This window comes from Phoenix dactylifera, chromosome 13 (genome assembly GCF_051530095.1).
Source record: "Phoenix dactylifera cultivar Ajwa chromosome 13, Ajwa_hap1_PhDact_Kaust_v1.1, whole genome shotgun sequence".
Classification (NCBI taxonomy): Eukaryota; Viridiplantae; Streptophyta; class Magnoliopsida; order Arecales; family Arecaceae; genus Phoenix; species Phoenix dactylifera.
In genome coordinates this window covers 27,751,406-27,883,122 of record NC_143202.1, presented here as the reverse complement: position 1 = coordinate 27,883,122, position 131,717 = coordinate 27,751,406, and the positions used below count along the sequence as shown (strand labels likewise).

Genomic DNA, 131,717 nt, shown 5'->3' with positions numbered 1-131,717 from the left:
GCCTTCATTTCAGAAGAAGGAACGGAGCAGCTTGACTGCGACATGGAACAAGGAGATACGGTTTTGCAGTTTTCAAGTGATTATTTTCCTTATGGCACTAATAGCAATGTTCAAAATGAACATGAGGCACATTATATGAAATCTGGGTTTGAAATGGACCTTGAGTTTAAGAATCAGAAAAACCGCTCAGGAGATAGTATTCCTTGCAATGGATTTATGATGTCTAGCAACTTCAGGAGTTCAAATATTCATAATTTCATATCTGGTGATGAGGTATTGGCTGAAAACAGTATCATGAAACATTCAGATAATGGGTCTCTTTCAGAGTTCGGGCAAACTAATTCGAATCATCTACTGACCATGGGTACAAGTTTTTCTGGTACTTCCACATATGAGTGTCAGTTTGAGCATATGTCTTTGGATGATAGGGTCTTGATGGAGCTGCACAGTATAGGCCTATATCCTGAGTCAGTGGTATGCATTCTTTTCTACAATCGTATCTTTCATTTGATTTATTTCCTCTTTGTTGGGCAAGCACTGAATTACTTGTATTTTGCTACATCTGTCTTGTTATTGACTGTTGAAGGTTCATTTTATAAAAATATATAAAAACAGCAAGTACATTTACAGATAACAGGAAATGAAGGAAAATCTCTAATAGAAAGCATCAAAGCGAATAAATCATTTTTGTGGTTGGATTTCTAGACCTCCCATCTTCCTGTGGCTGTTTCTCGCCATGTATTCATGCTTCATTTTCACTTGTTTCTGCCTGTTTTTATATATGTATGTGTGTTCTCCTTGTCTCTTTTCAAGAAGGAATGGAGTGTGTGTACCAGGCCTAAGTTAATTGATCGTGATAGTTTCCCATAAATAGTAGCTTTCTCGTAAGGAATGTCATATCTGGAGGCCGATCTATGATGTTTTTCACCTTTTGTATATGCTTCAGCTTAGCTTACCACTTCCATAATCTCCAATTGCTCAAGTACATCTAAACCTTGTAATGATGGCAATATTGGTCCTTTTAATCATTGTGTTTAATATAGTTAAATGTTTACCCTCTGACACCTTTGGCATCTAGGCTTTCCACTGAGCCACCAGTAAAGTTAAGCTTAACAACCTTTTAGTGGGGCCTCTGGTTTATAATTAATTTTCTCTCAACTATTCCCCCACAGGCACACCCAAGAGAGGGAAAAACTATTTGGTTATATGGCATCCATTTAGCTTATTACCTGAACATTCTAGATTACACAGTCACCCTTGTCTGTGCAATCCTCATTGCTCAATTCCCTTTCTTATTGATATCATTGAATTGCATTGCCTACCTATTTTGACACAATGTCTGGTTCACAGTTTTTTTCTTTGATATATAGAGGACCAGATTAGCTGATTCTTCTTATGGAGAAGGGCTTCATGTTTTTCTTGCATAATCCAATACCTTGCCCTTCTGTTTAATGACAACATTGTAATTTATATGAAATGGGAAAGGGAAAAAAGAATAGTCAAGCTCTATCTCACACAATCTCTCCTTCCGCCTCTTTATCTTTGTGCTTTAGCACTTAGTCTGACAACTTGATTACCCCTTTTTAATCAAATACTGGAGCTTAGTTGAAAATAGTTGCCGGTGTGTTATCTTGTAAGCTAGAGATCAAACAGAGGTCAATGCCAATGATTTTTTTTCTCCTCATGCCTCACTAAAATTATGCTTATGTAACATTAGCTGACAGTATTATCCATGTTTCACTTGCTTCAAGTAGCATAAGTGTTGCAAATTACAATTGTCTCAACCTAAATTTTTTAAACAATCTAAAGATATGCCTCAATTTGCCTTCCAAGGGGGAAGGTGAAGACTTCTAGGCCCGTCATTTCTTTGAGCCTTTTATCTATGATCTTATTTCGTATGCTTTATGCTTTATATTTTTAACAGCTCGTCACCAGCTGCAAAAATTTGAACATGTTAATATTTTCTCTTTATGCTTGATGATGAAATCTCTCACACGAAATTCCCGCTTTTTTTGTTGAATTTCTTTATTACAGCCTGATCTAGCTGAGGGTGACGACTGTGAGATCGGCAGTGCTATTTCAGAGCTTAAGATGGAGATGTACCGGCAGGTTGTATTTTTACAATATATCCTTTTCTTATATGTCAATCTTTTCTGTTTGCCTATAAGTTAATCTGCCTCATTCAATCTTTTTATCTTATAAGTTAATCTGCCTTATTCAATCTTTTCTGTTTACTTATCAGTTAATCTGCCTTATTCAATTTTTTCTGTTTTCCTATAAGTTAATCTGCCTTTTAAAATAATTAAATCATTCTAAAACAACTCACTTTATTATTTAAGGTTGTGCAATTCCATCCTGTTATGTATTCTTTTAGCCCTCATGGAGTGAGCAGTATTTTCTATTTCCCCAAGCACTGGCTGTTACCTTTTGATTTTTTTGGATGATATGCAAGGAAATAAAAGAACAAACATTCCGCTTTTGCATGTACTTTTTGTCTTGAAGTGTGATACACAACCTGCAGTTTGTAACTAGTTTAGGAAAAAGTTCATGCTATATGGTCAGAGGTTGCAAATAAAGCTCGGTACAGTTTTGCAACATCTCTCCGACCATAACCTGTTCCGTTATTGCAATTATTTTATTCTAAAAGAAACATGAAAGCAACTTATTCATTGGGGTCTTCTTCGGTTGCTAATATAATGCATTGACATTTTACTGATTTAATAGGTGATGAAAAAGAAAAATCAGTTGCATTCATTGGAAAAAGCTATTCAAAATGTGAAGGAAATTGAGGAGAGGTATGTATTTACATATTCTGGACTGCCTTGCAAGTTACAGCGTGTAGCTCATCCTGTGTGACCAAACATCTTCAATTACTAATTTGCAGGAACCTTGAGCAGCTTGCAATGAACAAACTTGTTGAGATGGCATACAAAAAGCTAATGGTAATTGTTCTTAATTTCCCCTTCTAGAAGGTGATGACATAATGTTTAAGTTCAATGTAAGAGGAAACATACAACGTAATTCTTCATCTATTAAATTTTCATGTGTGAAGTTGTAAAAAACTTTCCATGAATGGACTAAGAGATGCATTATCCAATAAACTCATGCATCAAGCTACCAGTTGGAACTGGTCGCGTTTAACTAATCAAATTTGTCCTGTATATTGCTAACCATACTTGTTATGTACCTTCTATGGAAGCTGAATGATTGGCATATGTTCATTTTTTATGTCAAATTACTCTCTTAATTTTTGTCCTTTACTCATCTCCATCTTTCTCTGTGGAGCTGTTTTTCTTCCTCAAAGTGGAGATCGTTCCTGTTGCAATTATTGTACAGGGTATATCATTACTTCTTTCAGGGCTAGAATTTCTGCCTCATCTCTTGATGCCTCTGTTTTGAGTCTGGCAATAGAAGTAATATTTGTTTTGGACAATAGGCATCAGAGAAGCCTACCTGGTCTTAAAAGCAGCCCAAGCTTATGCTTTTGCCTGCTATTACTATTAACTATCCTTAGTCGTTCTGGACTTTGACCTATTAACCTTTTTCTTCCTAGTATGGAACCTATCTTGGCTTTTTCCCGACCAGTTGATCAAGCAACCACATAAATGTTTTGCGGCAAAGATATATCAGCAGCTTTTGGATTTCTATATTTTATAACCAGAAAAAAAGAGAAGAAATTCCTAAAACCATCTCATCTCTATTCAGATAGACTTTTTAGGTTGTAAGATTTGTTTACTCCTATCAATTTTGTCAATCTTGTATTGGCGTTTTTCTGTTTTTTTTTTTTGGGTTTGGTTTTTTTTTTTTGGGTTTGTTTTTTTGTTTTTTTTTTTTTTTGGGTGGGGGGGGGGCGCAGGGGGTCAACTAATTACAATTGCCATATTTAGTCTTGTTCTTGGATAGTTATATCTTGTACCTGCAATTGTGATTAGTGTTCAATATGCTTTTTTATTTTTGTTGCCATTATGTATGTGTGTATGTTTGTTGGTTACTATTTAAATATGTTTGTGTATGTACCTGTCTAACAGAAACTAGCAAAAATGTATGATAAGGAAAATTGATTTGTTAGATGGTGATGTGTAAAAGAAGAGTCCATTTTGGATATGCTGAAAGCTTTAGGTACTTTTTGCTTTACAGTCATTTTGCGGTAATAAGGGTTCGGAGTTCATATCATATCTTGTCTTCTTCTTTATTTTTTTATTTTCTAATTTTGGATTCTTTCATTTTTTACTTTCACCTCGTTAATCCACAACCTGTTTGAGTGTTGGCATGCTTTGGAGTCATCAAAACTCTAGATGATTTTCCTTTGGTAATCCAATACAAAGGTAAACTTCTTTTGTTTGCTTGCTTCTGTCTGCATTATTTCATTCGCATGTGGACCACAGTCTTTATTAACATGGTTGATGTGGTATCTGCTATTTTCAGTAAACTAGGAGGCAAATTATTATTAGCTTTTATTTAAATCAGTCTTTGTCCTAATATTTCCATTTTTGTGATGGCATGTCCTGGTAAATCTTTCCACAGTGTACAGCACCAGATTTCTTTTTTTTCAGTCTTATGCTAATTATCTATTGTAAAACCTTTGAATTTTTACATGCTCTTTCAATGCCAGAATTAGCTCATCATTCTCATGTTTATAAATCAACACTGGAGAGCCCCTCAAGTAAACTATTATATCATATCATTTGCATGTTCATTTTCTTTGTTAAGATTCATGAATTAAGTGTCTCCATCCTCAAGGGATACATGTCAGACAGAGACTAGCCACTAATCTGGGTACTCTACGTACCCTGACTGCAAGGTCAAACCAATTTGCAGAATATCCACTTGTATTAGATAAAAATCTTTGATTTCGTGACAAACGTGAAATATTGCATGCAATTAATTGGGAAATGCCTTTAAGACCTGCTATTTTGATAGGGTGGTCGTGGAAGTCATGGTTCAAGTCATAAGAGTGGTGTCAGCAAGGTTTCAAAACAACTTGCCTTGGCCTTTGCCAAGCGAACTCTTGCCAGATGTCAGAAATTTGAGGAAACAGGTCGAAGCTGCTTTAGTGAACCTGCTTTTCGGTGTATAATCCTCTCTGCACCTCTTCACAGCAGTGATGGAAAATATGCTGATGGTATTGCATCTGGAACTGCTACAAATATATATGGGGAATCACGTAGTTGTCAGCTTGGATCTCGAGTTTCAGGTATGATATTTAGATGATCTAAATAATAAACATTTGCACATAAAATGTACGTATCTATGTATATTGCATGTTCGTGCATACCAATGCTTTTAGAACTACTTCATTAATTTGCTAAATGCTTTTTTATGATAATTTTCATGCTACAGCTATATATTATGGGTTATGTCCTCTTTGCAACCAGTCTAACTATAATAAGGTATTTCTGGTGTGAATTTGCAGCTTCTGGTACTTTGGCTTCAGGTGTAACATCAAGTATGCCTGAAAGACATGGGATTAGTTATAAGATTGATAGAGGTCCATTGGATTCATATCAAGGCCTTTCTCATATGTCCGACCAAGCTTTTGTTAAAAATGACCCAGCTTCGAACAGAGGGAAGAAGCGGGAGGTGCTACTTGATGATGTTGTTACAAGCGCTGCCTCAAGAGCCCCCCCAACTCTCACCAACACTCTTCCAGGCGGTCCAAAATGGAAAAGGACTGATAGGGAGAGGGATCCAAATAAAGATGAATTGCCAAGGAACTCTACTGCTAAAGCTGGCCGTCCATCATTAAGCAGCGGCAGGGGTGAGCGTAAAACAAAAACAAAGCCAAAACAAAAGATAGCACAGTTATCTACTTCAGGAAATGGTCTTGGCAGAGTTATGGAGACAGCCAGCTTTATGTTGCCTTCAGGTGAAACCATGAACATTGCTGGTACTGAAGTTGACCAAGAAATTGAATTGCAGAGTTCAGGTAATGCGGCTCAGAATTTGTCCAGGGAGGTGGATGATAATATATTCCCGAAGTTGCCGCTCCATGGAATAGACTCTATCGATGAATTAGATGTAGCTGAAGGGCTGGGTGGACAAGGCCAGGATATTGGTTCTTGGTTGAATGTCGATGAAGATACATTACAAGATGATTTGGTGGGCCTAGAAATTCCAATGGATGACTTATCAGAGTTGAAATTAAACTTTTAAAGAGTGCCAATTATTCCTCCTGTGCATATTCAAGAGTCTAGATCAGAATGCTAGTGCTTCTATTTTGATACAACTAACTAATCAAATGTCAACCCCAAGCAGGTTAGAGTTTGTAACTAGGCCAGTCCATTCTTTTGTATACCTTTTTAAACTTCTTGGCAGATCGCAATTGTCCTGTCATCTGAGGTCTCTCCTTGTAACAAATTTCAATCTGAATCAAGCATTGATCCAATTTGTATTACTTCAGGTTAGCATTCTTGACTTTTATAACCTTTCTGGTGGTCGCATTCTCATCCATCTTCCTGGACCCACCGAACATCACAACTGTACATTCACCCATTTCCTGGATTCTTCTTCTCATATGGTTAAGCAAATAGTTGTTTCAAGCACGCTCTCTTAAGCGCTTCTTTCTGATGCATTTGATCATCAATTTATTTATATTGTGATCAGGTGAGGCCCCTGATGTTCTGTCACTTCTGTTGTTTGGCAAACCATCGGATCTCAAGGTGACCTGGTGTTTGACTACATGAATTTTGAAATTGCTTTCCTTCTGACGGTTTGACTTCCATACATGTCAAAGCACAGGATTTTATTTATCTGATTGTTGAAACTTGCGATGCAAGTTTTAATGTGGGAGATATATATGTTTTTCTTTTGGAACGTGGTTGTTTTACTGCACCCTAATGATGCTTGCGAACTGGGTTATTGTCATTTTTGCCGTTGACAACTTAATCTTGTTATGAAGGTCTTCATACTTGGAAGTTGTATAGGAGAGAGATCCGGTTGGTACATGACAGTGTTTGGTCCGGTGGAGGATAGGCAAAGAGTCATTCTTCTAAAATGTTCATCCTATTAATTTTGTTGATCCATGAGTTTCGGCTCGATTATTCTCATAGCAGCCTGAATCAGGTTAGACAAATGTGGGCGCTGGAGTGAGGAAAGAAAGAGATTTGATAAGTCTCAACAAGTGGAAGTTAAATCGAGCTAACTTATTTATATCTTAATAATTTCAAGGCTGAGATAAGACTTGAAAGGTTTCATACCATTCGAAGGCTAACTCTGACGGTACTTCTAATTGAGATGTCTCTTGTTCCCATTGCCAGAGATGATCCTCAATAGCAGTCATTAAAAATATTATATTAGAAATAAGATTTTATACATGACCCTTAATGATGTGGTATGCTTGATTTTTTTTTTTTTTTTGAATTTTAGAGCGGTTGGAGCCTTTTCTCTCCAATCTACTAATGGATATAGAAATGCTGTTCTTAATTTGTTACTGTATTTTAAGAAGCAGGTAGTAAGTGTAATTTCAACTAATGGTAAACTTAAATTGCGTGAAGCTGATGTAGAACTGGGAAAATGATATAGGATCCCGATGTCTCTGTTCATTTCTTATTGCACCAGTCATTTTTCCCAGATGATCAAACTAAGAGGGACATATGAGAGGCCGGAGGAGCAGACCACCCACTTCTAAAGGACATTAGAAGGCTACTAAGGGAGTGTGGTGCATTCCAAACTGTGCATGTCTACAGAGAGGTGAACAGAGTTGTATATTAGGTCGCTTTTTTTGCCGCCCACCATTCTGAAGATTTTTTTGGGATCCATCTTGTATCTATTTCCCCATCTTTGGGTTGCATCCTTTCTCTTGACTCCAATAATAATGCTCATGTGAGATTAGTGCGAGTAACTAATGTAAATGTAAAAAATAAAATAAAATAAAAAATAAAAAAAAAGAAAAGAAAAGAGAGAGAGAGGGGAAAAAAAGAAGAAGTAAAAGAAGAAGAAAGAAAAAAAAAAAGAGGTCGATGCCTTTGTAATCAAGTCCCAGGGTAGTATGCCATGTTGGTGCTAGATAATGACAACGTAGCAGGATCCCTTGCTTATTAAAAGGCAGCCAACAAAATTTTACTCTTTTTTTTTTGGTAAAAAAATAGAAGGGGGGGAGAGAAAACCTCATTCACGTAGCAGTTCCCACTAGACCTCCCTTCCACCAGGAAATATTCGATATAAGCCGCAAGTTTTCGCATACCCTCTCCGTCCCTCGGTCTCTCTTACTGGTTCATCATCCATGTGTGAGTACGTTATTCCAACGCCACCTCAATTCAGATGGGGACTTCATCGGACAAATCAGATGGGGGCATCCAGTCCCCATATTTAATCGACGCACGCATGTTTTAAATTTGGATCACTCCGATAAAATTTAAGCTCCATACCAACCGTGCCAATACCTTGGTGGCAACAAAATTTTACTATTTGAAGTTGCCGATTCACAGTCAAATTCTGCATAGAATTGATCGACATCATATAAATTTCTTCCTGCTAGGTGTACGGCATGATAAGAAGTCGTGGTTGCCCAACAGCTTATCAGCCAAGTTTTTGTCAGAATATACATCTCTTATGTAGAACCCGGGGCTGTGCTTTTTTGGCCAATATCGAGATTCGAGAGTAGTAACTAGCCTAGCACGAAGTGGGAGTGGATCCTTCTTGTGCTTCTTCTCAAATGGCGATCGTCTTGAAACTCGGAGTGCGGACTGGGGCTTCTCTTCTTCCTCCTCTTTAGAAGGTAAAATCTTTGCCTCTCTTCTCTCCGATTGTCTCTTCCATCACCTCCTTGGGAGAAGGTTCGGGCGGATCGGTCTATCTGGGAGCGATTCGGCTCCGGATTCCCTTTTGGTTCCTCTCCGTTTTGATCCGAAAGATTTGCGTTTCCGTTAGGTTTTTCTTGGAATTTTGAGTGAGAGAGAGCTATATTCGTTTTGCATTCTTTTAAGTTTTCTTGATATTGTTGGTTGATTTGGTGCATTGTAGATGGTTTGACCCGAAAGCTAGGTTTTTTTTTTTTCTTTTTTTTGCCCCGGTAATCTGCTTCCTTTTAGATTATGAAATGAAAAGATTTTTTTTTTTTTAGTGATTTGGATGATCTTTATTTTCCACCGATTTACAATGCAGAGGCCAATTCGGGGTTGTGACGGTTTGATTTTGTCTTTTACGTGTAACTGCTGTTTCTATCTATGATATTTAAATAACTAGAGAGTATTCATATGGATTGAAACATTTTCAGGTACCAGGCATTCGAGGAACATTTTCTTCGGATGTCCTATTCTAGTCTTCAGTCTGTATATAACTGTTATAAAACCAAATCCTGGACAAGAAAACATGGACCGAAGAACGTCAAATTTTCCTGTAAATTAGTAAATTCAAGGATTTTCATTGTTGGAAGTTGAAATCCTAACTGAATCTGTAACTAAATAGTCACTGTCTTATTCTGATTTATTTAGAACTCCCTGGAAGACAACATGGAAACTGAAAACAATAAGTCCTGTCAATCATCGTCTGTCCTCTTTTTTTTTTTTTTTTTTGATTTTCTGAAGCAAAACCTTCGATTCTTGATATGGACCCCCGGCGACCATTCTTCCTTTTCTTTTTTCTTTTTTCTTGGGGGATTGTATAACCGTTTTTACCTTCCAATCTCTTGTATTCAGGTAAAAGGTAGAGATAATTGTCATGGGAATATCTGAAGTGATTGGATGAACTGCAACAATGTTGTTTATGGCCTCTTTTTACATCACGAAATCTGGCATGACATTGATTATGATGCCCTTTCTAGTTATCTCTTTTGCTTGCATATTTGGTCGCTATTGCTTCTCATCCAGCTGTAAATTTCCCCTTGATCTTGGGAAGGGGCTGATAGGAGCTTTCTACTTTAGTCGAAACTTTTGTTTGGCCCATTTCTAATGTCCGTATAGGCATATGTTCTCTTTAGAAAGTTGAAGAGCATCGGACCAGTGTTCAATTAGATTTCTGATGGTTTATATGTTGGCGGGTGGCCATCTTCCTCAAATCATTTGCCTCCTGGTGAACCTGCAGTAATTTGTTGCACAGGTGGACTACCTAGGAGCTCTTTTGTTTCAAAGGATGCAAAAATGCATATTTTAACATTGCCACTTGGAACACAAGGTTCCCTCTGCCTTTGCGAATTGAATCTGTGGTTAGTTGGGCATGCAAAAAGAGGGCACGGAAGAAGCCTATATACATCCACTGTGCATTTGGTGGGCACCCTGTCCCTTCTTGTGTGGATTTCTTTAGCTAAACTTGGTTTGTTGTTAATATTTAACCATGTCCTGGGTCATATCTTTTTCATGAGTTGTTTTTGTGTTGATGAGGTAGTAGCATGCAGCTGCATGTTCAGATTTTGCATGCCAAACCCTCCTGATTTATGACTCTTATTCTTTGACTTGACACTTTCATCAAGGATAAAATAGAGCATTTAACTGCTCAATAACAAGGGATGCCTGAGATGATGATGTATTAAGGGGGGTGTGTTTGCAATTATTGACAATGGGTGTCAAGACGGTTGTTCCAAAACTTCTCTCCTTATTAATCACATGCATAGGTTGTACCTCTAGACATGTTTTTTGTTTGCTTGTTTAGAAATAAAAATGCATGTATTCACTAGTCTTATGCTGTTCCAGTAGCACATGAGCTTGACAACCAACTGTACAATTTCGTGTTCTATAGGCTAAATTCAGTTAAACTATTCATAAGAGACACCATAGGCTCCTTGCTTGAGTTGAAACAAAAGAATGGAACTTTTGAATGGATAGTGAGGAAGAGTACAGTATTTGGTAGTAGAATGTAAATCATCACGTCTCTTTATATCTTGTGCATGTCCAAGTGCATGTTTGTTTATATATTGTTTATGCTTAATACATGTTAAGCAATATATACAAACTTCAAAACTAGCTAGACATGTACCATTACTTAGGCTTTTAGGACAACTTCAATTCAAAAATTTAAGTAAATTGTTAAGTTATTTGCTTTGGACATTGTGAGATGAGTTGACGATAAAACAAAAAATGGAAAAGCTAAAGTTTTGCTTCAATTCTGAGAAAAGAGTCAAGTAAATAATTCATGTAACAATTTTTTTCCTATTATTGCAAAGCAGCTTAAAAGATTGTACCTAGATCTTGGCTTTCAATTCTAAGAAAAGAGAAAGTACATTACTTGTCTAGCAGGCTTCTCCTATAACTGCAAAGAATCTAATAAGATTGTACACAGATCTCAGCATCTTGTAAATGATCAAATGAATGTTTTTCCTTTTTGCTGAAAAATGCGAACCTTTTATTAAGATATTCTAGTGAAAAAGAACTTTTCATTAAAGCTTGGAATCAGTCATCTGCAATATCAGAGTTTACCTGGTTCGATGGTATATATTTGTGTACTTATTTCTGTCACCTGGATAAGAATGACATATTCATGATGCTACTAGTTATGTCCTTATTTCTGAGTTTGTCTTCTAAGGGAAACCTGTAGTAAGCATCTAGTCTGAGCATCAGATTATACATTAACACACACACACACACACACACATATTTGACTTCTAAGCACTAAGATCTATTGTATAGACTATCACTACTTTCACACGGGATAGTTCTAAATTATTTAATTGGCTGTATTAAGTCCTTTCAATCATGTATTATATTGGTATTAATATTAATAGATGGGCATTGCAAGTTGTAGTTGGTTGAAGTTCCTAGCCGAATTTATAGATAATCTTCTTTGTGGAGTAATAATTATTTCTTTACCAGCATTATTGTTAGAGCCTACCATATTGTAAGGTTTAGCCTCCCACATATATTTACATTTGATTACTAAGAAATACTCTTTTTTTGCATTAATAATATCATTAGAATACATTTAGCTAATATGACAAATTAACCACCGAAGAATTTAAATGATAGTAGTCATAACCTAGCTACCTTTTGTCTTCTCTTAACATGGTACTGGTTTTAACATTCGATCAACTATGGAGAGCTTTGCATCTCAAGAAACTGTACTGACCCTATTGATCTTTGTCTGAGAGGATTTGACACAAAGTGCGGATCATTAACCACAATGATTTTAAAAACAAATTAAATGATTGATTCAGTAAACTGTTATGTTACTATAACATTTTCATGGGTTGTAATATGGCAGAAGCTTAATTTAGCAAATGCCTTGTCCTCTCACATTGTATTTTATACTGTTTTATATTGGTGCACTGTGAAAGCTTAAGTCCATACAGGTGATTGGCGTTTTTCAAAATGAAGTCAAGAAAGGCAGGCATAGCTAGTAGTAAGCACTAGAAAGAAGGGCTTGCAAATGCTCTAGGTGACAAAAGTTCAAGGACATGTTCCACTCGTTTGGCTTGATTGTGCGATTTGCATAAAATAACAAGAAGATGATACAACCGTTAAGCAGAAGCATGATTTAATGTAATGAAGTCACAAAATGTTGGTTTGTGCTACCATGAAAACAGAAAATTAATTTCCTTATAGGACAAGAAGAAAAGCCGACTAGATTTTGCAGTTCTGAAAAGGTGAAGATATGGGGTAAGAAATAGTAATAAGAAAACCTTAAAGTATAGCTTTCTGATGTCCGAAGAGCACCATATCCAGGAGCACAGTGAAGTATCAAAAGGGATGTAAAAGACCTGGCATAAATAATACCACCAACAGATGTTGCGAAAGCTATAAAGAAATTGTTGCATATGGAGTTGTAATGCAATTCATGAGGACATTTGGCTGGCATTTTATTGGTGAATGGGTTAAAGTTTCATAAAAGACATTCTGTCCTTGAAGCTTATGAGAGTGTACCATTCATTCTGTACCAACCAAACCAAATTATCCTTCACTGCATTTATTATGATGAACCAACATTAAAGTCCAGAATTTCTAGCCAAAAAAGGAAAGAAAAAGTCCAGATTTCCTTCTCAAATAATGACCATATTACTCTCTGCTTTCTGTAAAGACCGAAACAACAAATTTTAGCTGTTTTTTTGAGAAAAATGGACAAAGCCTTTCATTCGAAAAAAAATTACAAGGATCAAACCCAAAGTCTCAAAAGAGGGAAACTACCCAACACAGACTCGGCAAAAGGGTGAGCAACTAGTGCGGGTGGTCTAGAGGACAGTAACAAAAGACAGCGACAAAGAGGCAACAATGAGTTAATAAAAAGAGGCAACAAAAAGGCAAAAGTTGGTGCAGGTGTCTGCACCTAACTTAATAAAACGAAAAAAAAAATCCCTTCACTGCCATAGACAAAGTAAATTTATTTTGAACTAGGTTTGACAAGGGTGAATGGATTAGAGATATATGTCGTGCTGATATTTCATTGACTGTTTGATATACTTGTTTTAGTATAAGTATTAAACCAAAGCTGCAGTTTGGTGATTATGTTCTTCACCATATTGAATTGTTCAAAATGCCTTAAATCTTTGTATTTGTGAAGCATGCTATGACATGCTCAGTTGCATGAGATCATTAGTGTTAATCCAACCATATCATTTAATCATTTTGTGCATCATTCTTTATGGAAAACCTTTGCCAACATACTCAATGTTTTGGCCTATTGATTTTCTTGTAAGTTTGTTATCTATGTTTGGAATTTGTACTTCAGTAATGCCAGAGGAATAGTTACTCTCTCCTTTTCTTTCGCCTGATGAACTCATTCTTATGTAATCTCTCATAATCAAGTTTTGTTGTTCCATTATCATCACATTTATTTGTTGAGAGAACCATTGAAAATATTTTTCCCACTTATAGTCACGTTTGATGGATGGTCAATCATGCAACAGGTCATGGCAGAAGTGTTCGTGTAACGTGTGCACTTCTAGTTGCTCTAGGTGTGGCTGACGACTGGAAAGATGCTGAGAGGTGGTCAAAGAAGAGGCCTCAAATTAGAATGAATGCTTATCATGGAAAAAACTAGGAGGAATGGACCAAATACTGCTGCTTGTCAAAAGGAGGATAAGTAGCCACAGTTTAATTGATTCCCTGATACCTATCAGAGGACTGGTACAAGTCCAATGGCATTATTTTCTTAGCATTATAGATTTATGTTTAAATCCACAAACAGCGTGGAATCAGGAATGTAATTCTTCATTCCCTTTTCTGTGTTGATATTGGATAGTCTTGTCCGCCTGGCGTCGTGTGCATTACTCTGTCTTCTTCTAGTCTATTTTGAACCTTCAGCTGTGATATTAATCAAAAATAACAGTTGACAATCAGGTGCTGTTGCTATTATTATCTTCCATATTTAAATCTTGAAGGAGCTTCAGAAATGCAGTTATCTGTAGAATGCAGGCGCGCACACGATATTCCAGTAGAAACTTTTGTTGACCAGCTTGATGCAGAATTTTTCTTTTTGGTGGATTTTCGTGTGTTGCACACCTGATTCTGTCAACAAGTGTTGCAGAAACACCTATCCTTCCAAGGAGTGTAAGAATACAATTTGGAAACGTCCCAACAAACTTTGAGCTTTCTTATCAAAAGAACTTTTTTCTTCAGGCGCGCTGTTCCATCTCGACCTATTTCTGACAGGCACCTGGTAATTGACAGGGTGTTTATCTTTTGTCAACAATTAGCGAAGCTTTAGAATTCATATTTTTCACTTTTGACAATTGCAAAGATATTAACAGTTTTTTCTTTCTTTAATTATGATTAGGTAAACTTGAGCTTTCAGATGCCAGTCAAACCTTCTAAAAAGCATGTATCATATTTAATCATCCACACCTGGACAATTTCTCCATGGTTTTCCACTGTCTGATAATGTCTATTCTAGTTCCTTGTTCTATTAACCAACATATAAACTGACATCACTGATATTTTCTTTAATGGCGATGGGATTGGACTAAATATAAGAAATGAATAGAAAAGAACATCCATATAGCCGACCCCAAACTTTGATAGGGTTATATATTTTGTGTTCCTGAACTTCTATCATTTGTGTCGATCAGTTGTCTGAGCAATTGTTTATTATATTCCATAAGTGACAGGCTGACAGCTTGATGAAAGTGCCTATTTCGCTCATCTAAAGAACTACATGGAGTACTCCTGCGTTTCCATCCTTCGAAGTTGAGTTCTTTGGCGGTGGAAACTGACTACTTTTCAGATCAAAACTTTGACTTATATGTTAGATAACAAAATTGATCAGAGTCTTGTGTTAGACCTTATATAAGGAATTTGTTCCCATGGGTTTGCTAACGAGGATATCTGCAGATGAGGCAATTTAGGACCAGACTTAACTTACCTATGGAAAGGAGAAACCGCTGTGGGTTGATATATGGCACTTGATGGCTTCTCTTGGTTGTGGGATTGAGATGCCTGTTTTAAAGGCAGCTTTGCAAGATCATTATGGAATTTTAATGCAGCTTTTCTGGGTTGTGGTAGATGATATTTTTTTCATGGCTGCTGCTCTTATTCATTGTTGCTAGAACTGGTTGGTGCTCCTCCACTTCTGATTCAAGCACTGTTGTCCGCAACTATGCTGAAATGGTACCATGTTATTATCACACATGCAAAGCTCTAAAATCAGCCTATCTTATTTTTCAACTTCATCATTCAGCTCTTGGTTTCTGATAATTGTCCAACTGTGTAGCATAAAAGATATGTCAAGACATACCTGCTGACCCATTTGCAGCCAACTAGCTTTTGGGTCAAGTGTGTCGTTAGTATGGTGTTAGAGCCGGAGGTCATTGGTTTAAGTTCCTTCATGTCAATTTTTTCTTTGATTCATCTGTTAGTTATCCGACTCATTTCTTGTTTCAACTTTGGTTGTGATGTTGATTCTTGAATTCACCTTTCGAAAAGAACACGATCTCAGTTACTACTTCTAAATCACTTCCCATGATGAAAGACTTACCTTTGTTCTCAACTAATCTTCAGAATCTCACTTCGTTGTCTTGTTTAATTTCTGCAGCAAAATGCTTATGTCACATACTTACATGTCTGCTTTTTTTTTTACATCAACCAGACAGATTCTTAATTTTGTCAAATTTAACTTCCCAATATGCATATTGATCAAAACTTGTAACAATAACCAATTTGTTTTTTCTGTGCAGTTATTGATTAACTTACTGTAGTGTTCCCCATGACCTGTTCTTATAAAGGGCTTCATCCTTGTACAGATTAGACAATTCTGCATCCTACTATGTTTGTTGCTCCTCCTTCGCACTTAGTTATCCTCATAACACAGACTTGTTCTTAAATCCCTGTTCTGTAGGAAGGCTAACACATCTCCAATTCACCAAAATAAAAGGCCAATACATCTCCAATTCACTCAATGAAAAAGTAAAAAAAAATGACAGCAAATCTATGAGCATCATACTTGGTACATTTCAGAAACCTGGCACTCATTTGATTGGTGGAAAAGAATATTGATTCTCAAGTGGTTTGGCCAACTTAGCCTGGCGTTCTAGTAGTCCAGAGGGAGTGGATTAGTGTGGATCTGCATGGTTCGACATGATTCACAGAATTCAACAGTTCTTATGCAGTTGGAATGCAGTTTAGCCTGACTTAAGCCACAGGACAGAGAGTAGCTTTAAAAGGTTCTTGTTGCAGGTTCACTGCAAATGGTTCTGGTAAAAAGTTCACTGCGCCTGTAGCCTGAGAGGCGAGAGATGACAAAAGAGCATCCATCACAAAGTCTCACAAGATCGCCTCTACCATGACCTATTCCCCCACCATACTTGTTCAACCAGCAGAGGGAACAGAGAATCCAAACCAAAAGAAATGTATGGAGGAAACCATCAAAAACATCTGCTGAACTTTAGCTTTTTAAATGGATCGCCCGTCCATTTGCCCCTGGTCCAGATGTTGGGTCCCATGGCTCTATGTGGCACCAGCACCCACAATTTATATATCCATACCTTGGCTGGAAGACAGCCATGGCAGAGCCCCCACGTATCCAATAAAAAATATTTTCAAAGGAGGAAAGTTGGTTGTGGCAATATCTTACAAATAAAAACATCCACTAAAGATTAACCTCCTACTTTGTCTCGTTCCCAACAAGCAGTGACTGACATATCCAGCATTACTATATCCTATAAGGATAGTAGGTACACAGAGATATAAATATATGAATATAGGACTATCATGGTAAAAAAGTGCTCATTCTTATCTACATTGTGATAGAATACTTAGCCTTTCAAAATACTCATCATTGAAGAACGAAACCCACATTCCTGTCCTTGCCTAGCTCATCTTCTTTTGTTCTCAGCCTCTCCATCTTATTCAAGAGCTCCTCTTTTGCTAAAATTTGGCTAAGTAAAAAACTCCTGTAACATGAGATTAATCACATAACATACCACCTCTCTCTATCCCTCCTCTTCCCTCCTGCTGCTGCCGACATTGCTACAAGCGCAGAAACCAGGTGTGGATGGTGTCGGTTATCTTCTAAATTGGCTTAGTTAGAAGGCAGAAAAATGACTGTGAACTGGCTGGTGAATTATTTGTAGGTCGGCAGTCGTAGGGCAGGCGCTTCCGTCGGTGATCAAATTCCTGATACAAACACTACATCATGTCATCATTATTTATATCTTCCTGCGTGACCAGGAGTTGAACAAAGTAGATGTGGCTTGCGAGAAATATAACATCGAGACCTTACAGTCTAAAAATATATGATGTCAACAAGGATGCTTAAAACCGTAAGACAAAAGCACTTCAGCTGAATCAGATATGGTTGGAGACCACAGCAAGGTTAATCTTGATCAAGTAATGAATTCTGAGCTTCCAATTAAGATTACAACACAGTAAACAGAAATCATTTCATGTTTTTTAATGGAAAAAGAGATAAAAGTTCAGTTCATTAATTTATTTTTGACTAGCAAATCACAAGAGAGTGGATTGACACATCATGGGAAAAGGCCAAGCCCAACACATCTAGGTGGGGGTGGTCAAGTCTTGGATCCTGTGGGCCCAAGGACGAGTAGTTCTTTGATGCTAAGATAGCTTTCATCCTTGTTTATAGGTGGGAGGATCAGGTTCTCCATTCTTGGCCTTCAAGTGGGTGAATTATATCATAAATCATTAAAGGAAGCTAGGTGATGGAGTTCAAATTGCACCAATCGTTTGCTTGTGTTTTATAAAGTATGGTTATAACTGACCACCAGAAAAAAATGTAAGTGTTCAAGTGAAATCTTATATTGCAGGAAGAAACTATGATCCAATTTCTGTAAGAGGTGCATGGAAGCTTACTCTCGAGGGCGACGAGAAGCCCACAGGGAACTAAGAGCACGCAGGCGGCTATGATATTCTCCAATCGCAAAGAAACATCTTGCTGCTTGCCGGACCGTCAGAATCCTATGCAGCTGGTGAAGAGTCTGTTGTCTCAAATTATCAGCCTACACAAATCATAAGCTTGTTAATTGAGTTAATGAAAAAAGAACGACATGATACTGAAAAAATCATGAGAAGTTTGTTTTTTTTTTCTCAAGATGTCCCCTTCTTCAGATCAATTAATTCTTTTCATATGCTCTACAAGAAAAAATGAAGGCTGATCTTCTAAAAGTTGAAAGTATTCAAAGAGAAACTATATTTTTATTACTAATCTCTATCATATGTAATACAGTGTGTCATGAATGAACTATAGGCAGAGTGAAGAAGAAGAAAAAAAATGATGGGATGAGTTGAACTGAAGAGGTCCCGCTCATGAGTTTTGGACTCTTCCAATCATACATTTGAAAAAGAATCGCCATGATTAATTGTCTTGATATTTTCTGAAGTTTTATAATTGGTATTTCTTTATGTTCAATGATTGATATCTCGTACTCTTTTCATCGTCAAAAAGCCTTGCCAATCTTTAATTCTACACTCAGAACCGTCCATCATAACAAGTTTAGACTAATAGCAGGTAGTGAACAGCAAGCAGCTATATGTCCCTCCTGGCCCTCCGGAGAGATGAATGAGACCTCGTAGGCCTACGTGTATTCAAATATTGTGGTGTATAAGCGAGACACAAAGGAACATATGGCCGTATCCAATGACACAGAAGGTTACGGCGTTTGGTCCTCTCTTATTTATGTACATGGATAGCAACTTGTAAACTTTCTTCAAGGCGCATAGGATTTAAAAAGAAATCATGTAGCTTTTGATTTTGATGGGTCTCTTGGAAGCACCAAAGAAAAAAAAAAAAGAAAGCAAGCTAGAGAGAGAAGAGGGGAGTTAGATACAAACAGAAGAAAGGACAAAGGAATAATGCATACGAGGACCTACTGAAGGTAAATATTCAATTTTTGATAGTCCTTGAACTTTATTAAAACGGGACAGGTGTACCTAAATATGTACTCAAATCACCTTGTAAGGATATAATTTTGCCCTCAGTTTCTAGAGTGCCACGCAGTAATATATAGGTCTCAGCCTGTAGTTGGTGGAATGGAAGGTTGCCAGCCTAGCCCCTGCTATTCCTGTTATTTGGATTTGGAAGAAGAATTCTGGTTTCCCAAAGAAAAATATGAGAGCCAAAGGCTGTGAAATTTTTCATCCTCAAAGACTTGTCCAAGATGTATAGTCACGAAGTCAAGGGCAAGAAGGTGGTATTTTGACAAAAATTTCAAAAAGACTTAGTCGAACAGACGCATAAACTTAAGAAAATTCAACATCAGAATTAAAAAAAAATAAATTAAAAGGCATAAAAAGTCAGTTGTCCTGTATAATATTCATGTGAGTTCTTAGGGAAGTTGTCCAAATTCTCTGAAGATGTTTCTTTTTATTATCAAAATTAGCGATAAGATTTGCTAAACTATTTGAGGATAACTTGTTTCAGAGAATAGCTCTTCATCACTTGAAATCGAAATTTGTAATATATGTTGATCTGTAGTTCTTTATTGTATATTAGCAGTAACCCTTTTTGTTTTTGTTTTTTTTTCGAAAAAAAAAAACAAGAGGATCTTTGATGGAAAAACAATTATGCTGTCGTAGAAGTTGCTTAGTATCCAAGTTGATGGGAATGCAAGCAAAGCAGCGACCAGGGACACATCAGGACCCGTTCACTCTTTTCCATGATTTATGTGAAAGATTAGAACTTAGTGCTCTCAATAATTTCCCAGTAACAAGGACTGCCTACGGAGCTCAAGAAAGCAAGTGGGGAATAAGAGGAGGACCTGTCGGACGAATCCCTCGAGGTTGGCAAGCTTCCCGAGTGCAACGCCCATCGAATCCATGTAGATGCCGACGTTGGTGCCTTCACAGAGAGACCCGCTAGCCACCGTATCTGCAAGGGACTGATGGAGCTGCTCGAGGCCCTGCGAGAGGGCCTCTTCAGCCTGCTGTGATGACTGCTGAAGGTTACAGATCCCCACGAGCTGCTGCTCCGTTAACGGATCCAGCTGAGGTATTATAATCTGCTAACAAAAGGAACGAAGAACTCAACAAGAACCTCATCAAGACAAAATTCCAGCGAACAGTGGGTGCAATTTAGTTGCAAATATTTCAACTGTTTGGTGGAAAAAAAGAGCGAAGAGATGATGGAGGAAACTTATGGTAAGGTGCTTTCAGACCTTGAGCAGCTCAGAAGGTCTGAATCCACCCATCCAAAGGAAGCACCGCTCGGCCGGAGTAGTCCACATCCCAGTTATGAGGTGGAAGACGTCTGATTTGGCAGCGACTCCTTTCAGCCGGAAGATCTCATCATAGTGAGTGAGGCATTCATCCACCATGACTCTGAGGTCGCCCTCGGGGAGGTGCGCTTGCAACCCCCGACGTAGGTCTGTCATGTGCTTGTAGTTCTCATCCAACCATCGAGCGTATTCCATGTCAAAGATTGCTGCAGCTGTAAATAATATAATTTCGTATAAAGAGTCTAAATACATTGAGAGAGAGAGAGAGGGGGGGGGGGGGGGGGGGAGAGATCATGGTGTTACAGATATGAGCAAACATCACTATGATGATAATATCTAAATCTTAACATCTATCCAAGTTAGAGATTTTATGGAATAAAAAACTTTTTAATTATGAAGAGGAAATGGGGTTGTTACCAGAACTGATATTTCCATCTGCACTAGCTCCTCCAAAGAACAGACCCTAAACACCATCCATATTTAATGAAATAAACATGTCGAACTACATCTGATATATAGAGAAAAAGAACAAAAGAAGAGTATATTTGTATCTTCTCAGTGTTACCTGCGATCGTGCTCTCTGGAGATCTTGTTCTATCTGAGTAAGTTTGATTCTGCTGGATTCCAACTGTTGTACATAAGCCTGTCAAAATGGAAGAGATGAGATAACCATATTGTAAGGATCTTATCCTCAAAATATTCTAAGGATCCAGCAGCTCTAATTGAACAATTTCTGCATGAGAACTGCTGATTAGAAATTAAACCACCTTCTTTCTCAGTCGGCTTTTGCGCGCTGCCTCTCGATTCTGAGCTAAGCGTCTCAAGGTCTGTCATTAACAAAAAAAAAAGCACTTAAGCTTAATAATCTTTTACTCTCATGATTAGGTTCTGCCATCCTATGGCATATATTTTTTGTTTATTTTGTGATGTAAGTCTTTTTGAGAGGTACTTTGGTGCTATAAATCAACAAAATGTTTTATAGAGTTGGATGTTTTTCAAATGTTCCACCAAACCGCGGAGGGTTACAGGCCAAACGCTGCCTTCTATCGAACGTCAATCGATATATTAGGACACAGATGTCAGATGTCCTATGTGATAATAAAAGTGCTTTGTCTTGTTGCAAGAGGACTTAATCAGCCTTGCATACATGCATGAATGCATGCATGTACATGAATGTTAAAAGCACATGCATGTCTGCAGGCACGAATTGAATGTGCATGCCTGGGTATATGTATGTATGCATGATAGAATTCCATGCATGTGAACGTTCCCAGGTACCTACCCGGACTCGGAGAGAGAGAGAGAGAGAGAGAGAGAGAGAGAGAGAGAGAGAGAGAGGTTTCACGACCTTCGTATCTAATATTTTTCCATCTTCCTCTGCGGTTGACCCAGCCATCCTCCTCTGCCACATGAAATGTATGATAATGGTTTCAAATATCATGTGACCGGATCAAAGAAGAGTAAAAAAAAATAATATATATATATATTTTTAAAAACGAAGGCCAGTGACCAACGATGCAAGTGATTGGAATGTTCCAAGTTTTCAATAGTAACTGAAGCTTTGGTTAGGTGACAGCAAAAGGAATAATCATCTATTCTTAGTAAATATATATACTAGATTTCCAATCCAACTCAGTCCAGTTCAATAATTATTGCCATCCAAAAACTCACTGGAGACCAAAATTCCCTTGAGGTAATTTGTAAATTTATAACTAGTTAATACAACAAATTTATGGTGAACAAAATTGGTTGTTATGGTGAAAGGCAAATGTACCGACCAGCAACGGTAGCAACTCATCTTGAAAGAAGACACGGACTTATGTACCAAACAAAAAAGAACAGCACTCATAAATAGTTGTCTGAAGAAAGCTATCAACAGTTAAAACGCTGGGAATCGTGGAGATTGGACATCCCAACCCAACAAGCAGTAATGTCTCTCCTTGGGATCTATGTTGACAACTACTGTTCCTGGAATTATTACCTCTGGTCAAACATCCATATATATATATATTTTAGCAGGTGCTGAAATCTTGAGATCTGGGATAAGTGATGAGATTTAAATGCTGGCCTGGTTTCTTTATGATTTTTTGGGTATTTGGGCCTGTAATAATGGAGGGTAGGCAAACATTGAAGCAGTACCTTTTCTTGGGTCCTGGGTTGATGATTTGGTGGTGCAGCTGCCGTTCTGGGGGCATCGCCGGCTATCATCCCTTGCTGCTGCTGCTGCTGCTGCTTTGAAGGCTGCTCTAAGGAAGCCTTTATGCTCACAGCTGGGGACTCTGAGTCCGGCTGGGAGATCGTGTTTTGGGCTGATCCTGAATCAGTGCTCTCAGCTGGCTGTGAGTTTTCCTGTTGGCATTAAAGAAAGGGGGGCACCATGAGACCTAAATGGGGCAACAGCCCATTCCTTGCTCTCTTTACTTCTATTCTCCTTTTCTGCATCAAAAAGCCCAAGTCAAAAGGCAAGACCATACCTTGGGAGTTTGTTGGAATCTCATTGGCCATGAGGGGAAGATTTCAAGAGTAGGAGGTCTGGTTGTGAAAAAGGCTGCAAGAGAGAGAAAGAGAGGATATGCAGGAGATGAAATCAAGTAAAGCTGTCTAAGAATCAGAAAGAAATAGACTAAAGTACAGTCAGTGTTCCAAAAGGGAACTCATTCCTTTCCCTCTGCCACAAGGGTGGCGAGAGCTAGTAATGGAACACTGGAATCAACTGAGGGAGAGAGAGTATGTTTCTGTGAGTACTGGGGATCACACAATCCAAACTCTCCTGCCTCATGTGATCACTATGGTAGGAAAAGGCAAAGCAGCCTTTGTGAAGACCATTTCAACCCTTTTCATATCTGTGCTGAAGGATGAGAGGAGTGCAATTTTAGAGGTGGTTATGCTGAGAGAGGAAGAGAAACGGGAGTGAGGGGCCTACGTTTCCTGTCTTCATCACTTCTAGTGCCAGCAACTCCATGCATGAGAGCCGCTTCCAACTCCCAAAAATAAGCAGCTCCTTCCTGATCACTAAAATTAGAAAAAGTTTATGAAATTAGTGGAGAGGAGCGATATTTTTTTTCTTGAAAAAAACCGAAAGAAAAGAAAATCTGAGAATAGATCAGGCTGAAAGTTTATGAAATCGGTGGCACAAGGTGCAATCCCAAAGAAAGGTAACACATAGGAGTGGAGAAAAGGAGAAGGAGAAGATAAAGTAGATCATGAAATGGAGAAGAACCGATGAAGGATTTGAAAAGAGACACATAAGTGGAGGGAGGAGAGAACCATCGAAGAGCCAGACATGCAAGCTTATGGTTTTTATAAAGGAATAGTTAACTTCAGAAAAGGACCTTGTTGGTGCTTTTAAATAATATAACGGTGGAGAAGGAGGAGGAAGGGGAGGAGAAGAACAAAAAGAAGACGTGATCATGAAGAAATTTGAACAGTACAAGAAATTGGTGGCAGCAGGTGTGATGCCATGAAATCCATAAGCCAGAGGCTGACTTGAAGATCCAGATTCTGAAAGACCAGTTTCACCAGCACTATGATTTGCCATCCGAGAAGATTTCTCCTCCTTCTACTATTCCTATCTCTCGTCAATGATGCTCTACATGTGTCTCCTTCAACTTCTGCTTCAATTCCAAGCCTTAATCAAACCTCGTCCTTCTGCGGTGTACGAAGCAAAAGATATAAAGATGAACCCTTAGGAGAAAGACAGCTTTAAGAACTTTTAAAATATCATCTATAGAAGTGAAGGAAAACGTATGTAATACCCTGAGATACTCAGCTGCAGCTTTTCTGAGATCGAGAGAGATATCCTCTTAAACCAGAGAGAGAGAGAGAGAGAGAGAGAGAGAAAGAATCACAGGTTGCTTTGCTTCAAGTATGGCCAAGGGCTGAAAGTACCTTTTATTATAAAACTGAATCATATGAAGTTGGACCTCGACCTCATGGGTTTCCTTCTCATATTGCTGTTCAGGAAAATGTGTTCTTGTCACCCTAACAAGTAATAATTTACCTTTGGAATTAATCTATTTTATAGAGAAGATCTTTTCCTTGTGGCCTTGTTTCAAAAGTGTGTGAATAGAGAGAAAGAGAGAGAGAGAGAGAGAGACGGAAAATAAAAGGAACCCGCTAGAATCACTGACTCCTACTCCACTCCCTGTAACCGACTTTACCCCCTCATTGGCTCTCTTTTGGGCTCTTCAGACATTGTTTACAAAGTACTAAACGAAACCAGCATCCAATAAAAGACAAGCACCCTCAACTCCCCCTATATGATATAAAAAATGTCGAGGTCGGTCTTGTCATCTTCCTTTTCATCCCTGTGGGCTCGAGTTTTACTTCGACTGCCCAGGGCCTCTCACGAGCACACCTTTCCTTATGTTTTGCCCCAGCCCACGAGCTAACCCACTTTTGTATTAAATTCCCCCCCTTCAAATGGATTTGTTTGGTGTTATCACCTCTGTTGCTGGGTCAGCATCCATGCCTCGTCAAACACACCTAAAAGCCATGCCACACCATTAGTCCTTTCCGCAAACAGAAGCTTTAAACAAGGGGTCCAAGGGCCATGGAACAGTAATGTACTCTCCCATGGATCTTTTTCTTTAGAGTGGCACCCTGTGTCCATACCTTTCACTTCTTCACCATGTCCACCAAATTATAATACTGTCAGCCTCCCTGCAGCTGGTTTTATATGCAGCTGGTCTTTTGGTGGACCAACTATCTAATTTTTTTCATCCCCTCTTGATTTTATATATGGTGAGAGTGGTCCCTTTCAGTGCAGAGATGGAAGCCAAATACTTTATGTTGCACCTATCTGCTAGCTTTATAGGTGATAGGCCACCTCCAATTATTCTTTTTGATGGCAATGATTGGCCTGACAAAGTGAGAGGATAGATACAGAATTGCCATGGATTAGGTGATCTATGAGTTTAGTTGGTTAATTGTTTACGCTTTCTGATGCAAAGAGTATCATACTTCTGGCATGGAAGACTGATGAGGATGTAAGGCTTCCAAAATACTCTGTAGTGCTTAAGTAGATGACTGTTCCTGTCTTCTGAAATAGCAAGCAGGGGTTCTTCTGGACATTATGAAAGACAATATAAATTAATCAGCACCGCAGTTTTCTAGAGTTGCATCCACGAATGTTGATGTAAAGTCAACCTGTGAGGCATCGACCCTTGCATTCAATCTTTGTTTGGTCAATAGATATTCCACCTGTGTTGAGTGCTTTCCTTTGGTTCAGCCTTATTGATAAGAATTCCCAACATTATAAAGCACTAGCTGGTACTTCTCTTTAACAAAATTCTCTCTTGATAAGACTGAAAATTAGGTGCATATCAGATTTTGATGCCATTTTTTTTAAAATTTAAGAATTAGTATAGGAGAAATCCCAGCAAAGCCCCGTCCCTTCACTAAAACAAGGAGAGAGCATTTCACTCCTGATATGGCAATGGAACATGTTCCTGAAAATTTGACCTCCCATATGTATGAGGGACAATGCATGTATCAAGTCTTTTCATGTCTCCCCCAAGAACATGTTGGAGATAAAATAATAAGGAAATCTACAGTAGCATGCAAGCATGTTACGCAAAGAATCTTGTAGGTGTTCTTATTTTGCCAAACCTCCTTACATAAATACCAAAGCCAATCACTTGCAAGGAACACTGGGGCCATTATAAAACGTGCCTACTGACAATAATGTCATTCCATCTTGCAGGATAAATGAATTAAAAATCATATCAAAGAAATTTTGTTGGAACAACCAAGGAGGCATAAATATGTAGGAGGCATATCCAAGGATGGTATGATGATGGTAGACAAATTAAAAAAGGAATGATAGATGCTATACAAGAGTTCTGGTTATCCTCTGCTGGAAATCGCTGCAGCATGACCCATAACCATGAATCTTAGTCCGGCATTTCTGTGCAAAAATTAAGAATGTCATACTCAACTCTAAATGGTATTTTAACCACTAATCTGAACTCAGCAATTTTAACAGACGGCTGTTTTCATGATCAGTTCTCTTTTTTTTTTCCCCTTCTCGAGCAGATAAGAGAAGGAATTGGGTTCATCTCCAGATTTTGCTGTTTGGTTATTTGCAAAAACTTGCAACAAATACCAGCTCCACTGAAAACATAGGGCACCAACTAAACATTCCAATTGTGAAGTGGACCGCTTCAAATCACAATATAGATTGGCAGTGCAAATGGGTTTGTATCAAATCATGCTGCTTCTCATACAATAGGTCCAAATTTATTGCACTTAGGACAGGCAGGCAATCCATGCTGATTAGGCTTCAGATAATGCACATTTGGTTGCCCAACTACAAATCCTCTTTCAAGCTGCCACCAGTTGGCTCACCATTCCTGCCCAGATTTATCCACTTTAAAGCTTGCAGCAGTCTATACTTTGCGTACTGAGTTCTCCAGATATTGCTCATCAATCCAGGTTCTGGGTCTTGGTGGGCAAAGGATTAGAAAAACCTTATATGATCACTACTAATGTGTAATAAATGAAAGGCATGATGGCAATGAGATGTTGAACAAAATTGCCGGAAACTGATCAATAAACCAGCTAGAACAAGATAAATGGCATCATCCAGGTAACCTGATACAGAACAGGTACATCAGTATTTTGATGTCTGGGTTCATGATCTCAATGATTTTTGATTGGGTCACCATACCTCATCTCATTAAAAACAAGGTGCACCACATATATCCGAGGAAAGTTGTAAAATGGATTACATCTATCGAAGTCATAGTCCCTATCGACGACTGATGAAGGATTTCTTCAACAATACCATGTATTCCAAGTCACTAATGGAGCACAGCTATATAAGCAAATTTACATGGCATATATCTTGCAGATATGAAAGGACAGTCAAAATCCAACCTTCGCAGGAATACTGCTGTACTTCTGGCTTTGTAAAGTTGAAAAATGTTCACTGAGGCTCTAACTATTGAAGCTTGGATGTTGAATAACTCGTTAAAGCATCAAGGTCTTGCTGAACTTGAAGATTTGTAACAGGAAGTTGTCTCTGTCTGCACAAGCAGAGCAGCCACATGTGAGTTATTTTCCACAAACCCATAAAAGGTTTATGCATTATGCTAACAGAAGACATATTTCAAAGATCATATAACCTCAGAATACAAAGAAAATGTGGTAGTCTACAAAAACGTATTAGTAATGCTGCAACATTTAGAAGTGACGTCCATAAATGTCATGAACATAGATAGCTTTGGAAGGTAAATAAGACAATTACAACTATAGAAGCAAGAAAATTCCACATTCATCTATCAATAAGAGGGATTCAAATAGAATGTACCCTTCACTCGCACGTCTGCATATGATATTAACCTTTTAACACTATGTATTCTGATAATTCTTCTTTGAGACCGAAATATGACCCTTCTCCAACCATAAATTAAGAAATATATGGTATTTTTGGACCCATCTTGATATACCATATTCGATCCTAGCATTCAGACAATGAGGAAGCAACGATATGCATCGACACAATGAACATTCTTTCTGGAAAACTATTGGTCGATTAGTTTTCCAGTTCTTCAAAGTCCAAAGCCCAAATAGGTAGGAGGTCATAAATACAACACTTGATTACAATACATGAGAGCCCAAACAAGTTACATGAACTCCACTTCTCATGGTTCAACAATGTAACTTGAGGTATTTTAAGAACAGGTTGCCACTTTCCGGCTATTTAATTCGCAGTTTATACATGTTTTCTACCTCTTGATCATGCATGAATCTCCAAGTGTGAGTTTCTAATTTCTGATACATTCCGTTCTCAGTATGGACTGCTTGCTTAGTTCGTATTTCAGCTGCCCATATGCATATCTGGAATCTATGTGTGGTAGCAGTTACCAAATTGCATATGCCTTCAACCATACTCTTCCATCTGTTACCATGTAATCCTGCAAGAGAAGCGTGTATTTCTACATATATTCCTCGTCAGTCTATGTTTTTTCTTTCCAGATATGCATCGACACAATGAATATTCTTTCTGGAAAAATATTGGTGGATTAATTTTCAGGTTCTCCAAAGTCCAAAGCCCAAATAAGTAGGTCATAAATACAACACTTGATTACAATACATGAGAGCCCAAACAAGTTACATGAACTCCACTTCTCATGGTTCAACAATGTAACTTGAGGTATTTTAAGAATAGGTGGCCACTTGCTGGCTATTTAATTCGCAGCTTATACATGTTTTCTACCTCTTGATCATGCATGAATCTCCAAGTGCGAGTCTCTGATTTCTGATACATTCTGTTCTCAATATGGACTGCTTACTGAGTTCGTATTTCAGCTGCCTAGATGCATTTATGGAATCTGTGTAGTAGCAGTTGCCAAATTACATATGCCTTCAACCATACTCTTCCATCTGTTACCACGTAATCCTGCAAGAGAAGTGTGTATTTCTTCATATATTCCTTGTCAGTCTATATACTTGCTTTCCAGATATGCATCGACACAATGAGTATTCTTTCTGGACAAATATTGGTGGATTAATTTTTCCGTTCTTCAAAGTCCAAAGCCCAAATATGGAGGTCATAAATACAACACTTGATTACAATACATGAGAGCCCAAACAAGTTACATGAACTCCACTTCTCATGGTTCAACAATGTAACTTGAGGTATTTTAAGAACAGGTTGCCACTTGCCGGCTATTTAATTCGCAGCTTATACATGTTTTCTACCTCTTGATCATGCATGAATCTCCAAGTGTGAGTTTCTGATTACTGATACATTCTGTTCCCAGTATTGACTGCTTACTGAGTTCGTATTTCAGCTGCCTCGATGCATTTCTGGAATGTATGTGTAGTAGCAGTTGCCAAATTACGTATGCCTTCAACCATACTCTTCCATCTGTTACCACGTAATCCTGCAAGAGAAATGTGTATTTCTACATATATTCCTTGTCAGTCTATATTCTTGCTTTCCAAATGTGCACTTTTGATCTCATTGCGTGTATATATATATATTCAGCTTGCTTTAAATGTACTTTTGAATTAGTCTACTCAATCTGAGCATATATTTTTGTTTTCTTAGTATGTAATCTACTTTCTAAACTTGCATTTGGATGTACAAAGGATAATGATAAACACTGCATGGGTTTTAAAAATGGAATTTCTGATTCTATGTTGATGGCTTTAATATCTTCAGAAAAAACCCCAAAGACATGAACACGAAAATTTGACTCAGAGTGAGATTTTCTAATATCCTAATTTCCTTTCTTTCCTGGAGCACCTTAGTGCAATTAAGAATGCTATAATGGGGCTGCCGGTTAAGCCCAGGACTTGGGTTGGAAATTATGGGCACAAATTCTAGGTTGCCGGCCAGATACCAAGCTGAAGTTGTTGAAGCCCAACATACTTTCAGACATGCTTGAGCCTAGGCCAAGGGGAAAAAGAAAGAAATTGTAGTCTGGCCAAAAAGACATTGTCTGGCCAAAGTCTGAACCTGACCTAGCCCACCAAAAACCATTCAATTATGTGAACTAACATCCCTTATGCAACACCATGCTCTGGGAAGGCACTGGCTGTTCAGGCTTCATGTGTATGTTTGTAATAGGCCTGCCTGGCTACTCTGGCCGAATAGGTTCAGCCTTGTTCTTCGTCGGGTTCAAGATCAAGCATACCTCAACCTGCAAGCTGGCCCATTTGCTGATACCCCTGTTTGTAGCCTAACGGTACATTGCGAACATTCTCATCTCTGAAATTTTTATAAATTTTTAAACTTTATCTAGCATCATTTTTATACAAATGTTCAAAGCATAGTCCAACTGTATTTTCTTCTTGCTAAGAATGCAGTGTTGTTGAAGGCACACCAGGCGCTCGCCTGGGCACCTAGGCAATGCGAGGAAACCCCTGAGCACCTCAACAATCCCCAGGTGAGGCAGGTTTACTAATGCGATGCCTAGGCGAGCGCCTGAGACAAAACGAGAGGCATTCAGGCAAGCCTCTCTCTAATGTCCAGCGCTATTCTACCTATGCTATTTCACCCGTTATTTCATTGCTCCGTTAGCTTTATTTTGATGCTGATTTTGGTTTGTTGGAGACCTCATAAACAAAAGGCTACTCTAGGATGTTCAATGGTTTACTCTCTTATATTATGTGCTGCTCAGAAACATGAAACAAGTTTTGGAAGTGGTATTGAAGCTGTTTTATGATGTCCAAAATGTTTATTTTGCTGACTTTGTTTAAAAACATGTTATAGAAAGTGGTAATTTAATGAGACAAAAGATGTGAAACATGATATCTAATATTCAGTATGATCATGATTTAGCGTGTTGAAACTTGAATAATTAACCTTAAGATATTTAACTTGTTTTCAGATGCAAATAGTATTTATTTCCATTGTAATTATTAAATTTTTCATAGGTTGGCACATTGCTTTCTTTAGGCAAGCAACTTTATGGTGCCTAGCACCTCAGGCAATATGGGATCTTGGTGCCTTTTGCTTTTGAGAACCTTGTAAGAATGTGCACCTGATTTCTATAATATAATCTACTTCTAAATTTTCCTTGTTTTCATGCGTACGTTTGTTCTTATTTCTTGTCTTCTGGTAATAAAGTGCATTTTTTCTGGTCGGTGAGAAATTCAGCTTTCCATGCATGTATCTCTGCATCCTAGATGTGCATTTCTGATATCCAAGCATGTAATTTCTATGCCATATTTATCTATAGGTTAGCACTCGAAAACACAATGATTTTCCTAAACCAATCTATAACTAAAATAAAATTCTCCAGCACACTTCCTGGTCAATCCTTTAAGCATTATTAAAAGTTCAAAACTATTTTCAGACGCTTCCTCTTGCATTTGGTCACTATGTGCTCTTGTTAGATATTCTAGCAGAAAAGAACTAGGACTCTAATCACGGAACAAGGCCTACCATTTTTTATAGACAACTGCTTGCGCTTCATTTCAACTTAATAATTATAAAATTGCCACTTATGGCTAGCCCACAAAAAAAAAATAAAGGGGAAAGAGGCTAATTGAAAGAGTACATTTAAGATCTCATAAAGAATTGTAAAAACAAGGACTTGTTATCATAAATTTGCTTGACCAAGGAATAATTTAGATTCTATGAAAGGACCCAAGTCATAATGCACAATCTCCGTATTATGCTTAGGGCTGAATTAGTAGGTTAGCTAACCAGTGTTTTAAACTGCGTGGCAAAAGGCCATCGACTTTACCGCACCGCATATGCGGTCCCTTGACCACACCGCCTATATCGATTTTTATATACTATCATACTGCATATGGGCCGAGAAGGCAATCGACTTAGCATGATGTGGCTATATGAGTGGCTCAATTAGCATTATGGAGCCAAATGTGTGTCCCACTCTTATGTGGGCCTATCTGGATGAAGCAAGCCCAAACCGATGACAAAGTCAAATGTGGGTTTCAATTATGTTATAATAGTTACTATTAATATTAAGTACTAAATAATAAGCACTAATATATCAATTATCCAGAAATGTGTTATTATCATAATTATTGTTTTTATTGTACTTACTATATTTTATTTACTTTTTTATAGTTAAAACTACTGACCGTATATGCGTCTGTATAGCACATATGGGTTATGCTGCCTGAATACCGCAGCCGCCTTTTAAAACACCGTAGCTACTTGAACCACAAACCTAAATCCTCTCTCGTCAATGCATTCAGATTTTTTCTCACTTTCCATTGAATTAATTTCTTGAAACATTTATATGACTAAATATTCATGCAATTGCTGCATCACAATTTCGGCTCCCATAAAATCTGACAGCTTAGCCGTATATATAGATTCTGAGAGCTTCCTTGGAGAACTAGAAAGAACTCATAACAAAGGAAAGGAACAACATCTGAGGTTATATTGCTAAGATCAACCTTACAACATCAAGCTGTTTAAATTACAAATGAACTCCATCTATTTCTCTGCTCCGGCATGCCTCCTTTATCAATCATCAGACACTTACATTTCTTACACTCTTGACCACATTATGCCAAACTGGAAAGATCCATATATATATATATATATATATATATATATATATATATATATATATATATATATATATATATATATATAAGCCAATTGTTGTCCGCAAATATATGATGTTTTCAATTACGAATACTCAGAAATTTATTCAGATTCCATATACTAAGATAATGATTAAACGCATCATACAAAAAAAAAAGTAAATAAATACATCAGCAATAGGCAGCACTAGCACTATGCACATGTGAAGCATACGTATAGTGCTTTGAATTGTAAGTGGGCAAGGGCTTCTGCTCTCTGCCTAATGACATGCAAAGATGTGCTGTTTCCTACACTAGAGGAAGGGAATGTCATAAAAGATGACTTAGAAGAGTCTAGCAAGCAAGAGACCTACCTCTTCTGCACCTTGTGCAACTTTGAAGTCCCTGCAGGGGACCGAGGCTAAAATTGAACATAAAAGGGGCAAGACTACCTGAAGGGGTATTGGAGGCTTGGGGAGTCATGCAAGAGTTCCCTCTATATGGTAGTTAAATACATACTTATTTTATCTTGCATCAATTTTGCATATCTCATTAGTTTCATATAATTACGAGTAACTTAAACAACTATTCACAACTGCAATTCCACAAATTTTTGCTGTTCACTAAATTGATCGATATATGTTCTTCTAAATATATGTTTAGGAACTAACTTAACCTATAATAGATAGATTCTGTTATCTGAAATACAAGCAAAAGGTATGTCTGAACAACCACAAACTAAAAAAAGAAAAAAAGGAAAAGAAAAAAGTTAGGGATTTAAGTGGGTGAATATATAAACATAATGCAATCGACCATGTCATGATGCTACAACCTCATCATTAAAAAAAAATGCAACAAATTATTTAACAACGTCACAAGCCATTAGAATGTCTCCATATACTTTGTTGAAAGAAATTAATTTTAAATAGAAAAAAACGATTGGGACCAAATTTTTTTCTATAAGAAAGAAAAGGAGCTGATTTGTACTCCTTACCTCCATATTTAACGTATCCAAGGGTTTTGGATAAGCATCTTTTATCTATCTCCATTGGAAACAAAACAACTCACAATCTGCAAGGAGAGAGAAAATGAGGCACAGTAAACCAGTAACCAATATAAAGTCAATAAATAACAAAAGCACAATAAAGCAGTCTATCTTACATCAAATCATCTAATGTCATGCTCCATCAATGGTTTTTTCGATGCCAGATTCTTTACATTCTTACTGGATGCATCTTTTCTAGGTGTGACTTTTCCAAGCTTTTTGGTTTGCTTCTTTTGTGATGTTATAAAACTCTGCAAAGTTTGCTGTCCCATCTTTTGCTTTGCAGAGACAACTTCATTTACAGCCTTCTGAAGTGCATCTTTTGCAACCTTATAGAACTCTGCGGTTGTTGCCCCCTCCCTTGCACATTTAATTGCATCGCGACAGAGATCATTGTACCTTGAGGTTGAAGGATCTTCACAATTACCTCTGAGCTCAACACCATAATCATCCAAAACAGCACCACTTTTAGCATGTTTTGTCCATCGTTTCAAGATGTAATCTTTTGGAAGCATGCGGACACCATTGATGATGAAGACTCTCAAAGCATGTCTACACAAGACACCAGACGACTCAAACATGCAGCAGCTACAATGTGCTTTGTTTTCAGAGGCATTAAAGGTGACTCTGCATGTCTCTTCAGCATCTTCATTTCTCAACACTTGATACTTGCTAATTGCTCCATCTTCAATTTTATCTACATGGTAGCCCAAGGATTCAACAAATTCCTCCTGAAACCTGTTGAATATTGTCCTTGTGTAGATTCCAGCTGCTTGTTTTTCCATTGGTGAGGCAGTCCTCAGAAATGGCTTTTCAAACAATGTAATGAAATCTGCTTGGGCTTCTTTTTCATACCAACTTGCTGTGGCCTGTCCAAGTTGCCTAACAGCCACCCGCAAAGGGGTCTTTACCGTGCAATACTTTTCAATAACCTTGTCAAGGTTTTCACATCTTTGAGATACAGATTCTGCTGCAAGGAATGTTTCCTTCAAGTACACTGGAACCCACTGCTGGCGAATATTGTATAAGGACTGCAGGTATGCATTTTCCTTCAGGCCATACTTATCAATTATTGCATCCCAACATGACTCGAATGATTCCCTTGTTTCTGACTCATCCACACATTTCTTCAGTTCTCCTTCAAACGGGGTATGTACAGAATACAAATCAGGCAGTTCTTCCTGGATGGTATTTAAGACATGCTTCTTGCAAAAACAATGATGGGTGTTTGGTAGTACTTTTGCAACTGCTGCTGCCATAGCCCTATTTAGTTCAGTAATTAACGACACTGGATGGAATGCAGGCATTGCTGCAAGCCAATTTTCAAAGAGCCAAACCAATGATGCCTCTGACTCATCGACAAGCAGTGCACATCCAAAAACAACAGGTTGGAGGTGATGGTTTACACCTGTAAATATAACAATAGGCATCAATTCCTTGTCATTTTTGTATGTCATGTCCAGTCTAATAGCATCACCAAAGTAGTAGTAGGCCATTCGGGATTTAGCATCAGCCCAAAAGATATTGGTCATGCAAGTATTATTTTCAACCTGTACTGCATAGTAAAATGCAGGATTCTCTGCCTGTGTTTTCTTGAAATATTCAAGAAGATTTTGAGCATCTTCTGGACCCAAGTCATTGTATCGAATCTCTCTAGGATACCGTGAATCCTGACCATTTAGCAGTAGATTGCGAGTATCATCAAAGTTCTTCGAAATAACAAGTATCTCTCCTTGTGAGCGAATGCATCGCACCTTGCTAGGCGGTGAAGGTGTCAATTCATGAGTATGCTCCAGCACAAGTTTAGAAACCACCCACACATCACCATCTTTCCGAATTATCTCAAATAATGCCTCACAACCTTCCTTGTTGGGATCTTGAATTTGCAACCTCTTGCTATCATCACTGTTGTTGTCCCTTCCCGAATGGTACCGATGCTTTGAACACACAAGTTTCAACATTTTGAGGGATTCATCATGCAGCGAACGACGAGACTGACGAACACGAGCTTCAAAACCCACGCGGCTAGCATATGCATAGTAGTACGTCTTCGCAATCTCGAGAGATTCAAACTCCATACCGAGATATGGATCTATCACAGCATCTCCTTCTTCTGTAGCAATATAGTGCACCCTGCTTGGCATCCCAACTTCATGATTATGCTCCTTCACAAGCTTTGTCACAACCCATTTCTCATCACCTCTTCGAATCACCTCAAGCATTGCTTTGCACCCTTCCCTTATGGATGCTGCCCTTTTTCTTGTCTTCTTGCCAGCAATGATGCGCTTCTCCCTACTGAACCCTTCTCTCGAACACACAAACCTCAACATGATAACAGACTCATTGCACTTCGATCGCCTGGACCGTGCGATGCGGACAGAGAACCCAATACGGCCAGCATATGCAATATAGAAGGTCTTTGCAGCCTCCCCTGATTCAAACTCCATACCCACAAAAGGATCCAACCTTGGATCCCCTTCCATGGCAAACAGCTCCCTTCGGACGGACTGCTCAACCATCTCAAGAGGCGGTTGTCGCTCCATGTGGTGGTGGGGGGGCATTGGGTTCTGCTCTGGCTCGATGACATGGGGGCTGACACCCAGCGTTGCCCAAAAATTGATGCTATCATCTTCAAGGTCCACATGGTGCTCCATCAGTCCACTGTCACCATGGGGGTTGCCATCCATCGTTCTGAAAATATTCAAAAATCATGAGATCTCAGAAGCAATCGCAAAATCATTTCTTCAATGTTTTTATATTAAGACGACTGGATGGGACCAGATTGATGGAAAAATTGCAACTACAAATAAAGAAAAACAAAATTTGCAATAAACAAAGTAGAGCTCTATCAGCCCATTGCCACTGTAGGGGTTGTCATCTATCATTCTAAAGAAGAATCAAAACCCCGCGACAGCTTAAAGGTAATTAAAGAACCACTCTTTTCATGTCTCCACAGTCAGACAAGTCGAATGATATCGGACTGATGGAGAAAATGACTATAAAAGAGATCAGCAAATAATAGATGGCAGTTCTGAAAAAGAATCAAAAGCCTAAAGAGCTCAGAAGTAATCAGAGAAACGCTTCTTCTTTTTCATAACTGGACAACCATAGGAGCCGAGTGTCATAAGGTTAATGGCAAATTTGCAAAAGAAAAACTGTGAGACAATGAATGGCAGTTCTGAGGAGGACGCAAAATCCTAGAGAGCTCGGAGTCAAACAAAACAACAATTTTTCCATTTATCAACAATCAGCGAAGCCAAGGGCATCATATTGATGGAATACTTGTCATAAAAAAGACGACAGCGTAACAAATTGCAGCTGTGAATAACAGTAAAAGCTCAAGAGAGCCTAGAAGTAATCAAGAAAGCAATTTTCTATGTCTCAACAATCAGCGGAACCTAATGGCATCTGGTTGATTACAAAATTGCAAGGGCAAAAACAAATATTAAACTGCCCTTCTGAAGCAGGATCAAAATCCTAGAGAGCTCGCAAGTTACAAAAAACAAAAAAAACTTTCCGAATGGCATCAGAATGATGGAAAATTTTCGACAAAAAGATCGCGAAGATAAGAAAATAGCAGCTATGGAGAAGAATCGAAACGCCAGACAGCTCAGAAGTAATTATAAAAAACATTTTATCATGCCCCTGCGATCAGAGAACCTGAAAGGCATCAATTTGACGAGGGGAAAAAAATGCAACAAAAAGAATAGCAAGCCACAGAATGGCAAGAACTATCGACAAATCCAAACAGAATAACTCCGGAAATCTAGGGCATGCCCAAAAGTCGATCGAGAGCAATTATTTATCCATAAAAAGAGTAAAACCAAGATCAAAACCCCAAAAGCAGGAAATTACAAAGAAAAGATGAGAAGAGAACAGAAGTGATGGACAGAAATCAAGAAACCCTAGATGGAAAGAAATCAACGGAGATCAAAGGGAGTAACCAAAAAAGAACACTTAAAAAAAAAAAAAAGATGGACAGAATTAATAGGAAGAGATTGGGGGAAGCTTTCTCTTCTCTTCTTACTTGCTTCGCTCGCTGCTGGGGTTGTCTCTTAGGCTTCTCCGCTTGGCGGCTGGGGCCTCTCCCCCTCCCACCCGATGATGTGAGGATAACCCTAAACTCACCGCATCGCAGCGCAAACCGTGATGCAATTAAATTCAGGGCTGGAAATTAATGGGCCGCCATTGTCCTGTGAGAGCCCGGAACATGTTGGGCTGGCTGCCTGAAATCTTTGTGCCAAGTGCCTGAGCGACCAAGTAACCTATTTATAAAACCTAAACCATGTAATTGGTGACCGGATCCCACTTTCCACCGTTCTTTTAAACTTTTAAGTACCACTTCCTCACATTCTTGCTGATATCATCATGATGAAGAAGGTAGTGCCACGTAAGCTTATGTTGCAGGTCAGGCTAGCAGCCGTTTCTAGCCATGCACTTGCGGGATTTTTAAAGCACCTTTTTATTTAGATGGGAGATATCATGTGGAATAGCAAATTGATTGTCCAAAATTAATTGTGTCACTGCAATAACTGTTGATAGGGAAATTTCAGTCCTGAATTAAGTTGTCAAATTATTGCCACATATTATTATAGGTCAATAGCAGGGATCAAAGCTGCCCAAATGATTGTCTGCCCTACAATATGTATAGAAAGTGCACACTTGTTTGCTAATAACATCAAAGGAGGGCAATGCTTTATCCTCTCTCTATATATATTATAAGTCATCATAGATAGTTGATTCCACATAATAAGGGATGATTAGTAGCATCCTACATTGAAGGAACATTTTAAATTATAATAAATTATTATAATTTTTTGCTCGTTTATAACAAAAGTGCACTTGCAATAAATATAAAACTTTTTATAACTCTTTCGAATGTAGATAAGCAACTTTCTTGCTAAACCTAGTAGTTGTTGATATGCCTCAAAGTCGACCACAGCCCGTGCAAAAGGCCGCTAACCAACAATTGCCACGAAATATCTTAACCGACAGCCAAGGCTGACCATGTGGTAAGTCTAGGAGCACACAGGTGGCTTTTTTAATTTCAAAACCTCCACAGCTAGCAACACCTTGATTACGATTTTGGACAGTTTCCAAAATGACACTAGTGGAATGTGCAGAAGTCTGCTAGTCACAACCGACCCATGTGTCGTGCTAACCTTCGCCTCTTCAATCCACTTTCTATGGGACTTTCCATGCAAGTGCTCGGTGACCTTACAGATCATTATACTGTCACCTATCGAGAACCTCCTATGTTTTTTGAGTATCACTTTAACTTAGACATCGGAGAGTCCTCCATCGGACACACTCTAATAAGAGGATTTTTTTTGTATTTGTTGCTTTAGATCGGAGCTTGGTCATGGATAAAAATCTCGGATGCAATCATCTATTTCGAAGCTGCCTCAAATGGACCGTGGCTTCGCACAATCCAAGCAACTCACCGCCGAGGCTTCCAACATCTTCCCTTACATATGGTTCAAGCTGATCCTCAGCGGCAACGGCTGTATATATGAAGACTATATACGTGCTATTTTTCATAGAATCTTGGCTATCCTTATTTGTAGGAGGCTTGGCATCGGGCCGTGCATTCGATATCTATGGGAGGGGATACAGATCGAACGGCTGCTGTAACTCAATCAGGCCGCCCCACACTTCCCTCTCCGATCTGCTACAGCTTCTATCCATTGTCCAACCGAAGCGCTCGCAGGCAGGTAAGCTGCGACCGCAACCGAAGTGGGAGGGGTTTATGGGGCCAAACAACCAATCGGTTAAAATCCTCGCCGATCACCACCTCTCCTTTCCTTCTCCCATTTCCTTCCTCTCCCCTTTCGATCCCACGCCGAAAGAAGTCTCGTCCTCAGTCCTCTCTCTGTCTCTCTGCAATCCAGCTGAGGTCTCCTGCTTTCCCCTTTAACTGTGTCGCATTTTTTACTGTTCTTTCTGGAATTGTTTCTTTATTTCGCGTTGTTTTCCATGGATTCTCTCTCATTTCGTTGTTTCCCTCCTCAAAATATATTTGTGATGGGTTTTTGGCATATTTTCTGAACCTTTTTTTCCCTAAAAATTCCCTGGTTCTGTTGATAAGTCTGGAGGTAAAGCTCGTGTTTTTGGCATCGGATGCGAGGACTTTCCGCTACCAAATTGGAGGTGAAGTTTCCAAGGTTTTTTTTCTCTTAATTTTTATTTTTCTAGCGATCTGGTTATACGATTTCTATGCTCTCATCTGTTAAGATAGTTTCTTTTTTTTTTGACTTAATTTTTAGTTAATTTCATGTCTGGTTTCCAAAACTAAATCTGTGGTTACTGTTTTTTGATTATTTTGCTCCAAAACACTAGGTCTTAGAGGGGCAATCTCAGATGGAATTGCAAGCATCTGGAAATTTAGGTTTTTGAAGCTCCCGACGGAAAATTCATTCGTATCAATCTCTGGGAATTCAATTTGTTGGGAAAATGGCAACACAAATGCCATGCTTTACGCCATTTAGCCGACAATGTTCGGTTGGAGCTCTTCAGATTCCTGGAGGAAGAGTTTTAGCTGAGAACTGGACTAGTAGAAATAGCTCACTCGAAATGCTCGGCAAAGGACATGGTCTTCTGGGCATGGTACAGAGTGTTGCTTCTTGCTCTTCTCGTGTTCAGTGTTCTGCTAACTCTCACAGCATCAGCTCATATCACAATAAAGATCGTTTCTTGAATCTCCACCCGGAGGTTTCCTTGCTACGAGGGGAGAAGAATGACACGGTTATTGATTCAAGGAGAGATTATGTGGGTGATGATATTGCTGAGACCTTAGGAGGCTCGTCGGTTCAGGATGATTATAATGAGGCCAAGATCAAGGTCATTGGTGTTGGCGGTGGGGGTTCCAATGCTGTCAATAGGATGATCGAAAGTGACATGAAGGGTGTGGAGTTTTGGGTTGTTAATACAGATGTTCAAGCAATGAGGATGTCGCCTGTTTTTCCTGAGCATTGCTTGCAAATTGGTCAGGAGCTGACCAGAGGGCTTGGTGCTGGCGGGAACCCAGATATTGGTATGAATGCTGCGGAGGAAAGCAAAGAGTCAATACAGGAGGCGGTTTATGGTGCTGATATGATCTTTGTGACGGTAATCAGATATGTTGTTTGAGATATTGTTTTTATTTACAAGCCACAGTATGTTTTTCTTTGACTATAGTTATGTTAACTTTCTGACTGTCAGTATGATTGATTTTGTAGTATATCATGCATTATACCCTTGGCAAATTTTGTTGAGGTCAAGATGAATGTTGATGATGATTCTTCGAATGAAGCATCCTGTGCATAGCTTCTTTAAAGAACTGTTTTTCATGTTGAAAACAATTTTCACTGCTTGTAATTTTCTCAACATAATGCAGAACCATTGTTGCTTGTGCTTCAAAAAAAGGAAAAAAATAGGCATAAACATTGTAGATTACTAATTACTAATAGTACATTACTAAATAACCAATAATCTGACATGCATAAAATAACTTATATGCATGTTCACTAGCACATCTGCTATGTCCAACTTTTAACTGAAAGTTCTGCAGGTTAAGTATAAGATGGAACTGCAGAAGGCAGAAGTGTCCAAGAATTGCAGATTACAGCTTGCACCACCCCAAAGTAAATGTTTATAAGAAATTTGAAGTTTTATTGGGAAACATATATACATATGACATAACTTCTGCAGGCTGCTTTGAGAGATTTCCCTTAAGAGTGTTATAGCCTGATTGATCTATGGTGACATTCATCACTAAAACATTCCTTCCAGAGATGGAACCGAGGAAGTATTATTTGGTGGTGACAATTTTTGTGCACATTCAGTCTTGAATTTATCTTAGTAGTCACTGAGTTAAGCAGTATCTGCTTTCATACGTATTAATCTTTCTATTACCAGTTTTGTTTTGAAGCATATTATTTGGTGTTTCTGTTCTTCTTTCTTGTTTTCTGTTCTCCTTCTCTAATTCCAACTTATCACATCATTTTCCTCCCTTTGTTCAGTTTGATTTTCTTGTATTATGGGGTTACATGACTAGTAGAGTGAACAAAAAACAGGGAGCTTATCTTCATTCTATTAGTTAGCAAAGCCATCTCTATAGATGTATCAGTTCTTACCATTTTTCTTGAGATTTTAAGATGAAACCCTGTTTGCAGGCTGGAATGGGTGGGGGAACTGGGACTGGGGGTGCCCCTGTAATTTCTGGGATTGCCAAGTCAATGGGCATCTTGACTGTGGGCATTGTCACAACCCCATTTGCTTTTGAAGGACGAAGACGGGTAGTTCAGGCACAGGAAGGAATTGCAGCTTTAAGAGAAAATGTTGATACGCTTATTGTCATCCCAAATGACAAGCTGTTGACAGCTGTTTCTCCAAATACTCCCGTGACAGAAGCATTTAACTTGGCCGATGATATCCTTCGACAAGGTGTTCGTGGCATCTCTGATATAATCACGGTATGGATGTGTATCAATCCTTTTATACAATTAATTGGCTTATCTATTTCTTTTTTGTGTGTGAGTGTGCATGTATAAGCAACACTGGATCTATCAGCAGTTTTAGGTATTGGAAAGTTAGGATTTATTGGTTTCTCTCAAAAATCTGCAACTGGAAATATCCAAGAGAAAGGGTCATGATGAAGGTATAGTATCTAACAAGCTTTTGGGTTGCTAGGGTGATGAATAAGATAAGTTATAGTTCTATGTTGAAAGAGACTTAGTTCAAGGATGTTTTACAAATTTAGCTCGAACAAGTCCCATACGAGGCACAATAATGGCCTTCTATTAAGCTGTATACTCCAATTTTTTGGCTGCATCAGTTTTGCCAGTGAAAGCAAAAGAATAATGCCCAACACAACCTTAGCAAGGATAAATGCAAAAGTATCAATAGATCATTTCATGTGCCAGCCTTCAAGAAGGAAGCTATGCCAATCTATCCATTGATGTAACTCATCAATTTTCATTGGTCATTATTGACCAGTTCTAGCCAAAATGTAATTCTACCATCTACCTTGATCCAAACTGTAAGTTTTATTAGCAATGTAGTTTCTTCAGTATGGGCACTACTTTCAGTCTCACCTGAATTGGCTATACTAAACCTTAATAATGATGGAATTAGATTGCATATGGCCTTCACTTCCAACATCTTTGAACTGCTTTTCTAGACATCTATTTCTTACAAGAAGAAATCTAATGTGCTGATAGAAACTCCATGTGTTTATTGGAAAGACCTTTGAGCTAACATACTCTAGCATCTGATCAATGCATTATGTTGATTGCAGGTTCCAGGTTTGGTTAATGTTGACTTTGCTGATGTGCGAGCCATTATGGTAAATGCAGGTTCATCTTTAATGGGTATAGGAACTGCAACAGGTATTTCAGAGAAACAAAATTTTGTCTAAAACACTGATTTTTGGTGATTGTAATTGAAGCTTGGATCATGTTCTGTTGTAATGCTTTGATTGAAGCCTTGAGGGATTAAAACATCCTCTCAGATTCTGCTATGCGGATTCAATTCATATTTCACATTTGCATTTTTCGAAGTTAGTGCTCCTTTATTTTTCTTAGTTAGTACTTAAATGGTATATAGGAACCTGCTGATATAATTGTGGTAGCTATAGTTCATTTGAATAGTTAGATGGGTTGAATGACACCTTGAAGTGTATTGCAATTATAATGACTTGCTTTGTGGAAATGGAACATGAAAGGCTTATCATACAGCTTTGTTTTGGTTATCATGATGATAGTGGGTAGTGGGAGATGGGGTTTCATCCATGACTTTACCTCTTGCCTTGGGAATACCCTGCCACTCAGACTCTTTAAGAATTTATGTTGGTGAAATGCTGGCAATTTGGTAGGTTGTGAAGTTGAGTTTACTGTTAATGCTTGGTTTTATTCTAGACTCATTATTGAGAGGAGGAGACTGCTAGGAGCATGGGTACAACTGGTTTTGCTTAGAAGGAACTAGATGTGCTTTACATTCAGAATGTCTTTTCAACGGGAAACAGAGCCATATTCAGCTCCCAGTTAGATCTCTTGGTAGCTGGTTTTAGGATCAGGGATAAAAGGCTCAATTTTGGTAAATTACAGCTATACACTCTTAACAATTTACATGTAATGCTGTGTGCATGACTCTTATATGATCTTCTCATCTATTATTTTGCTTCTTCGAAAGAGTAGATCTATATGGATGAGTATTTTGATCTTAGCTGAGCAAACCATATTGTAAAATGTTTACATTCTATTAAAATATATTATGCATAATTTACATTACTTTGCAGGCAAGTCAAGGGCACGAGATGCTGCATTAAATGCCATTCAGTCCCCTTTACTAGATATTGGTATCGAAAGGGCTACTGGAATTGTTTGGAATATTACTGGGGGAAATGATCTAACATTATACGAGGTAGGCTACATCTGCTGCTTCTTTCCCCGTTAACTTCATAGCCTATTTACTTGTAGATATACGGTATAGCACAGATGCAATGGTGAATTTTGCATGTTTGGTAAGGAACTCTTTTTACCACTCTATAATGTATAAAATAGGACATTTAGTCCTAACACTGCGGATGGATGTACTGGTCTCAATTGATACCAAGCATTCACCTTGGAAGTCTGAAAAACCATCTAAAGATGGTGTACTGGAAAAACCCTGCCTGGTTTGTGATTTTGCAGTGGTATCTTTAAGAGAGATCGTAACTGTAGTTATATAATGTGCTCTGGTTCCATCTCCATCCCCAATATGTGTCTCCATCCTTCTCGTGAAGTGTATCTCCTTATTGCCTCCCCATTATTACCTAAAGAAAGGCATTTCTGAGGTTTGTCGAAAGATATATGTTCTTTCATTTCTGGTATATTTCACGAATGATCAATTGATCATCATATTGTTTACAGGTTTAAATATTTATAGCTAAGTTTATTGCTCCTCATGACTTGGGACGTTTTGATTTGTTCAGCCCTCAGCTGTTCCTTTCCTTGGATCCTCACCTGGTTAATTATCTGCAGGTAAATGCTGCAGCAGAAGTAATTTATGACCTTGTTGATCCAAGTGCAAATCTAATATTTGGAGCAGTGATAGATCAGTCACTCAGTGGTCAAGTAGGTTGGAATTTTCTAAGTTTATGTTGCATAATTTTGTACTGCAATTTTTTGTTTTAATGACAATCACAAAACTGGGCTATGTTTTTTTAATTCATCTATTATCAGATTAACTGAAAGATTTCAAGGTGTTAAATTAGTGCCACTCTTAAATTCCTACCGGGCTTTTGCAAATGCATTTTTTTTCGGTTACGTGCTAAAAAATAATTTTGGATAAAATATTGAGTAAATTATGATCTCTCTTTAAATGTCTCTACTTGAAATTAGTTGAAAAATGATGTACTAGACGCGTGTCATATCTATAGTTATGCATACATCACTACCAAGTGATTAAACTTCGTGGAGAAAACAAATGTGATGAACCATTATGGGTTACCTTTATGTTTTCATTAACAGACTCGTCAAGGACATAATAGACCACCCCAAAGACTAGCAAGTAAATATAGTCAATCTTTCAATAGTGTTATGATGATAATTTGTTGGTTGATTTTGGTTCAGGTGAGCATAACTCTAATTGCCACTGGATTCAAACGCCAGGATGAGCCAGCAAGGCGAACTTTGCAAGTATATCACACTAACCCTTGTCGTCATACATTTTGATTACGCTGATCCTGTTATCTTTCTGATACATCTTCCTCATATATGTACCAAAGGGTTCCCAATTCGGTCGGCCGACCTCATCTCTCACTGAAGGCAATATGGTGGAGATCCCCGAGTTTCTAAGGAAGAAAGGACGCTCTCGTTATCCAAGAGCTTGACAGGTCCCATTTTGTGATATACTATTTCACTGTATGTTTCTCTTGGTTCCCTGAAATCACCTCTTAGCAGTATAGCAAGGCAAGTCATGTAAAACAGAGCATTTTTTCTTTCAATTTAACAAAACTTTCTTTCTCCTATCTGATCTAAATAAAAAGCACAGCCGATTGGGGTTATTAAAGATTATTTGCTGTCTGTATTCCGGCGTTTCTTTTTCTTTTGAAGAACATATTATAGCTTCTCTTATCAGCAGTAATTGTCTGCTCTACATTCTTATAGCGATCTCTTTTTTAGCTGTCATCTCCCCAGTGCAGTACCTAGTTATACTTTTCGAGCAATCATCTGGGTGTTATATTTCGAGCATGCGGAGTACAAAGATAAAGTTGAACATGGAAGAGAGAAGCCAAAGCTTATTACTTGATACAAATGGAACCAATCAGTCTTTGTAATTGCTGTACCCTTTCTCAATAATGTTTTCATCTGTAAGAAGAAAAGAATCGTTAGAACTGCCGCTATGCATTCAGGGCATATGAGAACCATGAAATCACCAATAGTCTCCACAGGAACACAGTCCATCTGCAAAATGGTGGAATCTAGCATGATCCCTAACAATGATCTCCCTCTCTTCTACTTTAGAAATGAGCTTGATTGCAGAATGGCAGTCAACGCACACTCGTAAATTCTTCTTCACAATTATAGGCTTTGTTGCAGGCATGCTAATGAGAGCAAACGCAACTGCGATCCTTTCACTATGATGATGCAGGAGCCTCTCCTTCAAAGTCTCTTCCAGGTTCCATGGCATAGAGCCTGTGAAGGGAACATACCCTGCTTCCCTTATCTTAGCCATAAGCTCCTCGAGCTTCTCATAAATCTCTTTCTTCTGTGGGTGCGACCAGTCCTCAGCTCCAAACATATGGGTCTTATTGCTGACATCTACCCAGCTGAATCCTGGCAGTTTCTTCACCCTGCTATCCCTCATCAGCTTCCTCACAGCCTTCACATCCTCCCACCGACCCATCGAGGCGTATATACTCGAGAGCAGGATGTGGATCCCACTGTTCTCCGGCTCGAGTTTCATCAGTTTCTCCGCAGCTCGCTCGCCCAGCTCCTTGTCTCCATGAGTCCTGCAAGCTCCGAGCAAAGAACACCACCCATAGGCATTCGGCTCGAACGGCATTCTGGCAATGAATTCTCGTGCTTCTTCGAGTCTTCCTGCTCTCCCAAGCATGTCTATGACGCAGGCGTAGTGCTCCTCTCTGGGCTCCAGACCATGGCCCTTGTTCATGGAATGGAAGTACTCCAGCCCCTCGTCCACCAGTCCCGCATGGCTGCACGCCATCAAGAGGCTAACAAATGTTACATGATTTGGTTTGTTCCCTCTCGAAATCATTCTGTTGAAAGCTCCGATTGCTTCCTTGCCACGGCCATGTTGAGCGAACACACCCACTATCGAATTCCAGGCGACATCGCTGGGGTGTTGGATTTCATCAAACACCTGGACTGAAGAATTAAGAAGCCCGCACTTGCCGTACATGTCGACGAGGGTGGAAGAAACAAAAGGGTCCCCGACGAAATTGGATTTCGTCACCTGGGCATGCAGTTGTATCCCTTGCTCCAGTGCTGCTTGGCTGGCGCAAGCCTTGATCATGCTCGAGAAAGTGAATTCGTTGGGCTCGAGTCCTTGCCTTCGAGACTCGACATACGCTTTCGAAGCTTCCTCGATCCGGTCCATCTCGACGTACCCATCGATCAAAGAACTGCAAGAGACCACGTTCCAGCCGCTGGAGTTCGCTCCGACTGCATTCGAAGCGCTCTCCATGTCTCCGGCCTTTGCATACATATTGACGAGTGCATTGCCGACGAAAGTGTCCGATTCAGAGCCCAGTTTCGCCGCGCATGAATGAAGACACTGGCCTAATTTGCCCGCCTTCAGGCCTCCGCATGCGCTCAGAACGCTGCAAAGGACATGCGGATCGATGACTGCCGTCCCCTCGCGGAACATGTCGCGGAGAGCCACAATGGCCTCCTCGAAGCTCCCATTCTTCGCGTGCCCATCGATCATGGCAGTCCAAGCCACCTCATCCTTGTCGGGCATCTCATCAAAAACCCGGCAGGCGTCAACCAGAGACCCACATTTCGAGTACATGCCGGCGAGATTGCTTCCGACGAACAGTTCCACATCAAAGCCCAACTTCACGCTCAAAGAGTGCATCTGTCTTCCAAACTCCAACGAGCCAAAAGAGGCCGATGCTTGGATAGCGCTGGAGAGTGCAAACTGAGTTGGTTTAATGCCGGCGGCGCACATCGAGGAAAAGGTCCGGAGGGCGTCGGCGAACTTGTTGTTCTGGGAGAAGCCGGATATCATGGCCGTCCACGTGACGAGGTTTCGTTGAGGCATTCTGTCGAACAGTGCGATGGCGTGATCCAGATCGCCGCATTTGGCGTACATGCTGATGAGGTGGTTGGCGACGAAGGTGGAGGGGGTGGCGCCGGAGGCGACCAAATGGGCGTGGAGCTGTTTGCCCCGGCCCGGGTTTCGGTTTCGGGCGCTAGATTGGATGAGTTGGGCCAGGACCGTGTCAGGGGGGCGCCATGGTTGGGACTTGACAAGTTTCATGTCCGGTTCTACGGGGGCTTTAGTAGGTATGGGTCATAGTGAACATGTGAGGGTTATATGTGCCATGATTTGTGTATCACTCATCACTGTCCATCAACATTCATCAGTAGTTAAGATTTGGTGGTCTCTTTTGTACCAGATTATATACTTGGATGGTGATTAGACTGCTTGGACATGTTGCCGTAGAACATATTTAGGGGTCCAATAGGGTTGGATATGGCTTATTCCTAAAATTAAGGCCCATAAGTTCAACATGGCTTCTAAATTAAGACCTAATCTCTGATCAAACCGGACACAACTAATAAAAATTGTACATGTCTGGATGAAACTTGAAGCAACTTTATTCCACAAGACACCAATTAATTGATGATCTTGGTTCGAGTCCGTTAAACCTAATGCACCTACTTTGAATTTGACTTGAAAAAGGACCTGATTTATTTTAAATAAATGATGAGTCAAATTTGGTCTAAATCTGTATTAGAGCTAGTCCAAGTTGGATCCAACCTAATCGAACCCATTTAAACCACACTAGTCATGTGTTGCAATCCTTGGCCTTTTGCTTTCATATTCTTTGTGCAAGTTCTAGGGCATTGCAAGTGCGAGGAGGGATTTACTAGAGAGTGGAGAATGAGCAAGGAGAGAGTAGATGATCCATCTAAATCATAGCAAAGGAAATAAATTGATTAATTTGGAATGATGTGAGATTTTGAGAAGGATTCCTCATTGTCTGTCTCTTGAGATATCTAAAATCTAGTTTGTTTTAGAGTTATCTTTTTCTCTATCTTTCACAATGACTCATGGAGAAATGGATGGAAAAGAAGATTTGCAAATCTAGTTAGGCACAACTAGGAAGAAAATGTTACAATCACTAAAATGCTTTTAAATTATTTTTAGATAGTTTGATCAGACTAGAGCCTTTTCTCTTAAAAGGTTAAAATCACTTTTATATTCCCTGATAACTAATTTTATAACTTGCTAATTCCATCAGCATCTGAACTTCATTAGATAATGTGCAAGATGGGCTGTTGGTTACTCATTTTTTACAAACCATGCCAAATTATGTGGCATGGTTTTGGTGCAGCCACAACCAAACAAACGCCCCAATGCTAGGTAGAATGAGTATGGTTTGTGATAGAATAGATGCTCATCATTAAAATATATTATTGTTCTACAGCCATTGTAACAGCAGTGATAGAATCTATGGTAACCTCTAGTAACCATACTAACAAAATAGGAAAAAAAAGTGGAAATTCAAAGCAGATTTTTTATCTAGGTTTATTGTAAAGGTACAAAACCGATTCCTAATAGTTAGAGAATTAAAAAAAGCAAGATGGCTATTGTTATGGATAGGAGCAAATAGAAGATAAGAATGGAAAAATTGGCCCATATATTAGCCATTAGGAGCTGATCAGAAAGGGAGAGAAAATACAATTAAATCCGTTGCCACACATTTCTTGTAATAACAATTATATGGCCAATGCCCTGCCAAGCCATCAGAATTCATTAGTCAGCATCTCACCTAAAAAAGAGAGCCCTTGGAACCTTCTTCTTCTTTTTTTTTTTTGTGTGTGTGTGTGGGGGGTCAAAACAACATTTCATTTCCAATAAATCAAGTTTGAGTACATCCTGCCAAATCAAAAGAAAGTAAACAGTGCAACAGGTGGGGAACACTGCTAAACTCGTCCAAATGACGTCTCCAGAGTGGCGTGCTACATATGAGGCGACCCAGTTCGCAGCTCTGTTCATCTCATGATAGACATGACTAATCTGGATGGCGAACAGCTCTTGAACCAGTCTGCGGATATCCCGTATCAAAGGGTGATGCAAGGCAGCCACCCAAAATATCCAATCAAATTCTTCCATTCCCTTGGCAACTTGGCCCAAAGGAGCACCAACCGCACATCCTCACAACCTCCCGACATGGACACGTGTCCCCTCCGCCCACCATATGAACGGTCGTTCCAACGCGTCCCCCCCCCCCCCCCCCCCCCGCCCCCATGCACTCTCCCTTCATCACTCTTCTGCTTCAAACCAAGCCATAAGAGCAAGGAGTTGAGAAGGAGAACGAAGAGAAAGAGGAGGAGAAGCCCTTCTCATTTGCCGAAGGAGATAACATGCTTTGCCACAGTTGCACCCAACCTTCCGAGGAGAGAACTCGAGTATTGGATTCTCATGGAGACCAGATTTCATCCTTCGAGAATCTTCAAACAGAGAACTCGAAGGAATTCATTGGCCCCGACATGCCCTCGAATAATGGTGGCGGACGAAGGATAGTGCGCGCGAATCCTGAGAGCTCCCGGTGGGAGATCTCAAAGGAGGTCGGCTCTAAGGGACTGTCGGCCGAGGACTGTGGGAGAGAGAGACTGAAGAGGCACAGGATGGAGATGGAAGGCCGGGTTTGGATACCAGAGATCTGGGGGCAGGAGAGCCTGCTGAAGGATTGGATAGATTGTGCAGCCTTTGATAGATTTCTCGTCTCCAAGGGATTGATGCTGGCTCGAGAGGCTTTGGTGGAGGAATGCCGACGAGCGAACTCCAGCCCGCTGGGGATAGAGAACCGATGCTGGGGTAATTGATGGGCGGTCCGGTGTTGGACCGGAACCTAAGGAAAAGTCCCCTTTTTTTTTAGTCCCCAAGGTCATCTTGTGGGCTGGCTCTAATTTCGTTTCCTTTTTCTGTTATGAGACTATGTCTTTGTTATATTAAAATAAATAAAAACAAGATCTATAAGGATAGATTACTTGCATGCATGTCCCCCTCTTGTCTGATAAAGTAGCATGTAGTTCTTCTGCCCGTCAGGGTTCATTCATGGACGAACTGTAAATTCTCTACATTGATCTATTTATAACCATGCCTGCATCTTGATCCGAATTTAATTTATTCTTTCAGTAACAATAGCTCTCTCTTTTTTCATGAGTAAAAATTGGCAACAACAAATTTAAACTATCCTTTTGTTTATCATCGCAAGATATATATTGTTTTATTCATACTTACGCCTTGCTTGGACTTAGAGAAATGGAGTGGAGAAAAAAAAAGGTTGTGATGCATAACGAACCTAGCTCTAATATCATTTATCACATATTCACAATCCAAAACTTTAAGTTATTGGAAGGAGGATCGGTCCAGGCTAATAAAACTATGCAATACTTATTTTATTAATTAATATGGAACTATAACTCTAAACAATTCTTGCAAATTTTCATATTATTTTCTCCAAATGCTAATTCTTAATTAATAAAATAAAATAAGTATTAATTAATAAACAATAACTTAAAGAAATCATAGCCAACCTAAACAATGGTAATTGGTAAGGATTGAAGGAAATTGTCCGGGATGCGAGCTTGTCTGCATTAGCGGTGCAATCGAGCCGAGCTGAGTTGAGTAGCTAGAGGCTCAAGCTCGACTCAACTCGAAATATTTAGACTTAAAGTTCGACTCAAGAACGATTGAACCTTAATATCCAAATTTTAACTTGAATCGAGAAAAAAAAAATAATATTCGAGATTGACTCAAATATCAACCTAGACAAACTCAAGCTCAAATTTAAATTTTGATCATAATATAAAAATATAATTAAAACAAAATATAATATAATATAATATAATATTTTTAAATATTAAATTAATAATATATATAAAATTATATATATATATATATATATATATATATAATTCGATTAGGGCCGTCGATAGGAGTGTTTTGCTGCTCGAAAATTGTTCGAGCTACGGCTAGTGGAGTCGAGCTTTGATCCAAGCCGAGCTTGGGCAGCTCCATCGTCTCATTTGCATCCCTAGTCTGCAATAAAGGCAGTCTCTCTCCCATCGTCTTCTTCTTCACGAGTTGAAGCCATGGCTCTCATCAGACGCCCTTTCCTCCCCTCTTACCGTCCTCTCTCCACCATCACCTCTTTCCCATCTCCACTCCTCCATCGACCCTACGACGAATCCTTAGAAGAAGAAGAAGAAAAGGAGTTGGAAGCAGAAAGTATAACCAATCGCTCCTACTGGACGAAGCGCATCCACTTCCTCTGCTCCACGGCCGGCGACCCCGACGCAGCCCTCCGCCTTCTCCATCGCCTCCGCCTCCGAGGCTTCGTCCCTGACTCCCTCAACCTTTCCAGTGTAATCCACTCCCTCTGCGACGTCGGCCGCTCCGACGAGGCCCACCGTCGCCTCCTCCTCTCCACCGCCGCCGGCTGGCTCCCCGATGACCGCACCGCCAACGTCCTCCTTGCCCGCCTTCTCGACGCCGCCACCCCTTCCCTCACCCTCGCCGTCCTCCGCCGCCTCGCCGACGCCAAACCCGCCTTCGCCCCTTCCCTCACCAACTACAACCGCCTCGCCGACCACCTCTGCTCCCAAGGTCAACCCTTCGAGGCCCTCGGTCTCTTATCCGACATGAAGACCCGTGGCCGCCTCCCGGACGCCATCACCTACACAACCCTCATCAATGGCTTCTGCCGGGCCGGGGAACTGCACGAGGCCCGCCGCCTGTTCGACAAAATGCTTAAAGGTGGCATCTTGCCCAATTCTCTCACCTACAGCGTCCTAATTAAAGGAGTCTTAAGGAAGCGGAGGCTCGACGAGGCGAGGGAATTGATGATGGAGCTTTGGCCGAAGATGGAAGAGGAGAAGGACCCATCGGTTAACAGTGCGGCATTTGCCAATTTGATTGACTCCCTGTGCCGAGAAGGATTCATTCATGAGGTCTTTAGAATTGCAGAAGAGATGCCGCAGGGGAAGAGCCTCCCAGAGGAGTTCGCCTATGGGCAGATGATGGATTCGCTCTGCAGGGCTGGAAGGCATCATGGGGCTTCCAGAATTGTGTATATAATGAGGAAAAGAGGCTTCTTTCCAAGCTTGGTTTCCTACAATTGTATTGTCCATGGTTTAAGCAAGAATCGAGGTTGTATGAGGGCTTATCAATTATTTAAGGAAGGGATCGAGTTTGGATACTCACCGTCGGAACCTACTTACAAGGTGCTTGTCGAGGCTCTTTGCAAAGAAATGGATCTCCACAAGGCCAAGGATGTGGCCGAATTCATGTTACAAAAAGATAGTGTTGATAAGACGAGAATCTACAATATATTTCTGAGTGCTCTGCATCTTGTGGACAATCCAAGTGAGCAGCTTAATGTCCTCATCTCAATGCTTCAGAAGCAATGCCAGCCTGATGCTATTACTCTTAATACTGTTATCCATGGCTTCTGCAAGATTGGAAAAGTCGCTGAAGCTAAAAAGATCATGAGTGACATGTTGAATGGGAACTTCTTTGGTCCAGATGTGGTGACCTTTACTACCATTATTCGTGGGTTGCTGGATGTTGGCAATTCAGAAGAAGCCCTTGATATGTTGCAAAGGACAATGCCCAAATGCCATTGTTTTCCAAATGTCGTGACTTACAATGTGGTTCTATGTGGCTTAGTTAAGCTTCAGAAGGTTGACAAAGCAATGGAAATTTTCAATGATATGGTCAGCAAGGGCATCGCTGCTGATAGCACAACTTACACAGCAATAATTGAAGGCTTGTGTAACATCGATCGGCTCGAAGAGGCAAAGAGATTTTGGGATGAGATAGTTTGGCCTTCAAAGATCCATGACAATTATGTTTATGCTGCGATCCTTAGAGGTCTTTGTCACATGGGGAAACTGGATCAGGCCTGTGATTTTTTGTATGAACTGGTGGATTGTGGGGCTGCTCCAGGGATTGTGAACTACAACATCCTCGTCGACAGTGCTTGCAAACAGGGTGTAAAGAAAGAGGCTTATCAGATCATGGGTGAGATGAGAAAGAATGGGTTGAAGCCTGATGCTGTAACTTGGAGGATTTTAGAGAAGTTGCATGAGAAACAAAGCAAGGAACCAACCTTTGATAGCCAAAGTTTAGAATGTAGAGGTCTCAAAGAGGAGACAGTGATGACAGGAGAATTTGAGGATGAAACTATTTTAAAAATCATAGATGAAGAGAAGGAATGCATCAATAAGGTCGAGAATCATGGAGACCCATTGGAGGGCCTTGTAGATCCAAGCCTTTCTGCTAAACTAGTTGAAGAGGATAAGACCAGTGAGGCCGATAGAGTTGTCAATAAAATTGATTTAATTGGAGGTACAGGTAGAGAAAAACCTGTACAACCAGATCAGCGAGAACCACTGTCGAAGATTGCTAAGAGGGTGTTTGGGATACTCTAAGAAAGCTAGAGATTATGCTAAAATGTGATAAAAGTGAAGTTTGGAGCAAAATGGTTTGCAGATAGAAGATAAGGAAGTCAACAGATCAAAGAGAAGTGCGGATGCTAACAGCTCTATCTGTCACACTTCCGTCTTGCAGCTTTGATTGGTTTCATTTTTCCTCCCTCAAATGATGAACAGTTCGATACTGAAAATCTTAAAAGAACAGTTGTTCTAAATGTTATGTGGCAGTACAATGCGGTCTTATGCTGTTGTATAAAAATTCACAAGGTTGATAGAGCAATTAAAATTCCACTGAGGACAAAGTCGTCTGCTCTGAAAACACAACCTAGACATTGACCATTTATGGTTTCTGCAGAACGGTTAGTTTCAATGAAGCGGAGAGATTTTCAGATGACATGGTTTTGGTCTTCAAAGATCCATGAGGACAAGTTCGTGTGGCCTTTTGCTCCATGGATTGAGTTACAGCATATGCATGTCACTATTTAGTGCTTTCCAGGTGGCAGCTGTGTCGAGAACAGCTTGGTGGAGACAGATGTAGTAACTGAGAGGTTCAGGTTGGATCACTGAGCTTGAACAGCTTTAGTGCTGTTGATCAACATTCAGGAGTTGATGGCACCACAAATGTTGGAGCACTAATGCAGAATCTACTGAGCTTGAATTTGAAAAATACACCTATCATGCTTGAAGTGCATCCGTTCAACAGTTAGACCAAAAAGCATGGAAAGCAGGAAGAAGTTGTTCCAGATGCATTCCTTATGGAAAAAAAATGCTATAGGACATCCATGGAGATCACACCATCAGTTCGAATGATTTTGCGAAAGATATCCCTGGGAAAAGTCTACAAAGTCCGGCACAAAGAGAACAACCATCAAAGTTGTGCTCTGAACATTCATGGGGGCTGTCTGGTGGAAGACTTCCCCCCCTTTACTTTGCATAGATGTTTGACGAGAGAAGAAACCTCTTGCATGGATAAATTCTTTTCGACACTCACAGTCAATGCGAAGAGAGAAACTGTGTTGAATTCATCTTTCCTTGTCACAAATAGGCTGATCTAGTAATAGCATGATAGCAGATTTCCACAGAGAGCGTGGATTTCTGATTGTGGATTTGACCTGCTCTTTGCATCTGCAGTTTAACCCCCCCTTTGCACTGCCTTCTGCATGGTGCACCGAAATAGCACTGAAGGTTGAAAGGAAGACCAAATAGAGCTCTGTGACATATGCAAATGCACAGTACTTCATATGTCAGATTTGGAGTGATGTAAGGTTGCTCCAGATGTGCCCGACTCTGTAGCAAGAAGCAGGTCATGAAGCTTCTGGGTACAGCTATCATCTGATTGTGTCCAATTAAATATACAGTTATCTATTGTTGTAAACAGCTGTGGTTCGAATTAATCAAAGCATAATTATATAACGATGTCCAATTGTGGAGAACAGTTCACCATCAGCACCTTTTAATAACATTTCAGCCTATAACTTCATCCATATTTCCATAATGGCTAGCCCTGGCATGTATTTTATCATATTTTTGTTAACTCGTGCGAGTGTTCATCTTTCTTTGGAACTTGGTTCAGAATTTCAGGAACTAAACTGCAGTTGGCACTCTACAATTGTAAAATCACTACTAATTTTCTCGTTGACAGCTTTTTTATGCAGCTGAAATCATCAAGATCTTGAATACTTGATCAGTTCTATTTCTTTTGCGTTTTTAAGAAGAAAAACTTTTGCATGGCCTCTCGATTTTTTTGGTTCTGATAAGGAGTGTGTCTACTGTCTCTACTGCGTGGCTTTTGAATTCAGAAACGTGCTAAAAACTGAAAGCACATCGAGTTCTTCATTAGAGAAAATGTACTTATATTATGCTTGTCATTTTTTTTTGAGGGAAAAATTATATTTACCTCTTATATTGATTTAAATTGTAAATGCCATAAAGTGCCATTGGTATCTATAAGGTTCTTTTTTTTTAAAAAAAAAACTGAGAAGGGACAAAGCGTGACATTGGCAAATATAGATCAGATCGAAGTCAGCATATAAAGATGGAGGTTAATTATTTCAGTTCCATTATTCTTACTATAATGTTTGGAGACCATCTACCACAAGTCACGTTTCATCCTCCTATTGGTCAGAAGAGCGGTATCAGACCAGAGAATCCGAGATTTTCCACCAACCATATTAACTATCAATTGTTAATTGTTTCTTATTAATGCGCTTTTGGCCCACGAGATGCGAATCTAAAGTCTGCAGTTTTTTAGCTTTTGCCGACCAAACAGCCCCTCAATGAATGCTAAGTGGATATTTTAAGCACTACAGGACCTCTTTTGTTTTTTTTTTTTGTTTTTTTGATTTTGAAAAAAAGAACACGACAAGGTACATCAAACACTATTTTTCCAATAGATAGAGATGAAGAACAAACTAGGTTTAGAAATATCTCTTATCCTTGTCTTTTGATCTTTAGACCAATCGTTAAGCAGAAGCAGATGCATCGGTTTCCACCCTATAGACCTTAAATTGTTAATTTATTTCTCTTACAACTAGTGAAAATTACAATTAACAAAAAATTTTCCAACCGGAATCAGATAAGCTCCGGACCAAGTCGGTCCAATCACAACTCGACTCATAAGATCAATCTGTCCTTGTCACCACCGCCTACTGCATGGGTGATGGGTGTAGCTACAATCTTCGGAATACGGATCACAGTAACCCATACATGAAGTGGAAGGCAAACCAAATGAATGGTTAAACACACAGAAGACCCCATGGGCGACCTAAGTAAATTATTGGGTAATTAAGTGGTTCATGAGGCACGAAAATATTCACTTGGTTTTTAAAACGAGTTTCCCAGCGACCAAGTCTGCAAGTACATGCACAATGAAATCTTTATATATGCTTGCTATGAAAAACTTAAAAAAAGAAGAACTTCAGTTAACAATTTCCAGCAACTAACAAGATTTCCATTCAGAAGCTTTAAAGGAGATGGAGTTGAGTATATGGCTCTTGGGCTATCCTCGCCTTTTCTAGACAAGCAAGGTATATAAAGAAAAGAGGAGGAGAACCCCAACTCAGAAACTCATCCGTATACATGCATGCAGGCTGGCGAAGCAAGTTTTTCCATCCTATGAAGTTCTAAAAAGCACAGTAGTTGTAACTAGCAATCATTCCCTTCTGGTATGCTCTCTAAAGCAGGCCTCCACTCGATGCACTTCTCTTCACCATCACCACTTGTGCCATCATTGCTTGGTCCTCTCTGAACGAGAGATATCATACTGTCGAAGGTGACCCCTCCTCCCTTCAGCAGCAAGTCCTTCAACTCCTGCTTGCTGATGACCAGCTCGATCCTAACAACTCCATTTCCATTTCCGGTCTCCTTGAGTGGCGTCTTCGGAGGGACAAGATAGTAGAGCTGCCCGCTTCTCATATCGGTTGCAGGATCGAGATGGCCGATGACAGGAAGTGCATCGGAGATGGCATGCCCAGGGAATTCACATAGCAGTTGATGAACTTTCACAGGTGATTGGTATCTAAGGATCTTCCCATCCATTCCCATGATCTTGATCACCTTCTTCTCCTGAAGAACTAAGCAATTCCCCATCAATACTATATTTTTCTTGGATGCCGTATAAAGTTCTTCTGCTGGACCAGAAGGATTTATTAAGGCCCCAAGGGCGAATGGTGGAGGGAGGGCTAGTATTTAAAGAAGAGGTTAGAGGAAAAGACCCTGACTTGGCGAAATACCCCAGGGCTGCCCTAGACAAAGTATCCCAGTAGACCCCCCATATTTAACTTTTGTTTCCCCGGAACTGAATTTAGTGGTCCGGACCTTTTTTTTTTGATGAAAATCTTGTAGGTTCAGTATAATAAAATCTGTCTCATTACATTTATTTGGATATCAATCTAAGCAAAAAATCATGAAGATGAGATCGATTTACAACGGAGTCTTGACAGAGTAAGAAAAGTACATCAAAGAGAGCACGAGATTTTTCTTTTTCTTTTTCTTTTTTTTTTTTAAGCCCTCAGAATACTCGTCAACTACTTCATAAACAAGGCCCGTGTAAAGAAACTTAAGGACAGTGAGGCAATGAGTGGGTCTACCTTTCAATTTCCATTTGCTTTAGTGGGGAGATGGTTGGAGCAAAGAGGGACCACTCATTGCACGGCTAGTGGTTTGACCAACAAGATACGAATGGGGCACTAGTGTTGACCAGTCACCATTGATGTTGACATCCAGAGTGATCCCTTTAATCTCTTAAATACATCAAAGGGCTTGTTTTGCATTATAAAGCGAGTAGATCTTTTGGTTTGAAGGAGTGTAATATACGTGTTACAATACCTCCCTCGTACTTCTTTTTCCTCATCATGCCCAATTTCATCTAGTGTGGTCCACATAGATTATTCAACAAAGATACTGCAGAGTTTTATCACTGACTTGAAATATGGCATTGTGAGGATTACATATACATACATGCACACAACATACATATATACATACATACATACATACATACAAAAAATGGGGTCATGGTATGAGGTTATAAGGTGGTCCGATGAGATAAGCATGATTCATAGTGAATTTGTGGGAAGATGGCTCTGAGTGGATGGTAGGATTATATTGTCAACAGATAGCACGCATGCCTCAAAGAGGCTGCTCAGTGGAGGCAGAAAACGATTCCTTAATAATTTATCTTCCATTCGCTGAACATTCTCATCTCCCTCGGTCGGACTCATTCAGTCGTTAATATTTTATAGTGATCGTACTGCGATTGCAAGTATCTGCAGAACCGACATTAAATAATAAGATATTGCATGGAACAAGAGGTAATCTGTACTGAAGATCTAATTAATCTAATAATATATCATCATAACATGAAAAATATAATGCTATCATGATAACATGCATCAAAAAAATATGACTGATTAAATGGATCAAGCATATTTCGCCCGTCACCATATTTGCAAAGCCTGCAAGAGAATCAAACCTTCATGAGGGACGAAAGACAAGGATTTTACGTTGTGTCCTCTTGCTTAATGGACTGGTGCACCACTCACTTCACTTTTATTTAAAGTCTCCGAAGCTCAATTAATTTCTATACACCATTCATTTTTACCAATGTCTGCATTTTTTTTTTTTTGATTGAATGGGAGGCCCAGAAGGATACGCCACCTGGCCTTTATTAAACATCTGCATATTTAGACAAGTTGAATCAGAAAGAGTTCAGAAGTAATCCTTTGCTATCATTAAAAAAGCCTTCAATCACACTGCAAAGATTTTTTCGCCTTTTCTTCATCAGAGAAACAAAGCAAATTATATATATTGAGATAAGGTGATGGATTTCATGACGTTGGTGCAACGTATTCCACGAAGTTTCTTATTTCAGCAAGCACAGAAGTGCAGGACAAGCATCTTTCCTTTCCAACCCCACCTAGGAATTTTAATCTTTCTCATCGTCCCACTATGAAACCTTCACAGCACCAAATACTTCAACAAAAATTTCTTCCCCCATAACTTTAAACCGTCCTTTTTTGAGCTTTTGGCCATGGAAGCTGTGGGGCCACGACTAGCCAACGCGGCATCTCGTCTATGGATGTTTCATCCGGGTAGTGGGGCGGCACCGCCTGATAGACTTGCTAAGCATGCAGGTCACAGTCGGGACTCAAAACAGCCACCCAAGCATGAAACTGAGTTCTGAAACTTTCTATACCTTAAAAAAAAAAATCACAAGCATGCGCTTCCTCTTGTTCAGTTTTAGTCTCTCTCGAAGACTTGCCTACCCGCACACTCTAATTTCCATACTAAAAGCTGACTTGTGAGGTAAGTTATGGCTGTATCTAGATGTCTTTTTGCTTTTTTTTTGGAAGGGAGCTGTACCTAGCTAGATGTCAAAAGACTTTAGAAGAGTTCTTTGGTATAGATGGTAGCCATGCAAATTCCTTGACACATAAGTTATACCACTCCTTTTTTGCATAAAACCCTGCTCTAAACTTCTGAGCAACTTCTGCTCTAAATTCCTGTATGTGGTTCAATCCTTTTGGGAACCCTGCATGCACCCACGTTCAGGACCATATATCAGAGGGCTAAAGTGAAGACTCTGCTACCCTGGGTCCTCTGGCTTGCATGCCTTGGAACCTCTTGCTATAACATGGCTTAGTCGATCGAACACTGTTGCAGCAGTGCATCCAAGATGATTAAAATGCATAACCTGAATCCCTATCATGATGCTTGTGCTGCGGCATGTCCAAAATAGAATGGCATTCTGCATGCTATCATTCGTAATTCAGAATTTGGCACTAATCTCCAACTTTTGATGAGCAGAACAATGGGAAAACTAGCAACGCAATTTATTTCATGACGTGAAATGAATAAAATGCAAGGGATGAGATAAAACAGGAGAAAAGAAAAAATAAAAACAAAGAAAAGGAAAGAGCAGCCCAGCCCAAGTAATCCACATATCAGGCCCGCCTCCAAATGAGCTCTACTCGAAAATGGGCCAAACCCAAACCTGGGATGCCCATCTCCACTGCTGCTACAGTAATCACGCGGGTCTGGTTAGAACGGAAGGTGCAGATACCGCATTAACACTAGATCTCGTCCCCCCGCGCGTTTCGATCCCATCTCTGGCCATCACAAACTACTACGTCGCAGATATCGCCTGCGTCCGCCATGAAAACAGCTCCAGCTGTCCGGAAAAAGGGAAGAAGGACAGAAAGAGAGAAGAGAAATGACGAGAGGAACAGAGGTAGGAGAGAGGGAGGAGGGGACGCCGAGCAAGCCCGGGAGCCTGACCGAAACCAGATAGCACTTCCCTATGACTGTGTGATTCATACAGTTCTAGTACGAATACATCTAAGATAGCTAGAAAACAACAAGTTTCGGAGCACTCTAAGCAACTCCTTCTCTCCAACCTACACGATACCTCTGGAGTGACTAGCCATATACGAGGTCATTCAGTCTGTGGTTTCGTTAGCCTCTTTGAATATGTGCTTTATCACGCCCCGAACCCGGGGCCCGGGGCTCGAGCAGACGCCGCGCACCTACAGGGCGGATCCCGCAGGCACGCAAGGCAGATAAATCAGATCAACCATCAATAACTAATTAAAGATAAATTCCAGTTTTCATATCAAATGTCCATATATACATAAGTCAAAAGAGAAAGTCAATATCCACTAGCTAAATACATCATGATCACTCCATCCCGTAATCCCCATAGTCATATATCATCACCTGTAAAAAATGTAAATAGTAGGAGTGAGCTAACAGCTCAGTAGGCAACATAATGCAGTAAAGTCATCATATAACATGTCGTGATGCATATAAAAAGCAACTAAACTCATGAATCCAAAATCCACACGATAATCCGTAAACTCGATCCGAGACTCAAAATATCTCAACCGCATGACTACGGCCACATCACCCAGTGGCATGGTTACACCGAAGTGCCAATACAACTCTCCGAAGAGCCGCTCCACTGAGCCAACGCACCACTGTGCCGCACCCCCTGGTGCCAAACTCACGCTCCACCGAGCCGCTCCGAAGAGCAAAACGCACCCCTGTGCCGCCACTATTCTATCATCGGTGGTCGCGGTGTCGGAACTAGTTCCTCAGTACAAGTCGACAGGGCCAACGTATCATCCCATTGGCGGGGCCTAAACTATAGTCACGCAGATTTTAAAAAATCAATAAATCAACTTTCTATATCAAAGTCATAATCATACTCCCAACAGTAAAGCACATAACAATTTATGAAATTAAATATTTAATTCTAAATCTAACACATAATGCCAATAATAAATTAACAGTTTGCGAAATTACATACTTAATTCTAATTCTAACACATAATGCCAATAATAAACCATAACATCAACACATGCAATATACATGTTAAAATTCTACTTTAAAGCAATAGGTCACCTATCTGGGTTCGCTTAAAAATCCCTGCCACAGATATCACGAACCCCTGATTAAACATAAATATTAATTATTTAATTAATTAAGAAACATAATTTAAACTAATTCTTCAAACTCTTAAACTCCTAAGTTCATAGATCCAAGAATGGGCCCTTAAGATCAAACATAGACCCTAAGATCAGAATCCTTTAAACCCAAGTCAATTGTGGCCCAAAACAGATTAGGCCCAACTGAACCAAACCAGATTACAGGTCCAGATCAGATCTCGGGCCCAAACCAACCCAGCCCACAGATCCAATCAGGCCCAACTCAGCCCAAAAACAGGTTCCTAGCCCAACCCAAACCAGGTCTGATCAGACCATAACAAAACCCATTCATGAAATAGGTGGAACCGGTTCACAATTTAAACCTGGTTCAAAGTCTGGTTCACCCTTAAGGCACGGATTTCAAAGGAAGGAAAAACTCAGGCCGAATAAAGAAGAAGAAGAAAGAGATGAAGAAGAAGAAGAAGAAGAAGAAGAAGAGGGAAAGGAAGAAGGGGGGGGGGGGGTGGCTGGTGGTTCCGGTCGGCCTTCGGCGGCCGACCGTGACCCTCGGCGGCGGCGCTCGGCCAGCCGCCGTCGGCTACCCCACCTTCACGAGCGGCGCCGGACGAGAAGAGGAAGAGAAGAAGGAGAGGAAGAAAGGGAGGAAAGAGAGGGAGACCGGGGCTAGAAGCCCAGCTCCCGTTCACCCACCTCCGGCCGAAACGAGATTGACCCCGGCCGGCCACCGTCGGCCGGCCGAATCTCACAAATCTTCCCCGAAACAGGGGAAGTGCAACCGGTAACATCACTCAATCCTCCCCCCCCCCCTTAAATCCAAAAAAAAACAAATAGATGGTTGTCTTCCTCACCTCCGGTCGTCGACGATGAATCCCCGGCGGCGTTGGCGGCTCCGGCGACGACTACGGCTCCGGCGATCGTCTCAAGAAGAGGGAAAAATGAAGGGAAAGCTTCAAAATTTCAGAGGAATGGGGGAGGGATGGGGCTCCTCTGAGGGTTTCCTAACCCTCTTCACGAAGAGAGAGAGGGGAAGAGAGGGGGCTTGCGGGGGATTCGCTGGCCGTTCGGCCGGCGTGGTCATCGTGGGGAGACCACGATGACCCAACTGAAGTCGGCACTCGTTGGGCCCTAGGATGGGCCCATTCAGGTCTTCACATGCTTGGCATGAAATGTCACACCGCTACTGATCATAGTCTGGATATCCCAAAGTAAGAGGTGGTACCCTTCTACATTGCTGGTGCCATTCTGAATTCAGCTAATCACTGTAGTTGAATCTTCCTCAAACACAACTAGACTAGTCTACAACACATACCGAGCATGGCCCAGAATTAAAATTCGTTCAGTAGCTAGGTACTGAATAAATTTATGACTGATCTGTGGCGGCAAAAGAAGTGCTGCTGCTGCACAACATTGACCCACGCGTGTCACCTATCATGAAGTGTGCAGGTTTCTCGGAGCCTCGTCGGCTGCTTCAACCTGGTAAGTGGCTTTCACTCAAACTTGCAAAGCTAGTGGTCCTTATGTGGGACCAAGTGGGATGTCTCTCGAATTGACATCCCGACCTCCTAAGCAACCTGTTCCAGGTAATGCCTCCTGGAAAAGGCAGGCCTTTAGATAGTTCTTAGCCATTGGAACATTTGTGGTTGGCTGTCGGTCCTCCAGGCTTTTTTTTTTTTTTAATGGTAAATACGGCAATCATATAGCTTTAGTTTGAGTACATTCTGCTAAATTGTGGGAAAATAAAAAGTACAAAGAAGAGAAAATCTCTCCTATAGATGTCCACAGAAAATCTTCGGAGTGCCGAGCGACGAAAGAGGCAACCCAATCTGCTGCCCTGTTTGCCTCCCGAAACACATGTGCCACCCGCAGACCATCCATATCCTGAGCTAGCCTACGAGTCTCTCTGATGAGAGGGTGGCTATCACCATATCTATCCACACTTCAAATCCAGTCAATCACCACAGAGGAATCTCTTTCAAGATACACCCTCTCGGCTCCAAGAGACCTCATCGCATATGACAACCCCTTCCATGCAGCCCGAAGCTCTGCTCCTACAACAGTGATCCCAGATGTGCGCCGACCCCGAGCTGCTACTAGCCTACCAAAGGAATCTCTGATCACAGATCCGACACCTCCAGCCATGCCATCCACCGATTTACTACCATCGAAGTTTACTTTGAGATGACCAAATATCAACTCAACTTATCTTTTGCAGAAGCAATAAATCTTCTGATTAAAGGAAGATATATATACATGGTATCATCCAAACATCAACTTATCTGCTCGTTGTAATGAAATGATCAACCATGCATGAACAATGGTTTTATTGTCGACTTCTGCAGTATAATTCACTCACTACCTGCTTTCAGTTCATCTATTTCCGATCTTTACCCACCATGCATCACGCCCAGGTGTTGTATCCGGTCTATATAAAGCTCTTCTTTTCCTGTTCGCTATTGCTGATTTTTTAACGCATTCAAATCAAACGTGAATCGCGGTGGATCTATCGCAATGCATGCAAGGAAAAGGTGTTGCTGCATATAGAGATTCGACGCCAATGTGAGTCCAAAGCAAAGCAAATTGAAGAAGGAATATGTCGACAGATGTGGCTTTCTCCCATCTTCATTGGCTACCTCCTGCGATCCTGAACTAACAACCCTTTTGCTTCCTAAGATAATATATAGCATGGAAGATCAAACAATAGCAGTTCAGATTACAGTATCCAGAAAGCTACCATTTCATATTTTTGTTCTTTTTTTATAAGAAAAGACCTCATTAGAGTACTTTTCCTCGTCTAGTTTCCTGTCATGGCATTACAGCCATATCTTTCACCTATGACGTCGGAATCACAGCTTTTTAACATGGCTTCTTTTAAGAAAGTGAACCTGCACGGCATTTTGTCGGTTTATATATATGCATCATTCCACCCAAATCATTTCGTGGGGGCAAAAAAAAAAAAAAGCTTGCTGAGAATTGTCGTACATCCACACACCCAAGATGCTTTAGTCGTAATCAAGGAACCGGAAGATGTTGCCCAAATCTTTGTTCTTTTTCTCTTTGCAAAAGTAAAGCATCATTCTTGCCGTGCTTTGCGATGTAATTAAAAGCTGTGATATGGTACCAGACTTCTTACTTCTCAGATCCTTGTGATTCCTTTGATTTGAGTTGGTTTAGATGACACATGCACGGCCAACCTGCCACATAAACATGGTTGAACACCCAGCTTATGTCATCATGACAATTGGGCTAATCCAAAGAACACCCAGAGTTGTCTTGTGATGTGGAAAACCCACAAAACACTACCCTTAAATACGTACTTAATTTTTGCAGCTTTAACTAAACCAGCCCACCCTCCTTCCCTTCCTCCTCCGAGATTGGTTACATAATAGATGAGACCACCCCCACAGAGACAAGGGAAGACACATAGAGAGGGAAAAGAGATGACAACGGCCGCATGGAAAGCTATCTTTGCAATGGTATTAGCATCCGTTCTTCTGGTCGATGCTGACGATGCACACGGTATGAGACTTCATTTTTCTTTCTTTTACTCTTGAGTCGTACGTTCTTTTGATTTTGTCATGAATGAATGGATGAACTGGTGGTCGATAATTTGTTATTTTTGTCCTCCAAATAAGTGGGTGCCATTTTTCAGCTTTCACGTTACGTTTGTTATTTACTCTGGATTCTTACTTATGACCCCCTCTGTTTACAGACATGCCTTTCCCTCAGTTTAGTAGAGAGAAGCGTTTCTTTTCCCCATTTTGTTTTATTGTCATACGGTTGATGATTTATAGAAGACGCTGCTTTAAATATTAGTAGCTCTTCTTGCTTGTGATGATTTTTTCCCTTCTGTTCTTTTGTTTATCTCTGTTCGACAGAAGTATATAAATCTGGATATAGTTGATAGGTCGTTGTTAATGCGATATTATTAATTTATATAATCATTGTTGAATCTGGATATAATGGTTAAAAAAATGCTGTGATTCATACGATAAACAGTCATTGTCATTGATTTCATACTAATTGTTTGACGATAATTGAAAGAATAGGAAACTGTTTTACGCTGTTAACATCTATTTACTTCTGTTGATTTACCATTGTTTGTTCTGCTTTCACTTTTATGGTCAACTGGAGCAGTTAAGTTTGGATATAGTGGATCAATTGGCCCTGAAAAATGGGCAAGCTTGAGCCCTGGCTATCAGATGTGCTCGAAAGGAGAACGCCAATCTCCGGTCAACATCGATAAGAGCAAATTGGCTTATAACCCGGGTTTGGCAGCTCTGGAGAGGAATTATGTTCCTGCAAATGCCACCCTTGTTAACAAGGGCTACCAAATTGCGGTTTGTTCCTAAAACTCATCATCTTTTTTTTTGTAACGGATGATATAAAAACAAGAACATAAGAAGGGGAGCAATGAAGACCTCAGCAATGATTCCTGTGAAAGCAATGTGTGTTTTAGCTAAAGAGCAACATATCTGTATTAATTATTCTTTAGGCCTCCATTTTTGGGCATATAATTGATTTGACAAAAGTTTGAGGTAACTCCATTTTTTGTTTCTTGAAGTTCTTGAATCATTATTATCTTTTCATACTTTTAATTATGCGGAGAACAATTTATGTGTAAATAGTTTCCAACCAATTACCAATAGCAAACATTACATGGTACACGTTAATCATTTCACAACTTATCCATGGAATACTCATGAAGAGTTGAATTTTTCACCATTGTTTATCTTGTTATTTATCGCTATTCTTGTCTCTCCCATCCCATGCCTAAGTACAAGTGCATGCAGTACTTATCGATAATTCTGTGCACTCTTTAGAGCTTCTTACAGTCGTTAATTTCCTGAACTGTTTCTAATGTCTAGTGTTCTTCCCCAAATGTCAAACCAGAATATTTAGATAGGTGCAGGACTTGCCGGTCCATTGGGTCTATGTTGCTGCATTTGTAACATATAAATGAAAGCTTCTTTGTACCATTACTCTTGACAATGCTTCTATGCTTGATATGAGTGGATCATCAAGTCTTTAGGATCATAATACTGCAGTTTTTTTTTAAAGAGGATACAATCTGCAGGCTTCTAGGATCCATGTTTTAGGCTTTCTAATTGTACTGTAAAACAATAATCAATCAACTGAAGTACTAAGATACCTGGTCTTTCTTGTAGCTCCTATTTGATAAAAATGTGGGGACTCTGGTGGTAGATGGAAAGAACTATAGCCTGAAATCTGTGCATTGGCATTCACCTTCTGAGCACACCATCAATGGCAAACGGTATGTACCATCTTTGACGAATGATAACAAACTTGATGCTGTATTAAAAGAGGATAATTACCAGGTCCATTTCTCTTTGTGAGAAGTGTAGTTTCTGATCAAATTGAAGATGTGCAGGCCGGCTAGCTGGTTGGCACTCTTCTCCTAAAGTATTGCTCATGGACGAAATCCAGGACTCGAACTCTGATGGTAGAACATTGCAATTGTATCGCTAAATAAATAGATAGATAGATAGATAAATATGCAGTTGAAACAAAGCGAAGAGCTATTGTGCGTCCTTCTAATACAAGAGCAACCAGTTAGGGTCTTTCCAATTGTACACGACGTAGGACTCACCAAATGACATAACAAATCTTGATTTGGTTTTCACTTCACCATGCTGCTTTTTCTTTTCATCATGAGATAACCATTTCAATACAGATTCGCCGTGGAGCTTCACATGGTCCACATGAGCGACAATGGTAGGATTGCTGTGGTGGCAATCCTGTATCAGATCGGCCGACGTGATCCTTTTGTTGTCCAGGTACAAGTACCTCTAATGAGTTGCAAGTACTTACAACCAAATTGTGCTCAAAATATCCAAGGTTGGAGAAGATGCATTGATAGAGACTTCGATCAAAGCACTGGTTCCTCCCTCATTGTTGTAAGTTGCAGCTGACATGGTTTGTGGTGGATCGCAGATAGAGAGGAAGCTGAAGGAATTGGCTGAGGAGGCTTGCAAAGGAGATGAGGAGGCATACGTTCCGGTTGGAGTTGTGCATACAAGGTCCTTAAAACGCCACAGCAGCAAGTACTTCAGATATTCTGGATCCCTCACCACACCACCATGCACTGAGAATGTCATCTGGAGCATCCTTGGCAAGGTATGTGTCTTCCACCTTCAACACAGTAGAAATGAGTGGTTTCCTCTTCTTCCACTAATTTGCATGTTTGTGGAACTATATATGTTTTGCTTGTCATAGGTGAGAGAGATGGCCGAGGAACAATTAGCTGCACTGCAAGCACCTTTGAGTCAGGAGAATCGAAACAATGCGAGACCCACGCAGCCATTGAATTACAGGGCTGTGCAGCTCTATCATGAGTCAAGAAAACATGATGAATACTCTCGCTAATCGTATGATGATTATGATGTTGTGAGACATAACATGCATCGATCATTAGACATGCAGGTATACTATATTGGCGTCGATTGGGATGTTCTTAAGAGGATTAGTTTATTGTTGGAATGATGCGCAAGAGTTTGAACCATTTTGATCCCAAATGGATTAATAGCTCTAGATCTGTAACTTTTTTGCTGTCACCAATAAAATAAAGCCTTGAGCGTGCCTCTGAGGATTTGTTTCTTTTGATTCTTCCATACATTTTGATTTGCTTGTAACTGTGGTGCTAGCCATTTTTTGATTAGAAATAGCCTCAAAGATGCACCTATTACTGGCCTAACGGAGAATTGAGGGAGGTTTGATGCTCTGAAAATAATTCCTTTTCCTTTCCTTTATAAAATGGTGGAAATGGCCTAATGGTTTATGTTTCCAAGAAATATATCTATCTAATGGTTCAATTTTCCAAAAGAATATATATATATATATATATATATATATATATATATATATATATATATATATATATATATATAATATTTCTTATAAGTGTAATTTATGATGCAAACACTCATGCATAACAAAATTGCTATTAGTTTGTGTCCTTCATGGGAAACGCCAACCAAACTGAAGGGTTACCACATTCACATACATGCGGACATGATGGAAGTATTATTTGACCCATGGTAGATACCAATATGCTTGATGCATGCGGTATCGTCCAACGTGGCATTGGCCACACTTCAACCTTCCAATAAGAGCAAGACACCTTTCATGTATATGTCCAATGGACATAGTTCTATTTCCCCATCCATCCCATGCATCCAGCACTCTGATGCACATACATGCTATATTGGATGGCCACACGTACGTCGTTTCGTGGGTGCAGGGCAGGCGAAGCCATGCCCAACCCCCAAGGCCCAAGCTTTCGACCGATCGGACCGAAAGCCCACTGGGACCCATCGCTCCGAGGAACGAAGCCGAGAAATTTCTGACCGTTGGGGGGCGTCATTACAAAGTTAATAAAAAAAAGACGAACCCCATGACCGTTACATTTCAAACATATAAAACATCGCCAGTCGCCACCAAAGAACACGGAGAGAGAGAGAGAGAGAGAGGAAAGAAAAGAGACCAACGGGTAAAAGCAGAGAAGAAGTCATGGGTTGCATCTCCTCCAAACTTCTGGCTGCAACCGATCTAGATAGGGAGGTCCGCTTTTACGGCAGCAAGGCAGCCGCCGGCGATTGCCCGAACCACGTCGTCTTGCTCGCTTCAAGCACCTATGGAGTACTAAATCTCGACAGGAGCGAAGACAAGGGGAAAGAAGATGAAGATGAAGAAGAAGAGTTTGCGACCAAGAAATGGAACAGATGTTCTCCGGCTTCTATGATTCGTCCATCCAAGAGAAGGGTTCTGAAGGAAGAGCCCTCAGAGATCATCAATGCATGGGAATTGATGGGGGATCTCGACGAAGAGATGTACATTTGGTCTCCGTTGAAGAAATCCCACGCCCCGATGCGTCCATCTTCTCCGGCCAAGGTCACGGCGACGCCCAAGAAGCAGAGGAAGAAATCAGTAGGGAAGGAGAATAGCCCTCTTGGTCAGGGTTCAGAAAGGTCGGATCTTGATTCCAACAGGGTCTTGAGACCCTTCAGTTCCTTCGAGAATGCGCAATGGGTTGGATCGGTTTCAACGATTCCGAAGAAGAACACCCCCACCAGTGCCACCATGCAGAAATCAGGGAGAGACTATGGGGGTTCGGGGTCGAGACGAAGTCTTAGTCCTTTGTTTGATCCAGAGCTCCTTGCTTCACTTGAAAAAGCGCACCATGAAGAGGGAGAACAGATCAAGAAGATGATAGATCCTGCTCGAAGGCACCGAAGGGGCCATGATTTGGGCTTGCTGCTGCAGTCCTTTCAGGAGAAATGCCCGCCAGGTGGGGAGAACGTTGTGATCTTGTATACAACGACGCTGAGGGGAATCAGGAAAACCTATGAAGACTGCAATGCTGTTAGGTGCGCAATCGAGTCTCACGATGTTAGGACTGTGGAGAGGGACATCTCGATGGACTCGGGATACAGGGAGGAACTAAGGTTGCTGATGGGGGAAAAGGAGGTGAGGGTCCCTGTGGTCTTTGTGAAGGGGAGGTTGATTGGTGGCGCCGAGGAGGTCTTGGAGTTGGAGGAGGAAGGGAAATTGGGATTGTTATTGGAGGGGATCCCGAGGGCAGAGTCGTGGTGTAAGGGCTGTGGAGGGATGAGGTTCGTTATGTGCATGGATTGCAATGGCAGCTGCAAGGTGTTGGACAGGGAGCAGAAGAAGATGGTGAGGTGTGGACGGTGCAATGAGAATGGATTGATTCACTGCCCCCTATGCTGCTAAGAAATTGCAGGAGGATTTCCCTCTCCTTTTGCTAATTTGAGAGGTTTGTTTAATCCAACTTACCAAGTCTTCTGTCTTTTTTTTTTTATTCATTGTGTGTGTTTTGTAAGACCAATAGACTGTCAGAATGGGTCGTCCGCCCTCAAAAGAGATCAGATATCTCTGCTGTATGTGTCTGATTAATTCGATGTAGCGTCCACTTTTAAGCTTGCATCCAGGATCTATAGAAGGGTTGCAAACCACTAAGGTTCAGATCATCACAGGTAAAAATAATTGATACCATGGTATGGAAACAGAGGCATCATGTTGCGTTTGTAGAGATTACAAGTTACTGGCTCATACTTCTCTCATTACATTATGTTAATTTCGGACCAAGAACAGCAGAGCCATGTGGCATAATAACAAATTGCAATTCTGTGTTCCCTCACACTGACCTGTGTGACATACAAGCCATAAAAGGTGCAGACGATATATCCAAAGACTCATCCAGTCAATGTACGATACAATAATGCTTCATAACCAGTTAATTATCTCTTAGACTGAGATCAGAGACCAAATTGAAGCAGCCAGATGAAGTCTTCTGCCCTGATTAGGACCATCCTACTTGAAATGCTTATTACCCCTTTACCAAAAGAGAGCATATATCATAGATGAGTGTTTATAAGCAGGTAGCCAGGTAGGCATGTCCTCCAGCTGAAAAAATTATTGTAGCAGCTCTAAACATGAAGCTACGTTGTCGTTGATCTTCAGGTGGATAATTTCCAGGTATATATTAGCATATCCGGCAAAAAGACTGAGAAAAAAAACTCTTCCTCTGAAGTATTTTTACATTTTTATTTGCCGATCCATCTGACTCCTATTAGTGTTCCCAGAAAGTCTGATTTTACATGAAGTCCACAGGCTTTGGCGAAAACCAGAGCAAGTCAGAAATTTATCAGCAAACCCCGGCAGATAAAATGTCAGTTGACTCCACTCAACAATCACCCTAGTATACGAAAAAGAAGAAAAAAACAATCACCATAGAAATAAATCATATCTAACACTGATTACAAGACATACCCAGTGCATCTGCTTCATCTCATAAAGCTTGATAATTAACATATTGGCAAAAATCTCTTCCTGGCACCATTCTTCACATCCAGACCAAACATAAAGGTATTACTTTTTTTCTTATTGGTAAATCATAGCATAAAATATTAAAATTCATTTAGCTGCTACAGGATTTAATAAACGACAGAAGATAGGATCCAAAACAAAAGACTTGTTTTGTTTCAAAAACAACAAAAAGCACAAGTCACTAACTCTTGAAATATGAAGAACATCATCAACCAAGAACAAAACCAGAATTGTCCCTCTAGGTGTTGGTGGCTCTTGTGTAAATTTGTTGACTGGCATGGGCAGATACCATCCTGATGGAACCCCTTGCCATTAGATCCTTTATTGCCCTTCTCGCCAGTGATCCATTGACCTAAAAAAAGGACAGAGATACAAGTCAGATTAGGATAATGTTTTGTGCAAAAAGGAAAAATCATTAAAAAATAGATGACATCACATTAGTAGATATATTGACATGAAGCATCTCAGAGAGGGATCAGGAAGATTCTAGCACCCAAAGATATGCACTAAGTGGCTTAACCAAAAATAACAAATGAAGAGCAGAACTCTAAACTTGTTTTGTCTAAGTTGCCTGTCATGTTGGAAAAAAATTGCATCTAGAAAGCCACAGCTTTAATGCTAATGCTATATAGAATATGAAGGAAATTCAAAATCAAAAAACTTTAGCTTGTTTACCATCTAGATCCATTGGGCATTAAAATACAGCATAGCAATAATCCTCATCTGCGTTTACATCTGCAGGTAAAATTTTGGTCTCTAGCTCGAAGCCTCAAGCTATATCACAATTTTGGAACCTGTAAGCTAGCTTTTTCAGAGTAGATACCCTTCTAGTCAATAAAGGGCGACTCACAGAAGTACGAAAGGCCATCAGCCAAGAACCTAGTGATTAGTTTGGATACATCACTTTTGTCTCAGCACTCGGCCACAAACCTACGTGTTGCAGATCTATATTAATCTATCCATTAATAAATTTAGGTCATCAGATTTCCAATTTGCCTCTTTCATTGAAATGCAAGAAAAGGAGATTTTGGAACATCTAAAATGTCATAGCAAAGGAAGAAAAACTACAAGAACAAGAAATTTACACACGCTAAGACAAGATTAGCATGAACAAACCTTAATCAACTGAAACTTAAATTGTTTTCAGTCCCCACCCCCACCCGCCCCCCAAAAATTAAAAAAAATTCCTGGTGCAGCCATGGTAAGTATGTTTTGCTATGTACGAAGCTTGCACCCAAAATTGCAGTCAGAGCAGCCAAGCCATTCATTTCGACATTAGGCGGTCAAATTCAGAGAAGGTAATTTCTAATAGATCTTATTGTTGTTAACAATAGATATGACATAAATAATTTAAAAATACTCTAAGTTCAAAATTTGCCCGACACATCTTACACTGACAGTGCATAGGTTGGGTTGTTCTTAAAGTTGTGACAATTTAAAGTTGCAGCATCTTAACATTTATCAGGTCCCAAGTCCACAAAATTCTAAAAGTGTGTTATTCAGAGTAGAATCGCTAACCGCTAAAGCTCAAGGTGGGGTTTCTGAGAAGAAGGACTATAAAGCAAAGAAATACAAGAGAAAATGAGAAAAGAAGAAAATGTATAATTGTTGATGTTGGCAATCTGTGTTGTCAAAGCTTGGGTTGAAGAATCCTGTAAATCAGGGGGTATGTACCAAGCTTAGTAACAGCACAATCAAAAGGTACTATTTTTAGCTTTTAATGTATAAAATAAAAATGTGGCATCAATCACAGACAAAAAGGCATGCTGCATTGCTAAAAGTAAAACACAATGATAAACAATTACCTGACCATGAAACTTTAAATTATATGAAATCGGGACTATTACAGAGGATGCATTTTACTGCTCAAGGAAACTAGATTGAGAAACAATCTTTAAATTTTTTTTCTCTTACCTACACTATTCAAACTCAAGAAAAACACAACAAGCACGCATTGAAAGTATCCAGCTCAACACTGACATATTCCCTCTAGTTGATTAGTTCTTGCTGACGAGAGTGTAGATCAGTTTAGTTAGTGGTTGTGCAAAGGTTGTCAGTCCAGCAGTGCTAAACTAACATAAAATCAAAATGGCTGAGGCAAAGCTAAAATGGAAGTCAGAATGCTGAAATATGCTTCTAACCATCTACAAAATGATAATTCAAAACAGATGTTCAATGAAAAAAGATTTTAAAAAATAAGAAACTTATAAGAGCCTGGAATGATGTTCAAAGATAGGATACAAAGATTTCCTTGAAATGATCTTTGATCCATGATTGCTTTCAAAAATAGATGTTAGAAAAAATGTTATCTACTTCACAAAAAACTTTTGTACTCAGAAAAGAAAAGCAATGTAGCAATTTGTTCGAGGCCATCTTCAAAGAGAAAAAAATTGAGGGATGGAAAATTGCACAACTACCATCGCCAACTTTTATCTAAAGTATTCGCCATTCTAATTTGACAACTTTGTTGTGAAATTGGCTTATGCATTTCCTAAAATAACAAAAAATATGAAAACAAAATAAGGGGAATCAGAATGTAGCAATTTGTTGAGGCCATCTTCAAACAAGGAAATTGAGAGTCGCGGAGAATTGCAAACTATTATCTCCAACCTTCACCCAGAGTATATGCCACTTCAGTCAGGTGACTTTGCTCTGCAGAATATCTTATTAGTATTCTATGATTACAAAACGATTATAGAAAAGGAAACTAAGGTTTTCATATAAACATTAGTTTCAATTAATTTTTAGATATAAAATGTACTAAAACTCATTAACATAGTCAATCTATTTCAAAACTTAAGAAATTCTCAAACTACTTTACCTCCTACCATCTCTCCTCTTTCATCCTCTCCTAACCTCGCCTCCATTTTATTTTCAACCATGTACCTTATCTTAATTTCATTTACTTAACGAACTCACAGATGGGTGCTTCACCCTTTGCTTTCTTTGCCACCAAAAAAAGGGCATCCAGCAACAAGCCCATCTATCATAGACTCAAAAATACAAAGACAGCATTTTTCTAATTTCCTCATCAATGTATTCTACTTTGCGCAAACCTTAAAAAAGATAAAGCTAGGCTAAGAAAATCACGAATGGGTGCTTCGCCCTTCGCTTTCTTTAACGAACTCACAGTTGGGTGCTTCACCCTTCGCTTTCTTTGCTACAAAAAAAAGGGCATCCAGCAACAAGTCCATCTGTCATAGACTAAAAAATACAAAGACAACATTTTTCTGATTTCTTCATCAATGTTTTCTACTTTGCACAAACCTTGAAAAAGATAAGGCTAGACTAAGAAAATCCTAGCAGATATCAAATAGTTCCACCAAGAAATAAATCATGCAAACATGTATCAAAAGATAGCACCGTAAGCACTAAAAACAAGAGTTCGTAAATCCATAAAAAAGAAAGCAGATTAAAAGGGTCTAAGAATTTATGAAAAAAAGAAAAGCAACGGCAGATTAATCTCACAGAGATACTCATATATCACAATCGAATTCAGAAGATAAACGATAGATCGATAACAAAGTTGAGATCTTTTACCCTCAATCTGTCAGACAGCACAGAGGGAGTGATCATCTTGTACTTGGGAACCTCGGAGAGCATCTTATCATAGCCTGCCTGATCGAAGAGCACCGCGTTGTTCACCTTCTCCTTCTGCTTTCCCTTGCTCCACTTCTGCATTCCAAACCCTAATCACTTAGAAACAATCGAACATCAAAAACTCCCTAAACCCAAAATCTTAACCGTAAACTATATCGCATTACCTTCTTCTTCTGCTTCCCTCCGCCGGATTTGGCCGGCTTAGAAGACGGAGGAGGAGCCTTGTCCTTCTTCGGCGCCTGCCTCAGGAATCAAAGAAGATATCAGACACCAGAACATCGACTATGATGGAATCCAAGGGAGAGAAGGATGAGAGAAAAGGCGAGATCTTGTTACCATTCCGGAGGGGAAGTTGGGCTTCTACCGCTAAAGGTTTCAGCAAAGGTAGGAAGCAGCAGCGTCGAAGAGGGCCTTACCGATCCTTTTGAGAGTCGGATCGAAGAAATAGAGCCCTCCGCGAGATAGGGTTTCGCTGGCTTGGACTAACGTGCGCCAGGTCCGATTAAAAAATACTCGGGGAAGATCAGGACTGTTGGATCCGCGCTGGGTACTCCTACGGTCCGATTGTCCCCTCTTCGAGCGAAAGAAGGATTTCCTTCGCTTGAAGATTCGTGCAGGCGGATGAATTAAAAAGCCCGAACTGTGTTGAGGTCTGTGGGGGTGCAATCCAACGGCCGACATTGCTAGAAAAGATCAACCTTTTTTTGCGCTGAAGATACAACCCGAACCCGAGAAGGAAACCAACCCTAACCCAAGACTAGCGAGATCTATGGGAGTGCGATCCAACGATCGACATCATTAAAAAAGATCAACCATTTTTTCGTGCCAAAGATACAACCCGAACCCGAGAAGGAAACCAACCCTAACCCAAGACTAGCGAGATCCATGGGAGTGCGATCCAACGGTCGACATAGTTAAAAAAGATCAACCATTTTTTCATGCGAAGGATACAATCCAAACCCGAGAAGAAAACCAAACCTAGACCAAGACTAGCCCAAAAAAGGGCTGGGTCGTATGGCTGCCGTATTTAGCTTTTCTCTATTTGCTTGTGTGGTTATATTTCCTTTGCTGAGTTTGAAGCTTTTGTTAACAGAATACGAACTCGGTTCACATGCAAAGGCTAATTGGCACGATAATAGACTGCAAAACCTTCCAATATCATCTGAGAATCAAAATGAAAATCAAAATAATTGTTGTGCCCAACGAATCGATTTTGGTTAGAATCATTAACCGAATAAAGAAAATAATTCATGGAGCTAAATCCGACGACCACCCTCGAATCTTGTTGCTCTCAATTGTTGCACATGAGATAGCCAAGATTCCCATGGCATGGGGTTCAAGTGAACTCCCATGCTCAACAGCGCCCATCAGCATTTAGATGAGACCAGAACCAGACTGAGCCAGCTCTTTGTAGCTAACAAGCAACCATCTGGGAGAAAATTTTCTCTTGGCATCTGGATGGATGCTGCTTCTCAATAAATGGTGGATTCCTAGCAGGTTGCATACAGGATGACAATGCGATTCACAAAAAAGCTGTAGTGCCTACTGGCAGGCAGACCCCATCTTTTTTTCTTTTTTTCTTTTTGTTTTTGCTAAAACGAATGAATCACAAAAATCTAATACGAATACACCCCAAAGGGAGGGTGGCAAAGCTGCACCAACCAGCCACAGTATCTCAACAGAATGATCTATAACAAAAAAAACAACCCAATCCGCTGCTCTATATACCTCGTGGTAAATATGACTCTTCTTAAAGATGATACACTTCCTCGCCCACTGCCACATGTCCAAGAGCAAGTCGATAACTCCTAATGAATGTATGAGCTCAAATATATGATGTAAGGTACAAGCCTCACTTGATTCCTCCCAGCAATAGAAATGAGATCCTCTGGCAGACTAGGAACGAGGTTGGCTCCAATTGTACAAGTTAGCAAGTCACCTGCCCCCATCCTTTACATTTCGATCCCAAAGAAAGAGGATTTTCTGAATTATGGTGGAGGAGATTTTCTTTTTTAAATTACATTCTAGGCTGTTGGATTGTTTCGAAAATGAATATCAAGGACTCAAACTCAAGGCACATCCTTAAACAGATTTACCGATACAGCAGGAAAATCTCCCCTTTTTTCTGACTTCAAATATAGCAGGAAAAGCAATCCATCCCAGCAAGAATAAACGCGGAATGTTTTAAGGCTACACATATTTTAACTCGACATTCTTCAAGTCTTAGATCCAAAACCACGAGGACTCGGCCTTGATGATGCTGAATCTGCAAACTGCCTCCGCGACTCTGATCTCCTCTTCCTCCTTGCAGTACCAGGAGGTGCCTGATAGACATATATTACGTGTATACAGAAGTATAAGCAAATTCAGAATGTATTGATAATCAAGTATTAAACTTGAATTAAATGAGTAAAATATATCTTGGAGCATAGTTGGTTACATCTACATGTGAGTAGGCTAAGACATGATCCAACCAAGTCTTTGTAATGTAGAAGGTCATCAAGGAGCACACCCTCAATGAGGTATGAGATTTGCTCTACTATTGATGTCAAGTGTAGATAACTTTTTGGATACATTAATTAATGTCATTGTCCAAGGAAACTGCTAAGTACCAAGTAAAATGAAGATAAATAAATATGAATCCATGAGTCCAAGCAATAGGTCTATTTTTCGATAGAGATAGTGAACAAGAGTACCTTTTGTTCAGCTCTGAGTGACTCCTCCAGATTGCTTAAGGCAGGGATTGACCCCCCTTCCATGACGCCCATTAAATTCTTCATCCGGATGCGCATTTGGAAAAGTTGAGCAACAAGTTGGCTGACCTGAAACAGTGAAATGCTCTCTCACTCTCAACATCAACACTAAAATTTGTTGTAACGTTCCATGAAGAATACTCCAGTTACTTCTGCAGGAGGCAATCAAAACAGGGTGTATTGGAGCAACATCCTGAGCCCAGAAACATTAAGAGAAATAAACCTGTTGTTCTGTTTTTCCAGACTCCAAAGCAATTCTCTTCCTCCTAGCAGCTGATTCAGCTAACAGTTCTGGTTTTTCTCGTTCCTCTGCAAGTTAAATGACAATGAATTGACAGTAAAACATATGATAAGTTAAACGACACTTATCTTGGAGCAATTGGATATATGAGACCCTACAAGTGAAAAATGTATATTAACTATTTTTCTGTTGACGACCAACTTGTCCCTGATACAGTATTTTAAAGAAAACAATGGAGTCCTACAATTTTCCATAAGTTGCACCAAGATAACATCCCCCACCCTCCTTTTGTCTCTTTAAAGTAACAATAGTTCTCAGCACAATCTATCATACAGAAGTAAGTTTTCCAACTGAAATAGATAATGAATACGGTAAACTTCTAGAACACGGTTCTCAAATTCATATTAATGCTTCTAGATATACAGCAAGGAGCCATGAGTAAAGACCAGAAATAGAATATTGATGTGTGTATGAGATGCATATGCAGCATAAAAGAACCATAGGAAGTAAATAAATAAATAAAAAGTTAGAAGAACCACTTGTTTTAGGAATTAGAAATTGTCCTGAGGTATAACACATACCAGGGGTCATCACATTAATCATTGATTCCATAATTTTTAAGCTCTTGTCTGCTTCACGAATTTGAGCTGGAGTCACCTTTATCAGCATAAAATGTCATAGTAAGCTACTGTGTTATTTTCTACAATCCAAACCAACACTGAGGTTATGTTATATGCTTCAGATTCACAATGGGATGGCCCATATCTTACAACCACCTCTCAAATTTACTTCCTTATTAAAAATTATTTTAGAGGAACAAAGAAAAGAAAGTTTAACACTTACCTTTCCCATACCTGGGATCATTCCAATTACACGGCTCATAGATCCCATTTGTGCAACGGCACGTGTTTGCTTAAGAAAGTCATTGAAGTCAAATTTTGCACTCATTATTTTCTTTTGTAATTCCTCGGCATCTTCTTGTTGCATCTACTTGAACAATTTAGGTCAAAACTCCTTAAAATAACATCATTTCACCAGGAAAAAAAAAAAGAAAAAAGGAAGAGAAAGTAGAAACTTACAACTTCCTGGGCCTTCTCCACAAATGAAAGAACGTCTCCCATCCCTAATATGCGTCCTGCCATGCGATCAGGATAGAAAGGCTCAAGGTCTTCCAAGCGTTCCCCTCGACTTACAAGCTTGATTGGCTTTCCTGATACCTGCCATGGCCCAAAAATTATTGCTGTGTAAAGCAGGAAAAAAAAGGGTTCACATGGTGCATGCATGAAGTGTGAAATTGATATGATAAAGTAATTAGAGGCTTTTTCTGCTTATCTTCCATAAAAGTAACAAGATATAATTAGATAATAATTAGTACAATAAAAGCAGATTAAAATAATATTGTGCCATACAAATTGTTTGTCCTTCATTCTACACATAAACAATGAAACAAGTTTACATATTGTGCCATATTGTTCATACTTGGATTCTAAATCAAGGTTTTAATGGAGGTGTGTTATCATAGCATGGTTGCATACACAAGTTTACACCTGTTCCATTAATCCACCAAGCTATTAATACAAATTCTAATATTCAACCATTCAAAAAATGCACATGATTTCCAATAATCTTATTACGTTAAGAAACTACCAAGTTAAGCAAGTTTTGGAACACTTGAAATGATAGTTGGACCCTGAGTCCTCAATCTAAGAGTTCATAGACTGGAATCTATCTCAAGTGAAATTATGAATGTACTGGCAAAAAATGACAGGGAACAATCAGCAGATATAGAAATGCAAATATGGAATTATATATGACTCAAAAGATTCAGGAACTAGCATTTTATAAAGATAAATATAAGAGGCACTGGCCATGGCTTATTTAATATAAGTTGGAGCATCAATGCAGAATCATCACCACCCTAAGACTGCATGAAGAAAAGTTTTCTTCGTGTACACAATCATATCCAAAAAAGAAAACATGATATCTGCTGAGATATTGAGAAGATAAAAACCTCTTTAACACTCAAAGCCGCTCCACCTCTAGAGTCACCATCCAACTTTGTCAGTATAGCACCAGTAATACCAATCTCAATATTGAATGTTGTGACCAAGGCTGAGATGGAAAATAAGAAAGCAAAAAAAGAAGAAGAGTAAGATGGAAGGTAAAGAAGATAAAGCAATTGAAGGAGAAATCTTAGCAAAGAAAAACAAAACAAGTTAACAACTACCAAAGCAACCCATTCGTAGCAGACCATAGATATAATGCAACTTCTTGCCAAAGAATTACTTGCAAGTTGCTGCGGTCTATGCCTTTCATGCAGCATAAAAATGGACATAAAGAACTTGACAAAGTATCAGGTTACAGGAAGCAAAATTTCAAATCCCACAGAAGAAACAACACTAAGCAATTAACCTAGATTTTTAACATATTGGAAATTAATCCATCAAAGCAAAGTAAAATAAATCTTGAATACCTGCAGCTTCTTGGCCAGTCATTGCATCCACCACAAGCAAAACTTCTACAGGATTCACTGCCTGCTTTACTTCCTTTAATTCATCCATCATTGTTTTATCTATCTGATTCAAGAGAAAATCAGCTAAGATCAATCAATAATGCTTGATTATGAAGTTGATACAGTAAAAATAGCCTAAAATAAGATAAACTATGGCTTAAAAATATTGATGGAAAACATCAAATCACAGAAGTGCAAGGGATTCGCCAAAAAAAAAGAAAGAAACAATATATCTATTTCCAGTTCCATCATTAAATATACCTGCATTTACAACCCTTGATCCAATGCAATAACTAAGATCAACAACCATATCCCTGAGGATGATAGCATCAAAATCTTTTCATGTAAATAGATTGTGTAAATCTTATTTCTGATGGCACACTGCAGGGGTCGGGACCCTGATCTCAAAGATATGACAGGCACCTGTTGAGTTTTGAGGGGAAACTAAGCAGCTTCTGGTTAAGTGACAAAAACAGGACAACTCAAAAAGTAATTCAAAGATGAAGAATCATGGCCTCTAGCTTCTATGCTACAGAGCAGCATTCATCCAATAGCTTGCTACATAGAATTAAAGTTGTAATATCACCAAGATATAATATTGCAACTTGTCAAATAATTGTCTTTTAATATGGCCAAACTACAATGTTGTTCTACATATTTCAATATGCCAAAGATATAATATTGCAGCTTGTTAAATGTTGTCTTTTAATTGTCTTTTAACCAATTGCGGAACCAGAACTCTAAAAAAAGTCTGTTCTTCTAGTTCAGCAATATCATTCTAAATTTTACTTATCAACAATCATATAGGAAAATCCATGGCTGAATTGAGCATGTTGGTGTTCCTAGTCAAAATAATCCACCCATGTAGTTGCATTAGAAAAATAAAAGTAAAAAAAAAGACACATATGAAGGGTATCAAGGAACCTGCAATCTTCCAGCGGTATCCACTATAACCACATCAATGGTCTTCTTTTTAGCCTTCTCAAGACCATGCTTAGCTATTTGTGAAGGCTTTATATCAGTACCTTCAGTATAAACAGGTACCCCCACCTGTGACAAGCTTATTATTTAGCATAAGGATAAACAAGGTGAACTAAAAGAATGTTATCATGTTGAATGCCACAATAAAGAAATAATTGAAATAAGAATCTTAATTATGTATATTCCAAGATGCTTATTTGAAAATAGATGCAGCAAACATGGAAAGAAGTTCCACAGATGAATGCCTTGTGCATGATCAAACTTGCTCAAGTTGGCATGTTAATAACTAAAGTGTAACAGGACATCACAAATGATATGTTTATTACAAATCAGATGTAGAACACATTGAAAGTACCTGCTCACTCAAAATTACAAGTTGGTCAATAGCTGCAGGCCTGTACACATCTGCAGCAACCAGCAGGCAACTTTTCCCCTGTAACCTGTGTCATGTCTATTAGTATTGATAGTTTACAAAGAATTCCTCTTCTCATAAATAGGCAGTAAAATGAAAGTGAGTTGAACTGCACCAGTTTCTTAAGGTAGAAGGCAAGCTTTGCGCAAACAGTAGTCTTTCCAACACCTTGTAGGCCTGCTAGCAATATCACTGTGGGACCAGACTTTGCAAATACCAAATCAGAAACTTCACCACCCATCAGTTGCACAAGCTCATCGCGTACAATCTGCAATTTGGAGTTACGTGAAATTGCTGTCCTTACACAGGTTTTTCCTAACAAGATTAGCATTTGAATACTAAATAATTTCTTTCTCTGGTAAGGAGTAAAAGGATTATGTAAACATTTAAATTTAAAATGGAAAAAAAAAAATTGAAAGACTGATGCTTAGAAAGAAAGCACTTCCAAAGGGTGGAAAACAAGGAGTTAGATATATGTATACCCTCTTTCCAAGCAAAGTAGATGACATATTTTGTTCCTACTAGTAGCAGTAAATGGCATGCTCCTATGTAGTGGTGATTTTATCTTACTGAAGATAAAATAGTTTTATATCTTTCTTGTGATTATTCAGCACTTTCTCGGAGGCATTTTCAGCTAGAAAATTCCTTCTCTGAGATACGCACCTGAGCTTACCCTGACTTATGAAAGTAAGCATGCGACATGTAAGAAATTGCAGATTTTATTCAGAAAACATCATGTACAAACAGCAGGACTGCATATATTTCATTATTTGTATTGAACCAAAAGTTTTCCAATGTTTACACCAGCCCACAACCAAAAAAAGGACATCTAAAAAACATAACCTAATTTATCGCATCTGGGTTCCTGATTTCTGAGCCTACTTAACCATCAATGCAAGACACGTCCATATTTCGCTGGTCTGGTGCTCTTTACAAACTCTTTGAAACCACCACCACTGACTGTTCCATTAAGACCTCTATATTTTTCACCCGGGCTGCTGCCATTCCAATGTCTGGGGAGGGTCAGTTGTACTTCCTAGATTTACTAGACTCTGATAAATGCAGCTATTGAGGTTCCTCCAACATAATCATTTCGCATTCTGCATTCCCAGATTTACCAAAACCCACTTTAGGATCCTAACCTACTAAGCCCACTCTATGTTCATAAAACCATCTTTCTTGTCAAGGTTTTGATCCGGACAGCATTGGTAAGTTTCTCACAATTTTTTGCTCAAGGAGAAGTTTGTTTTGCAACTCTAAAAGATGTGCTGGTTGATTGTTAAGCAAGTGTTGCACACAACCCAAAACATATCCTGTCTTACTGTTTTCCAATATGGGCTGTATCAATATTCTTCTTTGTTATCATCCATCAACTAAAAGTGACCTATCTATAATTCAAACAGAATGTACTAAAGGTTTCAAAATTAGAGCTCCTATGCACATTCCATGTTTCTTTTCATCAAGCCTAGTTGCCAAAATTCCCACATGATGAGTTTAAATTTTGATTTCACATTGCCAAGAATCTTAAGCTGCTGGGGCCTTGAAATTGAGGAGGAAAAAGATCATGAAGATTATTGGTAATTGGATTGGTTTATCTTGAACATAGCCCACATTGGTTCCTAAACCAACCCAAACTGAGTCAATCAACAAAGTCTCATGCCCATTATTAATTGGCTATGGATAAATAATGCCCAACAGTCAACCAACTACCTTCACTAATTGTTGATCTGGTCGCACCCCTCGAATTAAGCCAACACCAACAGCTTGTTCACCGACAGACTGCACAAACCTTCTCACAACCGGCAAGCTTACCTGCACAAAAGGGAAAATTCAGGGTTTAAAGATGATGTTAGAAGACAGATACAATTCACTGACATATATCAAATCTCTGAAGCTTAACAATCAACTCACATCTGCTTCCAAAAGGGCCCTCCTAATATCTCGCATCGGTTCAGCGATATTCTCCTTCGTAAGAACATCTGAAGCATAATAAAAGTGCCCGGAAGGAGGCATTCCTCTTAAATTCTATAAGGCATGTATATAATAACATGTGCTTTTGAAATCATTATATACCAAAGACAACGGCATAAAGATTGTTGGTATGGTCATTATTCTTTTCCTTTCCGATAGTAATTTAACAAACAGTTCACAACTGAAATGAAGAATCACTATCGGAAAAAATAAAGTGAAAATTAGGATTTTGATAAGCTTAAGAGAAGTTGCAAGTATTGCAAAGCATTAAAGGAATGCAAACTCAAACAAAATGATGAACAAAAGTATGGAATTTAAAGCAAAAGAGCAACAGTAGGGAGAAAATAGCAGACGAGGAGCAGACCTACTCCCCGGAGTTTGTTCCATGCCGATTCGAGGCCACTCGTCAATTGTCCAAACATCTCAGCCCTCACTATGAAACTGCTTTGTCTGCTTACATTTCGAGAGCTGGAATTAACCCAACCCGCCACGTCCCTCTGAGACCAAGTACAATGAGAAGCTTTGCAATGAGAAGTAATTCGACGGACAAACGAAAGACAGAAACTTTCCGCTGGAATCGAAGGCGGACGAGCTTACAGTGAAGGGATTCCTGGGCGAAGATCCCAGGGACAGGGTCGAGCCGGTCCACGAAGAAGCCGAGTTGGCGGGAAGCCTCGGCCTTCCCGCGCCCCTGGAGATGCGGAGGGCGATGCGGAGAGGGAGGGAAGGCGCGGACGGAGAGAGATGGCGGGAAGAAACGGCCGAGAAGGAGATGGTTTCCATGTCGAGAGGGAAGGATGAAAGGAAGTGCAGAAGAAAGGATAGGATAATGGAGAACAAGAACCCTTCTTGACTCTTTATTCCCCCATTCTTACATGCAGTCACCGCGGAACCGGTTAACATTCCATTGTCCCGCAGACGTAAATTTATCGAAAGCGTCCTACTCGGACCAATCACTATTTTTTAAGACCTGCAATCCGGTTTTTTTTTTTTTTCCACACTAAAGCGGATGGATCGCACAGATGCTCCCAAAGTCCCAATAAAACAAAAAAAAAATAAAATACTGCAAAGTGCAAGGGACAACCCCCATCATTAACGTACTACCAGAATGACTAATTATTTAAACAGTCATCCAATTCACAATCTCGTTATCTTCATAAAATATATGCTTAGACTGAAATCTCCTCTATCCTTTATTATTGTCTAGATATCTCAAAATAAAAAATGGATGCAACCATAATCCGTAGGATCTTCAGATCCAATTGATGACTAGTCGAATCCTCTCTAGAACGATGAAACTGGACAGTAAAATACATCGAGCATGATGAAGACCTACTTAAGTAGCCCGCAACTCCATATTCAGAATCCATACATTGAAAAGTTGGCTGCTTCTGTAGCCACAATCCTACAAATGATTTCAAATAACAAAATCTGCACCAGCCCGCGTGCCTCTTTCCAAAACAGGCCCGTCTGAATTGATTTGAGACTCGGGGGTGGGGCTCCCACTTTGGTGGCTTATTTGACCCCGACTCCCCTCTCTCTGTCGCCTCTCCTCCCAACGCCTCCGGACATCCCCCTTCTCGCCGGCGGCCACGGAAGCTCTCCAGGAGTCCATAGGCCGACGGACGGTGGAGATCCCTTCTCCGCCTCCTCGGTGGCCTCCCATTCTTCCCTCTCACGAACCCTAGGTTCGCAGAAAGGAGGCAGAGCAACAATGCAGGAGCTGAGAGAAGGAAGGACGCGGACGCCGCTCTCCAGTTCTCTTGCTCTTAATCCATCTTCCATAACGCCGACACTGCGGAAATGTATCACCTTTAGCCTTTTTTTTCCTCTCGCTATGATCCAACTGTGTTCTTTGATCGTAATTTTTGTTGTCTAGTCCAAATTGTAATCTTGATTTAGATCTTGTCCGGAGGTCTATGGCATGTTCAGATGGAAGCCTCCGGAATGTCGTAATAGGTTAGCAGATTCTTCATTGAATTAGTTTTGCCTGTCATTCCTGTTTTGTGCACTACGTGAGTGATGGAATGTTAATGAAGAACAAGAGAAGCATTGCAGAAGTCTAATTGTGTTTAGATTGGAAGTTAAAGATCTTTCTGTAATTGAAAGCAAGTCTGGTGGGCCGGGTACTGGATTTTTCATTTGAATTGAGAAGTCAGTGGGACGTTACTTGTGAGGAAGTAATGGGCACAGGAGTAGCGCCTTATTCTTTTGTTATTTGCAGGAAATCTTTGTGCTTCTGCGAACCTGCACTAGGGGTTGGACATTGTTCTTGCTGATTGGTTTTCTGATTCGAAATTCAGTTTCAGCATGTAAACTTCTGGATACATGATATCAAAAGAACTCATGAAGTATCTCTTGCCACCTTATTGACAAGAATATTTATCTTACCAATGATGGTGTATAATTCTCTAATAGATGTGCAGAAGGTTTGTGGGCTTGTCTTATCTGCACATGGATTCTCATATTTTGGTTTGTTTCTTTGCCTTGCGGTAGAATCTTTCATGCTCATCATTCTGTTTAGGGAAATCATGATTACATGACATGATTATCCTATGTCATGAATGAACAAGTTCAATCACTAACTCAAGGTGAGAAATATACTCATAATATAATCAGCATGCAGTGTTTACGTTTTAATATGCAAAGGCCCTTTGAGGCATAGCTGTAAGAATTTCCGAGCTTTGTCATGACCATATATAACGGGGCCCTTCTTGAGCTACACTTAATGTCTACTTCCTGCATCACTTTGTGATTTCACTGTATTTGCTTCCCAGCATCTCATTACAGTACATGTTATTGACAATGTTGAATCATAGTTCTGCTTCTTTCCATAATAGAGTATTCAGTGTACGGCTGACTGTTTCAGTTGAAGTGGTGCTATGGAACTGCAGTTAAGCATAATTCATCAATTCCATTAATTTCTTCTGGAGAGATCTCACACTATCTGTCTTATAGTGAACTAGGTAGGATGCATTAGTGATACTTCTAAGAACAAAAGTTTGACTTTTATTTTAATTCTTGAGGTTACATTTCACAGTTAGATATGATGTGGCTGAGGTTCGCAGCATAACACCCATTTGAAGCATATTTATGAAAGAACTGATGATGCCTGGATCTTGCAGATTTAAATGTGATAATGTTCATGCCAGAGCAAAGTGCTGAACATGCAGAAAGGATCAAAATGCTTGTTTACAATTATTAAAACATTCGTCAATATTTATTTCTTTTTCTTTTTTTTAAGAAAAGATGGGGAAGTCCCATAACTTTATTTCAAAGAGAAAGTGAAGTGGAAAGAATGGACAAATTCAATTACTAATTCAGGAAAAGAAACATCCTCATAATATAATCACTGTGCTGTGTTTAAGATTTAACATGAGGAAACCATTAAATTATTTGATTTGTCTCCTATTAGATCTGTATTTTGATAACCATAGTTGAAAAATGTGTATGTGCCCTATGTCAATGTTTTTATAGAAATTTTGGAATGTGCTGAGTAGACCAATTTGTTGCTGGTGTCCTATATTAGGTTTAGAAGTTATAGTAGTAGAAAAAATAAAAGGTTGTGCATGCTATGATTCTGCCTATTATCTTAGGATGCAAGCTGTTTTATGGGAAAAGCTTTTGCTATGAATTTTACAGATATTGGGCGTAAGTCATTATGTAGATTTCACTTTGGATATACTACAACAAATAAACTGTTAGGGGGATCCCATCTTCTAGTTGCTGTTCGTATATACATGCGGACATCATATTATTTGTTTTATGCCAAAAATCAGGTTTCTGCTACTTTATTCACCAGCATTGTAGTTGGTACATCAATTCATGAATCAAAAAAATGCTGGTTGAACAAATGTTACTTAGAAATTAGGATTGCAATAGTTGTTAAGATAGTACATGTGCCATGTATGCATTGCATATGTTTCTGCACTTTGCCTAACTAATAGAATTATTAAAGAAATACCTTCCTTGTGTCTCCTTAATCTCTTAAGTTTTCTGCTTCCTTTCCCTGGCAACAATTTGCTGGGATCCGTTGTTTCCAGAGGCTGTGCAGGCAATGGTTATTCAGGATGCTTGCATCCCACTGCCATTGGATCTGAGCCACAAGATGAAGCACTTGACTCTTGTAAAGATTGAAAATGAGTAATGCAAGGCCATGAACGGTTTAACTTGGTAACTGTGCCACTTTTTAATTTGATACTTTTGAGATATTTGTTAGCCTTGTTTGGTAGCTGTATAGCTGGTAAATCTGGTTGATGCATCTTTTGTGTCCTTGTCTTTTCTTTGGCCTTGCTGTTAACCCACTGCATTTTTGATGATGCAGGTCCCTGTTCTAGCTTTGAACTGGACTGGAGAAGAGGTCAAAACAGAACATGGTGATAGCTGATAACAAATTATGGCAATTCTTGCAGGTACACTTTATGTCTTTACCATTATATTTTGCACTTAATGCGCATGCTTTTCTTTTTCCATGACTCGCAATCAATTTATTATATAATCTTTGGTGTGTGATACTGGTTATATGGAAAAAAGCACCAACTGGAGAAATAGTGGTGCTTGCAAATGATGGAGACACTTTGATTGCAGAGTTCAACCTGGGTAATATCAAGCGCCGGAGGCACAGTTAGGGGCGTTCCTGATAGTTGCCTAGAATTATACTTGGTGCTTTCACATTGTATGGGAGTGAATTTTCAGCAGGAGCTTGAAATGTTCTGATATGGCAATCTAGCATGCAGCTTTTTTCAAAGACTAATACATTACCTTGAAGTACTTGTCCTAGTCTCCAAGGCATTGACAAAATTCACAATTTTTCTATATTTAGCCTTCCAAAATTTTGCAAGTACTAAGTCAAACACATCAGGAAAAAGCATCAAGATCACGATCACCAACCTGGAAAGCTTTGAATAATCTTACTAGGTGCCCCGTAACTGATGTTCACCTGACTTTCATTTGCTTTTTCTCTGTTCTTTTTTTTTCTTATTTGGTTCTTTCTGGTGAGGACGTCGGCATTCTTGTGAGTTTCATGTGACAAGAGTTAAAGAGTGCCTGCCACCATGGGTGGTAGTGGACCGAGTATCTTGAGAGCTTGAAAGTTGGAAGGGGTCCTTTTTATCAAGGGAGGATTTGCTTGGTCTAAATTAATGGGTGTGAAATTTCTGTCCACAGATTTCTGATCCTGAAGGCTTTTGGATGAGGGCATTTACCCACCATGGAATCCTAATCATGTGATAGTGGTTGTGCAGCATGCAGAACTCTTTTCGTTGCAACATGTTGTTTTCAATTCGTACCCAACCTGGCCCTATCAGCAATTAGAAATATCTCTGACTTCAATATCCTTAAGAAATTTTCTAGTGGATGCCTGTAATTTTGTTTTCAACCTATGAACTCTGTATGGGCACATATTTCCAAGGCTTGTCACAACCTAAGCATGAACTTGTTAAGCATCCCAACCTCTTCTGTTACTTACTACGAGGAAAGCAAGTTCCTTGCCTTTTTATCGTTTTATTTCATATGATTGGTGCATCAGCCATAGGAAGCAAATAAACATGGTTTCTGCTGCATCAGTCAGGCTAATTGAACAAGTGTCTCAATGTTAAGAGTACCCAACCATATTGGCAAGGATGAAGACTGTGATCAGAAGCTGTGACTCTCCACTCAAAAAAAGATGCAAGCTCTGTCAAATGATGGAAGGTTGTATCAACATTAAAAAGTCCTTAATTTATTCTTCTTTATATTAGATAGAGATTAATACCTGCTTCGACACCAGTTAGATTTTCAAGGGTACTTCAAGCTGGGAGGTTAGAGAAAGCATTCATACTGCCATTTGCTCTTCCAGAATTGAGCCCACTGAAGAAAAATTATCTCAATCATTGTGAAACATATCATCACATATTAATAACATATTTGTATATGCATTGTTTTATTCAGAAAAGGCTTATAAAACTAAGCATGGGCTAGCATTAGATAGCTTTCGGCAGTGATGTATAGGATACTGTAATTTTTCCTCCTGTAAAGTTTGCACACGACTGACAGAGAATCTCTCATACCAATTTTGACAATGCGAACCTGAGGCTTAGCATGTCTCTTAAACCTGAAGCTATAATTTATTCACCATCACTGTGCTTAAGAACATAAAAGAGTAGAAATCCTTATTTCTCATGATTATTTTCTCTCAGTTATCTTTTTTTGCCATAACCTTTGTGCTTTGTTTCTTTCTTTTTCCTCTGCCTTTTCTTTCAGACGGCCTCAAGAAACTCCCAACAGATGGCATGGAGCCAATCTACACGGATTGCCAAGTGCTTTGCCCTTGATCAGCTACTTCTTCTTCTTCTTCTTGTCCTCCTCCTCCATCATCCTGCTCTTCTTCTTCATCATCTTGTTCTTCTTCTCCTTCTGAAATGGGTTCATCTGGGTGGACTATGTGCAGCTTGAGCCGCCCGTCTTCCCGCGAGGCTTGCAAGAACTCGTAAGTGGGGATCCTGATCTCTCTCAGAACGAACCTCCCGTCCTCCCTATAAGATTTGAAGGAGATCCATGGCTTGCCGCTTTTCCCGATGGACGATATCGGCGGCGGGAACCCGCCGCCGCTCCTCGATCGCACCTCCGACAAACTTCTCGAGTAACCACCTTGCGCGCGCCTCTCTGTGTCCTCCTCTTTCTCGAGATCACCGCAATCATCGCCACCTTCCTTCATCAAGTCGTCGACATCATCCGAGCTCTCGGAGCCCAGCCCTTCAGTGCATAGCTGCAGGGACTCGGAATTCTTCGCAGAGAAGACTCCGTTGCTCTTGGGTTGGCATCCGTAGCCATTCCTGCCACTCTTCTCATGATCGGAGGGTGGATTCTCGGGCGGTGCAGGCTTCTCTTGGAAGTGAAGCTCGCCAAAGATCTCGGTGAAGGACGAGTTGTCCGCTGGTTTCTTGGGCTTGATTTGGTTCCATGAGGACAGAGAATCAAACAGCGTCAGGTTGTCGGGCAGCGGTTTCTCAAACAATGAGCTCAAGCTACCCAAGGTAGCCATGATCTTGTAGTAAAAACGAAGAAGATATAAGAACTAGATGGGAGGGAGAGAGAGCGAGGAGGAAGGTTGGAGATTTGGAGGAGGAAGACGAGAAGGATGTTAAGATGGTTTTCTGAGGATTTCCAGTTAGAGGGAAATAAGGATGGGTGGTGGTGGTTTAGTTGACATGTGGAGTTTGTTCACCACTGCTTTCTGCATGGCTTGGCATTTATAAATAACCGCTTCCGCTGAAGGGGTAGGGAATTTGGGTGGAAATCCTCCACATGGAAGTCCTTTGTGAAGCCACAGTTGGAAACATGATAAGGAGGATGACCCATGCCCGAGCTCTATTGAATTGCTCTGACAAAAGGGTGTCCCCACCCTCTGACTTTTTCAAGGTAAACTTTGATGTCAGCGTAGCAGCGGATGGGAGCTGCGGAGGAGTGGGATTTATTATCAGGGATCATGATGTCAGACTTGTGGTGGCAGGTGGGCGGAGGATTTTTGATCCATCAATGGTGACCGCGGAGCTTCGGATGGCCTGGGAGGGTATCTTCTATGCGAGGTAGGTACTAGATGCGGGTCGCATCCTTCTCGAGGGGGACTCGACCTCGGCGATCGAGTGGATGCGAGAAGAGGGGTGCTCAGTTGAGGATCGGCCGCTGCTCCACGATATTTGCAGGGCTTTGGGGGAGGCTGACTCCTACCAAACTATGCACGTATATTGGGAGACGAACGATACTGCAGATTGGGTTGTTTCCTTCGCGGTTCATCACTCGGGGGACTTTTTCTGTATTGACCACGGAGCTGTGCCTATGCCTTTGCGCAACATTTTGTTTTCTGATTTTGTTAGCCATCTTCACACTCGTCAGATGTGAGCCGTCGATGTACCAAAAAAAAAAGAGAGTGCATCCATTAAAGGACGTTAGGATTCGGAGCCGTCCAAGACCGATGTGAATAACATCTACAGCTGATTAAATTGCTTTCTATAAAGCTTGGTTCTTTTGCGGTATTTTATGAGCCAGCTATACTGCTATTTCTCTTTCTTTCTGTCATATTTTATTTTTTAATTTTTTTGGATGTACTTGTATTAGAGTTGTATGAGAAGAATACTGCTAACCTCCAACATTGAGAGGATATTGATCAAGGCCCTAATTAAACTACCAGACTAACTGAATATGAGATTGTCATCGATGAAATCTATGTGGATTCTGTTCTAGCTACCGTATGAATTAGAGATATTTATTAACCACTTAGTAGCAACCCAATATAGAGTCACCGGCAATGCTATGCATACAAGCAATCAACTTGCAAGAGAGGATTGATCGACCATGAAGGCCGATCAACTTATCATCCATTTGAGGTACTCTGAAGCATTTTCCTAAAACTATTCATGGTAGAACTACATGATCGTCGCCAACCACAATTCTTTTCACTAGTGCTGTAGATGATTTGATGGGTTTGTCAAGATTTACTAATCTGATAATAAATGATCATGATGACGCGGCTGTCTTATAGATTTGGTGTTGATATCATTCGCAACATCCAATCTGCTTGACGACGGAGCTGCTTCAACAATGACTGGTGAATAGCAGCCACATACTGATCATGTGTAAACCAAGGAGCAGACGTGTCGAGGCTTGTGCTTAGCGTGGCCCGATAATGGCGTCCTCTTCTGGCAGCATCTGGCCTCCGTTGCTGTCTCTGTCAGGGCGATTACATGTGGATCATGCCTCATGCGCATAAAAAAGAAGGGAATACACGGCTGCGGATATGCCTCTCAGAGTTGCAGGTAATGTTGCTATCAAACAAAAGAAGATTATTCTTCATAATTCTAGATGCAGAGGATGATGGACCACCCACTGGAATTAAGTTTTATGATTTGCAAAGTGAGCTCTTCTGATGGCATCTCTAATGAAGAATTGAAATTGATAAGCATTGAGACCCTGTCTACAAATCTGATGAATGGCCCAAGAGTGTATAAGCACCACAAGAGCTTCTATCGGTCAAAAACTCTTGTGGTGTTTATATATTCTTCGGCTCATCCATCTAAATGTTCAGATTTTTAGATGGGATTTTAACATGGTATCAGAACCTCCATGCTCCCACTTACTAATCCATGTGTTTTCTTTTATTTCAGGTTCTGTCTCTCGGACTCTATACATGAGAGGAGATGTTGAGGAATATTAGTCCCACATCGGATATGGTGCTTAATTCTGTTGGGCCCATGCATTCAAATACTCGAGTTTTTAGATAGGATCTTAACAGCATCCTCATGAGATTGTCATCAAGCAGAGTGGAGGAGAACGAGCGATCACACAAGCTGAACACTTTCTGTACCTATGATATTGATATCAAACAAAATGGCCACATCGCATCTGGTGAAATACTGCACTAATCAAGCAATCAGTCTCAGAGCTTAGAAACAGAAGCAAGACAAGAAGTAAGATTTACAAGAGAACCAAGTACATCTTAATCATTCAAACATAAGTTGTTTTCTAACATTAGAATGTGTCAAGACAGGAAAACATATGCCAACCAGAAAGCAAAAAAAATCAAAGCAAATTCATGATCCCTTCACTCAAAAACTATAGTCAAATACAAGTCAGTCATGTAAAACAGACCCACTTTAACATTTTTCACCTCCATGCTTCTAGTCGCCCCACCTTGGAATTTATACGACTCACAATGCTGGCCCCTCTTGATTTCTCAGTCAGCAAGGTTCCTCGAATGGCAGAGTTCCCTTTAGCTTTTCTTGTTCCTTTCTTATGATTGGAACTGCTTGACTGCCCTGTCTTGTTCCTATGAGAATGTTCACAAACTACGTTAGAACCATTAGCAGCAATTTCTGCGCCAGTGGTTGAACCATCAGTATGTGCTGGAGTCTCACAAAAGAGTTCATCAGTGGAATGCACTGTGGTTTCTTCTGAGACAGCATTGTCGTGGGAGGTTTGAGAACTATCAGCGGTATTTTCTTCAGGAAGATGGGTGGGGCTATCTAAAGCAGGTTCTTCAGGAACAAAAACTTGCTCAGCAGCTTCTTCCCTGCAACCCTCCAGATGAAGCTGAAGGCTGTGATGACCATTTGCATCGGATGGATCTAAATGAGGGGCTGAAAAATCCTCCAAAGTGAACTCTTGTCTTTCCTTGAGTGTTTTTAATATCAACGTTTTGAGAAAATTCATCACTTGCACTGCATGCATCAGTGCAGTCAAAGGATCTGCCATCTACAATTATGAAAAATAAATCAATGTCGACCATTCAATTCATCTGTAAGCCAAGCATAAGCATAAAAAAAGTGCAGAACATATGAAACTAGGCCAAACAAAGGAAAGAGCAGCTAACTCAGTTTAATATATCCCACTGCTAAATTAATGCAGGATCGCAATAAGTTGGATTAAGCAAATGTTACCTGGGTCATGTTTGGAGCAAATACCATGGCAACGTTGTGTGCGTTCATCTTGTTCTGCTGTTCTTCTTGGACAACATCAGCCATCAAAATAATAGCCCAATCCAGTAGACCAGCTTCTGTTGGTGGCAGAAGTCTTGCAAGTTGAGCACAGTCCTCTTCTGACTGACATTGCATCACTTGTTCAGGTGAAAGAGAGTCTAGCAGCCCAGCCGGCAATTCTCTAAACCAGGCCTGCAAGGCATCGGCCAATGACATTGTGTCATCATGCAGAGCAAGTTAAATCCTTGATGAAAATCATCTTCCTTTTGAAAGAACTATTACCAGTAATGCAGTTAAATAATATATACTTTCAGTTCAATCATTCAGTCACTACATGCTCCAGGCAAAAGAAAAAGGAAAAAGAAACAAAAAAAAAAAAGTGTAACAGAATATGCAGACTAAGCATGATGTTGTTGCTTCCAAAATTCCATATATTTGGAGGAAAGGAAAAGAATATTTTGGTTACTTCAAAATTGCCAATTCTACATGGTTTATAACCATCACATGTATTTGTTAGCAAATGAAACCAATAGTCAATTTTAAAACAACTGGATGTGCTTGGTTTTAATTCAAAGATGGGGAACCAGAAAATCATGATACACATTAAACTATGCAATTTTAAGATCAGTGTACGTGATAAAACAAATGTTTATCCAACATAGAAATACAGTTGATGACATCAAACTTTATATCCTCCCATCACCAATAGGTGTGCAGGCTTGTCCAGACATGATCATGTTAGACACAACCAGAGTCATCTCAGCTCTCCCTGAGGTAGGAATGAGACTTAGCCGAAACCAATATGCCAGTCTAATGAGAATCGTCTCAGACCCAACATTTGTTACTTGTTACTACTCATGATAAGAAATGTAAGATGCTTGCTGTAGGTGAACTGTCTGAAGATGCTCACAAATGCAACATCAATCTAAATTAGTGCAGCCACATGGCCATTTATTACCTTGATTAAACCTGCCAGGCAGTGCACATCAATACCATCTGGTACAATTCCATGATTTAGCTGGTCTCTGACATACTCCTCTTGGCTATTCTCAGCATTGATTCTGAAAATCCCTTCAGCCTGTTCAATTAGAAGGGGAATCAAGTGTCAGGCATCAGAAATCATAAGATAATGTATTTAGCATCAGTTGAAGCTTACCCAAAGGCCGCCTTGCTCATAGAGACGTTTTTGCATTAGCAAGAGTATTGTTGGAATGCTGTTCCCTCTAGAGTCATAGGAACATTGCATAGACACAGTAGAGACACCGAACACACTTGCACTGTTCCAGGAATTGGATATGGTGTTAAATTCTTCTACAGCGCATGGTAGAAAACTAATTGCACCAACAACAGAATCAAAAAGATCATAGCAATACATTTGCATTGACAAAAGGACTGTGAATTGTGATTTTGAGCTAGATGCTGGATGATGCATCATATGGAACAGGTAGCTATAAAGCAAAGGAAAAGCAGCATTTCGGCATCAACGAGGTTGACTTGTATACAGAATCCTAGAAAAAGAACAGAACTTGTAACCACAAAAGCTTAAACTTAAGCACTATCAAGATGTTGTACTGATAGAGGATTATAAGTGGCAAATTAAGATGTATAAACCTGATCAACTATTGCAGACTCAAGTTTGTTTATCTTGGATTATAGAAGTTTCTGTTATGGTCAACCAAACCAGATACTTATTAACATAAACATCTCTAAGACATGAACATGGTCACTGACCATCTGCTAAAGGAGAACATGCGTAAGTGCAGTGTCGTATTGCACCTTAGAACACATTATACTTATGATAGTTATGTATATGAAATGGGATTTAATAATTATTTCCATTTTCAAGGATTCGAATTGCATATGAATTAATGTTGAAGCAAGATTCACATAATCTACCAAATGAAAAGGAGAGGGCCTTGTTTACATCAAATGTTTATTACTTCCCTTTTCAACAGCAATGAGCAAAGCAAGTAAAAGAGGAAGTGGAAAAGCACTGAAAAAATAAATAAATACTGCCAGAAGGGAACTCTAACAGGATAAATCAGAGTATAAGGATAGTTTAGGCATTTTGGTATCTCATTTGTTTTTGGGTTAATTGCTACTATATTGGCTTGGATGGATTGGTCATGTCACACAGTCATCTGGGCTGATTTTTTAAGCCGCCAAGAGCAACAGTGTTACAAGTAATTTTAAAGTCCTCATGTGACTTCTCAACTGGTCATGTCAGTTTTAATTAAGTCATGATAGTTGTTTAGCTCAGGCTTTTTTCAAGGTCTTCCATGTTTGGATTGACAAATTAACAATAGAGTGTTGAATAAAATATCATCGATTTGTCTCTTTTTTCAAGGTCTGACTCAAGGATGAAGACTCTAACAGACTGCATGTGATGACTCCTGCATGTGTTGGTAGTTACAGCTCCACCAAAACTATCTTTATTGACAAGTACCTCTCTTTCTCTGTCTTCTCTACTTTGGATGATATTTCTTTTCAACCATTAATCCACCAAAATTGACTTCTAGAATGAGGTTATCGTCAATTTCTCTCATAGCATTGATTTCTACGTTTACAGGATCTGTTCAACAAGTAAAAGTCCTTGTATTTAGAATAAGATTCCTTTAAACGTCATTCCAGTCTCTATAGAATCAATTACTATTCAAACTTTACCATGACTGAAATTATAACCGTCCGAACCTCACCTAACCCAACCTCCTACCCTTTTCTTTTAGGAGGGGAAAGATAAAAGTGGCTTTCAGGTTCAATGTACTGTCAATTAATTACTTGTTAGTATCAACCTCCCTGTCTATGGGAATCCCTTTATTTTTCTGGAATATTATCTGTCCATTGAAGCCCGACAGAATCAAGTATTCTTCAATCCTTCCCATGGGACAATTCGCACCAAAATTGCTGGCTCATTAGGGGCACACTGTGCAATTAACCATCAGGAGTAAAGGCACCATCTATTCCTCAGCAAAGATCAACACCAAAGGCAATATTTTTAAGGTGGTATTGCGCACAAGGATAGATGATTATTATGGAATTTAAGGAAAAGAATGTATCTCTTGCAATCCTTGGTTGGATTACTGCAATTAGAGACTAATCCAAACGGCATGATTCAATAGATGAAAGATCAGTGCACTTCTTAAGACAAAATTGAGGAACAACACTTTGTTGATGGAGTTGTGGTAGATTAGATGCTTGTATAAGGGAACCACCCATCATGCAGTCAGAGGAGATGAAATTGAGGCTAAAAAGATGTACTTACAGCCTTTTTTTAGGAGACATCCATGTGAAGCACTCTTTGGCAAGTGCATAAGAAGGTTCCAAAACTGACCTTTCAAATGATAAAGACCATATCAAGCCCTTTCATGCTTCAAAACCAGGCTTAGATCTAAAATGAAGTAATATGACCAGTTTGTGGCCTTATGGATTATCCAAATATTAAGAGAATGCAGAAACCACTGAAGCAACTAGAAGTACTTCCACCAATTTCTTACTAAGAAGGATTGGGGCTAGCATTCATGTTAACAAATCAAGGTAAGTGGCGGTGATCATCTGAAATAACATGGATCAGAATTGGAAGAGTTTGCAGTACTACGACTGATTGGCGAGAAGGTGAAGGATTCAGGAAAACAAAAGCAAAAGTTTGATAAACATTGATAGATATGGAGTCTTTATGAACTGGACAACCAATGACACTTGTATTGCTTACTGCAGATGAGATGATGAAGTAAAAACATTATATTAGAAGAGATGCAGGATATAACCGCTAGTTTCTGTTGAGTATGTATGAGATCTACGCAAGTTACTTTGATCTCTTTAAAAAATAAAACTCATAACCATCACATGATGACTCCAGCTACCAAAAATTGCCACCCTATATCTCTATTCTGTCTCCAAGAAGACCCCGCACGTGCGAAATCTTTAATCATGTGTGCGAAATCTTTAATTATAAAGCACTCATCACCGCAACATATTAAAATCTGCATATATTTGTACTTGAAATCCGAACTTCTTTTTTTTTTTTTTTTGGAGGCAAAAGACTGGGTGAGCAGACATCCATTTCATTAAGAGAACTAATGTGGAAATTAAACAATTTAAACTCCAACGTGATAGACCTGAAATATCGGCGCCGAACCAAAAATCAAAATAAAAATTGAAGAATCCTTTGTAAATCCGGAAAAAGAAAACATTCCTTTTTTAACAGCATTGAAGAGGAACATAAAAATGAGCCACCTTTCACCTTGTTTCAAAAAGATTTCATCTCTGAAAAACCAAATTTGGTTCCAAGGTCACAACGTTCGCAGCAATCCAATATCACCAAGAAAAGATAAGAGAAGAATGTAGACCTGGCACTGGGTGGCCGCCGGGGAACCTCGGGCTCGAACTCGATGGGCAAACCGAGGAAGCCATGGAACCGGTCGAAGGTAACATGGGCGACGTGCCGCACGTCCGTTGGCCGCCCGATCTCCATGGCTCCCCGGAGCTCCTCCGCGGCCTCCGTCTTGCACCCCAGCAGCGACTTCCTCACCACCGCCAGCAGCAGCGCCAACACCGGCAGGTGCTCCTCCGCCCCCGCCGACGCCTCGTCTTCGCCTCGCCTCCGGCTCTCCCTCTTCCTCTCTACCACCGCCCCAGGGACCTTCTCCTCCTCCTCCTCGACCCCATAGCCGCTTGAAAGGCCCGGGGAACCATCATTCGGGTCCCAAGAAAGCGAAAGCCGACTTGGAGACGAAGGGAGGTGGGAGGGGGACCGAAGCACCTCGGTCATGGCTGGCGATGGAGGCGTATTATGGGAAGGCTAGTAGGGAGTGGGCCAAAGAGGGGGGGCAAATGGGATCTTTAGAACATGGGGGCTTCCCCTGGGGTGGTAATTTGAGGAAGAGTGGCTGAATTCTTTGGAGTTGAGTTGGATTGAAGGAAGGGTTTCCGGACCTCCTGGTGGGACGTGAGAATCATAACTTTGGGAGGGTTTAAAAAATTTTGCGCCCTTTTCTCTCTTTCTTAGCTGGCTCTGGGGGTGGGGGGTTTCAAGAAGGGAAGGGATGGCGAAAGCAATGGAGGGGGGAGTAGCCTAGTCGGTGGAACTTTGTTTTGCTTTACATTTGCATGTAACATTAGGGGCCAGTCTCTAGAGGGCAAAAAATTTATCCGAAATTCTATATTTTTCTAAACAAATATTTTTTAGGTAATATGTAGATTAAAAAAAATATTTATATTATTTTATATATTGAAAAATAGTTCCAAAATTTATTATCCATGTTTTTCTTTTTGCATTACTATTTTCCAAGTGAAGTGCTAATATTTATCCATATTTTTGATAATATCCTTTGTTATATAAATATTATTATACATAATAATATTAATATTATATAATATATATAATATAAAATAATATAACATATAATAATATATTATATTATAATATTAATATAATATATTAGAATATAAAAATATTATTATAATGCTATGTTATATTATTATAGGAACATATTATTATAATATACTAATATAATATATATATTATATTATTATTGTTATATTATATAGGGTTAGGGGTATTTTGAGAATATAATAAAAGGTTTTTTTTGGAAAAATGAGTTATCCGCTTCTTAGATGGTAAAACTTGCCTCCATTTCATGGGTAAATGCTATCTATGGAAAAATAACTTACCCATGTAAAGAAGCATGAGAATATAGGTAAGTTAGTTAATAAATAAGTTGACCAATTTTTTTATGATATTTGTCTTTTTTTTTTGTTGTACCGGCGTCTCACTACATCAGCCGTGAGTACACCCAGAATCATGATATTTATCTATTAACGAACGGGCTTTGGAGAATTTTTTTATAGGCGTAGATTGGAAAGCTAGTTGCTTAATTAAGACTCCTCCTAATTATCTAACTTGAATTAAATAGTTTATTTAATAATTGTTGAGTATATCTTAAGTTTACAAGTTCTAGAAGGTCAAGTCCATATTAGTTCTAGAAGGTCGACTTAGGATACCAATTTAAGTCCACATCGACTTAGGACACCAGTTATATATTGGCCTAACTTGATTATTTTAGAAATATCAGTTTGAGTCTAAATCGATTTACTCTACTATATATATCCTTTATATCCCCAAGAGAAGAGTGCAATTCGGTATCCTAGAGATTGGGTGTATTGGAGGCTAGGGTTTGTGAGGTAATCTTATACTCCCTAATCTCCGGTTCTTGTTATAGTGAAGCTTTCGTATTGTCTTTGCTTATGAATGTAGGCCAATAGACCAAACCACATAAATATTTTGTGCCCTTATTCTTTTCTTTTTTTTCTTTTTTGTTACGCTTGTCTCCTTGTATGTCACAACAAGTGGTATTAGAATCTTGGTCTTTTTGATTGGAGTTTTGTGATAACGATTGCAAAATTCGAAATCGATAAGTTCAATAGCATGAACGATTTCAACATCTAGTAGATTAAGATGCGAGTCATTTTAGTGCAACGAGGGTTGTGGAAGGTATTGGAAAGTAAGAAGAAGTTACCAGATAGCATGCCCGATAAAGGCAAGGAGGAGCTGCTAGCGAAGGTGCACAATACAATTTAATTATGTTTGACAGATGAGGTGCTCTGAGAAGTCATTAAAGAGAAGGCAGTAGCTGGACTATGGTTAAAATTGAAGAGTAGATACATGACTAAGCCACTCACAAATTAATTATACTTAAAGCATTGGCTCTACCACCTACTTATGAAAGAAGGGTTGTTAGATACGGAATCTATCAGTTATGGCATATGCATTTAGGGCATATGAGTGAGAGAGGGATGATGATTTTGTCCAAAAATGGCATGCTTGATGGTGTGAAGATAGAAAGACTAGACTTTTGTGAACATTATGTATTTGGCAAGCACTGTAGGGCAAAGTTCAATACCAATACTCATAGTATCAAGGGTATGCGGGATTACATCCATTCAGACTTGTGGGTTTCCTCTCCAGTTGCATCGATGATTGGACATCATTCCTTTCTGACATTCCTTGATGATTATTGTAGAAAGATCTAGGTATATTTTCTAAAACACGAGGATGAGGTGTTTGTCAAATTTAAACAGTAAAAAGGCTTGGTTAAGAAGCATACCAGAAAGAAAAGTCAAATGCTGAGAATGGATAATGGCTTGGAGTACTATTTGGGTGAATTTGATGAGTTCTACAAGAATAAAGGTATAGTGAGACACCGCACTATAATGGAAACACCATAGCAGAATAGACTTGCAGAACGAATGAATGGGACACTTATGAAGAGAGCTTGTTGTATTCTCCAAATATTAGACTCAACAAAACTTTCTGATTGAAGCAGTTAATATAGCACGATACCTAATAAATTGGTCTCCATCAACTGCAATTGAGTGCAACATTTGCATGAGGTATGGCCCGGTCATTCTGTTAATTATTTTGGTTTGAGAACATTTGGTTGCCCTACATATATTCATATGAATGATGGTAAAAAACTAGGGGCAAAAGGATGTGTATTCCTAAGTTATGCCAATTGGTGAAAGGATATAGATTATGGTTACAGATAATTCTAGGTCAGCCAAAATTATTATTAGTAGGGATGTTACTTTTGATGAGTCTACTACATTAAACCAAAAGAAGGAATCTATTGACAGTGCAAATATAGACCGTGGTGTTAGTAAATAGGTGGAACTTGATATTAAGCTCCAAGAAGAGTATCACAAAACTCTCCGATTCAACCCAACGAGATAAAGATGCAGAATTCTATACAGAATGATGCGTCACAACAACAATAATAGTACAATGCTACTGGTAGTAAGAGAAAGCATATTGGACCGCATTTATGATATGCAGATATGGGTGCTTATGCTCTTTCAGTAGTTAAGATTATTGGGGTGAGGAACCTTCTTCATATGAGGATACAATTAATAGCAAAAAGTTTGTGCAATGGGCCACAACAATGAATGAAGAGATTGAGCCACTTTTAGTTGACAAGTTCAAACATTGCTTAGACTTGATTGGTGTTTATAGAGATTGATGCACTTAGGGGTAGGTATAGAAGAGATAGTGAGAAATGTTTCCATATATTTGACTTGGTAAACTTTAAGCCAAGGTAAAGATTTATTGAGTATGTTTTAATTTAAAAGTTCTAGAAAGCCGAGTCCACGTCAATTCTAGAAAGTTGACTTAGGATACTAGTTCAAGTTTATACCGACTTAGGACACCAGTTATATATTGGCCTAACTTGGTTATTTTGGAAATACTTAGTCGAGTCTAATCGATTTACTCTATAATTGAGTACCCAAGAGGCTAAAGTTTGTGTGTGAGGTAATTTTATACTCTGTAATCTTCAAAAAAAAATTATAGTAAAACTTTTGCATTATCTCTACTTGTGAATGTAAGTCAATAGACCGAATCAGATAAATATTGTACATTTTTGTTCTTCTTTTTTTTTTCTTGTTTTATTATTTGTTCTACCTATTGCAACAGTAATGCTGGGTTGGTTTTTCAGAAATACCCTTATAGATGTTTTTTTTGGGATTAGGGACCAGGACGGGCTTCTTTAGTGCTGATGGTTTCTGTTGTGGATGATCTAGGTGTATTCTAGGGTTCCATGGTTTCGCGGACAGAACAGAAGACTGCATAATAGCATAAAAAGTGATTATTAGGGTTACACTCAACATTAAGATGAAATTAATATTTACAGTGTAATATAAATATATTCAAGTAAATGTGAATTTGAATGTGGAATGAAGGATGGGTTTAAGAGGGAGATCAACATCATCATCATCATCATTGTGGTTTAAAGTTGAATCATGTGAATGGCGACAAAAGAAATACAAAAGTATGTGCTTGATGAATATTGCTGGGTTTAAGATTGAAGGCCAAAATATTTAAGTATACTTATCTACGTTTAGCTGCTTTAGTTATCTCGACTAATTCATAACTGCCAGATCTTTGGCAGACAATATTTTAATGCTTGAAAATGCCTGAGAGGGAGGAATGATACAAGAACAAGAAGTTAATTTAGATGCCAGATGTATGCATTAAGATAAACTAAGATTCATTCTAATGTATCAATAAGAGCTGAAGTCATGACTTCGATTTGAAATCGGAAATCCCTTGTTCTAGTTTACAAACTCGACATAAAGATCTTGAGCACTTAAACAAGTACATGTGAGCTCCAAAGTGCCCCTGCTCGTCGAGAATCTAAATAGCGGGTCATTTATCTCTCTCTTATGTGGATGAGATCTAGCAGTCATTAATATAGATTTTATTATAGCCTGCAACTCATGTGCCTTCAATTAGTTATTTTGGAAGTGTTTTAAGAAGGATGGCAGTACCCAGTGGCAGTTTTTTTTTTTTGGAGTGTGGGACCCAATGGTAGTTGAACGAAGAGAAAGATAGATTTGGGCATAACCCAGCAAGCAAGCTAGATGGATGCCAACAGTAAAGAAGAGGCCCTTTGCTGAAGATTGCTTGAGGGATGAGATTCCTTACAAGGGACATTCTTTGAGTGCTTGGTAGGTGAGCTAGGTCAAAGAAAAACTCAAATTCTATTATCCTGCAGGACGCAGTTTTGGTCAATTAATATAGTTTCACACCGGCCATTCACACTAATCTAGCGTGAGCATTGCCTACAGAGTCAAGGAACAAAATACTCCACAACGGTGGAGGGACAGGTACACAGCGGGTCCAAAGAATCTCTCCAGAATGATGAGCAGTAAAGGAGGCGACCTAGTCAGCAACTCTGTTCGCTTTTCAGAACACATGACCAACTTGAAAGGCATCACACTCTTGCAGTAACCGCTGAACGTCCTCTAGAAGCGATAGTCGAAGACCCCCGACCCCTTCTGTAGAATTCACTCAACTACCTCCACTGAGTCTCTCTCTAGGATGATACACTGGACCTCAGAACTCGCCTTGCATAGGAGATGTTTCATGTATTAGTTCAAAATTAGCTTAATGCAACCAACTTACAAATTTCAATTTGTCAACCATAATGCTGCAAAATTTCTCCTGTGTAGCTTAATATAGATCATTTTTATGATTTTGTGGTTTATTGCAGCAAGACTACAAGAATGTGGTTTTCCGTATACTATTGATGAGCCTAGGGTGCATGAAGATGCCATGATAGAGCAGTCAGGGGAACCAATATCGCATGCGGAACATAGTACATTAGTGATGTGAAGCTATGGTATTCGATAATACAAGTTGATTCATGTGCTAATAATCTTCAGCTATATTTTCAACAACATGCTTCACACCGAAACACTTGACCTCAATCTCATATATGGATTTTTTTTTTCTGAAAAGTCTGATAAAAACTCCTGTAGAGTCCAGACAACACAGTTCCACTACATGTAAATAATCTACCAATAATCACATTGTTAGTTTGCATATTTCCTTTCCAATGATATCTTATTTCCATGAAATATTGTGCTAAGGCTTTAAAACTATCAATGTCACCATTGTTTTTGGTTTGCTCTTGCACTCCAGGACTGAGGAAAAGCAAATCCTCGGCATTTCTTCGTCATTTGCAGAGAAAGAAACTTTGTTGGATGTTACAAACGCCCATTTGTAGCACTGCAAGCTATACATATTATACGAAAACTTTTACTACAATTATGATCCTACCATGGGATTGTGATCCCACCACGATGTCATTCGGTCCAAGCCGTGCATCGTTTGGTGCTTGACAAAAAGAGACCTGGACTTTGCTTGTAGTCTCAAAAGAAGAGGTGGTGATCATACTTTGTAGGGCTGCAATATGGCTTCCGATCGATGTTAATATGTTCAGCATATACACTAGTTACAATGAGAATTTGGGTCATGAAAAAATACGTACGTTTGCATGCCTGAGTTTTTGTATCACGTTCATCAAGCTCCTTACATGTCTAAATGATCAAATATTTGGCCTTGCAACAGTGTGCTATTGTTTTAGAAGATAGTTATGATGCATTTATGTCTGGCAGCTTCCTTTCTAGTTCATATTTCTCTTCTTCATATGCTTAAAGACGCGAAATTCTTCAAGCACCACTTTTCTATGTTGAAGGTTGACACTCGAATAAAGGTCCTACATATTAATCAGGAATGGATTTTAGTGGTGGCCTGAAAAGATTGTTGGCTAATATTGTCTTATTTTCATAAATTGCAAATCTATTGGTCACACTAAATCTAAATTTTTTAGTCGATTTTGATGAAGCTTAAACTCCTCTCTGACGGCAATATTGTGCTACTTGATTATCAGAGTTTGACTGATGTCTCTTTCACTCTTTCATTGATCCAAATTAGTCAGAAAAGGCATGCTTATTATAATTATGTGCATGTGCTAATATTTTTGTATAGTATGCATGCTAATATTTAGCAACTTCCATGCAAATTTAGCCAACAAAGAAGCGAAGTTTTTGATCCCAGAACCTCCTTTATTGTCTTTGCAAACATACTCCCAGTTTACTAAGCAGTGAAATCCACTAATAGAGTCTTATCCTTTCCACAAGAAGCTTTGCCTCATTTTATCAATTTCTGTTGCATACCCATCTAGGTAATTTGAAAACTAACATGAGGTAGGAGGGAAGAGCTAATAGGACGACATTAATTTATGTGAGCCTTCCACCCAAGGGAGGAAATTTACCCTTTCATGAGGAAAGTCCTGCTCCAATCATCTCAATAAGCGGTATCCAACATTGTTTGGGCACTTTAGTGACACATAAAGGAAGTCCAAGATAGGTCATCAGTAATTTGCCCTTCTTACAGTTCATCATAGTACATGAATATTTAGCTTCATCATCATCTATATTGATGTAAATAATTAAACTTTTGCTAAAGTTGATTTTCAATCTAGACGCATTCTCAAAAGTCAGAAAAAGAATTGATTTTATAGCAGCCATACTTCCTCTTTTCCCAGCACAAAATAGGAGAGTATCACGAGCGAAGTGAAGGTTTTTGATGCTTGAGAAGCACTAAGTATCCCTAATCACTTCAATAAGACCAACAATACTAGCCTGTTTGAGAAGCTTAGCCAATGCATCAGTAATAAAAATAAACTGTGCTGGAGATAAAGGATCCTCTTGTCTTAAGTTCATGCTTGCACTAACTAAATTCATCTACCAGGAGATCCATCAATAAGGATGGATATTCTCGAAGAAGATAGGAGCTCACGGATCCAACTAATCTGGTTATCAGGGAATCCTCTAGCCTGCACCATACTCCTAGCAACATCTCATAAGCACTAAGAAAATTTTCAAAGATAGACCTTTCTTTGATGAAAGTTGACTGAGATTCATCAACTAAGGAGGCAAATCTGACAAGCGAGTCTCCAAAATTTTAGAAATAATCTTACAGAGGCTATTCAATAAGCTGATAGGTCGAAGGTCCTGAACCGTGATCTATTTATCCATCCTTCTTGGGAATGAGGGTCACAAAAGCGAAGTTGAATCTTGACAAGCCCAGGTTGCCCTTGTGGAATTAATCAAGCAAAATCTTTAGATAATATTTGATTCTCTGCCAATATCTTTGAAAAAAAATATGAAAGAGAAGTCATGTGGTCTAGGTGCCTTCAAGCTTCCAATTGAGAAAACCACTTGTTTTATTAATTTCTTGCAAAGAGGAGTCTTCCACAAAAGAACCGAGATCCAGAGGTGAACTGCCATAGAGAAGGTCCCAATAGTAGATAAGGAAGGATGACAGGAGAATCCAAGAAGATGTTTATTGTAGAAAAAGTGAAGACCGTTGGCGATATCTTCCTAATTAGAGTATTCAATACCGCCCTCTCATAATGATGTAATAAATTCCTTTTTCCTTCCAGAAGCCACATTATTAAAGAAAGAAGTGTTTCAGTCTCCCTATTCGAGTCAAATGATTCTAGATCTTTGATGCCAATATAGTTTGTCACGCCCCGAGCCCGAGGCGCAGCAGACGCCGCACGCCCGCACGGCGGGCCGCACAGGCGTGCAAGGCATCGGATCATATCAAAGCAAATACAGATATTCAAAACTGACATAATTATTTAAATTTATTCAAAAGCAGTCTTACAAAATTTCAAATAACATATGCTTACGTAAGTCAAATACTTTAATCAATCTAACTAAAGGACCAATAACTGAAGGAATCGTCGGAAAATCTAACGCACTCCTCAATCCCGTGAGATCAAGCCTCTGGATCTGAAAAAATGGAGAAAATAGAATAATGAGCTACACTAGCCCAGTAAGCAACAAAATACCCCAGAGTGGGGTCAGAGCATATCAGATCAAAATACAGGATAATGTCTGGAATAAATCATAAATAACATCGTTTTGTTGTTTTCAAAACTTATTATCATTTTTCCAAAAACTCTTATACCAGAATCTCAACATAATAGGCTACGGCCACGTAACCCAGTGGCATGGGTTGCACAAGGTGCCAAACACCACTATTATTAAGCACCGGTGGTGTCCAAATACCACTATTCTAATCACCGGTGGTACGGTGTCGAAACCGGTTCCTCACAGATTACAAGTCGACAGGGCCAACGTATAATCCTCATTGGCGGGGCCAGAACAGAACAGAACAGATCATAGCCATGCTGAGAATACATATATATAAAAACAGATTTCATAAATTTTCCAATCATAGTTTACGGATTTCAAAGCATAATTTTCAGAAATTTAACATGCCAGACCCATTTTACTAAATACAAAACATATTTCAGAATTTAATCTATTTATCAAATAATTTAGAAATCACACTCGAAGTATTAAGTTACTTACCTCTTCTCGCTTGATTCCTATTTCAGGTAGACGGATCAGGTTCACCTGTTAAAGTTTAATTAATTTTTTGTTAATTTCAGACTAAGCAAAATTCAAAAATAATACTATTGGACATGGCCAAACAGAGCCCAAAGTTGGCCCATAATGGGCACGGCCTGATAGGGCCCATATCGGACTCGGCCCAATGGGCCCGCATAGACTCGGCTAAATAGGGCCCCCAAGGTTGGCTTCTAATTTGTTCATTTATACAATAAGATTTTTTTGCAGGGACTAATACTTAATTACAGGGTACTATTCTATAATAAAACTTGAGTGAGGGGACTAAATAAATATAGTTGGGGGCCTTTATGTAATAAATCTTTCCTATAGGGATCAAATACAAATTACAGGAGTCCCTATTTCTGAAATAGCATACTGCCAAGGGCTTAACTGCAAAAAATCTGTTTATTGGTCAAATGGGTTTGGGTTTCGGATCCCGGGTTTCGGGTTCGGGTTCCAGTTCAGGTTCAGGTTCAGGTTCGGGTTCGGGTTCGGGTTCGGGTTCGGATTTTCGGGTTTGATCTGGATCCAAGTTGGGCCCATGGGGGTATTGCCCAACTGGGCCCAACCGGACTGGACTGGGCCCAAGTTGGGCCTGCAATGGACTGGGCCCAACGGCCCAATTTGGCCCGTGATGGGCCTCCTCCTTCCCCAAACTCCCCCCCACGAATAGGGGGAGAAGAAGAGACGGAGGAGAGAGGGAGGTGGCCGGCGGGGGTGGCCGGCTTGGGTGGCCAGGGGCCACCCCTCGATCGACTGCCAGCCAGCCGCCATGGCGGCCGGCGGCGTTGCAGGGACCGACGGGGAGGAGAAGCAACCGAGATGATGATCTCGGCTGCTTGGGCTGAAACAGAGGAGAGGAGGATCTCGACGGAGGAGGGCTTACCGGCGGTCGACGGAGGTGGCAAATCCCGGCCGAGGGAGGCTCGGTCCGGCGTCAAGCGACGGCGGCGATGTTTGAAGCCGAGGGGTTGGATCTCGGAGCAGGGGAAGCTCGCGGAGGGGATCCGGGCGGCGCTCGGTCGGGAAGACACACCGATCGGAGAGGAGGAGGAGGGAAGGAGGAAAGAGAAGGAGGAAGAGGGCTCGGTTTGCCCTAGGGAGGAGGATTTGGGGGGTTTTTATCACCCCCCTCGTGATGGCTCTCCGCCGCGAAGATCGCGGCGGCCGAGCGAGATCCGCGGCCGCGGTTCGGCCGTGGATGAGCTGGAGGGGGGGGGGGTGCCGCGGGACTAGCGACATCCCCGCCCCGATCATCCCCGAAAGAGCCGGAGAGGATCGCAAATCGCGATCCTCTGTTCCGGCCTTCCAAAAAGAGAACGGGACTGAAGTCGGCAGGGGCTGCCGACTTCAGCCCGTGTCTCACATTCTCTCCCCCTTAGAAAAATTTCGTCCTCGAAATTTAACATACCTTAGCTTGCAAAAAGGTCCGGATATTTTTCCTTCATCTTGTGCTCCAGCTCCCACGTGGCTTCACGTTCTGAGTGATTGCTCCACTGGATCTTAACATAAGGAATCGTGTGCCTCCTCAATACTTGCTCTTTTCTATCAACCACACGTACAGGCTGCTCAGGATATGTCAAATCTTCTCTAAGCTGCAAAGGAGCCACTTCTACCACATGGCTCATATCTGGAATATACTTTCTTAACATAGAAACATGAAAAACGTTGTGGACTCCAGACAGTGAAGGTGGGAGTGTCAATTTGTATGCCACAGCTCCTACTCTTTCCAGAATCTCAAAGGGGCCCACATAGCGTGGACTAAGTTTTCCGCGTATTCCAAATCGCATCACCCCTTTAACTGATCAAATAAGTCATCAATTCTTGGTAGAGGATACTTGTTCTTTATTGTTACTTTATTTATCTCTCGATAATCAATACATAATCTCATACTACCATCCTTCTTCTTTACAAATAAGACTGGGGCTCCCCAAGGTGAAACACTAGGTCTGATGAAACCCTTATCAAGAAGATCCTGCAACTGCTCCTTTAATTCTTTCATTTCAACTGGAGCCATTCTATAGGGGGTCTTAGAGATTGGTGTGGTACCAGGAATCAAATCAATTGCAAAATCAATTTCTCTATCTGGTGGCAAGCTAGGGAGGTCTTCCGGAAAGACATCGGGGTATTCATTTACTACTGGGATATCTTCAAATCTTTGATCTGACTGTCTAGTGTCAACCACTGTGGCAATATATGCCATACTCCCCTTTCTAAGTAGTCGCTTAATTTGCATAGCAGAAATAATTCGAGGGGAGGTATATGCACCACTGTCGATGAAGCTGAATTCAGTATCTCGAGGGATCTAAAATTTTATCCGCTTTTCATGACAGTTAATGGTAGCAAAGTGTGATGCTAAGTAGCCCATACCGAGAATTATGCCAAAGTCATGCGTATCTATAACTATCAAATCAGCAGGCAAGTCTTTACCTACTATCTGAACCGGACAAGTCTTGCAGACCTGATTACCCATCATCCCACTTCCAGCAGGGGTGTTAACATGCAAATCATACTCTAACAGCATGCAAGGTAGATCATGTTTTCGCACAAATATCGATGACATAATGAATGTGCAACACCAGTATCAAATAGTATATAAGCATAAACAGAAGCAACCGGTAGTGTGCTGATCCCTCAAAGGATAATGACTAACCTTAGAGTCAAATTATTATGTTGCTAAGAATATGATTCACAAAATGAACATGTACTGATAATCATTAGATAGCAACGATTTATCTCAAAAATGATTTGTATCAAATCGCAAAAGTAGGTCTAAGAAGGCAAAGTATTGATACCATGATTCAATATGCCACAAAGCCTTTAACTTAAACTTATAAATCATAAGATGAGAGCAAATAATGCATGGTTTATTCAGATATTTAACAAATTAGACCATATTTGGTCATCAATCAACTAACCCGAGTCATGATACGTTCAAATTATCATTATTATTATTATTTTCTTAGCATACCCAAAAATAGCAAAGTCTATCCAAGAAATAACATAATCATATCAGGATTGACCTGAGAATCAATAGTGTTCACCTTCCCTTATTAACAAAATCTTTCATTATTGAATAACATAGTCTTTCATCATAACATGTTACCAAAACACAGTCAATATTTTTGACCAGTTTAAATTTACTCAGTTAATCAAATTTCTGCTGCACAACTCAGATCAATATTTTCCAAACTTTCTTATTAATCCCACATCATCAGCAATTTTTTTTTTTTTAATATCCAAACAAAATTTTATCCTTGCTTCCCAAGTACACTAGATCATGATTAACCCTTGAGATAGTTATCGTATTTGTACCATCATATAATCAAGCAATCATATTCTAGATCCAAATTTGAACTAAGCCAATTCTAGTTTTCCTTAACAATTCTATTATACAAGTTGATATTTATTCGAAGCTTCGATAATTAAAAGATTCTCGATCGATTAACTTACTCAGGAGCTTATTTAATCATCCCGAATCTTTTCTTTTAGGCTAAACTTATTTTGGCCTCTCATGAAATCCCCCTTGCATTTCTCATACGGTGATACAAAATCCATAATCAACTCATAGCCTTGATTTATAAATATTTAACTAACAAGAATCTAATAATCTGGTTCAAAGATTTACAAGAAATTCCACAAAGATATAAACTCTATGATTTTACATTGAGATCAACTCCTCAAATAAGTAAAATATTTTTATTTGTAATACTGCAAACATTTCAGGATCTTGTAAATCTACTGGACTTTAGAGAATTTACTAATAACACAATGATATCCATATCGATCAAAATCAAAAATACTATACTTTTCAATGATTTTTATTTTTATTTTTATTTTTTATTTTCTTTCAAGCATCAAGAACTTTTCTAAATCAAGCAAGTCCTATTTTCGACCAACCCAAAAAAAATATTTAAATCCACCAATATTCTCAAGATTACTAATTGACTTTCCATCAAAATATCAATCTTAATTGTTTTAAGTCTCAAGTAGAGCCAAATAAGAATTATTAAGTCTCATCCCAGAGTATATTTTCCTTCTATATACGAGCTCCATGCATGATCCACATACAGATTTCAATGAATATTTTCTAGTCCAAGCTTTAAACATCTTTTTATAGATGAATCTTAAATTGCTACCAAAATAATTAACTTCAACTAGAAGCAATATTCACAGTGCCTGATATCAAGTTAAACTTCCCAAATAATTACATTGCACGATAATAACTCATGATTAATATTCCTTCACTTAATTTAGTCAAAATCTAATTAATCATAACTTGAAATACAAGTTGCTCTACCAAGAAAACTCTTAGAGTAGCTCATTCACACTTTGGTTACGACCATAATTAGGTTGCAGTCTAATTTTAGCATTTCAAAATTATGATAAAATAACTCAAATTTATCAATAACAAAAGCAAATAAATGCCTTCATCTAATGGCCTAATGTCTACCCATCTCTCAAACTTTCTGACGAATCCTAAAGATCCTAAAACTTAAGCTCCATCTGACTATTTCAAATACAATCCCTAGGAATCTGAAACCTAAGCTCTGATACCACCAAATCTGTCACGCCCCGAGCCCGAGGCGCGGCAGACGCCGCACGCCCGGTAACGCACTCCTCAATCCCGTGAGATCAAGCCTCTGGATCTGAAAAAATGGAGAAAATAGAATAATGAGCTACACTAGCCCAGTAAGCAACAAAATACCCCAGAGTGGGGTCAGAGCATATCAGATCAAAATACAGGATAATGTCTGGAATAAATCATAAATAACATCGTTTTGTTGTTTTCAAAACTTATTATTATTTTTCCAAAAACTCTTATACCAGAATCTCAACATAATAGGCTACGGCCACGTAACCCAGTGGCATGGGTTGCACAAGGTGCCAAACACCACTATTATTAAGCACCGGTGGTGTCCAAATACCACTATTCTAATCACCGGTGGTACGGTGTCGAAACCGGTTCCTCACAGATTACAAGTCGACAGGGCCAACGTATAATCCCCATTGGCGGGGCCAGAACAGAACAGAACAGATCATAGCCATGCTGAGAATACATATATATAAAAACAGATTTCATAAATTTTCCAATCATAGTTTACGGATTTCAAAGCATAATTTTCAGAAATTTAACATGCCAGACCCATTTTACTAAATACAAAACATATTTCAGAATTTAATCTATTTATCAAATAATTTAGAAATCACACTCGAAGTATTAAGTTACTTACCTCTTCTCGCTTGATTCCTATTTCAGGTAGACGGATCAGGTTCACCTGTTAAAGTTTAATTAATTTCTTGTTAATTTCAGACTAAGCAAAATTCAAAAATAATACTATTGGACATGGCCAAACAGAGCCCAAAGTTGGCCCATAATGGGCACGGCCTGATAGGGCCCATATCGGACTCGGCCCAATGGGCCCGCATAGACTCGGCTAAATAGGGCCCCCAAGGTTGGCTTCTAATTTGTTCATTTATACAATAAGATTTTTTTGCAGGGACTAATACTTAATTACAGGGTACTATTCTATAATAAAACTTGAGTGAGGGGACTAAATAAATATCGTTGGGGGCCTTTATGTAATAAATCTTTCCTATAGGGATCAAATACAAATTACAGGAGTCCCTATTTCTGAAATAGCATACTGCCAAGGGCTTAACTGCAAAAAATCTGTTTATTGGTCAAATGGGTTTGGGTTTCGGATCCCGGGTTTCGGGTTCGGGTTCCAGTTCAGGTTCAGGTTCAGGTTCGGGTTCGGGTTCGGGTTCGGGTTCGGATTTTCGGGTTTGATCTGGATCCAAGTTGGGCCCATGGGGGTATTGCCCAACTGGGCCCAACCGGACTGGACTGGGCCCAAGTTGGGCCTGCAATGGACTGGGCCCAACGGCCCAATTTGGCCCGTGATGGGCCTCCTCCTTCCCCAAACTCCCCCCCACGAATAGGGGGAGAAGAAGAGACGGAGGAGAGAGGGAGGTGGCCGGCGGGGGTGGCCGGCTTGGGTGGCCAGGGGCCACCCCTCGATCGACTGCCAGCCAGCCGCCATGGCGGCCGGCGGCGTTGCAGGGACCGACGGGGAGGAGAAGCAACCGAGATGATGATCTCGGCTGCTTGGGCTGAAACAGAGGAGAGGAGGATCTCGACGGCGGTCGACGGAGGTGGCAAATCCCGGCCGAGGGAGGCTCGGTCCGGCGTCAAGCGACGGCGGCGATGTTTGAAGCCGAGGGGTTGGATCTCGGAGCAGGGGAAGCTCGCGGAGGGGATCCGGGCGGCGCTCGGTCGGGAAGACACACTGATCGGAGAGGAGGAGGAGGGAAGGAGGAAAGAGAAGGAGGAAGAGGGCTCGGTTTGCCCTAGGGAGGAGGATTTGGGGGGTTTTTATCACCCCCCTCGTGATGGCTCTCCGCCGCGAAGATCGCGGCGGCCGAGCGAGATCCGCGGCCGCGGTTCGGCCGTGGATGAGCTGGAGGGGGGGGGGTGCCGCGGGACTAGCGACATCCCCGCCCCGATCATCCCCGAAAGAGCCGGAGAGGATCGCAAATCGCGATCCTCTGTTCCGGCCTTCCAAAAAGAGAACGGGACTGAAGTCGGCAGGGGCTGCCGACTTCAGCCCGTGTCTCACATAGTTCCTCTTTCTCATATAATTCATTAGATGAAAGGTCCATAAGCTCTTCTTTCCTATCTAGAATATCCAGCTCATGAAGAATCTTGTCTTTGATGTCTTTGTTGGCAATTCGCTTAAAGGCAAATCAAGTTTTAAGTGCAGACTGAAGCATTTTCAAATTTGCGACCCACATTGCATTAGGATCAGAACATCCAACGAAGCTGCGCCAAGTAGCATTCCATGTTAGAATTTTTGATATATTCTCGAAGGACCACCACAATTAGAAAGCACACTTCTTCAATACATTGAAACTTCTTCCTCCTCGAAAAGCCATGCGCTCTACTTCTCTGTTAGGATCAAGCTTCTCCAACGATTGTGCTTGTTAGAAGAAAATCGAGCTAAGCCAAATTATTATATTTTGAGAACGAGTCATAAATCTATATATAAGAGGCAAAACATGTTTTTATGATAATGTATATTACGCGCTTCGGTTTAAACAAACTATTTTCAATCTTTTAAATTTATTTTAATAATTTTTTTTAATATTATTATAAAATAAATGTACAGGAATTGTTGTTTTTAGAATGATTTTCAACAGGAGGAGCATTGTAAAGCACGCCACTCTGATTCGGAACACTGAAAGGGACTACGGCGAGACTGCCCTCTCTTCCACCAGAAGGAGATGACGTGGAGGAGTTGTGGTCCGACCTGGAATCCTCGCGGCATCTGGACGCCACGATCTCCGCCATAAGAGGTATGCTCGACGAAACAGGGGCGACGTGTTTCGAAGCGGAGGAGATGAGCAGGAACAAAAATCATATGGTGCGCGTACCATACTAGATCGTATGGTACGCGCTCCTATTTCAGCCACGTCAGTATGGTACGTAAATCTCAAAAAAAAAAAAAAAAAACCAACCGGAAGTCCCACACTCCGCCTCGAGTCCCCCATAGGCTGACGTGGAGATATCGAGATGACTCGGCCTCACGTGATTGTTCGCAGAAATGGGGGCCATCACAGCAGCCGAAACAGGGGCGAATGAGGCGTTGAAATCCCGCTCTTTAGCCAAGTGCCACGGATGAGGAACGGGTCGAAGAATCCGCGAAACAGGGGAAATAAGCCGTGGACTCTTCGGGTTGTTCGCGCCCTCTAAGAAACTTCCTTCCGCGGATAAGGCGGAAGTCTCGTCGGTCGATCCATTTGCGTGAGCACCATAGATATTGTCTTCACAGCTTCACGAGTTGGCAAGGAATCTCCAAAGATAAATAAGTCTTTTCCCCTCCTTCTGTCATATGTTTATCTACAAGAAAACTAGTAGCCAACTAAGTTATAGCAGATGTATTAGCTCTTGATGGATTAATAGGCATTGACTTTTACCCTTACAAAAATGGGTCAGCATAATAGTTAATGGCTAAACGATGCTTGCAAGCTTTGAATGCAGTTTTACAAAACAGGGGTTGTCTTGTAGCCAACTACGTATCAGACAAAACCTACATCTAATATCTTGAAAGCTCTATATGAAAATAACGAGTTCTTTTCAAGAACACTGAGAAGTTGAGAATTCTCTCCATCAGATGGGGACCGAATAAACAACCCCATTTCGGAAACTCAAAATGACAAAGTCTTTTTTTTTTTTTGAATAGAAAATTAAGGAGCCATTGTCATGCACAGCCAAAGACTTGGTAAACAATTTGAATTCGATGTGCAGGACCCCTTCCTTTTCAAGAGGACAAATAACTGATAGCCATTTGTTACTGTGTCTTTATCGTGTCGTTTCTAATGAGAGCACATGGATCGGACTATTGAGACATCTACGTGGTCCATACTAAATATTTTTCTTCCTCCACCTACCTCATAAAAAAACCCTTCTTTCGCGAGTTTTATGCAACTTGTCTTCATACATAAACCCTCAGTTTTCTCTTAACTCTTCCATATTTTCTTGTTCATCATGGCTTCCTTTCTTTGGATCCTCTGCTTCTTCTGTTACTTCTTCGTGTTCGCTAGCAATGGTGCGGCGGCTTATCGCAGAGTCTTCAGATTTCCAGAATCTCAGGAGACTTCTTCTATTGCTAGCAACCAATATAGAACTGCATACCACTTCCAGCCTCCTAAGAACTGGATGAATGGTATGTTTTCCCTAACCCATCTTTGAGTCTTCTATATCTTTCAAGGTAGTCATGTCCTCAGTTAACATATCCCTTTGCATCAACCGTTTCATTCCCCAATTCATCAGCCTGTGTCATTTTCTTGCAGGTGAATTTTGTATAAAGGATACACTTAATAATTGATTTTGTCAAAAAAAGTGGGATTAATTTTATTTTGAGAATAATACATATTTTGGAATCCACAAACAATTTTGCCCTAGATATGAGTTTAGATGGGCGATGATGTGTATCTATTGAATGCCTCGCAGATATATGTTGAATATGCAATACATATATTTTGAATATCCAATACACATTTGTCTAGCATGTCTTGTATTTAGACTTCTGGATAAAATTCTCTAGAGATCCTATATGTGTTCTGTTTTGCAAAATAACAATGAATATAATAATAATCTGATTTTTTTTCTTGCGAAATCAATAACTACAAAATTTTGAACAATCGACTTCCAGGAAGAATGGGTCTCTCCAGGCTTTTCTCCCAAAATGAAATTGATCAATAACAACCACCCAATTGCATTGCCTATCACACCTTATCTTGAATATGTTCGCTGTCCGGCTTCCTGACAGCTGAAATTTGTGAATTCGCGGAAGAATTTGCAGCTCTCACTAGCCACCAGCACAAAGAAATTTCTATGGGGGATGGAGGTCTGTTCTTCTTTGGATGCTTTACTATGACATACAAGGTTATCAAGAAACAGCTTCAACAGTATGTTAGGAATTTGGTTTAGGTCTATTTGTTTTTATAAATCTCGGTTCTTCCTTCGTTTAGCGGTCGAGATAAATCAAGATCTCAGTCCATCTCGATGTAGGGCACCTGCCGAGATCTCCATAATTAAAAGCCTTGGGCACAAGCAAGATTAACAAATCCTGGCTGAACTGGCCTGGGGATCCAACTAGCTAACCATCAGGACAGTGTCCCTGATCTAATACTATTAGGCGTTTAGATCCATAACAGGCCCAACCATAAACACCAGCATTCTCACAGTAAAACTGAAGCAATAAATATTAGCCTTGAGCAAGCTGTAGCCTGAGACAGCATCAAAGAGCTCATCTCGACGACTCAACCTCGCCCCCGTCAGGAGGGCACACTATACAAATCCAGATACCACCGAACTCCGAAGAGCCGTCTTTTCGTGAGCATTTAATCGAACAGATGCTGTGCATCGCAAGCCCTACCACTGTTCGCGGTGATCCCGAACTCGTGCAAACCGAGCAAAGAAAACAATTAACATTTAAATATTGCAAGTTCGTATATTTCCTTCATCATATCATGACAATATGGTAAAACTTGGATTTGTTACGATTTTGCCAAGCTCTAACTTGTCTTTGTATTTATTTTGCATGCAATTGCCACGCAAACTTGGCCCATCAACCGAACCCCAGATCCAAACGGTACGTACTCCTTTATTCACGCATCTACGTTCCAAGTTCCCTTTCCAACTGAAATTTGAAAGGTTACACCCGCCTCCAACGCCAAAAAAAAAAAAAAAAAAAAACAGGACCCATGTACTACAATGGCATTTACCACCTTTTCTACCAGTACAACCCCAACAGCGCAGTGTGGGGCAACATCACTTGGGGACACTCCATATCGACTGACCTCATCAACTGGACGCCACAAGATCCTGCGATCCACCCGAGCAAGAGCTTCGACATCAATGGATGCTGGTCCGGATCCGCAACAATCCGTCGCGGCAGCGAGCCTGCGATCCTTTACACTGGCATCGACGCAGAGAACCGGCAAGTCCAGAATGTCGCGATCCCGAAGAACCTGTCGGATCCATTCTTAAGGGAGTGGTCGACGCCCGATTACAACCCGCTAATGGAACCGGTTGATGGGCTCGATCCAAGCCAGTTCAGAGACCCGATGACTGCTTGGCATGGCTCCGATGGCCATTGGAGGGTGGCTGTGGGGGCTCAGATTGCGGGGAATGGAACGGCCGTCTTGTACAAGAGTAGCGACTTCGTGCATTGGGTGCGAGCTGCATCTCCCTTGCATACTTCGAAAGGCTCGGGCATGTGGGAGTGCCCCGACTTCTATCCAGTGCCATCGAAGGGAAGGCAAGGCTTGGATACGTCGGAGAATTCCAAAGATGTGAAGCGTGTGCTGAAGATGAGCCTGAGCGAGACGCAGAGCGACCATTATATGTTGGGAAAGTATGACATTGAGAAGGACATCTTTGTGCCAGACGAAACAGTCGATGATTATCGGGTATGGTTAAGGTATGATTATGGCAAATTCTATGCTTCAAAGACATTCTTCGATGAAGAGAAGAAGCGGAGGATCTCGTGGGCTTGGTTGAATGAATCGGACACCGAGGCTGATGCTTTGTTAAAGGGGTGGGCAGGAATTCAGGTGAGTCCTGATCAAAACACAAGTAGAACTTACAAGTTCTTCTACAGTAAATTTACACAAATAGAACTTAGAAGTTCTTTTTAACTCTGCAAATTTACACCAAAGGAATCATAACTTTTGGTGGATTTCAGGCAGCTCCCAGGACAATCTGGCTAGATAGCAATGGAAGGCAACTGGTGCAATGGCCTGTTAAGGAGCTTGAATCTCTTAGAAGAAATGGAGCTCATTTGCAGAACACGGAGCTCAAGACAGGAGGCCTCTTCGAAATCAAAGGAGTAAAAGCTTCGCAGGCTAGTCTTTCATCTAATATCTCATTTGATGTTGAAAAAATACTACTACTTTATCTCCCCAAAATAATGCTGCTATGCTATAGATGTTAGCCTTATGTTATTTCTGCGTGCTGGTTTTTGTTGTGCTCTGACCTTCCAAACAGGCAGATGTTGAAGTAGACTTTGAGCTACCAAACCTAGAGAGAGCAGAGCCCTTGGATCCTTCTTGGCTGATGGACCCTCCAAAGCTTTGTCGCGAGGAGGATGCTTCTGTTCAAGGTGGGCTTGGTCCCTTTGGGCTGTTGATCTTGGCTTCTCATAACCTCGAGGAACACACTGCCGTCTTCTTCAGGGTATACAAAGCTCACAACGGATACATGGTTCTTTTGTGTTCTGACCAAAGGAGGTAACTCATGTTGCTTTGTCTTTAGGCTGTACTATGAGACATGTAGGACAACTAAAACAACCAAAAACTTAACAAAAAAACCTATAGTACAATTTTCTTGGCACTAAAAGCATTTTGCTTCATGATAACCCTACACCAAGATCATTTTGAGGCTGCCCTGTTTCAAAATCTCGTCATGCAATCAGTTTGCTCTCAAAGTTCTAATGACCCATGTGTTTAGTAAGCTTGGAAACATATTACTGAGTTTCTTCTGCATGTTTCATTACTCCTCTATTTTTCGATTCCAAATGCAGGTCCTCTTTGAGACCAGAAGTTGACAAGCCAGCGTATGGGAGCTTTGTGGATATGAACATCGAAAAGGAAGGAAGGATTTCTCTGAGGACCTTGGTGGGTTAATGAATGTTTAGTTCTTTGATCTATCTCGCTAGTTTGTAATTAGAGTGATAATAAACATATGACCATATATCATCTGACCTATGTTTTATATTCCTCAAAAAATATACAATCTGAAGGACTTTTGACGCTGGGGATTTTGAATACAGATTGATCATTCAGTTGTAGAGAGCTTTGCTGGTGGAGGGAGAACATGCATCACAGCTAGAGTTTACCCTGAAGTCCTTGTGACAGGCGACATCCATCTATATGCATTCAACAATGGAACTGAGACAATAAAGATTCCGAAACTTCAGGCATGGGACATGGCCAAACCTTGGATAAATGTATAAGGTGAATAGATGGTCATGAGAAATCAACTAGGAGGAGACTGATGGGTCGTATTCTTTTGATTTCTAATTAAATAATGGGTCATATTCTTAGCTTGTCCGAAACCTCATCTGATTCATGTAACCAAATATCATTATAAATTTATGACGCAATAATTGTTAATGCATTTTGTTATTATTATCCATTTTATTATATACTATTAAGAATATAATTATAAGATGGTAATATGAAAATAATTATGACCCCTATATAATTAGAATAATATTAAAACAGTGATTTATATTTAAATTTACTAGAAATAACAATAAGTTCCTAGTATAACATCATAATATATATAGTTCATTAATTGGCTGTCCATCGATTAAATATGATAAACAGCATAAATTGTTGCTACCAAGGGGTAAATTCACTTAGCCATTTTGTAAATACATTCACAATTATCAATATTTTAATATTATTAATTATAGAAAAATAAACAGAAACCTCTTTTTCATCACTAGGTCTTATTGCAACAATTCCTATACAATCCCCATACAGTAATTGGAACTGCAAGCACCTGAACAGCCCCGAAGTACAAAATGATGACATGACTTATTTCAAAATAAAAAAGAATTCGGAGCAAACGAATCCATTTACTCTAATTTAACATACTCCAGCACCAAATATAACCATGGCTGACTGATATAAACTTGCCAACCCTTAGCCCACTGATATAACCTCACCACATTTTCACCTCTCTAATATCAGAGTCCCTATATGACATGTTTTAATGCCTAAAATCCCCAAACCACCATGGCAAGCAGGTTAAAACGCAGACAGGAGCACGGCCAGTAAGATGGGACATCCTTGCCAATGATTTCAGACATAACACAACCTGTCCAAACCGAATGATATTATTACATTTAGTTCTCACTAGTGTAGAACTAGAAAATTAGTACCACAGGAGTTACATTTGCAACATAATAAGCAAACCCACTAACTAATAAAAATCTGAATGGTAAACCCTCGTACAAAATAACACATCCAAATAATGAACCTCATAATCTGCTTATGCTTCACCGAATCCATGCATACTAGATAAAGCTAAATGGAAGAACTTATAACAAGATGCAAAGCATTAAGATCAAGTTCGCAAAGGTGTTCGGCATCTCCAATGATCCTAAAACAAAATGCAAAATATCTACTAAACAAATCACGGCGGTATCATCCGATGATTCATGATGAATTCATCAAATAAATCAACATTCAGCCTGATAAACATTAAGAAAACTACAAAACTGAACCCAAAAATACGAGGAATTGTCTGGCCAGTGGTAGAGAGCCGTGGCTGCTCTGTAACAGACGTGAAGATAAGTTACAGCCTCCTCCCTCTTCTCCCACCCTTTCTGCGCGTGCTGTCAGTGGGGATGGGGGTCACGTCCTCTGCAGTGCACAAAAAAAAAAAAAAAAGAAGAGCAGCACATTACAGTATGTTAGTAAAATACCCCACTGGAAGAAGAAGCATGATGTTCATCCACATTGTTTGACCAAACAACAAAGATAATGGCAATTACAAATCAAACTACAATGCCATCCGCCAGCATGCAAAAGTGCCTAGAAGGTATCTTGATCCGATAATCAAACACTGGATTATTCATTCCAAACCAAGATAGCCTGCACAATCCAAAGGGTTTTGGAGAATCTGGAAGAATTTGGACACCAGAAAAACATACCGAAAAAAAAAGCTAAGTTCAATCAATGCGAACACAATGTCATCAATGTGATTAATGGATGCTCGACTTAAGTGAAATGCATGTTTGAATGGTCTTAATGAAGGCGACATTCTTTCAACTTAGTGAAGAAACAACCTACATAAATCATAAGGCGACATTCTGGACCAGGCTCGCATTAACAGAGCGTTCAGACCAGTCTGACACTAAGCATGCAAATTGGCATCAACAAATCATAAGCTAGACATAACGCGATCTAAAATTTCTGTTATAAAGATGGAGTATCCAATATGGCTCAGCGTTGTAGTGGAGTGTGAAAAAGATCAGGGCAGGGTTGATCAGTTTGTCAACACATGCCACCTACCATTTAGAAAACCAATTTCCCGCAACTATTGTTACACAACAAAGCAAAACTAAGGCTAAAAAACCAATAGTAGTGTAACAATCGATGCAGGGAACCACAAGAACATATTATTTTGTATTATTTCTTAAAATACGAATGGACCATAGCATCTGCAATAGATGATGAATACATAATATTTTTGATGTGTTTCAGATTGCATCTTACCAGATGTTTCCTACTACCAGAAAAACCAGAAAATGAGTTCCACCCCATGAAGTATGACCATGAGTAACAAATCACAAAAATAAACTCACAAAGCTTACATAGTTCAGACAAAAGATAGATGCTAATCAAATTTAAGTATTTACCAATACGCCCGATTTTCATTCCAGAACGAGCCAAGGCTCTAAGGGCTGACTGAGCACCAGGTCCAGGAGTCTTTGTCTTATTCCCACCAGTGGCTCGAAGCTTAATATGAAGAGCAGTAATGCCCAATTCCTATGGACATGGATGAGAAATGAAATGAACATAATCACTAGAGAAGAAGAAATGAAAATGACCCAGAAGTAGCTCAAGATAGCAGACCTTGCACCGCTGAGCAACATCTTGTGCTGCAAGCATGGCTGCATAAGGAGATGATTCATCCCTGTCAGCTTTAACCTTCATGCCACCTATTAAAAAGGTTAAGTTCGCTGTGTCTCAGACTGCTTCTAACAATCCAAAACAATAACTGTTCTTTTGAAAAAAATGGAGTTTCAATCTCTGAACTAAATGTTTCACAAAGAATTTATACCAAACTGCAAAATCAGAAATTTTCTACACCTCACTCATGATATTTCAAGATAAGTTACCTAGTTGGCATTAGTCCAGCAATCAGGTTTCTACTCTACCTCTTTACCAAACTATGTTCTGATTTTGCAACTTGGCATAATCTGATTCACAAAAACAGTTCCAAATAACTGAGATAAAGTTTGTATCAAGGGCATTTCTTACCTTTTCTACTTAAGGACGATTATGCAAGTACACATACATACAAGAATCAATAACTCCATATAAGAAACTGTTTGTTTATAATAATAATAATGTTTTCATTGGATATACAAGATATCGAAGGATTCAAGAAACTTGCAACAGCAATGACTGAGCATAAGAGTATTGGCTTTTAGGGTTTGATAGAATGAGGTTGCTCATATGGGCAAAAACATGGAACCAAAGGGGCTTCACTGACAGTACGCTCAAATGTTACCTCCTTAAAGTCCATTACAAAGTTAATAAGACATATATGCCTCAAGACTAAACTCAAGAGAAAACTTTCTTCCTACATGTATTAATCACAATCACTCTTGCCTCCTAGACATCTATCATTAAGCAGATTATTGAGTATTGATCGGACATATCATACAACAAAGAATCTTTTTAAAGATAGGATAAAAGATTGAATTAAAAAAAGAGAGATGCCACAAATTAAAAAATGTAACCTCTAGATCTTCCTCTTCCCTAACCTAGACATCAATATTGCATGGTTATGACTCAAAATGAATCCACATCATTAAAGGAAGGCAATATTAAAGGCCACGCTTAAGAGCTAAAAATTAAACAAAAGAGAATTATGAATGTTCTATACAGAAAAAAATAGTAAATAACAAATAAAAACCTAAACAATAAACATAAAAACTAAAAAGAGGTTCTTTCTACTTGCATCCACAAGAGTACCAAAAACACTATTCAAATCACACAACATTCTCTGTTCTTATTGTTGCTAAATCTCCTCAAATTGTTTCTTTATCCAAGTTAGCGTTACAGATTTGCACCAACATACTTATCTCATTCTATCTAATCCAAAATCAGCCTTTCTTAGTAGTGCAATCAATGATATATTTGAATTTCATTTTCACATTATAAGTTCATATAGTTCCATGTCTTACTACAGTTCAATGATTATGCAACTCAATAAAAATCATACAACCGAGGTATGTATTGACTCCACTTTTCAATCTTACCATACACCCACATTTACATCCATGCTAAGTTCAAACAAACACTAGGCAACAACAAATCCTTTTGCAGAAAAAAACTGATCCATCTCCAGACAGAGGATAAAGCACCATCAGATTTGAACATATAATAAATTCAGCACAGGAAAATTCTCATACCAGTGATGCGAACAATTGTTTCTCTCCCAGACAAATCAGTAACATGCTGCAACTCAAAAATTATATCCAGTCAGTAGTGGGAACTAAAAAATGTGCGCATTTTTTTGTAGATAAAAAAACAAAGGCATCAAAACTCACAATGAAAGTATCGTTGAATGATGCAAAAATGTGAGCCACACCAAACGCATGCTCTCCTTCTCGAACTGTTGGTCCAAGTGTCACATTTTCCTCTTTGGTCTCCCTGGTCTTCCTTCTCGACTGCAAAACCAACACATGTAAGAATTCGTAAAGAGAAGCCTCAAGCTCTGACAAGAGTCATGAGGAACTCTTGGAAGCAAAAACTCAAGAACTCGATCCAAGAAACGATGATGCATCTCAAGAAACGGATCAAAAAAAATCTATACCTTGTCGTAAAAATGTGTCATTTTTTAAGTTATAGAATCATACGCTTCACATTTCGAATACAGAGATTCAAGTCTCAGAGAACGAAAATCCAAGGAATCCAACAAAACCCTCTGCCAGTCTATTGAATTCCAAGAAAAACACAGAAAAAGAAAGGTCGAAGCATCTGACCCTCGGATAGGATCATGCTTTACAACGATTAGACGGCCCAAGAAACACAAAAGGAATCGAAATGTATAGCAAAAAAGAAAGCCAAAAAAGAGAGAGAGAGAGAAGAAGGGATTTAGAGCAGCAATTGATCAAACGAGGCCTCAGATCTCTTACCATGGTGGCGGTGGCGGTGGCGACGAAGGGGGCGGCGGTTTGGAGGCGCTAGGTTTTGATCCGGGAAAATATAGAACCCTAGTTTTCGCCTTCGATGCATTGCCGCCGTTACCCTAAACTCGATTATATATAGAAGATAAAATGGGCCGAGCCCACCACCTTTACGTCGTGCAGGTTTGGACATTATAACGAATATTTGGGCTACAGACCGGACCTAGTGCCTGTCCATACGTCAATGGGTTAACATAAACACTGCCAATTTTAACATTATTATATGACTCGGTGTCTCCCACTGTGTTAATAAATTTGACCCATAAAAGCATTACACTAAGCTCTCTTTTGATCCTGGTTCTCCATGCCCATAGTTTTTATGATCACTGACTGGCGTTGATCAGACCCGACCTCTTAATTTTAATTCACAAATCACTAGTTTAAGATATGGCATTCGGACGGGGTTGTATCTTTCGTGTGAAAGGTAGATTCATCATTCTTAGCACGGGTCCTCATTGGACTAAGAAATTTGAGCAGATAGATGAATGAAGAGTTTAGAGTGTTTTTTTGTTATCTTATCTTAATCCTATTGGTGATGCTTTTTTAATTAGAATGCCACTGATTGTGCCGGTACCCAAGTATGAATAAGCTAATTAGAAGTTCTCATAGTGGATATTTCAGGTTATGATAATTGAAACTTGACCAAAATTAAGTCCAAAAGGATTGACCATAAAATATTATCGTGCAATGTAATTATTTATTTATTAGTTAATTTGGAAGTTTATTTTGATAGGGGGTATATTGAGATCTTACATCTAGTTTAAATTTAATTATTTTGATGGTAAGTTAGGTTCGTTAATAAAAAATTGTTTATGACTTTATTTTTTTAATAATATTTATTGAAATACTTTTTGAGGTTAAAATTTATATGTGCATAATGCATCAAATTCTTACGTAGTTTTGATGCTTGCTCTCCGTTTAGAGAAACCACCCGCCGCCTACGTCTCCCCTCTCGGGACAAACGTCGAACTCCTCTGCCCTACCGTCAGAAAAAAAAAAAAAACAACTGCTGAAGCAGTCGCAAACAGTGGAAAAAAAAAAAAGTCAACCATAGATATCCAAAATTAACATGGAAAGAAAGCAGAAGAATCCATTAACAAAAAGAAACCATCGACGCCACCAACATTCCGCTGTAGTTTAATCTAAATTGCTGTCGTTTAATCTAAACTCTAGCTGTCTCCTAGACCGTATCCCTCTTGACATCTATCGTTAGGTTTTTTTTTTTGGGTCAGAGCAAGAAGCCTTGATGCTACCGCCTTCCTCTACCGTTTACGGTGGGGGCAGGGGCCGAGGAAAGCCGCGCAGAGCTCGTAGGCACAGCGATACGTGCCAGGAAGCGGCAGCACGTGCGAATCTGGAGACCCACAGGCCTTGAACAGTCCCATCCCCGTTCCCTCCCTCGGTTCCTCCACCGCCAATGGGTGGCCGGTGCACGAGACGGCGTCGCCCGCGGCCGGCGAGGAGCCTACGGAGGGCTCGCGGAGTTGCTCCAGAGATGCGATCATGGCCTCGTGCTCCCTGGCGATCCTCTGCCACGTCTCCCTCTCCTCCTCTGCTCTTTTGAGGCGCGATTCCAGTTCCATCATTCGGTCCCGGGCCATCAACAATTCGCTCAGAAGGAAGGAGGTCATCGACTCGTCGCTCTGGAGAAGCGATAGCGTGTGCTGCCGGGTAAACGCCGCTCCTGGCCGGTTGCTCTGTTTTAGAAACAAAACAGAACTGAATTAAGATAGGATCTTTCTCGGACTTCTCATCCCCTACAAAAAAAAAAAAACGAATTTCGTACTTGATTCAAAGAAGAAGAACGTACCTGGAGGCCAAGGTTGGTCAAGGATTGTTCCATGGAGAGAGGGCGATTGGCGAGGAAATTGGAAGGCGGAGCAACCAGCATCGGTGGTGCAGGAAAATAAAGACAACCCGGCGACCAGAAACCTGCCATCTCCTCAATACCTGCGCTGTAGAAGAGAAGGAGATAGAAACAGAGAAGAGGAGAGCAGAAGTTATAGTTGGATCGAACGCAGGGAACGATTTATAATCGCTGAAGTAGGAGTTGGTGGTGGTGGTGAAGTTTTGTTGCAATATATATAGAGTTGCGAAGAGATCTAACTCGGAAAGGACTAGATCGGGAGGTTGAGTCATCGTTTCAACCAATAAGGCCGAGTAAACCTAATTAAGTAAGCCCGGTACAATTTAAGAAACGTGGCGACCTTGACGTGGCTGAGTCAAAATTGGAGCTGAAACGCCACGAGAATTGCCCGCTAGGAGCATGTAACCCGCGCCGCACGTTGAGGTTACCTGTAATAAAAAAAAAAAAAAACGATACCATATTAGCACATATTTTTTTATAATAAATGATCTAGGGCTCAAGTCCTTATTTTTTGAACTCTAGATTGGCCCAAATAGGAGGTCCAAGACTGGTGACCACTCAACATTTGACTTTTTTTCGGTCTTCACTAGCTTTCTAGTCATTGTTGGATTCCACTAGATCTGGCAATCCTTGATCGCTATAAGTTACCTATATTTTGATTTGATTTTTGATTGGATAGAATGAACTTAACCGGATTGATTGGATTGTTGGTCCTTACCACCCGATCAGCCCTATCCTTCTTCATTCTTATCGAGCATGAAGCTCTGTCTCTCTTTGTTCAGGTCCCAATCATTGTGGAGGCCCTGAACCACCCTGATACTTAGATGGTAAACCGGCCCATTACTTCAACCCCAGCTAGATTTTTTTGAAATTTGATCACTATTGATCTTCACGCGACGAGTTGAATTCGCCTTGCTCGGACTGACCTGGGCAGTCGGGCAGTGTCACTAGACGGACCTAATTTGGGGATATGAGGTCGTTTTCTAATAGTATTTTGATTTTTGACCTCGCATTGCTTTTGAGACGATGAAGAAATATTTTAGAAAGATGTCTCTTTGACTTCGCATACCTGAATGGCTGACCATAAAAGAATGCAATGCCATAGATCATATGAAAGCAATAATAATTCTTAAAAATTTATTTAATTAAAAAAATATTCAAATAACTCTTACAATAGTTCCAAAGTAACATAACTATTTATTTAAATTAAATAAAATATTCTAACTAGTCTAAATAATCTTATTAGAACTCCAATAATTAAAAGTATCTTCAAAAAATCTAACCACGGTCGCAACGTTTCCTAAATTGTACCGGGCTTACTTAATTAGGTTTACTCGGCCTTATCGGTTGAAACGATGACTCAACCCCACTATTCTAGTCCTTTCCGAATTAGATCTCTTCGCAACTCTATATATATTACAACAAAACTTCACCACCACCACCAACTCCTACTCCAGCGATTATAAATCGTTCCCTGCGTTCGCTCCAACTATTACTTCTGCTCTCCTCTTCTCTGTTTCTATCTCCTTCTCTTCTACAGCGCAGGTATTGAGGAGATGGCAGGTTTCTGGTCGCCGGGTTGGCTTTATTTTCCTGCACCACCGATGCAGGTTGCTCTGCCTTCCAATTCCCTCGCCAATCCCCCTCTCTCCATGGAACAATCCTTGACCAACCTTGGCCTCCAGGTGAGTTCTCCTTCTTTGAATCAAGTACGAAATTCGTTTTTTTTTTTTTTTGTTGGGGGATGAGAAGTCTGAGAAAGATCCTCTAAAACAGAGCAGCCGGCCGGGAGCGGCGCCCACCCAGCAGCACACGGAATGGCTTCTCCAGAGCGACGAGTCGATGACCTCCTTGCTTGTGAGCAAATTGTCGACGGCCCGGGAGCGAATGATGGAACTGGAAGCGAGCCTCAGGAGAGCAGAGGAGGAGAGGAAGACGAGGCAGAGGATCGCCAGGGAGCACGAGGCCATGATCGCATATCTGGAGCAACGCCACCTCGTAGGTTCCTCGCCGGTTGCGGGCGACGCCACCTCCTGCACCGGCCACCCATTGGCAGCGGAGGAACCGAGGGAGGGAACGGGGAATGGGCTGTGCAACACCTGCGGGTCTCCAAATTCGCACGATCTCTGTGCGTGCGAGGACTTGGAGGCTACCTTGAAGGCGGTCGGCGAGTTCTTGCTCGGAACCCAATAAAACCCCATACAAAACCCAGAGTTGTAGTTTAGATTAAACGACAGGAATTTAGATTAAACGGCAACAGAAATTCGGTGACGTACGTCGATGGTTTCTTTTTGTTTTTTTTTTTAGGGGTACGTCGGCGACTCATAATGGTTTGTTTTTGTTACTGGATTCTTCTGGTTTCTTTCCATGTTAATGTTGGATGTCTATGGTTGACTTTGTTTTTTATTTTTTATTATATCGTACTCTTGGCGACTGCTTGAGTAGTTGTTTCATTGACGGTAGTGGCAGCGTATGGTTGCTAGGGACACAGAGCAAGTAACCTACAGATTTCAACATCAAAAAATATTTTAATAAATAGTATAAAGTTTTTTTAAAAAAATTAAGCAACTTTTTATTAATAAATTCTAATTTATCATCAAAATAATTAAATTCAAGCTAGAAAATAAATAATTACATTGCACGATAATATTTTATGGTCAATCCTCCTGCACTTTATTTTAGTCAAATTTTAATTAATCATAAACTAAAATATCCACTGAGACTTGAGAGAACTTCCAACCAGCTGATTTACATTTGGGTACTAGCACAATAGGGTGATATTCTAATTAAAACAAAAATTTACCAATAATTAAAGCAAATAAATATCTATCTCATTTTCTAATTTCTACCCAACTTTTAAACTTTTACGCAAACTCAAACAATCCTAAAAGCTAAGCTCTGATATAACTATTTCTGCCATGATCTATCACAATCCATAGTGATATTAAACTTGAGCTCTGATACCATTTGTAAAACCCATGACCTCACCCAAAAAGGCTAGCCAAAAGGTATTTTAAATTGTTTGGTCCTGTTTAAGTACCCAAGATTTTCTCGACGAATAATTGATGTAAAACTAAACACACGCCCACGTGGGTCCTCGCATATTATCCTGTTATAGCCTCGTTAGGCTAAGAGTTTAAATCTATTCAAATCTAATCACAAACACCATGATCGGCCTGTGGTCAGTCTCTGTGAACCTGTATTGCAGTGTCCCCTACTCCACATAGACTATGGGTCGAATTCGCTTTGATATCACTTAATTTGTTATGCCCCAAACTCAGAGTGTAATAGATGCCGTATACATGTATCGCTGACCATATAAATATGCAGGGCTACATATCGTATTAAAGAAATAATAATTCTTAAAAATTTATTTAATTAAGAACTTATTCAAATAATTTTTACAATAGTTTCAAAGTGATATAAGTCAACATATGTAAACTATTTACTTAAATTAAATAAAATATTTTAACTAGTCTAAATAGTCTTACTAAAACTCTAATAACTGAAAGTATCTTCGAAAGATCTAGTGCACTCCTCCAAGTCCCGAACAATCATGCATCTGGATCTGAAAAAAAAATAATAATGAGCTACACTAGTC

At 39.8% G+C, this 131,717-nt stretch overlaps 15 protein-coding genes, 2 long non-coding RNA genes, 2 other non-coding genes and 1 pseudogene across 64 annotated transcripts in view; 7 read left to right on the top strand and 13 right to left on the bottom strand.

The window, feature by feature from the left end:
* Nucleotides 1-6,394, top strand: part of LOC103703090 (uncharacterized) — a 16,664-nt gene extending 10,270 nt beyond the window's left edge. For all 27 annotated transcript variants that reach the window (XM_088709627.1, XM_088709622.1, XM_088709633.1 and 24 more), the window contains 6 exons: nucleotides 1-474; nucleotides 2,035-2,109; nucleotides 2,725-2,795; nucleotides 2,885-2,942; nucleotides 4,921-5,194; nucleotides 5,414-6,394. The exon at nucleotides 1-474 is cut by the window's left edge and continues 204 nt beyond it. In XM_088709627.1, coding sequence (XP_088565753.1) covers nucleotides 1-474; nucleotides 2,035-2,109; nucleotides 2,725-2,795; nucleotides 2,885-2,942; nucleotides 4,921-5,194; nucleotides 5,414-6,153 — 1,692 coding nt within the window. In that variant the 3' untranslated portion in view covers nucleotides 6,154-6,394. The remainder of the gene's footprint in view (nucleotides 475-2,034; nucleotides 2,110-2,724; nucleotides 2,796-2,884; nucleotides 2,943-4,920; nucleotides 5,195-5,413) is intronic.
* Nucleotides 6,395-16,875: 10,481 nt separating this feature from the next.
* Nucleotides 16,876-24,754, bottom strand: LOC103703223 (transcription factor TGAL5-like). Of its 11 annotated transcripts, none has more exons than XM_088709643.1 (14): nucleotides 24,625-24,724; nucleotides 24,283-24,480; nucleotides 23,959-24,175; nucleotides 23,451-23,539; nucleotides 23,002-23,075; nucleotides 22,667-22,876; nucleotides 21,876-21,929; nucleotides 21,295-21,354; nucleotides 21,093-21,170; nucleotides 20,945-20,990; nucleotides 20,468-20,739; nucleotides 20,072-20,311; nucleotides 18,168-18,313; nucleotides 16,876-17,471 (listed from the first exon to the last, which is right to left on the bottom strand). In XM_088709643.1, the coding sequence occupies exons 3-14, from the start codon at nucleotides 24,063-24,065 to the stop codon at nucleotides 17,381-17,383; spliced, it is 1,467 nt and encodes a 488-aa protein (XP_088565769.1). In that variant the 5' UTR covers nucleotides 24,066-24,175; nucleotides 24,283-24,480; nucleotides 24,625-24,724; the 3' UTR covers nucleotides 16,876-17,380. The 11 variants fall into 11 exon arrangements, with proteins under 11 accessions (XP_088565769.1, XP_088565767.1, XP_088565775.1 ...); XM_088709641.2 differs by having other exon boundaries at nucleotides 16,876-17,483; nucleotides 24,416-24,480; XM_088709649.1 differs by lacking the exon at nucleotides 21,876-21,929 and having other exon boundaries at nucleotides 24,416-24,480; nucleotides 24,625-24,754.
* A 2,410-nt stretch (nucleotides 24,755-27,164) lies between these two features.
* Nucleotides 27,165-37,832, bottom strand: LOC103703091 (protein FAR1-RELATED SEQUENCE 9-like). Of its 3 annotated transcripts, none has more exons than XM_026802986.3 (4): nucleotides 37,618-37,832; nucleotides 33,707-36,281; nucleotides 33,540-33,616; nucleotides 27,165-27,555 (listed from the first exon to the last, which is right to left on the bottom strand). In XM_026802986.3, exon 2 carries the CDS (start codon nucleotides 36,275-36,277, stop codon nucleotides 33,713-33,715), a length of 2,565 nt encoding a protein of 854 aa, XP_026658787.1. In that variant the 5' UTR covers nucleotides 36,278-36,281; nucleotides 37,618-37,832; the 3' UTR covers nucleotides 27,165-27,555; nucleotides 33,540-33,616; nucleotides 33,707-33,712. The 3 variants fall into 3 exon arrangements, with proteins under 3 accessions (XP_026658787.1, XP_088565761.1, XP_088565762.1); XM_088709636.1 differs by lacking the exon at nucleotides 27,165-27,555 and adding an exon at nucleotides 28,533-29,439; XM_088709635.1 differs by lacking the exon at nucleotides 37,618-37,832 and having other exon boundaries at nucleotides 33,707-37,609.
* A 1,431-nt stretch (nucleotides 37,833-39,263) lies between these two features.
* LOC103703093 (cell division protein FtsZ homolog 2-2, chloroplastic-like) lies at nucleotides 39,264-45,620 on the top strand. 5 transcript variants are annotated; one of them, XM_008785802.5, is made up of 9 exons: nucleotides 39,264-39,486; nucleotides 39,679-39,754; nucleotides 39,930-40,697; nucleotides 41,744-42,043; nucleotides 42,868-42,958; nucleotides 43,867-43,991; nucleotides 44,591-44,683; nucleotides 45,182-45,247; nucleotides 45,337-45,620. In XM_008785802.5, exons 3-9 carry the CDS (start codon nucleotides 40,044-40,046, stop codon nucleotides 45,439-45,441), a joined length of 1,434 nt encoding a protein of 477 aa, XP_008784024.1. In that variant the 5' UTR covers nucleotides 39,264-39,486; nucleotides 39,679-39,754; nucleotides 39,930-40,043; the 3' UTR covers nucleotides 45,442-45,620. The 5 variants fall into 5 exon arrangements, with proteins under 5 accessions (XP_008784024.1, XP_088565777.1, XP_008784023.1 ...); XM_088709651.1 differs by having other exon boundaries at nucleotides 44,591-44,687; XM_008785801.5 differs by having other exon boundaries at nucleotides 39,280-39,486; nucleotides 39,679-39,740.
* Nucleotides 45,621-45,866: 246 nt separating this feature from the next.
* Nucleotides 45,867-48,189, bottom strand: LOC103703225 (putative pentatricopeptide repeat-containing protein At5g52630 pseudogene; annotated as a pseudogene). The gene has a single exon (XR_015972589.2). The product of XR_015972589.2 is annotated as a putative pentatricopeptide repeat-containing protein At5g52630 pseudogene (transcript).
* A 3,574-nt stretch (nucleotides 48,190-51,763) lies between these two features.
* On the top strand, nucleotides 51,764-55,979 carry LOC103703226 (Pentatricopeptide repeat (PPR) superfamily protein). The gene has a single exon (XM_026803040.3). It carries the CDS (start codon nucleotides 51,905-51,907, stop codon nucleotides 54,242-54,244), a length of 2,340 nt encoding a protein of 779 aa, XP_026658841.2. The 5' UTR covers nucleotides 51,764-51,904; the 3' UTR covers nucleotides 54,245-55,979.
* Nucleotides 55,980-57,175: 1,196 nt separating this feature from the next.
* LOC103703094 (uncharacterized) lies at nucleotides 57,176-57,936 on the bottom strand. The gene has a single exon (XM_008785805.6). It carries the CDS (start codon nucleotides 57,833-57,835, stop codon nucleotides 57,392-57,394), a length of 444 nt encoding a protein of 147 aa, XP_008784027.1. The 5' UTR covers nucleotides 57,836-57,936; the 3' UTR covers nucleotides 57,176-57,391.
* Nucleotides 57,937-65,321: 7,385 nt separating this feature from the next.
* Nucleotides 65,322-68,808, top strand: LOC103703095 (alpha carbonic anhydrase 1, chloroplastic-like). The gene is made up of 6 exons (XM_008785806.5): nucleotides 65,322-65,709; nucleotides 66,328-66,530; nucleotides 67,359-67,465; nucleotides 67,886-67,988; nucleotides 68,146-68,328; nucleotides 68,428-68,808. Exons 1-6 carry the CDS (start codon nucleotides 65,580-65,582, stop codon nucleotides 68,575-68,577), a joined length of 876 nt encoding a protein of 291 aa, XP_008784028.1. The 5' UTR covers nucleotides 65,322-65,579; the 3' UTR covers nucleotides 68,578-68,808.
* Nucleotides 68,809-69,634: 826 nt separating this feature from the next.
* LOC120112118 (uncharacterized) lies at nucleotides 69,635-71,155 on the top strand. The gene has a single exon (XM_039130760.3). The coding sequence runs from the start codon at nucleotides 69,721-69,723 to the stop codon at nucleotides 70,942-70,944; it is 1,224 nt and encodes a 407-aa protein (XP_038986688.1). The 5' UTR covers nucleotides 69,635-69,720; the 3' UTR covers nucleotides 70,945-71,155.
* Nucleotides 71,156-72,094: 939 nt separating this feature from the next.
* On the bottom strand, nucleotides 72,095-76,138 carry LOC103703096 (small ribosomal subunit protein eS25). The gene is made up of 4 exons (XM_008785807.5): nucleotides 75,997-76,138; nucleotides 75,825-75,899; nucleotides 75,601-75,735; nucleotides 72,095-72,412 (listed from the first exon to the last, which is right to left on the bottom strand). Exons 1-4 carry the CDS (start codon nucleotides 75,997-75,999, stop codon nucleotides 72,299-72,301), a joined length of 327 nt encoding a protein of 108 aa, XP_008784029.3. The 5' UTR covers nucleotides 76,000-76,138; the 3' UTR covers nucleotides 72,095-72,298.
* LOC113462482 (small nucleolar RNA snoR86) lies at nucleotides 74,409-74,530 on the bottom strand. The gene has a single exon (XR_003384910.1). It is a non-coding gene; the product is annotated as a small nucleolar RNA snoR86 (small nucleolar RNA).
* On the bottom strand, nucleotides 74,594-74,713 carry LOC113462480 (small nucleolar RNA snoR86). The gene has a single exon (XR_003384908.3). It is a non-coding gene; the product is annotated as a small nucleolar RNA snoR86 (small nucleolar RNA).
* A 1,322-nt stretch (nucleotides 76,139-77,460) lies between the features above and the next one.
* On the bottom strand, nucleotides 77,461-85,398 carry CPSRP54 (chloroplast signal recognition particle 54 kDa subunit). Of its 2 annotated transcripts, XM_008785808.4 has the most exons (15): nucleotides 85,128-85,398; nucleotides 84,895-85,027; nucleotides 84,471-84,538; nucleotides 84,270-84,371; nucleotides 82,675-82,827; nucleotides 82,503-82,580; nucleotides 82,091-82,216; nucleotides 81,128-81,230; nucleotides 80,666-80,766; nucleotides 79,734-79,871; nucleotides 79,498-79,641; nucleotides 79,236-79,311; nucleotides 78,637-78,722; nucleotides 78,357-78,482; nucleotides 77,461-77,984 (listed from the first exon to the last, which is right to left on the bottom strand). In XM_008785808.4, exons 1-15 carry the CDS (start codon nucleotides 85,311-85,313, stop codon nucleotides 77,877-77,879), a joined length of 1,728 nt encoding a protein of 575 aa, XP_008784030.3. In that variant the 5' UTR covers nucleotides 85,314-85,398; the 3' UTR covers nucleotides 77,461-77,876. The 2 variants fall into 2 exon arrangements, with proteins under 2 accessions (XP_008784030.3, XP_088566211.1); XM_088710085.2 differs by lacking the exon at nucleotides 82,091-82,216 and having other exon boundaries at nucleotides 85,128-85,372.
* Nucleotides 85,399-86,019: 621 nt separating this feature from the next.
* Nucleotides 86,020-89,345, top strand: LOC120109160 (uncharacterized). Its single transcript, XR_005510179.2, has 3 exons — nucleotides 86,020-86,335; nucleotides 88,855-88,942; nucleotides 89,118-89,345. It is a non-coding gene; the product is annotated as an uncharacterized LOC120109160 (long non-coding RNA).
* Nucleotides 89,346-90,420: 1,075 nt separating this feature from the next.
* LOC103703099 (uncharacterized) lies at nucleotides 90,421-91,687 on the bottom strand. The gene has a single exon (XM_008785810.5). It carries the CDS (start codon nucleotides 91,549-91,551, stop codon nucleotides 90,811-90,813), a length of 741 nt encoding a protein of 246 aa, XP_008784032.3. The 5' UTR covers nucleotides 91,552-91,687; the 3' UTR covers nucleotides 90,421-90,810.
* Nucleotides 91,688-93,979: 2,292 nt separating this feature from the next.
* LOC103703100 (rho GTPase-activating protein 4) lies at nucleotides 93,980-100,085 on the bottom strand. Its single transcript, XM_008785811.5, has 5 exons — nucleotides 99,328-100,085; nucleotides 96,138-96,258; nucleotides 95,940-96,059; nucleotides 94,943-95,173; nucleotides 93,980-94,757 (listed from the first exon to the last, which is right to left on the bottom strand). Exons 1-5 carry the CDS (start codon nucleotides 99,747-99,749, stop codon nucleotides 94,170-94,172), a joined length of 1,482 nt encoding a protein of 493 aa, XP_008784033.3. The 5' UTR covers nucleotides 99,750-100,085; the 3' UTR covers nucleotides 93,980-94,169.
* Nucleotides 100,086-107,945: 7,860 nt separating this feature from the next.
* Nucleotides 107,946-113,344, bottom strand: LOC148700310 (uncharacterized). Its single transcript, XR_016398178.1, has 3 exons — nucleotides 109,632-113,344; nucleotides 108,707-108,751; nucleotides 107,946-108,121 (listed from the first exon to the last, which is right to left on the bottom strand). It is a non-coding gene; the product is annotated as an uncharacterized LOC148700310 (long non-coding RNA).
* A 5,668-nt stretch (nucleotides 113,345-119,012) lies between these two features.
* LOC103703102 (beta-fructofuranosidase, insoluble isoenzyme 4-like) lies at nucleotides 119,013-121,433 on the top strand. 2 transcript variants are annotated; one of them, XM_008785812.5, is made up of 5 exons: nucleotides 119,013-119,869; nucleotides 120,001-120,159; nucleotides 120,303-120,544; nucleotides 120,838-120,931; nucleotides 121,087-121,433. In XM_008785812.5, the coding sequence occupies exons 1-5, from the start codon at nucleotides 119,018-119,020 to the stop codon at nucleotides 121,267-121,269; spliced, it is 1,530 nt and encodes a 509-aa protein (XP_008784034.3). In that variant the 5' UTR covers nucleotides 119,013-119,017; the 3' UTR covers nucleotides 121,270-121,433. The 2 variants fall into 2 exon arrangements, with proteins under 2 accessions (XP_008784034.3, XP_088565639.1); XM_088709513.1 differs by having other exon boundaries at nucleotides 120,001-120,163; nucleotides 120,307-120,544.
* A 709-nt stretch (nucleotides 121,434-122,142) lies between these two features.
* On the bottom strand, nucleotides 122,143-126,345 carry LOC103703103 (small ribosomal subunit protein uS11z). The gene is made up of 6 exons (XM_008785813.6): nucleotides 126,199-126,345; nucleotides 125,611-125,730; nucleotides 125,473-125,518; nucleotides 123,905-123,990; nucleotides 123,688-123,817; nucleotides 122,143-122,689 (listed from the first exon to the last, which is right to left on the bottom strand). The coding sequence occupies exons 1-6, from the start codon at nucleotides 126,199-126,201 to the stop codon at nucleotides 122,622-122,624; spliced, it is 453 nt and encodes a 150-aa protein (XP_008784035.1). The 5' UTR covers nucleotides 126,202-126,345; the 3' UTR covers nucleotides 122,143-122,621.
* Nucleotides 126,346-126,448: 103 nt separating this feature from the next.
* Nucleotides 126,449-128,560, bottom strand: LOC103703229 (uncharacterized). Its single transcript, XM_008786012.3, has 2 exons — nucleotides 128,060-128,560; nucleotides 126,449-127,946 (listed from the first exon to the last, which is right to left on the bottom strand). The coding sequence occupies exons 1-2, from the start codon at nucleotides 128,186-128,188 to the stop codon at nucleotides 127,512-127,514; spliced, it is 564 nt and encodes a 187-aa protein (XP_008784234.1). The 5' UTR covers nucleotides 128,189-128,560; the 3' UTR covers nucleotides 126,449-127,511.
* Nucleotides 128,561-131,717: the final 3,157 nt, after the last annotated feature.

Coding starts and splice junctions, on each gene's coding strand:
- LOC103703229 (XM_008786012.3), bottom strand. CDS start 128,188: ATGGCAGGTTTCTGGTCGCCGGGTTGTCTTTATTTTCCTGCACCACCG. Junction 127,947..128,059: donor TGACCAACCTTGGCCTCCAG/GTACGTTCTTCT, acceptor TTTCTAAAACAG/AGCAACCGGCCAGGAGCGGC.
- LOC103703100 (XM_008785811.5), bottom strand. CDS start 99,749: ATGACCGAGGTGCTTCGGTCCCCCTCCCACCTCCCTTCGTCTCCAAGT. Junction 96,060..96,137: donor ATGAGCAAGGCGGCCTTTGG/GTAAGCTTCAAC, acceptor CTAATTGAACAG/GCTGAAGGGATTTTCAGAAT. Junction 95,174..95,939: donor GCCTGGCAGGTTTAATCAAG/GTAATAAATGGC, acceptor GATGCCTTGCAG/GCCTGGTTTAGAGAATTGCC.
- CPSRP54 (XM_008785808.4), bottom strand. CDS start 85,313: ATGGAAACCATCTCCTTCTCGGCCGTTTCTTCCCGCCATCTCTCTCCG. Junction 84,539..84,894: donor GAACAAACTCCGGGGAGTAG/GTCTGCTCCTCG, acceptor ATTATGCTTCAG/ATGTTCTTACGAAGGAGAAT. Junction 77,985..78,356: donor CACTCAGAGCTGAACAAAAG/GTACTCTTGTTC, acceptor TATGTCTATCAG/GCACCTCCTGGTACTGCAAG.
- LOC103703223 (XM_088709641.2), bottom strand. CDS start 24,065: ATGGCAAATCATAGTGCTGGTGAAACTGGTCTTTCAGAATCTGGATCT. Junction 21,355..21,875: donor GAAAAATATTAGATACGAAG/GTCGTGAAACCT, acceptor TGTTAATGACAG/ACCTTGAGACGCTTAGCTCA. Junction 20,991..21,092: donor TCCAGAGAGCACGATCGCAG/GTAACACTGAGA, acceptor GATGGTGTTTAG/GGTCTGTTCTTTGGAGGAGC.
- LOC103703095 (XM_008785806.5), top strand. CDS start 65,580: ATGAGACCACCCCCACAGAGACAAGGGAAGACACATAGAGAGGGAAAA. Junction 65,710..66,327: donor CGATGCTGACGATGCACACG/GTATGAGACTTC, acceptor CAACTGGAGCAG/TTAAGTTTGGATATAGTGGA. Junction 66,531..67,358: donor ACAAGGGCTACCAAATTGCG/GTTTGTTCCTAA, acceptor TCTTTCTTGTAG/CTCCTATTTGATAAAAATGT.
- LOC103703102 (XM_008785812.5), top strand. CDS start 119,018: ATGTACTACAATGGCATTTACCACCTTTTCTACCAGTACAACCCCAAC. Junction 119,870..120,000: donor AGGGGTGGGCAGGAATTCAG/GTGAGTCCTGAT, acceptor GGTGGATTTCAG/GCAGCTCCCAGGACAATCTG. Junction 120,160..120,302: donor AAGGAGTAAAAGCTTCGCAG/GCTAGTCTTTCA, acceptor CCTTCCAAACAG/GCAGATGTTGAAGTAGACTT.
- LOC103703226 (XM_026803040.3), top strand. CDS start 51,905: ATGGCTCTCATCAGACGCCCTTTCCTCCCCTCTTACCGTCCTCTCTCC.
- LOC103703099 (XM_008785810.5), bottom strand. CDS start 91,551: ATGGCTACCTTGGGTAGCTTGAGCTCATTGTTTGAGAAACCGCTGCCC.
- LOC120112118 (XM_039130760.3), top strand. CDS start 69,721: ATGGGTTGCATCTCCTCCAAACTTCTGGCTGCAACCGATCTAGATAGG.
- LOC103703096 (XM_008785807.5), bottom strand. Junction 75,736..75,824: donor GAGGGAAGCAGAAGAAGAAG/GTAATGCGATAT, acceptor TTTGGAATGCAG/AAGTGGAGCAAGGGAAAGCA. Junction 72,413..75,600: donor TGCTGTCTGACAGATTGAGG/GTAAAAGATCTC, acceptor TCCTTTTTTTAG/GTCAATGGATCACTGGCGAG.
- LOC103703094 (XM_008785805.6), bottom strand. CDS start 57,835: ATGGGGAATTGCTTAGTTCTTCAGGAGAAGAAGGTGATCAAGATCATG.
- LOC103703091 (XM_026802986.3), bottom strand. CDS start 36,277: ATGGATGGCAACCCCCATGGTGACAGTGGACTGATGGAGCACCATGTG.
- LOC103703103 (XM_008785813.6), bottom strand. Junction 123,818..123,904: donor ATGTTGCTCAGCGGTGCAAG/GTCTGCTATCTT, acceptor CCATGTCCATAG/GAATTGGGCATTACTGCTCT. Junction 122,690..123,687: donor AATGAAAATCGGGCGTATTG/GTAAATACTTAA, acceptor TGTGCACTGCAG/AGGACGTGACCCCCATCCCC.
- LOC103703093 (XM_008785802.5), top strand. CDS start 40,044: ATGGCAACACAAATGCCATGCTTTACGCCATTTAGCCGACAATGTTCG. Junction 42,959..43,866: donor GGGTATAGGAACTGCAACAG/GTATTTCAGAGA, acceptor ATTACTTTGCAG/GCAAGTCAAGGGCACGAGAT. Junction 44,684..45,181: donor ATCAGTCACTCAGTGGTCAA/GTAGGTTGGAAT, acceptor ATTTTGGTTCAG/GTGAGCATAACTCTAATTGC.